Raw genomic sequence first — 106,116 nt, forward strand, 5'->3', positions numbered from 1 at the left:
AACCCTTACGGAAAGCCCTATAAGGTGCAAGCCAAACCAAAAAGAAACCGCAGAGGTCCGCAGGTAGGTCCGCCGGAGGTGCGAAGCACCGCCCACGCGCCGCTGGGAAACCCCTGGAGTGGCGCTGGCTATGGGTGGGGCCGGAGGTGGGTCCTGGCGGGGGCGGGGCCGACCTGGGCTACTGGCTGTACAAGTCCAGCCCTGCAGAGCGAAAGTAGTGGTAGCCCTCGCTGAAGTTCGGGTTCTGTTTGCGCTCGACCTCGCGGCCATGGCGGGACCCCAGGAGTTTCTGAGTGGGAAGCTCCGGCTCTGCTTCACCCCCGCTGCTCGGACCAGTCTCCTGTTGCTCAGGCTCAACGAGGCGGCGCTGAGGGCGCTGCAAGAGTGTCAGAGGCAACAGGTGCGGCTGTCCCCGGCCCCATCTTACCTATCCCCCACCCCACGGGACCTCAGATTTCAGCCAGAGACCCTGACGAAGGGACCTGGCATGGGGAGCGGCATTCACAGGCTCCGGCGTCCCTATTTCTCCAAGTGAAACCCGCGAGGCAGGTCCCTCCGGCACTCAACGCCCAATCCTAGGGACGTCGCTTCACCTGCGTTCAGCTTGCTTCTGTGCTCTCTCTCCCTGCAGGTTCGGCCAGTGATTGCTTTCCAAGGCAACCGAGGGGTAAGTACAGACCTGGGGTGTGTGTGAAGGTGCAGGCTCAGGGAAGGTACGGTCAAAGGCAGGAGGCTGAAAGCAGTCATGGTCTGAGGAAGTTCCTGAGAACTGAACCCCGAGGTGGGTGAAGGGGCTGTTGGGGTTGTGGTCTCAGGAGGCTGCGGTTGAAGAGACTCTGCCGTCTCAGCCTCCTGGGAACTCGGGCCCAGGTGCACCTGGTGTACTAACGAGTCCCGTGGGACCATCTTCAATCTTAGGCTGGCTCAAAGAGGAGTGGCATTGGCAGGAGGGGGAAGGGCGACTTCATGGGCCTTACGATCTCCTTTCACTCCTAGTATCTGAGGCTCCCAGGCCCTGGCTGCTCCTCCCTCTTCTCCTTCATAGTGTCCCAGTGTGGCCAGGAAGGCCCTGGTGGTGGCTTGGACCTTGTGTGCCAACGCTTAGGCAGGTAAGGGAACAAACAGCGGGTGAAAAAAGGTTGTGGTAAGTCCAGGAAGGGGATGTCCAGAGGTGCTTTAAAAGTTCTCCACCCTTCTGGGTATTTTTTCCACCACTCCTTTCCAGATCTGGGCCTAACAACCTCCACTGCCTGGGCCCACTCAGGGAGCGCCTCACTATTTGGACAGCCATGGATTCTATCCCAGTCCCACCTTCAGTTCAGGGACACAAACTAACTGAAGATGCCAGAGAGCTTGAGAATTGGCAGAACATGGGAGAATATTCTGGAGATACAATTTCACAGCCACAGATGGCACTAGAAGAGGTGAGGCCAGAAACTGCAGGGAATTGGGAAGGTGGGGCAAAGCCTGTGGCCAGATAGCCAAGTGCCCCTGCCACTCCCTGCCAGGTGCCAGATCTACCGGCAAGCAGCCAAAGACAGTCACTTCCAGGATCCTCGAGGGAACACATGGCTCAGCGGGAAGTGAGGTACTTGGGACAGGGTGGGACTAACCTGTGAAGCCCTGTTACTGTCTTCCTCAAATCTCCACCCTGAATGCTGTGATAAGAAATCTAGCCCTGCCTCCTACCCTGGTGCTCATCTCTTCCATTCCCTCTTCAAATATCCTAGGAACCAGAACCGTCTTCCAATCAGAAGGCCTGACCAGGCACTGCCTTCCTCTGTTAGTCAGAAACATCTAAACAAGGTAAGTTGTAATAGCAAGAGTTTTTCAGAGATTTAATCACACTAAAATTTAAAAAATGGGAGCCTTCATTTTGATGCTCAGAGATTATATGGAAATAATTTTCAAGAGAAAGACAGACTAGGAGGCTTTTGACATACTGTCAGTGTGAAAAAAGTATTTTTCCCAATAGAAGCATCCAGCGCCTGCAGGCACTATAGAACTAAAAGTAAAGAGACTCAGAACTCTGCCTCTAGCTCCAAGTCCCCCACAAGAGCTACCCTATCAGGGTCTACAAGAGGGAGAAGATTGGGAACAAGAAGCTAAACATGAAGACATGGGCCTCGGGCTGGAGCAGAATCCCTCAGTTCAAGCAGGTGAGAGTTTATGAGAAGAGGGTAAAAATGCCACAGTAGGAGAAAAAAGATCGATAATCACCTAGTGTCTTGCTTCCTTCATAGATTCTGAATCCCTAAATCCTGAAGAGGTACCAGATTACTTCTTGTGAGTCCCCTGCCATTTCTTTCTACTTTTCTCAAGCCTTGTGCATATGAGATATTAAGATGAATTTCCTGGGGGCTGGGAGCTTTGGAAGGTAATAAAATTGAAGGTGGTAACTTAACTCTCTGCTCCTGGCAGGCAATATGGGGCCATCCACAGTGCAGAGCAGCAACATGCCTATGAGCAGGACTTTGAGACAGATTATGCTGAATATTGCATCCTGCATGCTAGAGTTAAGGCTGCAAGCCAAAGGTTCATAGAGCTGGGAGCAGAGATCAAGAGAGTTCAGCGGGGAACTCCAGAACACAAGGTAAGGACTGGACCCAGGTAGGCTTTCCAGCTCTACTGACCATAAACTCCCTAACTGCCCATAAATGTGTTTGTTCAGTGACCAAAGTGACAAGCAAGCCTGTTTTGAGAGAAAAATTATTCTGTATAATTTGGTAGTATGAGAAGGAAGTTACTTCTTTCCCTTAAGAGAACTGGAGCTCTTTTCTAAAGGTTGAATTTGGTTCTAGCATTCTCTTTGTTTCAGGTGCTGGAAGAAAAGATAGTTCAAGAATATACAAAGTTCAGGAAGGTAAGACTATGTCTGGGAATGGTAGCAAGATAAAAATGGATTTCCTTCCTTCCTCCCCTCCCCAATCCCCTCTCCTCTCCCCCCTTCCTTTTATTTTTTAAGTTTTTTTTAAAGACTTTATTCAATTTTCAGAGAGGGGGAGGAAGGGAAGGGGTAGGAGCAGGAAGCATCAACTCCCATATGTGCCTTGACCAGGCAAGCCCAGGGTTTCAAACCGGCGGCCTCGGTGTTCCAGGTTGATGCTTTATCCCACTGCGCCACCACAGGTCAGGCCCTCCCTTCCTTTTTGACATGGATGCTTTTTCTCTGCAGCGAAATCCTGGTTACAGGGAAGAAAAGCGTCGCTGTGAGTACCTGCATCAGAAATTATCCCACATTAAAGGTCTCATCCTGGAGTTTGAGGAAAAGAACAGGGGCAGCTGAAGCAGTCAGGGCTTTTGACCCTCTGCTCAGTAAGATATGAAGGAACAAAGTAGCTATAAAATAAGAGTGCAACTGTCTGCTCTGTTATTGCTGAATTCATGCTGGCAAGTAAGAGAGCTGTTCTAGGTTAAGGTTTGATTTTCATTGTGCTCTAATTTTTATGGTGTGGGCAGTGCCAACATTCCATAGCTATGCCCAGGTGATTAGGAAAAGCAGAAGCTTGGCTTCTTCACCTTTAGTTCAGCGAAGTCATTTTCAAATCCTGAGAAATGACACCATTTCCAGGACAAGATATTTCAAGGACCTTAGAATTCAGGCTGATAGCCTCCCTAACAAAACAATGAGAACTTTTAGGAACTTGTAATATACCTGGATATAATGGGAAAGGGCTTGGGGTCTTACCCATGTACTGAAAATGAATTCTTTTACAAACATGGCTAAAAAATTAAAACTGTTTATATTCTTTGTACAAATTTATATGCTTCCCTTAAATCTTCCAAGGTAGTGGTTCTTACCCCTGGCTGTGTGTCTGAGCTCTACAAAAAATTAATCTCTAGATCTCAGCCCAGGTCTTGTGAATCAGAATCTCCACGATTATGATTAGGTGTCTTTAATTCTTCAACTATGGATGATCCAGATACATATTTTGCTATAAGGCTCTACCAAATCCATCTTATAACTGACAACCAGAGATGAAAGGAGGAATCAGGTTCTCCTTTTTATTATTTTTTTAAAGATTGAGTTTCTGGGGAGGGTAAGAAATAGTTGCCTCACTCTAGCCTTTCATTGGTTGCTTGTTGTATGTCTTGCCTGGGCAAGCCTAAGGTTTTGAACCAGCGACCTCAGTGTTACAGGTTGGTGTTCTATCCCCTTGCACCACTACAGACCAGGCTAAAGTTCTCATTTTCTAAACATCAAGGTTGAAGATCACTTATAAATAGGGATCCTATCTGGAAATAGTGACTGAAAACTGTAACTGTGGACAGGATTTACATTTACAAAAAGAGGTGAAATGGTTCAATTCACTTGATAATAAAAGATCATACCATTCCTATCCTTTTCATTCCTCGTTGTGGAAGAAAATGGCTTGGCTCTCACTCACAACCAGAATGACACTGCCTTTCCCAGTCCACTGGAAAGTTAATAGGCCCATACCATGGGTTTTGGGGGAGAGAGCTGCACCCAGCAGTGTCAGCAATTCCTGAAACTTGGATGGGAACTCCAACCTGATTCCACACCCACATGGCATTTCTGGGCAGACAACAGCTCTTGGGAGGTATAAACATGCACAGCTCCATGGCAAGGATAAATAGCCACCAATCCTTAAGGCTAGACAGGGTCAGAAACAGAGCCCAATAAAAAATGTCCCTTGGCCTGACCTGTGGTGGCGCAGTGGATAAAGCGTTGACCTGGAAATGCTGAGGTCACCGGATTGAAACCCTGTGCTTGCCTGGTCAAGGCACCTATGGGAGTTGATGCTTTCAGCTCCTCCCCCTTCTCTCTCACCTCTCTATCCCTCTCTGTCTGTCTCCTCTCTAAAAATGAATAAAAAAAAAAAAATAAAAAAATAAATAAATAAATTTCAAACTTTGATTAAAAAAAAAAAAAAAATGTCCCTCACCTGTTCTAATTATCAGACTAGGGGGGCCTGGGCAATAAACATGTAAGGACAGAAAGAAACAAAGTTTGGAAAAGATTTATAGATAACTGTGGACCCAGACAATTGGTCTACTATTGCAGTGGTCCCCAACCGCTGGGCCGCGGACCACTACCGGTCCGCAGAGAAAGAATAAATAACTTACATTATTCCTGTTTTATTTATATTTAAGCCTGGGAACGATGTTTTATTTTTTAAAAATGACCAGATTCCCTGTTACATCCATCTAAGACTCACTCTTGATGCTTGTCTCAGTTACATGATACATTTATCCGTCCAACCCTAAAGGCCGGTCAGTGAAAATATTTTGACATTAAACCAGTCTGTGACCCAAAAAAGGTTGGGGACCACTGTACTATTGTACTCACCAATAGGTAGTCACTAGCCCCACATGTGACTATTTAAATTAATGAAAATTTAAAATGTAGTTCCTGCCTTGGCCATGTGGCTCTGGATAAAACATCAACCCAGCCTGTCAGAGGTTGCAGATTCAACCCCTGGTCAGGGTATATGCGAGAAGTATTCAATGAGCACTGATAGATGAAGCAACTGAGTGAAACGAGTTGATGCTTCTCTCTGTCTCCCCCTCCCTACCCTCTTCTCAAATCAATAGAAAAAAGAAAATGTAGTTCCTAGCCACATTTCAAACACTCAATGGCTACATACATGTATTAGACAATGGAAGTTACAGAACATTTCCATTATTGCAGAAAGTTCTATTAGACCCATGATGGTGAACCTTTTTATAAAAACTGCCCACTTTTGCAGTGCTGATCAACCTGGTTCTGCAAAACCTGGAACCAGCACTGCAAAAGAGGGCTGTTTTTATAAAAAGGTTTGCCATCACGGAATTAGTGCAGGTCTAGAGAACCTCTGGTTTCCCATCTCGTGGAAAGAAAAAGACAATTTAAAGGGGGCTCATTTATTGTCACTGTTCCAAATGTACAAAAAAAATTAGAAAATAACCCCCCCAACTCTATTCCCCCACCCCCACAACACAAATACTTTTTCCCAAAAGCACAAACTGGTCCTGGTATTTCCATAAACAGTGCAGCTAAGAAAGAGTTTAGAGAAAATTTAACAGGATTCAGATTATATCCATCTGTCCTCTCAGCCCTGAGAGGTAATAATCCCATCTGGGTCCCAGTCCTCCCCAATGGTTTCCCCAGCTCTGGTGGAAAAGTCCTTTAAAAAGTGGTATATTTGGCAGCAGCCTTAGAGATCCTCCTGTGCCTTCTTTTTCTTCTTGGGTTTTTCTTCTTGAATTACAGGGGGGTTTGTAGCCTCTCGCTGTAGATAGCTAATAAAATCACTTAATTCACGGCCACCCTGAAAACAGAAAGATTACTATGAAAATTTAACCTTTTAAAGAACCCTCGGTGTCCCCCTCACAACAGGAAGACTTCTGAGTTTGTAAAGCTTATTAACCACCACATATATTGACAATGCGAGTTGAAATTTCATTTCCAGTTTAATAAACTTAAAGAATTATGTATGTACAGGCATGTGTATGTATATGTGTCTTTATTTGTGGAGAGATGAGACAATGCACTTACTTCATATTTTTTTGGATCTAGCTTTTTGTTGGCTGGAGAGAAATAGATGGTAGGAAAACTGGGGAAAGAAAAAAAAGAGTTAACTAATTTCTGGTTCCAGAATAACTCTGACATTTACCCAATTTAAAAAAAAAGGTTTACCAGCTAATTTTTTTGTTCAATTGCCTACACATTTTCATTAGTTTTTAATCTACTTACCCTCTGACTTCATATGGAGAAGGCACATCATTGGCTGTGGCATCCATCTTGGCTATAATAATATTTGGGTCTTTTCTGAGCTGTTAATAAAAAGGTTAGATCTTGAAATTTCAAGTTTTCAGTGACTGAGAAACATTCAGTCAACTCAGGACTTAAAACAATCACATCTTTAAACACTTGGGACAAATTTTGCTGCTCAGACAAGAAAAGTAGTTAACACCTGCACATAGTATCTTGCCTTTCACAAGTTTCCCTTTTCTCTCTTGGTTCCATTTTAAGACTCTATATTTACAGCTACCTTCAAACTTACCTGGCCTAAATAAGACATTAACCAGGTGTTTTTTAAGATGAAGGAACATAATAGCCTGGGCCCTGGCTGGTTGGCTCAGTGGTAGAGCATTGGCCCAGTCTTTGGATGTCCCAGGTTTAATTCCTGGTCAGGGTAAACAGGAGAAACAACCATCTGCTTCTCTTCTCCTCTCCCCAACCTCTCTTCCCCGCCTGCAGCCATGGCTGCATTGATTTGAGCACATTCGGCCCAGGCACTGAGGATGGCTCCCTTTGGAGCCTCTGCCTCAGGTGCTAAAAATAGTTCGGTTGGAAGCATGGACCCCAGATGGGCAAAGCATTGGCCCAGACAGGGTGGATTCTGGTTGGGGCACATGTGGGAGTCATCTATCTCCTCTCCTTTCACTTAAAAAAAAAAAAAAAAAAAAAAAGCCTGACCAGGCAGTGGCACAGTGGATAGTGTCGGACTGGGATGCAGAAGACCCAGGTTCGAGACTCCAAGGTCGCCAGCTTTGAGTGAGGGCTCATTTGGTTTGAGCAAAAGCTCACCAGCTTGGACCCAAGGTCGCTGGCTCAAGCAAGTGGTTACTCGGTCTGCTGAAGGCCTGCGGTCAAGGCACATAGGAGAAAGCAACCGATGAACAACTAAGGTGTCCCAACAAAAAACTGATGATTGATGCTTCTCATCTCTCTCCGTTCCTGTCTGTCCCTATCTATCCCTCTCTCTGACTCTGTCTCTGTAAAAAAAAAAAAAAAAAAAAAAAAAAAAAAGCCCTGCCTTGCTTTCTCCTACGGCCATGCAATCTTTTTTTCCTAATAAATAAATAAATTAATTAATTAATAATAACAATAACTCAGAATCTGGATACTTTTAACCATAAACTAGATTGAGTCTGGAGTTAAAGCAGGTATTTGTGGCACTGCTCAAACTAGACACTAGGGGAACGCCAGGAGGAAGCGAGTCAACTGTAGACAGTTGTTGAAACAGAGAGAGAGAAAGAGAGAGAGAGAGAGAAAAGCAGGAACCATTAACTCAGTAGTTGCTTCCTTTTTGTGTCTTGACAGGGCAAGCCCAGGGTTTTGAACTGGAGACTCTGTTCCAGGTTGACTTTCTATCCACTGTGCCAGGCAGTCTACCAGTACTTAGGTACAGAACTAATTAGGGCTAACTAATTAGCCAAGGCTAAATATGTATGTAAACACCCCAACTCAGATTTTATTTTCAGAATATAGTTCAGTTTTACTTACCTTCTCTCCCAGTTCTTTATACTTAGGTTCCAAATTCTTACAGTGGCCACACCAAGGAGCATAAAATTCAATCAATACATCTTTATTTACATCATTCACTATTTCATCAAAATTCTCTGCTACCACTACCTGGAAAACACAAAAAATTCTCTAGTTGGTAAGGTGAGTTGAAGAATAAATTCATGAGTTACATTCGTTTCTGGACCCCATTCCTCTCAAATTTGATGTGCTGAAAATATGTCACTGAAACCCAAATCACATTTATAGACTGGATTAAAGATGTTGCTATTCCCCAGAAACCAACTTATTCCCATATCTGTCTCTGTCAAATTATGTTCAGGAAGTCACAGGAAACAAGTGCTATCCAATCCTTCCTTAAAAAAAATCAATGTCTTAAAATTATTCTTAGGGGTTAGCTTACTCTGTCCCAAAGAGTAACCTAGCTCTGATAGAAATACCACCAGAAAAATTCTATGACGATTTTATACTCCTGCTATTTTATGTCCATAGGGTGGGGCAGGGTAGAGTGGTGATGAGGACAGACAAAAACACAATAGTCAACAAGGTCTTCATTTAGACCAACGGTTCTCAACCTGTGGGTCACGACCCCGGCGGGGGTCAAACGACCAAAACACAGGGGTCGCCTAAAGCCATCGGAAAATACATATTTCTGCTGGGGTCGCAACCCACAGGTTGAGAACCGCTGATTTAGACCCAACGATTTGGAAGAAATGAGGAGAGGCAGCTGTGTAGAGGCTTATGGAGGCTAAAAGCACTTCACCTTTACAGGCCCATCATTGCTCTCTGGGATTGGCTCAGACTTTAGATATCTCTTTAGGTTGCCATCGAAGTAATCCTGCAGGAATCTCTCAAGAGCCTTGCCATCACGCCTACCAAATGAAAATACAAGGGTCAGGTTTGTTATTTTACTCCCACCATTGAAAGGATTAAAAGCGATTTCTTAGAATAGTTTCTACATATTTTAGCTTCAATTTCAATACTAGAAAAAAAGTGGAAGCTTAAAACAGGAGGGCTCTTCTCTTTCAATCTGCAGAACAAAAACCAACCACTTTGTAATTCTAGTGTGTTCTTTGAGGATTAGAAAGGGCAGAAATGGCCCTGGCCGGTTGGCTCAGTGGTAGAGCGTCGGCCTGGCGTGCGGGGGACCTGGGTTCGATTCCTGGCCAGGGCACATAGGAGAAGCGCCCATTTGCTTCTCCACCCCCGCCCCCTCCTTCCTCTCTGTCTCTCTCTTCCCCTCCCGCAGCCAAGGCTCCACTGGAGCAAAGATGGCCCGGGCGCTGGGGATGGCTCCTTGGCCTCTGCCCCAGGCGCTAGAGTGGCTTTGGTCGCGACAGAGCGACGCCCCGGAGGGGCAGAGCATCGCCTCCTGGTGGGCAGAGCGTCGCCCCCTGGTGGGCGTGCCGGGTGGATCCTGGTTGGGCGCATGCGGGAGTCTGTCAGACTGTCTCCCCGTTTCCAGCTTCAGAAAAATACAAAAAAAAAAAAAAAAAAAAAAAAAAAAGGGGGGGGGGCAGAAATGGAGGGAAACACTGTTCTTCTGAAAATTCAATTCTGCCTAATAATCAGTCCTATTTATAGCATCTCATTTTACTGATTTAGTCGAAAGGAAGACTGTTGCTTGTCCTGATCTCCCAAAATCTCAGGTGAAAGTAAAAATAATCTGGGGACAGCCCTGGCCGATTGGCTCAGTGGTAGTGTCGGCCTGGTGTGCAGGAGTTCCGGGTTCGATTCCCAGCCAGGGCACACAGGAGAAGCGCACATTTGCTTCTCCACCCCTCCCCCTCTCCTTCCTCTCTGTCTCTCTCTTCCCCTCCCGCAGCCAAGGCTCCATTGGAGCAAAGTTGGCCCGGTCACTAAGGATGGCTCTGTGGCCTCTGCCTCAGGTGCTAGAATGGCTCTGGTTGCAACAGAGCAATGCCCCAGATGGGCAAAGCATCACCCCCTGGTGGGTGTGCCAAGTGGATCCCAGTCGGGCACATGCGGGAGTCCGTCTGTCTCCCTGTTTCCAACTTCAGAAAAAAGAAAAAAAAAAAAAATCTGGGGACTAAATTACATCAATCTCAAAGAGACTGTCCAGTGTTCTCTATGGCAGTGATTTCAACCTTTTTACTCTTGGGAGCCAGTGAAAATAGAATTATATCAGGGACAGCTAAAGCAGAAATCACCTTGAGCCTAAGCAAATTTGATTAAGATTTTTATACAACATCAGGATGGTTAACTCTTTCGCAGACTGGATGAAATTTCTGGCAGACCAGCACTGCTCGGCACTCTACGGTACTATTTCTCTTTTTTTTTTCTTTTTTTTTCTTTTAAAGCTGGAAACGGGGAGAGACAGTCAGACTCCCGCACATGCCCGACTGGGATCCACCCAGCATGCCCACCAGGGGCGATGCTCTGCCCACCAGGGGGCAATGCTCTCTCCGGGGCATAGCTATGCCGCGACCAGAGCCACTCTAGCGCCTGGGGCAGAGGCCAAGGAGCCATCCCCAGCGCCCGGGCCATCTTTGCTCCAATGGAGCCTCGGCTGCGGGAGGGGAAGAGAGAGACAGAGAGGAAGGGGGGGGGGGAGTGGAGAATCAAATGGGCGCTTCTCCTATGTGCCCTGGCCGGGAATTGAACCCGGGTCCCCCGCACGCCAGGCCAACGCTCTACCGCTGAGCCAACTGGCCAGGGCCTCTACGGTACTATTTCTAATGGCAGGATAGAAACAATCATGTAACAACAATTCCAAGCTGTCATAGTTTTGTTAAGTTGTCAGAATTTATTATTGATTGTGATTCTTAAAGTACCCATAATTAAAAAACCTATCTTCACATTTGAACATTCTACTTTATAAATTCTCAGTAGTGTTAAAGGCTTTTAACCTTTTGAGTAGTGAGTCTTTTTCATGCTTGCTGATCCCTAGGAGTATTTTTTCAAAAAATGAAATTAGTTCCAGTTACAGTTTTATTAACTTAAAATCATGTTTGTTTGATAACCAATTAATGGAAACAAGAACATACGTTTGCCTTTTTCTAATGTTGCCTTACACATTTTAAAAGTAAATCAATTGTACTCTGCATGGTTAGGAGGCACGAGGACGTACATGAACATTCGTACTACTCAAAGGGTTAATAGTTTTCCTTGTAGAATCAAATCCCAAACCCGTGCTAACTTGTAACTCACGAGAACTCCTCCTGCATGACAAACTTCTCTCCTTTTGCAGTTCTGATAGCAACAACAGGAATCTCTCCGGCAGTGCTTTCCAAACCAAAATCAGAAAGTTCATGGCTAAAAGTTTTGCGGCTAGCTACAGCAAAGTTGAGTTGGTGTCCAGCATCCAAGAATTTCTTTGCTACCATCATCACCCTATAGGAAACAAGAGAAATTTATGTCAACATTATATCAAGGTGATAAAGCACTTCTGAAACAAAGAAGCAAAATCTAGAAAGCCAAGACCAAGTTTTACAATCCACAGTCCATGCAGCCCTCTGGAATCAGTCTGAACTTGTGTTCTTAGGCACTAACACAGGATTATGGTGTACTCAAATGTCCTATTGAACTCCACTGCCACACTGGTGGTTCCGCATCAAACAGTTCATTCCTACTGAATCTTGATATATACACATGTATAATAAACTAAAATGTTGGCCCTGGCCAGTTGGCTCAGTGGTAGAGCATCAGCCTGGTATGTGGATATCTCAGGTTCAATTTCCGGTCAGAGCACACAGGAGAAGTGACAATCTACTTCTCTACCCCTCTCCTCCTCCTACTTCTCCTTTTCTCTCTCTCTCTCCCTCCCTCCCTCCCGTAGCCATGGCTCAATTGGTTCCAGTGAGTTGGTCCAGAGGGCTAAGGATGGCTCCTAGAGCCTCCAGTGCTAAAAATAGCTCAGTTGCCAAGCAAGAGATGGCCCCAGATGGGCAGGGCACCCCTCCCCCAGAGGGCTTGCTGGGTGGATCCTGGTCAAGGCACATGTGGGAGTCTGGCTCTCTTCCCTCCTCTCACTTAAAAAATAAAGTAAAATAAAATATGAAATGGGGGGGGAGGAGGGAGACAGGAGGGGGGAGGGGCACAAAGAAAACTAGATAGAAGGTGACGGAGGACAATCTGACTTTGGGTGATGGGTATGCAACATAATTGAAGGACAAGACAACCTGGACATGTTTTCTTTGAATATATGTACCCTGATTTATTGATGTCACCCCATAAAAATTAATAAAAGTTTATTTATTTAAAAAAAGGGTATAAACTTTCAGTTAAAAATAAATACATTCTGGAGACCTAAAAAATAAATAAATAAAATAATAAAATATTGCAAGCATAATGATTAATTTGAAAATAAAAATTATACGGCTAAAATGCAATGAGAGTCTCAGTGGGCAAAAAGACACAATGTTTTAGAGTACATTTTAGCATCTTTTACTCTGAGGTAAGGAATCAGCTATATCACAAGACAGAGGTATACCTATGGAAGACATACCCAATAAATTTTAGAAGTAGTTTATGTTATTTGTCCTTATGACTTTAAATATTTTTGGGGAGCCACTGTTCCAATTCTTATCTGTTCTCCCCACACTACATGGTACCAGCATAACTAGAAGGAACTTTTTATACACTGGGTAAACTTGTTTATAAAGGGGAAAAATGACTCTTATTACCTGTTTCTCCAGTAGTTGGAACCTTTCGCATTCTTTTCATAGTCCACATCATAGTAAGCAATAAGTAAGTCCTTGCCTTGTATCAGGTCTTTATTATCTTCTGTCATATGAGGGCAGATACCAAAACTGAAATGAAGTAATACATTATCAAATTTGGTAGGTTTATAGCTGTTTTGTGAAATTATCAGAAAGTAACTGATAGCATTTAAAGGAAAGAAATTTTCAACATAAAAGACAAGTACTGCCTGACCAGGTGGTAGCACAGGGGATAGAGCGTCAGACTGGGATGTGGAGGACCCAGGTTTGAGACACGGAGGTTGCCTGCTTGAGTGTGGGCTCATCTGGTTTGAGCAAGGCTCACCAGCTTGGACACAAGGTCGCTGGCTCGAGCAAGGGGTTACACGGTCTGCTGTAGCCCCACAGTCAAGGCACATATGAGAAAGCAATCAGTGAACAACCAAGTTGTTGCAACGAAAAACTAATGATTGATGCTTCTCATCTCTCTCTGTTCCTGTCTGTCTGTCCCCTATCTATCCCTCTTTCTGACTCTCTCTCTCTAAAAAAAAAACAAAAACAAGTACTGAGCATTATATTTATAGGATAATGGAGTTCTAGGATCTATCCATTAATGCTTTAATGTAAACTTCAACTACTATAATCCCTTGATTAAGACTATTTAAACCATAACATGGCTCAGTTTAATAACTGAGGTAAACAAAATATAATGAAGCCAAGAAATCCCAAACAAGGTTAAAAAAAAAAAGGTACTCACATGTTTTCCTGGATAAATTTCTTAATCTTGCCACTGGTCATTTTCTCTTCTGTATATGCTACAGTTTTGTCCTCAAACTTGTTCATCAGATGTAAAGGACGAAACAAGGTGATACCCCTATAAAGAAAAAGTCTTAGTAGGTAGACACCAGAGAAACTGTTTCCCATCTTTAATTTAAAGTTCAGAGTTATATACTCTTGCTGCCACTTTTATTATCACCATTTATTTAATTGAAGCAGACAAGGACTCTTTTCTGGGACCACAGATTTGGCAACATAACTTTATCAACACTAAGATGCGAACCACCTTAATTTCAAGTGTAACAAGTGGGTATGAGGGATTAATAAACTCTGGGTAAAAAGTTGAAAGACCTTGGTTCTAATTCTAGTTCCACACTAATTTCAAAGACCTTGCACCAGGTATCAATTTAATTCTTCTGTACTTCAGCTCTTTCATCAGTACAACAAGGGGACAGAATAGATGATTAACTTCGAAACCTTAAAAAACAGTAAGAAACAGAACCAATTTCCCTCCAAAGCCTCAATATGTACAATAAAATAAAGCAGAGTTTGCTCTTATTGGAAGGTGCCTTTCCCCGCCACTCTCCTATACAGAAAGAAAATTACTTTATTAGAGAAAATACCTTTAAGATATTTTTCCAGCTATAATATATATATTCTGTAGGTATATACAATTAAAATGTTTGGCTTGAATTTATTAAAAATTCCTTTGTTCCACACTTCTCTATACCAATAAACCAAGTTTACAAAATTTCTTCTTGCTGGTATTACTTTGATACTTCACCTAAGCCTTTTCTCATTCCATTGGAACACTTGAAACAAATTCTTTCTAGGCTTTTATTCAACTAAAACTGAACCCCGGTTTGGTTCTGAGTCTCACATTTATATCTATTATCAGCTTTCTCAGAAAATACCATTAATTCTAACTGATGTTATCTTACTTCTAGTTTCTCCATTCATTTTTCCTCCCCATACTACACACACACGCACACACACACCTACATACAATTCTATTACTTAAGTCCTAACATTCCTCTCTTACTCTTCTAATATTAACTATTAACTTTATGTCAATTAAAATACAGGCATTTTCAGAGAACACAGGGAAACATTACATAGCAAAAGGGAACCCAATAAACATGCTGGGCAAGCAAGAATGTGAACAGGGCTAATTTTTTTTCTTTAAAGTATAGTTATCAATATCAGAGCAATTATTTTCAAAAAACAGAAATCAGGCAGTCATCTGTAATGATGATATATACGGCCTTGGTGTACACTAGGTATGAGGCCTTAAGACACCCTTCATTCCCATAAGGCAGGGGTCCCCAAACTTTTTACACAGGGGGCCAGTTCACTGTCCCTCAGACCGTTGGAGGGCCGGACTATAAAAAACAAACAAACTATGAACAAATCCCTATGCACACTGCACATATCTTATTTTAAAGTAAAAAAACAAAACGGGAACAAATACAATATTTAAAATTAAGAACAAGTAAGCCCTGGCTGGTTGGCTCAGCGGTAGAGCGTCGGCCTAGCGTGCGGAGGACCCGGGTTCGATTCCCGGCCAGGGCACACAGGAGAAGCGCGCATTTGCTTCTCCACCCCTCCGCCGCACTTTCCTCTCTGTCTCTCTCTTCCCCTCCCGCAGCCAAGGCTCCATTGGAGCAAAGATGGCCCGGGCGCTGGGGATGGCTCTGTGGCCTCTGCCTCAGGCGCTAGAGTGGCTCTGGTCGCAACATGGCGACCCCCAGGATGGGCAGAGCATCGCCCCCTGGTGGGCAGAGCGTCGCCCCATGGTTGGCGTGCCGAGTGGATCCCGGTCGGGCGCATGCGGGAGTCTGACTGTCTCTCCCCGTTTCCAGTTTCAGAAAAATGGGGAAAAAAAAAAAAAAGAACAAGTAAATTTAAATCAACAAACTGACCAGTATTTCCATGGGAACTAGGCTCCTCTCACTGACCATCAATGAAAGAGGTGCCCCTTCCGGAAGTGCGGCGGGGCTGGATAAATGGCCTCAGGGGGCTGCATGTGGCCCGCAGGCTGTAGTTTGGGGACCCCTGCCATAAGGTCTTCTCAGTAAAACTTCTAATCAGGTGCTGGTAAACCACTTTAAAAGGCAAGCCACAATGAACAAATCTAAGGTTAAAAGGCTGACATATGGTGTTTTTAATGAGCGACAAGTGGCTCCAAATCCATTTACAGACCTGGTGTCTCTCAATCTAAAAGGCAGAGCTTTATGATCAAGGCTACTAACTCTGCAGCCAGCATTTCTATGTTCAAATCCTAGTTCTGCCACTTCCTATGTGAAGTAAGAAAATTACTTTACCTCTTTGAAGCCATTCTCCTCTGTAAAATGGGGAAAATAATAGATCTGTCTCACCCAGAGAGTAATCATTCATTCAGTTAACCTATAAATCTTTATCTCTAATTTAGAACTTTTCCTGAATTCTTATCTCGTCTATCCAATTGTCTGTCACTAGGTCTTTACCAACAGGATGTCACACAAATTTTTCAAACTCACTGTGACAAAACAGAACTCATTACTCCAAGTTTGTTTTTTTTGGTCTTTTCTCCAGCCTGCTGATAAATGTCACCTAAATGTACTCTAGCTCTTCCCTTTTTCACACATGGCTAGGGACCAAATCCTGTTTAATTTTAAAATATTCACTCCTTCCTCTCCACTGCCCCTAATACTACCTTAGACTTTCAGATGTCACCTTTAGTTTAGACTCCCTTGACTGCCTTGCCACCTCTCCCCTTTCAAACCACCACCGTATGATTGTCAGTGACTTTTTCTGAAACACAAAATTAATCACATTATTCTCCAACTCAAAAGTCTTTCAATGGCTCTCAAATGCCTAAAATCTAATTTTTTTGTATGGCACTTAACAACTTCTATAATTTGGTCTCTGCTTACCTCTCCTATCTTACCTTTCACTATGACCTCATTTACTAACAATACTACAGTTCCCAACACGCCTAAGGTGTTTCACATCTCATGGGCTACACTCCTGCTGCTCTATCTGGAATAATTTTTATCCCAACTGCCATAACCAGCCTGGAAAAATTTATCTTTTAAGGCACACTTCAAGAAATCACTCCCTCCTTTGTACTTCTAACACGCCCAGTATATATGTCTATCATAACACCTGTAATGTGCACTACACAACATTTTTATCTATTGCCCACTGTCTCTTCCTACTAGTTGTCCCTTAAAGGTCACAACAGTATTCATAGCACTTAAATGCCTAGCCAAGTTCTCAATAATAAGCCTTTTGAAAACAAAACTAAACAAAACACCAGGCATTAAAGATCACCAGTTCACACAATAGCACTTGGTCTAGGTATTTACACGGGCATTCTTCTCGGTTACTTACTCTCCATTATCATCATATCTGTTAACTAGAGACTCAACATTGGTGTGTGCAAATCGGTAGTTGTCCCTCAAGTTGCTGGCTGCTTTTAGAAATTCAGAGTGAGCTTCACTGAATAAATCCTTGAAAAAACCTACATGGAAAATGTCAAACACAAGGAAGAAATAGTAAGTGCTGAGACATAATTCAAAATTTTTAAATTCTACTTTTTAATGTCTTTATTATGAACAAGCAATGTGAGGGAGGCAAGAGGACTGGGTCTGCTTTGTAATGTCTACCTAAGAAATCTGAGAAAACACTCAAAAGAATTCTTCCTCTACCCTTTAAAATATTATTTTTGAAAGAACCAAAGTAGAGGATCTGTCAGGGTTCAAGTCTTAACTCTAAATTTTACAATTGAATAAATTTGTGCAAAATGCTTTACTTAAAGTAAGGCAATATGTCAAAATAAATGTAACTCCACCATATTTTTTGTCTCGTTTTTAAAACTTCAAGTTTAGAAAAGTGAATGAAGCAAGTGTTTCATATACTGAATCAGTAAAATCCAGGTGGATAAGTGGCTTTAGTTAAATTTACATTATAAACCATCTTCTACTACCAGAAAGTCAGTTTTATAATAATTAGGATATTAAGAGAACCAAAATCACAACTTATATGTTTAAAAAAAATTTTTTTAAAGATTTTATTTATTGATTTTTGGAGAGAAGGGAGAGAGAGAAACAGAGGGACAGTGAGAAAGAGAGAGGAGAAGTGGGAACCATCTACTCGTAGTGGTTGTTTCCTGTGTGTGCCTTGACCAGGCAAGCCCAGAGATTTGAACCACCAACCTCAGCATTCCAGGTTGCTGCTTTATCCACTGTGCCACCACAGGTCAGGGTAAATTGATTCTTTAATCAAATGTGTTATACATTTCAGACAAAACAAAGAATACCCAACATGTAGAATATGTTTAATTGGCTCAAGTTATTTTAAGGATCAAAAAAGGTACAACACCTAGGAAAGCAAAGACTGCTACAGAATATACACAAATCTTAGCAATTTGATCTTAAATTTTAAATTCCCCTATGATTATGAAAATAACAGACATAGAGGTTTATTATTTACTTGTATCCTCCCACCTGAAAACTGTTTTTGGCCCTGGCTGGTTGGCTTAGTGGACAGAGCATTGGCCTGGCATATGTCCCGGGTTTGATGCCTGGTCAGGGCACACAAGAGAAGCAACCATCTGCTTCTTTCTCTCCTCCCCTCTCACAGCCAGTGGCTCAACTGGCTCAAGCATTGGCCTTGGACACTGAGGACAGCTTGGTTAGTCCACGGGTGTCAGCCTGAGGCACTAAAAATAGCTTGGTTGATTAGCGCATCAGTCCAAGATGGGTGTTGCCAGGTGGATCTCAGTCGGCCACATGTAGGAGTCTATCTCCCCTCCTCTCACTTAAAAAAACAAACAAGGCCCTGGCCAGTTGGCTCAGCGGTAGAGCGTAAGCCTGGCGTGCAGGAGTCCCGGGTTCGATTCCTGGCCAGGGCACACAGGAGAAGCACCCATCTGCTTCTCCACCCCTCCCCCTCTCCTTCCTCTCTGTCTCTCTCTTCCCCTCCCACAGCTGAGGCTCCATTGGAGCAAAGATGGCCCGGGTGCTGAGGATGGCTCTGTGGCCTCTGCCTCAGGCACTAGAATGGCTCTGGTTGCAACAGAGCGATGCCCCAGAGGGGCAGAGCATCGCCCCCTGGTGGGCATGCCAGGTGGATCCCGGTCGGGCGCATGTGGGAGTCTGTCTGCCTCCCAGTTTCCAGCTTTGGAAAAATGAAAAACAAACAAACAAAAAACTCCATTTTCAGTCTTAACTATCCTATTACTTGAGATAAAGTGCAAAGTTTAGACGTGATAGAAAAAGCTGAAGATATTCCTCTTTTAGCCCTTTAAGTGAAATTCAGTTTTTACACCTATAAGAAGACACTCAAAATACCAATTTTTTCCACATTACACATGCTAATTCTGTGAGTTGTATTTTTCACTGCCCTTAATGTTACCAAAACTGTTTTAACCTTGTCATTCACTCAGCTATATAGGGTTTTTGAAACCAAGTTGATGCTTTCATGGCATAATCAAATATTTGTTACTTACCCACCACAGAAGCATCTTTATCACCAATGAACTTCTCAAGTTCTTCCTCAGTCTTTAGAGGAACTGAAGCTGGTCCTGCCTGCTTCTTCAGGTGGCTGACAATTCCATCTTAAAAGACAAGATGAAAGATTATAGTGACACATTTCTAATTTTTGAGAAGGTAACCAAGTATTCACATAATTCCAAGTTCACAAGATTCATAAGGGTATAAAACAGGGGTCCCCAAACTACGGCCCGCGGGCCGCATGCGGCCCCCTGAGGCCATTTATCTGGCCCCTGCTGCACTTCCGGAAGGGGCACCTCTTTCATTGGTGGTCAGTGAGAGGAGCATAGTTCCCATTGAAATACTGGTCAGTTTGTTGATTTAAATTTACTTGTTCTTTATTTTAAATATTGTATTTGTTCTCATTTTGTTTTTTTTACTTTAAAATAAGATATGTGCAGTGTGCATAGGGATTTGTTCATAGATTTTTTTTATAGTCCGGCCCTCCAACGGTCTGAGGGACAGTGAACTGGCCCCCTGAGTAAAAGGTTTGGGGACCCCTGGTATAAAATGAAGTATTCTTCTCCTCTCCCTTAACCCTACTCACCTATTTTTTTATGTACCCTTCCCGATTTATTAGGCATAAGCAAGCAATTACATATTTAGACTTTTCTTCTCTAATGGCAGCATAACACGTTATTCTGTATTGTTTTTGTCATTTTCCATAGTTTAGAGATAATTTATGTCAATGTACGTAGAATTACCTCAATCTTTTTTATGGATGCATACACTGCACTTCATATTATGGATGTACCAAGATTTACTTAACCAGCCAATGATTGATGGACATTTGTTTCAAATTTCTGGCTGTTATGATTCTAAAATAAACAACTTTGTACTAACGTCATTTTGCATGATTGAGGCTATCTGTAGGGTAAATGCTGAGAAGTGAAGTCACTGGGTCAAAGAGTGCATCCCTTTATAATTTTTTTTTTTTTTTTTTTTTTTTTTTTTTTGCATTTTTCTGAAGCTGGAAACAGGGAGAGACAGTCAGACAGACTCCCGCATGCGCCCGACCGGGATCCACCCGGCACGCCTACCATGGGGCTAGGCTCTGCCCACCAGGGGGCGATGCTCTGCCCATCCTGGGGGTCGCCATGTTGCGACCAGAGCCACTCTAGCGCCTGAGGCAGAGGCCACAGAGCCATCCCCAGCGCCCGGGCCATTCTTGCTCCAATGGAGCCTCGGCTGCGGGAGGGGAAGAGAGAGACAGAGAGAAAAGTGCGGCGGAGGGGTGGAGAAGCAAATGGGCGCTTCTCCTATGTGCCCTGGCCGGGTATCGAACCTGGGTCCTCCGCACGCTAGGCCGACACTCTACCGCTGAACCAACCGGCCAGGGCCCCTTTATAATTCTTAAACTGCCCCTCAAAGAAACTGTACTTACTTATTTTTTACTTATTGATTCCCCCCCTTAATTTTAGCGAGAGAGACAGAGGGACTGATAGATAAGGACAGACAGGAAGGGAGAGAGAAGCATCAATTCTTCGTTGCGACACCTTAGTTGTTTATCGATTGCTTTCTCATATGTGCCTTGACTGGGGAGGGGGGCTACAGCAGAGCAAGTGACCCCTTGCTCAAGCCAGCGATCTTGGGCTTCAATCCAGTGACTATGGGGTCATGTCGATGATCCTGTGCTCAAGCCAGCAACCCTGCGCTCAAGCTGGTGAGCCCGCACTCAAGCTGCACGAGCCTGTACTCAAGCCGACAACTGCAGGGTTTCAAAACTGAGTCCTCTGCATCTGAGGCTGACACTCTATCCACTGCACCACTGCCTGGTCAGGTTTATTGATTTTTAAATTTTTTTTTTAAGAAAGAAACATCGATTAGTTGTTGCACTTATTTATGAATTCAATGATTGTTTTTTGTACGTGCCCTGACTCAGGATCAAACCTGCAATGTTGGCATATTGAGACGATGCTCTAACCAAGTGAGCTACCTGGCCAGTGTGAGACTGTACTTATTTATACCCTACCAGCGATGTAGAAAAGTGTTTACAACAGTACGAATTAAGTCATGACTTTGTGCATGGTATTCTCTCTGCCTAAAACAGTCTTTCCCCAGATATCCATGTGGCTCCCTTCCTTACCTCTTTTCTTCTAGATGTCATCTTAATAAAGCCTTCTCTGACTAATCTATTGAAAACTAAAACTAACTCAACCTCCAAAGCTCCTTTATATCTTTCCTGTTTATCTTTCTCTACAACACTTTCACCCATCTAATTAAAACACTCAATCATTATTTCTTATCTATCCCTTCCTACTATAAGTTCCACATGATTAAGAATTTTTGTTTGACTGATATATACCTAGCTCTAAGAATAATACCAGCACCTAAGAAACATCATTTTTTTTTTTTTTTTTTTTTTTTACTTTTCTGAAGCTGGAAACAGGGAGAGACAGTCAGACAGACTCCCGCATGCGCCCGACCGGGATCCACCCGGCACGCCCACCAGGGGCGATGCTCTGCCCACCAGGGGGCGATGCTCTGCCCATCCTGGGCGTCGCCATGTTGCGACCAGAGCCACTCTAGCGCCTGAGGAAGAGGCCACAGAGCCATCCCCAGCGCCCGGGCCATCCCTGCTCCAATGGAGCCTTGGCTGCGGGAGGGGAAGAGAGAGACAGAGAGGAAAGCGCGGCGGAGGGGTGGAGAAGCAAATGGGCGCTTCTCCTATGTGCCCTGGCCGGGAATCGAACCCGGGTCCTCCGCACGCTAGGCCGACGCTCTACCGCTGAGCCAACCGGCCAGGGGAAACATCAATTTTGCAAATAACAAATCCCTTATTCTCAAGTATCACAAGGAGTTACTTGAAGCCTTACTAAATTTTACAAGCAGAAAAAGCAATGACCTGGCTAGCTTATATAGTAGTTACTACATGAGATCAAATCATTTCATGTACAGGATCCACCCAAATCATACTTTCCTACTGAGGTGAAATGGGCTAGTTAAGTAAAATAGTTTAGAATAATAACCACATATAAAACCACACAAAAAAATCTTTTATCCCATAAGCCTAGTAGTTGACAGACCATTATTCTACTTTCTTCTGGGGCCCTCTGAAATCATTCAGAGGTTCAAAATGCTTATAGGCCAGGCAGAGGGAATGCAATTCACCATAATATTCTACCTGTTTCATCCCCTTTCTCTTCTACGTACTCTAATCATTTGCTAACTGGCTAAGACAGAATACTATTTAACTCTTTCAACATGACTGAGTCTATTTTGCACTTTTTTTTGTAAGGTAGTTTCCTCCTTCTCTCTCCATTCATGATCCCACCCTCTTAAATGTTTCCCTCAATTCCTCAGAGGAGAGACTGTATCAATATATTAGTTGAAAATGGATATAAACTGTTTAATCTTTGAAGGCGCAGTGGATAGAGCATCGACTGGATGTAGAGGACCCAGGTTCGAAACTCCGAGGTCACCGACTTGAGTGCAGGCTCATCTGGTTTGAGCACAGATCACCAGCTTGAACCCAAGGTTGCTAGCTTGAACGTGGGGTCACTCGGTCTGCTGTAGCCATCTCCCCCACCAGTCAAGGCACATGTGAGAAAGCAATCAATGAACAACTAAGGTGCCGCAACAAAGAATTGATGCTTCTCATCTCTCCCTTCCTGCCTGTCTGTCCCTATTTGTCCCTCTCTCTGTCTCTGTCAGACACAAAAAACTTTAGGCCCTTGTCAATGGGCTCAGTGGATAGAGCATCAGCCTACTGTATGGATGTCCTGGGTTTGATGATCAGTTCAGGCACACAAGAGAAGCGACCTCTGCTTCCCCTCTTCCTCTTCCCCTTCACTCTTTCTTCCCCTCCCACAGCCAGTGGCTCAACTGGTTCAAGTGTCAGCCCAGATGCTGAGGATAGCTCAGTTGGTCCTAGAGCATCAGCTTCAGGTGCTAAAAACAGCTCGGTCAATTTAAGCACCGGCCCTAGACAGGGTTTGGCCCAATGGATCTTGGTCAGGGCACACGCGGGAATCTGTCTGTCAACCATCCTCAAAAAAAAATAAAGAAAGAAAGAACTTTAACTCAGGGCTATGAAGTGTTATTTTCCCCTAAGAGTATTTTAATTCTTTGGAAGGTGTAGTGGAAGTACAGTACTGAGTAACTACTTTATGCATGAAGGAAAAACGGCACAGTTCTTAAAGGAGTACATAAACAAAATAATCCTAAGCAGCCAAACATCTTACCTCCTAATCAGATGCTTTTGCTGAGAAATTCTTGAGTTCCAAAAAACAAACAAAAAACTAAGTTGCAGCCTAAGTGAGAATATTTGCCTAGCAGCATTCTGGTTGGGTTCATCTATACTTTACTTAAGACCTGTCCATCTATCCTAAATAAAACTAATAAAAACCATTCTTCATTAATGATTTTAAGTTCAGAAAAAGAAAAAAGGGGGAAAAATTTCCTTTTGTGCTTAGACATATCCAATTTGGAGTGTTGCCTAAATGAAGTCAGTTGGGCCAAAATATTTATTCATGCCTTTAACAAAGAGTTCCTGAATAAGTAATACCTATGCCAGTCTCGGTGCTGGGAACATAGCAGTAAGTATATCAACAAGGTATCTGCAGTCTTGGAACATGCAATATAAAGTAATAAATCTCCATACAGATCCCCAAATAGATAATAAAATAAATCTCCAAATAAAGAAAATTTTAAAATCCATGCTCTGCAGAGAATTAAGAGGATGTGAGTAAAAAAACCCAAAAAAGAAAACCCCTTTAGTCTGGTGGCCTGGGAAAGCCTGGGGATATGGGGGTAAACTTTAAGACATGTTCTGAATAACAAAAAGGGGCAAGCTATGCAAATATGGAGGAAGATCATTACAGCCAGGACAAAAGTCCTAAAGTGAAACAGTCTTCAGATAACATCAGAATTAGGAAGCTATGTAGAGCTTTCTCTGAGTATCAATCATACTGAAAAAATTTCACATCACCCAAAATGCCCAAACTGACCCCCTTTCCTATTAGCTCACCACCATAAAAGATAAAAGTATGCCTAAATATTGGATAGACTGAAGATAAAATTGCCTTTGTTCATATAAAAATATTTTTCCTCTCAATTTATGGGTCCTATAGGATCTATTATAGTTCCCTATTTACTGTATTCCCCCATGTATAGGACGCACCATTTTCTGAAAACTTTGGGGTCTAAAAACTAGGTGTACCTGTACAGTGGTTGTGGCATTTCAAAGGCCATAGATGGAACTGAGGACAAGGCAATATATGAAGACAGTGATTTGTCATCAGACACAGATGAGGACAAGCTAATGGATGGGAGTTTTGACAGTGATGAGTTGAATTTTATGATGACTAAAACATGAGTTCAACAACTTTATGAAATACATTTTTTTTTCAAATATTGGGCCCCTAAATTAAGGTGCATCTTATAGATGGGAGCATCTTATACATGGGAAAATATGGTATATCTCAAACTTCACCTGTCAGCCTTGCTAATTATTTCGTCACACATGGTCTTTCTGCGCCTTAAACACACCAAGCTCAATTATATTGTAAAGTATATTTGCACTGGCTTTTCCTTCGCATGGAGGGCTCTGATCCAGATCTTTTCATGCTGGCTCCTTCCTATCATTCAATTCTCAGCTCAGACTTTACTTCCCTAATCACCCTGATTATGTGGTGCACCGAAAACCACATCATATGGTCTTATTTTTCTCCTTTAATGTTCTTATCACTAACTGAATTTATCTTATCCATGATACTGACATTTAAAATTTTTAACTGTGGTCAAGTATACAACATAAAACTTACTATCTTAACCAATTTTAATTGTACAGTTCTGTGGCATTAAATACATTCACATTGCTGTACAACCAACCTCCGGTACTATTCTCATCTTGCAAAACAGAAACTCCACCCATTAAATAACTCCCCACTCTGTCGTTTCCAGTCCCTGGCAATCACTATTCTACTTTCTGTCTCTACGAATTTGATTACTGTACGAACCTAACCTTGTATAGGTTGATTCACACAATATTGATCTTTTTTTGTGACTGGCTTATCTCACTTAGCATAGTAACTTCAAGGTTCAACCATGCTGTAGTTCATGTCCTTCACTGTATATTCATGTAGTTCACTGTATGATATACACACTATATAATTATCATTAACATACCAAATATTGTATCTCCTTTCATCCACTGATGGACATTTGGGCTGCTTCCTCCACCTTTTTGCTTTTGTGACTAAAGCAGCTATAAACATGGGTGTACAAGTATCGTTTTGAGACCCTATTTGCAATTCTTTTGGGTGTATACCCAGGTGAAATTGGTGGTTCACATATGATAATTCTATTTTTAATTCTTTCAGTAACTGCAATACCGTTTTCTTTTTTTCTTTTTTTGTATTTTTCTGAAGTTGGAAACGGGGAGAGACAGTCAGACAGACTCCCGCATGCGCCCGACCGGGATCCACCCAGCATGCCCACCAGGGGCGATGTTCTGCCCACCAGGGAGCGATGTTCTGCCCACCAGGGGGCGATGCTCTGCCCCTCCATTCACTCTGCCGCAACCAGAGCCACTCCAGCGCCTGGGGCAGAGGCCAAGGAGCCATGCCCAGCGCCCGGGCCATCTTTGCTCCAATGGAGCCTTGGCTGCGGGAGGGGAAGAGAAGAGAGAGACAGAGAGGAAGGAGGGGGGGGGGTGGAGAAGCAAATGGGCGCTTCTCCTATGTGCCTAGGCCGGGAATCGAACCCGGGTCCCCCGCATACTAGGCCGACGCTCTACCACTGAGCCAACCGGCCAGGACCCAATACTGTTTTCCATAGCAGCTACACCATCTTACATTTACACCAATAATTCAAAAGGGTTCCAATTGTTCAACATCCTCACAAGCATGTGTTGGTTTTTTTTTTTGATAGTAGCCATCCTAATGGATGTGAGGTAGTGGTTACCTATTTCTATTTTAAAACTTGTTGCCTTCTTTTCTTCATCTTCCAGAATGTGAGCATCACAAGAGTAGGAACCTTGTCTGTTTTGTTTATCAATAAATACTGAGCACCTGATATATCTAGAATACCTGGCACAGAGTACTCAATACTTGTCAAATGAAAAAATGCCTAGCTGATCTTACAACTCAAGCTCAAATATTTTCTATGTTACTTATATAATCTGTTTATTTAGAGAAGTATTTTGTTAGCTGCCAACTGATCTCTTAGATGAGGAATTTTATTTATTTATTTATTTATTTGTGTGACATAGACAGACAGACAGGAAGAGAGAGATGAGAAGCATCAATTCTTCTTTACGGCACTTTCACTGTTCATTGATTGCTTTCTCATATGTGCCTTGACCGGGGGGTGGGGGGGACAGAAGAATGAGTGACCCCTTGCTCATGCTAGCGACCTTGGGTTCAAGCTGGTGAGCTGTGCTCAAACCGGATGAGCTTGCGCTCAAGCCAGCAACCTCGGGGTTTTGAACCTGGGTCCTCTGCATCCCAGTCCGACGCTCTATCCACTGAGCCACCGCCTGATCAAGCTAGATGAGGAATTTTAAAGACTGAATATATGTTGTAAAGAAAAATGTCATGTTCTCACTACAAACAGGGTACTTAATAAATTCAGTTTCCAGAATATAATCAGGAATCCTTACCAGCAGTTCGGGGCCCATCATAAGCACCCGCTTCTTCCCCATCTCTAAATATCTTCAGGGTTGGATATCCGCTCACTCCATACTTATTACAGGTGTTTGTGTTGGCAGTACAATCAACCTAAAGATTAAAATGCATAAGCCACTTGTTATCCAAATGCCTGCCAATTCTTCCTATATTCCCTAAATATTAAGATTGGTCAAGTCAGAATGGGATCAAGCAGTTTTTGACACACATGCCACAAAACATTAGATTTTAAAGGCAGATTGGTGCTGGGCTAGCTACATTAAAAACCACCTAAGAAAATCTTTGAAACTTAAGATTTCTTAGAGTATATTCAATACTTGAATATACTCCCATACAAAACACACAAATGATAATTTTTAATATTATTATTATTTTTACAAATAACAATTTAAATTCTGCCCTGGCCCTGGCCGGTTGGCTCGGTGGTAGAGCGTCGACCTGGCGTGCAGGAGTCCCAGGTTTGATTCCCGGCCAGGGCACACAGGAGAAGCGCCCATCTGCTTCTCCACCCCTCCCCCTCTCCTTCCTTTCTGTCTCTATCTTCCCCTCCTGCAGCCAAGGCTCCATTGGAGCAAAAAGATGGCCCGGGTGCTGGGGATGGCTCCTTGGCCTCTGCCCCAGGCGCTGGAGTGGCTCTGGTCGCAACGGAGCGATGCCCCGGATGGGCAGAGCATCGCCCCCTGGTGGGCGTGCCGGGTGGATCCCGGTCGGGCGCATGCGGGAGTCTGTCTGACTGCCTCCCCATTTCCAGCTTCAGAAAAATTCCCCCACGCCCCCAAAAAATCTGCCCTTGGAGCTCTGGCCAAGTAGCTCAGTTGGTTAGAGCAGTGGTCCCCAACCCCTGGGGCCGCGGACTGGTACCAGTCTGTGGGCCATTTGGTACCAGTCTGCAGAGAAAGAATAAATAACTTACATTATTTTGGTTTTATTTATATTTAAGTCTGAACGATGTTTTATTTAAAAAAAATAACCAGATTCCCTCTGTTACATCCATCTAAGACTCACGCTTGACGCTTCTCTCTGTCATGTGATACATTTATCCGTCCCACCCTAAAGGCCAGTCCGTGAAAATATTTTCTGACATTACACTGGTCCGTGGCTCAAAAAAGGTTGGGGACCACTGGGTTAGAGCATCATCCTGATATGCCAAGGTTGCAGGTTCAATCTCCAGTCAGGGCACATACAAGAAGCAATCCATGAATGCACGAATAAGGAACAACATATTGATGTTTCTCTCTCTCTAAAAATAAGTAAATAAATGAATAAATTCTGCCCTTTAAGTCTCTATTGTCGAAAGCAATCTCCACCTTTTTTCTGCTTCAGAACATGGGAAGGATAAATCACTTAAGTTAGTAGCAGTGGCTTATTTTTGATAATGATTATTATCAAGAAGATACATGGCAAAATGTATATATCCTTTAGCTGGGGTGTGGGGTATAATTTGATTTGGCAAATCATCTAACATTATTAGCAAAGATACCAATACTTGAATATACTCCCTGAGGTAGTATGATTCTGGGCTAAACTATAACATGACATCCAGTAAGATCAATGAGTAAGAGGGAAGACAATTTCCATTTATTTAGTCACTTGGTTATTATCACAATGCTTTAATATAAACTGAGGTTCAGAAAAGTCTTGTGTCCAGATTAACACAGGCTATAGCCACATGTGACAAAAATTAAGACTGAATTCCCTTTTTTCTTATGGCAAGCTGCCATAGAAACATTATGACTAAGAGCAGTTTCCAATTGTTCAAATAAGTATGTTTGAACTATTTGAGACTGGATAAGATGTGAGCTCTAAGAATGGAACAACTATGGGTTTAATACAGATTATAAAATTCTAGAAGCATAGCTTTCATTGTAAAAGTATACACCAAGTTTATAGTTGACCAGTGAGTTACTTATCAATATCTCATGTCATTTTCCAATTTCCATCACTGTGACTACCATATGATAGTTTAGGGAACTAATTTACTCAGTAACACTGGGGAACTTTTTTTTCATTTTCTGTTGCATGAGGTTTTATATATTTCTGCATCACTGATTCCAAATCTGAAATCTGTTTTTTAGTGCATGCTCTAGTTTTTATGCAATTTTAATTTCTTTTTGTTACAGTCAATGGCATGCATTGGTTTTTAAATTGGGGTTAAAGGGCAATGACTCTTGGATTGAACATAATTACAGGCAATTAATGTTTTACAAACATCATTTTTATGTAATTGTAGTTGTTTTTAAATGTAATAAATTATTATCTGATAAAAACACCCTTTTATTTTGTTTTAAGATTGAATCATGGCTTCGGGTAGGCGTAAATGTAAGAATAGTCCTGACACCTTCTGTTATATATGTGGCTGTTACACACTTCAACGTCAAAGGTGCAATATTTCATCATTTGTGACACGTGCATATATTGCCTATTTTCAAATTCCCCTTGGTGATCAAGACAAGAATTGGGCTCCTCGTATTGTGTGTCATAATTGTGAGGAATGCATCGTGACTGGACAAAAGGAAAACACAAAGGAATGCCTTTTGGTATTCCCATGGTTTGGCATGAACCTAAGGGCCACAGCAGTGACTGTTATTTCTGATCCATACAAAGGGCATCGGCAAGAAAAAATGGCATATGATTGCATATCCTAATACTTCTTCAGCAATACACCCTATCCTACACTCTGAGACACTCCAGGTTCCAGTTTTCAATGGTTTTATTTCTTCTAAGGACAAAGAAAGTGAACATGGTGATCAAGTGTATTTTGATAAGATGCATGAGGAAATGGTTGTTGAATCTGAAGGGTCTTCTTCTGATGCCAAGCAGTCATCAAACCCTCAGCAGTTTAGCCAACTCGAATCGAATGACTTAGTACCATGATGACTATCACAGCTCTATCCACTGCGCCACCACAGGTCATGCTGCCCCTTAGTATTTACCATATTTTGTTTCTTTCACCAATAATTCCCTTAGTTCTACTCTTTATAATCTTTTGAAACCATAATTGATACAATAGTCAGCTGTGAATCTGTCCAGAAACTAGTGTTCTCTCTTCTTAGCACCATGAGAGTAGAAGTAATATTAATTTTACAAACTATTATTTAAATTACCTCATTTCCTTTAATGAAGAATCCACCTATACTCACCTTTGCTAATGGGACTATTCCTTTTAATCTGGTAGCTGCAGCTTCATATTCAGGGGCAAGCCTCTTGCAGTGTCCACACCTATACAGATATATTTTTTTAAAAAGCCAAATTATCAGTTCAATCCTAGAAATTTTTTAACTTTATTTCTCTAGGCAGAAACTCAAACTATAATGCTACATCTGAACTAGAAGCTGCTTCCAAAAATAAAAGCATCACCACTTGAACAATATCCATTAGTATTTAGGGCAAACCAGAGCTCTCAAAAGGTAAAAGTATCATTATCTCAAGCCTAAAGACTAGCTCAGTCCAGAGTAGCATCTATTTTCTCAATAAAAGTGCAATTGAGTCCTGAAAGTGGCAGTCAAATGGATTTACATTAAAGACATAAAGGGCTCAAGTTTTTTCGATCAGATAATGAGGATAAAATGAAGGACAAGATATTTTTAAGAAAACAGCACTGTGGTCCTTAAAAATATTGTGATTGAAGGCCCTGGCAAGTTGGCACAGTGGTAGAGCATCAGCCTGACGTGCGGAAGTCCCGGGTTCGATTCCTGGCCAGGGCACACAGGAGAAGCACCCATCTGCTTCTCCACCCCTCCCCCTCTCCTTCCTCTGTCTCTCTCTTCCCCTCCCACAGCCAAGGCTCCATTGGAGCAAAGATGGACCGGGCGCTGAGGATGGCTCTGTGGCCTCTGCCTCAGGCGCTAGAGTGGCTCTGGTCACAACAGAGTGACGCCCCAGATGGGCAGAGCATCGCCCCCTGGTGGGCATGCTGGGTGGATCCTAGTTGGGCGCATGCGGGAGTCTGTCTGACTGCCTCCCCGTTTCCAGCTTCAGGAAAAAAAAAATTGTGATTGAAACCTCTAAGGTCCCAAGTATGATATGCACGCCTTAAGAATCACCATCAAGTATTTTTTCTCCATTCCTTAAATATGACTCCCTTTGACCAAAAACCCAGTTTGAGGGGTAGCAGAATGAAGCCCAGAAGGCACTCATTTGTTATAAATAGATACTGTAGCAGCTCATCGGAGGTATTTTCCCTCTCAACTGAGTTTCAGCATAGAATCTGAAATGACTGCAGGCCTGATTTTTACAGCTACACAGTTCACCTGGCTATAATAATGGATGAGGATAAAATATTATGTCAATTAGAATGTTCTCAGAGGGGCATCAGAAACACCTGCTCCTCTACCAGAAAGTCGGAACAGTGCCTCAAGGTACAGTGAATATACAATGGGGGAAGGTGAGTAACATACTCCTCCTTAGTATACAACTAACACCAGCTGTATATCAATCACCTCTTCAAAAGCCAACGGGTTGGACAGGGTTCACTCTGAGAAGGTGATTAGTTCTGAGATTGCCCCAGACAGCAAAAATAGAATTAGAAAAAAGGAAGGAAAATATAGGAAAACTTGAACTGTTACACTTCATAGCCAACAGTCTCAAAAAAAAAAAATTTTTTTTTGTATTTTTCTTAAGTTGGAAACGGGGAGGCAGTCAGACAGACTCCCACATGTGCCCGACCAGGATCCACCTGGCAGGCCCACCAGGGAGCATTGCTCTGTTGCAACCAGAACCATTCTAGCACTTAAGGCAGAGGCCATGGAGCCATCCTCAGCACCAGGGCCAACTTTTTGCTCCAACGGAGCCTTGGCTGCAGGAGGGGAAGAGAGGGACAGAGAGGAAGGAGAGGGGGAGGGGTGGAGAAGCAGATGGACGCTTCTCCTGTGTGCCCTGGCTGGGAATTGAACCCGGGACTCCTGCACGCCAGCCGACGCTCTACCACTGAGCCAAGAGGCCAGGGCTCAAAATTTATTTTAAGTGATAAATAAGCAACTTGGATACATATGCCCCTAAAACTTGTTTAAAACAAAAAAATACATGATTTTATATTCTTCAAGGTCTTTAGGAGTCCTATAAAAATATCATCAGAAAACTTAAATGAAGGAAAAGTGGTATTTAAAAAAAAAAAAAAGTATTTTATTAGTCACATACATATTTACTAAAAATACAAAAGGACCAAATAATACCAAATTCTGGGTGGTGGAGTGCATAAGTTGGGGAAGGAGTACATGGGGCTTCAACTGTACTGGCTTTATTTCTTTTAGACTGAGTGGAGAATAAATGGTATTCCTTATACTATATTTCACAAGATGCACATTTTACCATATCTGAAATTGGAATGTGCCATGCAAGTGCAAGTTTCAATGATAGCATTTCTTTGCGAGACAGAAAATAATGATTCTTCTCATAATCAGTGGCATCGTAGGTATGTCTGAAATATAAAATTATTCATTGTATCCTCTTTATTTTTCAATTCTAATATTGTGTAAGAAATTAAAATTTTGTGTACTTGGGTTGTAGCAAAAGTATGCAAATTATAATTAATCTAATATAATAAAATAACCAATTTATTTGAGAAATCCAGGTTTGGGGGAAGATACTAAAGGTTCAAAAGTTAATGTATGGCCCTGCCCGGTTGGCTCAGTGGTAGAGCATCTGCCTGGCGTGGAGGAGTCCCGGGTTCGATTCCCGGCCAGGGCACACAGGAGAAGCACCCATCTGCTTCTCCACCCCTCCCCCTCTCCTTCCTCTCTGTCTCTCTCTTCCCCTCCTGCAGCCAGGGCCCCATTGGAGCAAAGTTGGCCGGGGCACTGAGGATGGATCTATGGCCTCTGCCTCAGGCGCTAGAATGGCTCTGGTTGGCAACAGAGCATCGCCCCCTAGTGGGCATGCCAGGTGGATCCCAGTGCAGCGTATGTGGGAGTCTGTCTGACTGCCTCCCCGTTTCCAACTTCAGAAAAATACAAAAAAATAAACTTATTAATCAGTGTTAAAAAAAAAAAAGTTAGGGCCCTGGCTGGTTGGCTCAGTGGTAGAGCGTCGGCCTGGTGTGCAGGAGTCTCGGGTTCAATTCCCGGCCAGGGCACACAGGAGAAGATCCCATCTGCTTCTCCACCCCTCCCCTTCTCCTTCCTCTCTGTCTCTCTCTTCCCCTCCCGCAGCCAAGGCTCCATTGGAGCAAAGTTGGCCCGGATACTGAGGATGGCTCTGTGGCCTCTGCCTCAGGCGCTAAAATGGCGCTGGTTGCAACCCAGAGCAATGCCCCAGATGGGCAGAGCATTGCCCCCTGGTGGGCGTGCCGAGTGGATCCTGGTCGGGCCCATGCGGGAGTCTGTCTGACTGCCTCCGTTTCCAACTTCAGAAAAATACAAAAAAAAAAAAAAAAAAAAAAAAGTTAATGTATGTTAAAGAGAGTAAGAATTGGATCTGGGCCGCTAAGGATGTAAGGCTTCAGAAAGGACATGGTAGGGTGTTTTAGGGAAAGAATAAAATAAAGATAAAATTTCTAGTGAGAAGGACCTATTCAGAGAACTGTGAAGGGCTTTTTTGTTGTTGTTAAGAGATAATAAATGTGTTATGTATTAAGACTACATCAGCCAGCAATATATAGCACAAAGGGAAAAAGCAGAGATAAAAATGCCACTAGAGATATTTCACATGGCAGAAATGAAAACTTGGCCTAGTACAGTGGCAATGAGAATAAAGAAGAAACAGAAGAGAGATTTCTGTTGAGTATGTAGTAATTGTCAAGAAGGCTGAAAACAAAATTCCTTGCCTCTAACATATCCTTCTGGTTCAAGTGGTCTTCACTATAGGAGTTCTAGTTAAACCCTCAACAAGTCAGTTGAGACCCTGAAGCGAAGACAGTTAGGAGAAAGTGAAAGTTACACACAGGGTGGGGCAAAAGTAAGTTCACAGTTGTTTATATGGAAAATAATACAAAAATTAACAAATAATACAAGAATAAACTCTGTTTTGTGTACTCACCATTGTAAACCTACTTTTGTCCCATCCTGTACTTTGTTTTACTGATACTTTTGAATACAGATAGTTTTTTTTTTTAAAGACTTACTGACTTTTTTTGGAGGAGAGGGGAAGAGAAAGGCAGGAGAGGAGTGGGAAGCATCAATTCAGTAGTTACTTTTCATATGTGCCTTGACTGGGCAAACCCGGGGTTTCAAACTGGCAACCTCAGTATTCCAGGTCAACGCTCTATCCACTATGACACCACAGAACAAGCAGAGTACAGGTAGTTTTTAATTAAAAATAATTGTGGCAGAAGTGGAAAAATTAAGTACTGTTAATTAGCATGTATATATTGAGTTATCCCATGCATTAAGATAATCACTGTAGCCTAACCTGTAGTGGCGCAGTGGATAAAGTGCTGACCTGGCATGCTGAGGTCATGGGATCAAATCCCTGGGCTTGCCTCATCAAGACACATACAGCAAGCAACTACTATGAGCAGATGCTTCCTGCTTCTCTCCTCTCTCTCCAGGCTTGGGGGAAGATACTAAGGGTTCAAAAGTTAATGTATGGCCCTGGCCTCTTGGCTCAGTGGTAGAGCGTTGGCCTGGCGCTCCAAAAAGCAATTAAAAAAAAAAAAAAAAGATAAATCACTGTTTGCTGTGGTAAAGATCTGGGGTAAAATAAAAAATAGTACTCAAGTTTAGTGGGCCACAAATCTTATTTGTTTCTGTACCCCCCGTCAAGATTTTATTTCAGTTACAGTAGTTCTATCCTAAAGAATTTATACCTTTGTTCAGTTAAATCACCCTGTAGATGAGAATTTTTCCAACACTGGTTATTTTCTCACTGGAGTACTCTAGCTTTTTCAAAACTCCTAATTAAAACTGACAATTTAGACAGATTCTGATGAATGAAACCCAGGTAGAGCTTGAAGGTGAACATTAAGATTAACCACTAATTATTTTACCCACTCCTAGATATATGAAAACACAAATAATCACTTCTACCTTCAAAGATAGCACTTGGCAGTAATGAATCCCAACAAATATTCACCCTAGAATGAATCATTAATCATTACTTCATGCCTGCCCCATGCCAAAGGCTAGTATTTTAGCTTGACAGAAAAAATTGATATAGTCCTTTCCCTAAAGAAGCACCAGTCTGAAGGGGTAAGACAGTATTATTAGGTCCCAATAGAGAAGAGGGAGTTAACCCAGTTAGTTGTTTAAAGATGGAAGAAGTAACTTTTGAGCTAAATTTTATTGAAACGATCAATTTGGGAGCTGGTGTGGGTCATTGTACAGGGGCAGGAATCCAAGTAAAGGACTCAGCACATATAAAAATAAATACAGGCCCTGGCTGAACAGCTTGCTGGTTAGAGTATTGTCCATAAGTGCAGAAGTTACCAGTCCAATCCCTGGTCAGGGCACATATAGGAACAGATCAATACTTCCGTCTCCCTCTTTTATAAACATTAAATAAATAAATATAGGGTGGGGCAAAAGTAGACTTAGTTGTTCATATCGAAAATAATACAATTAATACAGAATAAACTGTTTTGCATACTAACAACTGTAAGCCTACTTCTGCCCCACCCTGTATTAATTATTCCATTTCATATTATGGACAGTCTTTTTCTTTATGCTAGAAACTATGTATATCAAATGTCATTATTAATAATACTGTCCTAGAGAGTAGGGTAGAAATCTACAACATAAGTAGATATTGAGGACTTAAAATTTACTACTGATTAATAAATTTTCTGAAATTATCACAAACATTTAAATGGTGCTACATATTTACTTGCCCAGAGAAATTCAGATAATGCTAGTATTACAAATTAGTCTATAAATAATAGTTTTCAAAAAGAATCTTTCACTTTCACTTGTAAAATGAAAGTGGAAAAAATATCCTAAATCAGAAAAAGAACCCGCTCAAAATAGGCTCATTTTACTCTTAAACACAGTTCTCCAGCAATTCACCTCATGTTGACTCCTGTAGTCATTGAAGCATCACCCATTTATGAAAAAAATTCCATATGGCCACTCTAATTACAGTAACACCCCCTTAAAGCTAACAGCATGGTTATATGATTGGAAAGAGTTTTCTAAGAGAGAATGAGTCTAAAGATGTATAAAGACCACATATGATGTGTATTCAGTACTGCCAGTTAGCCATAGGAATGCCCTGGACACAAAATCGGTTACAAGTTAAAAACAAAATTTATTGCCTCTAGCACAATCCTTCTGGTTCAGGTGATCTTCATTATAGGAGTTCTAGCATAACCCTCAACTAGTCAGACCAGAGTTGGAAGCAAGTGAAAGTTATGCACTTTGCTTTACTGATACTTTAAAATACATAGTAAAAAAAAAAAATTATTGATTGATTCTAGAGAGAAGAGAGAGAGAAACCAATTTGCTATCCCACTTATGTATGCACTCACTGGTTGATTCATGTATGTGCCCTAACAGGAGATGGAACCTGCAACCTTGGTGTGTGGGGGACAACGCTCTAACCACTTGACCACCCATCCAGGGCTTGAATACAGAGGTTTTAATTAAGGGTACCAATTGTGGCAGGGTGGAAAATTAAGTACTGCTAATTAGCATAGATATATTGAGCTATCATATGTGTTAATTTAATCACTGTTTGCAGTTTTTCTGTGGTAAAGATTTGGGGGGTTAAGTAAAAAATAAAACTTGGGTTTATTACTGGACCAGAAATCCTATTTGTTCCCTGTTCCTACCCCCAGCTTTTTATTTCGAGTTAGTTTAGTTAAATCACCCTGAAGTGAAGTATTTCTCCAACACTGCTCACTTTCTGACTGGAGTATTTTTTGGCATTAAAAAACAAATCCTAATTAAATCGGACAATTCAGGCAGATTCTGACGAAATTAACTCTTGTTCACCTACTCCATCTTTCTGACAGGATTCTGCTGGCGCTGCGAAGCGGTGTACTTAATGGAGAAAGTGTGCACCATAGGATGGACAAAATAATTGCTCGCCCAAGAAAGCACTTAGGACCACTATGTAGCCACTGAGTGACCTTGGCTAAAAACCACTGGCTGCGGGGTCTGGGGCAAGAAGAAAGGAAGTACCCTGGGAGCCTCGGACCTCTGCACCTGATGAAATGTTCGCTTCCGAGATGAGGCCTTGGAATGCCTACTCTGTAGAACGGAGAACGTTAACAGTGACTCACTCAGGAACGGGAAGATCCCCATCGAAGGGGGCAAGGGGAGAGTTAAACCCTCTGCGAGTAGGAAGTGCCGCAAGAGCCCGGAGGTGAGGATGTGGCTCTGAGTGAGAAGGCCCTTCTCGGGTTTTCCTTCTCCGGTCTCGCCCCCTCCCCCCCACGGCGATCAGTACCCACTTCTCCTCTCCCGACGGGGCACCTCGGATCCCCAGGGCCGGGAAATTCGCAGGCCGCAGCCGGGCCCGCTGGCACTGTGGACGACCCAGCGCTGCGTAGGCCCAGCCGTTCCCGCGCCTTCGCCCCCGACCCAGCCCGACTCCCACCCGCTCCCGGCTCAGGGGCCTCACCAGGGGGCGAAGAATTCGACGAGCATGAGGCCCGCAGAGCCCGTGTCGGAGATGCGACTCTCGAAGTTGTCGTCAGTGAGTTCCAGCACGTCGGAGGCAGCAGCTAGGTAGGCCGCGGTGAGCAGCACCGCCACTCCCGTGAACAATCCTAGGCGGCGGAGGCGCATGGCAACGAGGTGAGGTCGAGGCGGCCAGGAGGGTTGGGGCTCTGTCGGGGGACTGCGGATGCCGGGCCGGCAACCACGCACCCTCTGCCTGCACTCACTGTCTAACCCAGGCGGACCTGCAACCGGAGGTCCCAACCCCCCAGCCCCACTCGGGCCGCAGTGTGGCAGCCGCTGATTGGCTGCGCGGCGCCTGCGTCGGGCGGGCGGTACCAGCTGGTAACTGCCGAGTGGCCGGGGGCGCGGGGCGGGGCCGAAGCGGCTAGCACACGGGCCAGGAGGCTGGGTGGTGGCGTGGGCCGGCGGCTGGGGCTCGGGGGCTGGGTCCCGGGCGAGCCGGAACCAGGAGTGCGGGCGGGGCGGAACTGGAAATGGGGCACAGTGTGGCGGCGATCCAACCTTGAGCGCATCCTGCGTGGGGAGAGAGGACCTCAGGGGTCGCAAAAGCCGGAGGCGGAGTGGTGAAGTCAGGGCTGAGTGGGAGAAAGAGGGCCGGGCTGAGGTGAGCCTCACGAGCGGGAATTGAGAGAAGCTGGCCGAGGGAGCGTTGGGACCGGACACATTGTCAAACTGTCAGGCTGTTACATTTTGTCCAATTCTTAATTTTTTTTTATTAAAAAAATTTTTTTTTTAGGGGGAAGCCCCAACTCCTACTGCTTGACCTCAATGCACTGCCTGGTTCCCTAGGGTCCGGGTGGTTCCCGAATTCCTCTTTGTCCAGCCCCGGGACTCCTGCCCTTGTGGTTGTTGCTTTTTTCTTAGAAATACCCTTACACAAATGAAGGTGCTCGGCCACTTAATCAACTGCGCAATATTCTCTTACGACTCCTATCTCGTTTCAAAAATCCTTGAATCTTTGTACAATGTGTTTGTTTTCTTAAAGGCAAGAATGGGGGAGGTGCACTGATCTTGGGTGCAACTTCAAGAATGAAATGATACTTCTCTTCCATTTTCTTAACAGACATGGCCACTTACCACCGAGAAGGACACAGTCAACTGCCCCGAGCTGATGCCATTCGTTCTCGTCTCATTGATACTTTCTCCCTCATACAGCATCTGCAAGGCTTCAGTCAAGCTGTGCCACGGCACACTATCCGAGAGATACTTGGTCAGCAGTTTCTCCTTTTTCTTCACAAGGAGAAACTTAAGACTCCCATCCACACCCTCTAAAGAATAGGAAGAAGACAGATAATATTAAGGGTAGAAAATTCAGGGGAGGCTGATTTGGTTACTAGTTCGGAGGTTACAATAAACTTGATAAATCAAAGGCTTTAGAAATAAAATTCCTTGAGTCCAGGATATAGAACCCATACCTCTCACTTATAGTCCTAGGATAACTGCTAGCCTTGGCTGATGTGGAAGTTTTTACCAAGGACACTTAAAACTTAAAGGGTTGAACCTGCTGCCTTTTTTTCTTGGGTATGGACAGTATTGATCATAAGCAATAAAATAGCTCTTCAAACTAGTATTGGTTGCTGTGAGTAGGAGCAACAAGGAAAAGCCAGCACTTGGGCTGGTTATGTAACTAGTATTCCTGCCCCCAATCCTACCTGCTCTTCTTATCCCCCTAAAACTTCTCTTTATATCTGTCTCTTTTTTATTTTTGGTGTAGATTCTTCTCAACAGAAGAAACTTATGTTAGGAGATCAACACCAGCTGGTGCGCTTCTCCATAAAGCCTCATCATGTAGAACGGATTACACATGCCCATAGACTGCTTAGCAGGTTTCAAGTACGCTGCAGTCAGAGGCCACCTCTTTCTTTGTGGGCTGGATGGGTCCTTGAGCGTATCCTTTCAATGCCACTCATTTTTATACCATTTCTTTACTGTCTCTCTTGCCTCATCATCTGCCTTATGATTTTATTTTTCCCTTTTCGAACTCCCATTTTATTCTCATTCTCACTGGGCCTATCCTTGCTCCTATGATTTCACCTGCAAGAATCAGAATGCCGCCTGACCAGGCGGTGGCGCAGTGCATAGAGCATCGGATGCAGAGGACCCAGGTTCGAAACCCCGAGGTCGCCAGCTTGAGCGCGGGCTTATCTGGTTTGAGCAAAAGCTCACCAGCTTGGACCCAAGGTCGTTGGCTCGAGCAAGGGGTTACTCGGTCTGCTGAGGGCCCGCGGTCAAGGCACATATGAGAAAGCAATCAATGAACAACTAAGGTGTTGCAACGCGCAATGAAAAACTAATGATTAATGCTTCTCATCTCTCCATTCCTGTCTGTCCCTGTCTATCCTTCTCTCTGACTCTCTCTCTGTCTCTGTAAAGAAAAATTTAAAAATAAAAGAAAGCATGTTGAATTTATTCAGCAGTTCTAGTTGTTAAAAAAAAAGGCCCTGGCCAGTTTGCTCAGTGGTAGAGCGTTGGCCTGGCATGCAGGAGTCCCGGGTTCGATTCCCTGCCAGGGCACACAGGAGTAGCACCCATCTGCTTCTCCACCCCTCCCCCTCTCCTTCCTCTCTGTCTCTCTCTTCCCCTCCTGCAGCCAGGGCCCCATTGGAGTAAAGTTGGCCCAGGCGCTGAGGATGGCTCCATGGCCTCTGCCTCAGGCACTAGAATGGCTCTGGTTGCAACAGAGCGATGCCTCAGATGGACAGAGCATCGCCCCCGGTGGGCGTGCGGGGTGGATCCCGGTCGGGCGCATGCGGGAGTCTGTCTGACTGCCTCCCCGTTTCCAACTTCAGGAAAAAAAAAAAAAAGAACCAGAATTCCACTATGTATGATTCCTTAAGAGGAAACAGGTCCTCTCTTCACAAACTTCATCATCTTCCTCATCTTTTTGAATACAATTGTACTGATGGTTGAAATAGGTGAGAACTGACCTTGAATGAAAGAGGAAGTGGGCCCTGACTGGATGGTTGGGTTGGTTAGAGAGCATCTTCCTGATACGCAAAGGTTGTGGGTTCGAGCCCCAGTCATGGCGCTTACAGGAACAGATCAATGTTTCTGTTTCTCTCCTTCCCTCTCTCTCTAAAATCAGTAAATTAAAAAAAGAAAAAAGAGAGCCTGTGTTGGCCTAGCGTGCGGAGGACCCGGGTTCAATTCCCAGCCAGGGCACACAGGAGAAGCGCCCATTTGCTTCTCCACCCCTCCGCCGCACTTTCCTCTCTGTCTCTTCCCCTCCCGCAGCCAAGGCTCCATTGGAGCAAAGTTGGCCCGGGCGCTGGGCATGGCTCTGTGGCCTCTGCCTCAGGCGCTAGAGTGGCTCTGGTCGCAACATGGCGACGCCCAGGATGGGCAGAGCACCGCCCCCTGGTGGGCAGAGCATTGCCCCTGGTGGGCGTGCCAGTGGATCCCGGTTGGGCGCATGTGGGAGTCTGTCTGTCTCTCCCTGTTTCCAGCTTCAGAAAAATGAAAAAAGAAAAAAAAAAAAAAAAGAGAGCCTGACCTGTGGTGGCACATGTGGATAAAGTGTCAGCCTGGAACACTGAGGTCACCAGTTCAAAACCCTGGGCTTTTCTGGTCAAGGCACATGTGGGAGGTGATGCTTCCTGCTCCTCCCTTTCTCTCTTTCTCTTTCACTCCTCTCTAAAATGAATAAATACTTTAAAAAAAAAGAGGAAGTGGAGTCATTTTTCCTTTATATTGATCATTTTGCATTTTTGAATGTCACTTGAATTCTAATAGGCATAGTTATATTAAGTCTTCTGGAGTAGTGTTTGTGCAACTACTAAGATATAGATACAGTTGGAGGGCTCTTGAAAGTGTAATAGATATAAGGCAGTCTAGACGTTTAGTGGTAGGATATAATACAAGGAACTGGAGCTGGAAAAACCAGTTATATTTCTTGTGCCAAACTAAATTTGTTTGAATTAACCTTTCCTATTAGAGATATTGATTCCTATCAGTGAGTGATCCAATACTTACATTTTTACAAGTATATTTAGAAAGATTAAGGACAAATAAGTTGGGTACAGTTAAGATACTAGATGAGCCAAAAAATGACCTAAAGAGTAAATAATTCGCCTGACCTCTGGTGGCTCAGTGGATAAAACATTAACCTGGAACGCTGAGGTTGCTGGTTCAAATCCCTGGGCTTGCCTGGTCAAGGTACATACAGGAAGCAACTACTACAAGTTGATGCTTCCTGTCTTCTCTCTCTCTCTCTCTCCCCCCTCTCTAAAAATTAATAAATAAAGAAATAATTTAAAAAATTAAAAAAGAGTAAATAATTCCAAACCAATCAAATTATATTAAATATATTAACAATAAGAAAAATCTGAAGAATCAGTAAGTTCACTTGATTATCTCAAACAAACTGCTTAGAACTGCTTAGAAGGTTAAGGACAGTAGAAGTACTCCCTTGTTTTATCCTCAGTGTTTTGGGAAAGTTTCCCACTTTAAAACTTTTTTTTTTTTTGCTTGCCTGACCAGGTGATGGTGCAGTGAATAGAGCATTGGACTGGGACGCAGAGGACCCAGGTTCGAGACCCCGAGGTCGCCAGCTTGAGCGCAGGCTCATCTGGTTTGAGCAAAAGCTCACCAGCTTGGACCCAAGGTCTCTGGCTCGAGCAAGGGGTTACTTGGTCTGCTGAAGGGCCATAGTCAAGGCACATATGAGAAAGCAATCAATGAACAACTAAGGTGTTGCAACGAAAAACTGATGATTGATGCTTCTCATCTCTCTCCATTCCTGTCTGCCTGTCCCTGTCTATCCCTCTGGCTGATTCTCTCTGTATCTGTAAAAAAAAAGAAAAGAAAAGAAATAGGTCCTGGGTTCCTGTCCAATTCCTTTGAAATCCCCTGAAAAAAAACTTGCCACATAATAATATCCTCCCCCCCCAAAAAAACCCAAACTTTTTTTTTTTTTTTACAGAGACAGAGAGAGAGGGATAGATAGGGACAGACAGAAACGGAGAGAGATGAGAAGCATCAATTATCAGTTTTTCGTTGGGACACCTTAGTTGTTCATTGATTGCTTTCTCATATGTGCCTTGACCATGGGGCTACAGCAGACGAGTAACCCTTGCTCAAACCAGGGGCCTTGGGTCCAAGCTGATGAATCTTGCTCAAATCAGATGAGCCTGCGCTCAAGCTGGCGACCTCGGGGTCTCAAACCTGGGTCCTCCCAGTCCGACGCTCTATCCACTGCGCCACCACCTGGTCAGGCTCCCACTTTAAAACTTAAAACTCTTTGCCTGACCAGGCAGTGGCGCAGTGGATAGAGCGTTGGACTGGGATGCAGAAGACCCAGGTTCGAGACCCCGAGGTCGCCAGCTTGAGCACAAGCTCATCTGGGTTGAGCAAAAAAAGCTCACCAGCTCGGACCTAAGGTCACTGAGCAAGGGGTCACTCGGTCTGCTGAAGGCCCACGGTCAAGGCACATATGAGAAAGCAATCAATGAACAACTAAGGTGTTGCAACGAAAAACTAATGATTGATGCTTCTCATCTCTCTCCATTCCTGTCTGTTTGTCCCTATCTATCCCTCTCTCTGACTCTCTCTCTGTCCCTGTAAAAAAAAAAAACACAAAAAACAAAACAAAAAAACCTTAAAACTCTTTGCCCTGGCTGGATAGCTTGGTTGGAGTATCCTCCTGATACATAGAGGTTGCTGGTTGGATTCCCGGGCAGGGTGCATGCAGAAACAGATTGATGTTTCTCTTTCCCTTTGTCCTTTTCTTTCTGTAAAATCTATTTAAAAAAATAAAACCATCTTTTAATAAAATTAGGTCAAAGATATTTAAATATACCATGATAATTGATGTCATTGACTACTATAGTGTATTATGTATACTTTGAAGTGTTTTATTTTTAATTTTTTTATTTTTTTAGGTAAGAGGAGGGGAGACAGTGAGGCAGACTACCACAAGTGCCTGACCAGTATCCACCTGGCAACTCTGTCTGGGGCTGATGCTCAAGTACAGAGCTCTTTTTAGTGCCTGAGACCAACACGCTCCAAGCAGCTATCCTCAGCTCCTGGGGCCACACTGAAACCAATGGAGCCACTGGCTATGGGAGGAGAAGGGGGAGAGGAAGGAAGAGAGAAGCAAATGGTTGCTTCTCCTGTGTGCCCTGACTGGGAATCAAACCTAGGACATCCATACACCAGGCTGACACTCTATCCACTCTATCTATGACACCATCTAGGGCCTGAAATGTTTTTATTTATTTATTTATTTATTTATTTATTTATTTGTATTTTTCTGAAGCTGGAAACGGGGAGAGACAGTCAGACAGACTCCTGCATGCGCCCGACCGGGATCCACCTGGCACGCCCATCAGGGGCGAGGCTTTGCCCACCAGAGGGCGATGCTCTGCCCCTCCGGGGCGTTGCTCTGCTGCAACCAGAGCCACTCTAGCGCCTGGGGCAGAGGCCAAGGAGCCATCCCCAGCGCCCGGGCCATCTTTGCTCCAATGGAGCCTTGGCTGTGGGAGGGGAAGAGAGAGACAGAGAGGAAGGAAGGGGGGGTGGAAAAGCAAATGGGTACTTCTCCTATGTGCCCTGGCCGGGAATTGAACCCGGGTCCCCTGCACGCCAGGCCGACGCTCTACCACTGAGCCAACCGGCCAGGGCCTGTTTTTATTTTATTTTAAGTGAGAGGAGGGGATAGAGAGAGACAGGCTCCCACATGCACCCTGACCAGGATCCACCCAGCAACCCCTGTCTGGCACCTGAGGCCAACGCTGTGACCACTTGAGCTATTGGGCCAACACTTGAAGCAGTCAAGACTCTGGCTGTAAGAGGGGAGGGGAAGAGGAGAGAAGGTGGAGAGGGAGGGGAAGAAAAGCAGATGGTCATTTTTCATGTGTGCCCTGACCAGGGATTGAACCCAGGATGTCTGCACACTCTACCACTGAGCAAACCGGCCAGGGCTTGAAGTATTTTATTTCCTGTGCATATAGGGAGGATTTTGAACTAGGTCACCTACATTTCCTATTTCTTGATAATTGGTATGTATTTGCCTTGTGAAGTTAGGGATATAGTGTTAAACTTTGGAATAAAGTAAATAGCAGTAAATGTACAGGATTCCTTGCATCTAATGGACAAATCAAAAAAAGAATAGCACTAACCATTCTATTTAGTAAAATGGCTGATTGTGAAACATGATCACTATGCCAGAGAATAGGTTGATTGCCTGAGTGGGAATCACCTGGAAAATTTGTGCAAATTTTATTCAGTACATTCCCATGGTAGAAGGGCAGGAGGAATAATAATTTGCGGCTAGCAGATTTCTTTCAACAGACTAGTTTACATGATAAACATGATTTTTTAAAAAAATATTTATTAATTCAGAGGGGGGGCCAGAGCGAGAAGCATCAACTCATAGTTACTTCACTTTAGTTGTTCATTGTTTGCTTTTCTTATGTGCCTTGACTGATCAAGCCCTGGGACTTCAACCAGCAAGTGACCTCAGCATTCTATCTAGGGCAATGCTCCATCCATTGTACCACCACAGGCTAGGCAATAAACATTAAGATTTTGTAAAGGCTTTTAAAAAACAAGTTTTCAGCCTGTCCTGTGGTGGTGCATTGGATAAGGTGTTGACCTGGGATGCTGAGATTTCTGGTTCAAAACCCTGGGCTTGCCCAGTCAAGGCACATATGAGAAAGAACTACTATGAGTTGATGCTTCCCACTTCTCCCCCCCCCCCTTTCTCTCTCAAAAGAATTTTTTTCAGGTCACAAAGAATGTTGTTATAGAGAAAAAAAATAGTTATTAACGGATTCTAGATCAAAGCCTCCAATCTTTTTTTGTCTTCTGATTTTGTTTCCCAGTAATACATAGTGTGTCCTTAAAGTCATGGTGCACTTTTGACCGGTCACAGGAAAGCAACAAAAGACGATAGAAATGTGAAATCTGCACCAAATAAAAGGAAAACTCTCCCAGTTTCATACCTATTCAGTGCAACTCGATGTGGGCTCATGCACAGATTTTTTTAGGGCTCCTTAGATAGCTATCCCGTATAGCCTCTACAGACTCGTCACTGACTGATGGCCTACCAGAACGGGGTTTCTCCACCAAACTGCTGGTTTCCTTCAACTGCTTATCCCACCGAGTAATGTTATTCCTATGTGGTGGTGCTTCGTTATAAATGCGCCGATATTTACGTTGCACTTTGGTCACAGATTCAAATTTAGCGAGCCACAGAACACTGAACTTTCCTCTGTACCGTCCACATCTTGACTGGCATGGCCGTGGGTTGCTGCACGGTATACACGTTGTTACATCATCATCTGCACATGCGCACATGCTGCCACATCATCCTACAGAAACTGGGAGGGTTTTCCTTTTATTTGGTGCAGATTTCACATTTCTATCATCTTTTGTTGCTTTCCTGTGACCGGTCAAAAGTGCGCCATGACTTTACAGACACACTGTATATAATCTTAAAAAGTTTCTTAGGTGTTTCTTTTTCTTAGGTGTTTTAATCATTTAATTATTTTTATGTGGAATAAACAAATTGAAATAAAACAATGTTTTAGATCAGCATATTAAATATTGTATTTTAATATTTATAATTTTAAAAATGTGAGCAAATTTTTACTTTTGCAATGTTTTAAGTGATTCATGCATTTTCTTTCTTTTTTTTTAAGAGAGAGAGGGAGCAAAGTGAGAGGCATTAACTCCTAGTTTCTTCACTTTAGTTCATTGTTTTTCATATGTGCCTTGATGGGGGTTGGGGGCGGTTCACTTAGAGCCAGTGACCCCTTGCTCAAGCCAGTGACCTTTGGGTTCAAGCCAATGATCCCATGCTCAAACCATCAATCCAGCTCTCAAGCTGGTGTGCCTGTGCTCAAGCCAATGAGCCTATGCTCAAGCTGGCAACCTCAGGATTTGGAATCAAGGAACTCAGCATCCCAAATCGATGCTGTATCCACTCTGCCACCACTGGTCAGGCTGATTCATTCTAATTTTAAAGAAAATACATGATTTGTCTACAAATTAATTTTAAAATGCCATTAAATTTGACTTTGGATCAAATTTTGTACTCTGTATGGTTTTTAATTTATTTTTTTTTTGTTTTTTTAAATGAGATCATTGACAACAGTTGCAGGTTTACAACATGTATTCTATATGTTAAAGTGAAGATGTAAATTTATGTAATAGGGCATAAAAAATAGAAAACTGTCTACTTTCACAATGATATCCGTTGCTTAGTTTAATAATTTTCATATTTTGTTTCTGAATGATAAGCAAAAAAAGAAAGAAGATTTGGCTCATTTTCTCTGAAAGTAATATGTTGCAAGTGTGAGTAGTTTTTATTTCCAAAAAAAAGAGAGAAACCAAGTTAACATTCTTATACTTTTTTACATTGATTTTTGAGATTCTAGAGATATCTTGGGCTATATAAGATTTTTAAAATCAGATATATGTAATTTATAGAATCTGATAAGATCATCTTGAGATAAACATGCAGAATTCTATTTTTCAGAATTATTATGCTCTTCATGAAGTTCTATTTCAACATCATTGTTCCTTCCACTGTGGATTAATTAACCAAAATATTACTAAAAGCAATAACCATTTAAAACTGTGTGTCAAAATCTACATAGCAGTTTGTGTTCTTCAGGGTGATTGAGTATGCTCTTCTGATCTCCATTAACTGCCAAGCATATCAGTCATCATGCATTTGCAGGCCCTCAGAGTATTCTATTTTAAAGGGAAATATATTCATTTTTAGCTTTTAAGCCTATTTTAATCTCAACGTGTTTTTCAATCGCATGGCATACATCCATTAAATGTATAAAAGAGATGAAGAGGGTTGAAAGATTAAGGCAATGAGTTAAGGAATAGCAATTAGCAAATAATAGGGTTCTAGAAAGAAAGTACAGGATATAATTTGCTTTGTAGGACAAATCAATTTTATAGAAGAAAAGGAATGTTTTAAAAGCTAACAAATAGCCCTGGCTGGTTGGCTCCACGGTAGAGCATCAGCCTGGCATGTGGAAGTCCTAGGTTCAATTCCCAGTCAGGGCACACAGGAGAAGCCACCATTTGCTTCTCCACCCCTTCTTCTCCCTCCCCCTCCCCCTACTTAAGCCATGGATTGAATGGTTCAAGCAAGTTGTCCCTGGGCACTGAGGATGTCACCATGGCCTCACCTCAGGCACTAAAATAGCTCAGTTGCCGAGCAGTGGCCCCAGCTAGGCAAAGCATTGCTCAGTAGGGGTCTTGCCAGGAGGACCAGTCAGGTTGCATGCGGGAGTCTGTCTCTGCCTCCCTGCCTTTCACTTAATAATAATAATAAAAATAAACCCAAGCTATTTTTTTATTATAACAGTATGCCCCATGAATCTGGCTTCTTGTTTCTATATCTCCTTTAAAGCACTTAACATATCATGGCCCTACATCTTCATTCTATTCTCAAGGCTTATTGTTTCTTTGTGAAATTTGGGACTATGGGTAACAGTGCAGCAGACAGGGTTAGTGGTAGTTTTTTCTTTATTTTTTTTTAAAGATTTTATTTATTCATTATAGAGAGGGGAGAGAGACAGAGACAGAGAGAAGGGGGGAGAAGTAGGAAGCATCAACTCCCATATATGCCTTGACCGGGCAAGCTCAGGGTTTTGAACCAGCAAGCTCAGCGTTTCCAGGTTGACGCTTTATCCACTGCGCCACCACAGGTCAGGCTGGAGTTAGTGGTAGTTAAGAAATGAATCTCGGCCCTGGCCGGTTGGCTCAATGGTAGGGCATCAGCCTGGCATGCGGAGGTCCCAGGTTCGATTACCGGCCAGGGCACACGGGAGAAGCGCCCATCTGCTTCTCCACCCCTCCCCCTCTCCTTCCTCTCTGTCTCTCTCTTCCCCTCCCGCAGCCAAGGCTCCATTGGAGCAAAGATGGCCTGGGCGCTGGGGATGGCTTTGTGGCCTCTGCCTCAGGCACTAGACTGGCTCTGGTCACAACAGAGCAACCCCCCGGATGGGCAGAGCACATACCCCCCACCCCCGTGGGCATGCCGGCTGGATCCCCGTTGGGCGCATGCCGGAGTCTGTCTGACTGCCTCCCCGTTTCCAGCTTCAGAAAAAAAAGCAAAAAAAAAAAAAAAAAAAAGAAAAGAAAAGAAATGAATCTCTTGGCCCTGGCAGGTTAGCTCAGGGTTAGAGTGTTGGCCTGGTATATGGAAGTCCCTGGCTAGATTCTCGGGCAGAGCACATAGGAAAAGTGACCTTCTACTTCTCCACCCTTCTCCTTCCCCCTTCTTTCTTTCTCTCTCTCTTCCCCTCCAGCAGCCAAGTCTCCATTAGAGCGAGTTGGCCCCGGGCACTGATGATGGCTCCATGACCTTCACCTCAAGCACTAAGAAAAGCTCTGTTGCTGAGCAATGGAGCAACACCCCAGATAGGCAGTGCATCGCCATCTAGTGGGCTTGCCGGGTAGATCCCAATCGGGGTACATGCAAGAGTCTGTCTCTGCCTCCCCTCTTCTCACTGAAAAAAAAAAGAAATGAAATGAATCTCTTAGTGTCTCTGTGACCCCAGAGGGGAAAGGCAGTGACTGGCAGCTGTTAGGTACATCCATGCCAGCGGGAGAGATGAGTCATAGCTATTTTTCATGTTTGATTCTGCCCTCCCTTGTATTTCACAGGTTGAAGTAACAGCAGTGTTTAGAGAAATGCAAAGAAAAGTATAATAGCAATGGGCAAAACTGGAGTTTATAACACGTTTTTGGTTTTTTTTGATAGAGAGAGTCACAGAGAGGGAAAGATAGGGACAGACAGATAGGAAGGGAGAGAGATGAGAAGCATCAATTCTTCATTGCGGTTCCTTAGTTGTCCATTGATTGCTTTCTCATATGTGCCTTGACCAGGGGGCTACAGCAGAGTGAGTGACCCCTTGCTCAATCCAGTGACCTTAGACTCATGCCAACGACCTTGAGGTCATGTCTGTGATCCCACGCTCAAGCCAGTGACCCCATGCTCAAGCTGGTGAGCTCGTGCTCAAGATAGATGAGCCCATGCTTAAACCAGTGGCCTTGGGGTTTCAAACCTGGGTCCTCCACATCCCAGTCCAACACTCTATCCCACTGTGCCACCTGATCAAGCTGTAACACGTTTTGATCATCCTTTATGATTCAGCTTCCCACTTCCCTCTTATTCATCCTTTTGCTTTATGCCCACAGAATTGTTGGAATCCTCAAATACCAAACTCTGGCCCGTGAAGCTGACTCTGGAGGTGGCAGCTTGGTTCATCTTACTTAGTTTCATCTTGGAGATTATTCTTATGTGGCTATCCAGCTTTTCCCTATTCTGGAAGAATGCCTGGAATGTCTTTGATTTTGTTGTTACCATGTTGGTAAGGATAGATATCCTGAGGATGTGCCTAGGTGAATCAAAATGACAAGAAAAATTAAGATAATTAGGTCACAGGAAGAAACAAATAGAAATGTACCTAACTTTCTTATTTTCCATCTAAAACTAAAAGTCAATCATTGCAGGAGTTGCTGGTATTGGGAGCAAGGCAGAATCTAACCACAACATTAACCCCAACAATAATATGTACCAGTTACTAAGCACTTATTAAGTGCCAAGCTTCCTTCTAAGTGTTTTACATATATTTTCTCATTTGAGATCCACAAGAAACCAATGAGATAAGCACTGTATTTATCCCTTTTATGTCTGAGCAAATTGAAATACAGAGTTTAAGTAATATCAAATAGGCTGAATAGAAAACAATCACTAGAGAATATTTTTCAAGGGGTAATTTCCAAGGAACTATGAAGAATAGCAGATAATGAAGGAGCAACTGTCCACGGGTGCTTTGGGTATATTTTACTCATAATCTATTTGTTTCTCACAGTCCCTGCTTCCTGAGGTTGTGGTGCTGGTAGGGGTAACAGGCCAGTCTGTATGGCTCCAGTTGCTGAGGATCTGCCGGGTTTTAAGGTCTCTCAAACTCTTTACACGATTTCGTCAAATTCGAGTCATTATTTTGGCCCTGGTCAGGGCCCTCAAGGTGATTTGACTGTAGCAGCACAGCCAGGTGGGCGGAGTGGATGAACATGGGGGTTACATGAAACTAGTCTGAGTGGGTCAAAGAAGGCAGTGAGAGACACTATTATATGTAATTGGATGAAAAAGGGCTGAGGTCAAGCTCCTGTGGTCTAGAGGTGACAGGGCTCAGGACCGGAAATAAGGATTTGATGGGGGATTGACAGGGTGGACTTAGCTGGGCTATAGGTGAAGACCAGCCTTCTCTGGCCCAGCTCTTACTTGAAGTCATGGTTTCTAGAGTATGACCTTCCTCTTGTTGTTGCTGATCATCTTCTTCTACATTTTTGCTGTGGCCGGTGTCTACTTCTTCGAGAATTACACCCGTTCATCTCGCACGGACCTGAAGTACCACATGTTCTTCTCGTAGGCAGAACTGGGAGAAGCCTGGGTTGGGGGAGGGAATTTGGGCAAGAGACTGGGAAGCTAGTTCAAAGTATAGTAATAAAGTATAGTCTATTGTAAGAAATTAGAATAGAAGACAGTAAGGAGAGGCAAAGAGAAAGCAAAGGAATGGTTAATTGTATTCACTCTGATTTTTGAGGATAGGGCAGCTACCAGATTTGCTCTGGATTTTGCACACCCTCATCAACCATCTTTAAATACCAGTATCTCCAATGGTTAAGCCCTGGTTTCTATGACTCAGTTACCTCTTTTGAAAAATGGGAATAAGAGTGTAAGGGATAAATGAGGTAATGCATCTAAGCACTTAGCAGAGTATTTAACACATATTGTAAGTGATAATAAATGTTACATGTTGGTTTTACCTCAATTTCTAGGTGTGGGGACTACACATGCACATACTTATACTCATTAGAGAGTAAAATCCCGGCAAGATCTCTGTCTAGAGAACACTGATTACTAGTAAAAAATCAATTGGGATTTAGAGGTGTTAATGTTATTTATGAATTGGAATCCTATCTTTCAGCATCTCTCAGCTCTTCTCTCTTATAAAACTAATGTATGAGTTAGGAAAGTACTAAAATTGATCCTATTCAGGCCCTGATGTTTTGAACCAATTGTATGTGGAGGACTAAAGAGGAAAGAAGGCAATTTTATATACCTTCCTTAGAGCTTTTGTGATATATTAATATTTATTATTTGGGATCACATGTTTATGTCACAAATCCATTTGTTCATTTGCCTATCAGTTCATACCAACAAATTAAATAGGAATGATGTTTGCTAAATTCTTTTTTTTTTTTTTTTTACAGGGACAGAGTGAGAGTCAGAGAGAGGGATAGATAGGGACAGACAGGAACAGAGAGAGATGAGAAGCATCAATCATCAGTTTTTCATTGCCGTTGTGACACTTTAGTTGTTCATTGATTGCTTTCTCATATGTGCCTTGACAGTGGGCCTTCAGCAGACCGAGTAACCCCTTGCTTGAGCCAGCGACCTTGGGTCCAAGCTGGTGAGCTTTTTGCTCAAGCCAGATGAGCCTGTGCTCAAGCTGGCAACTTCGGGGTCTCAAACCTGGGTCCTCTGCATCCCAGTGTGACGCTCTATCCACTGAGCCACCACCTGGTCAGGCTAAATTCATTAAGTGACCTTCTGTTAGGTGACATATGTAGGACAGTGGAGAATGAACTTACAAAAAATGATATGTAGTTGCTGATTCATTCATTTTTTAAAAAATTCAGTCAGTATCGCCCTGGCCAGTTGGCTCAGCGGTAGAGCGTCGGCCTAGCGTGCGGAGGACCTGGGTTCGATTCCTGGCCAGGGCACACAGGAGAAGCGCACATTTGCTTCTCCACCCCTCCGCCGCGCTTTCCTCTCTGTCTCTCTCTTCCCCTCCCACAGCCAAGGCTCCATTGGAGCAAAGATGGCCCGGGCGCTGGGGATGGCTCTGTGGCCTCTGCCTCAGGCGCTAGAGTGGCTCTGGTCGCAACATGGCGACGCCCAGGATGGGCAGAGCATCATCCCCTGGTGGGCAGAGCGTCGCCCCATGGTTGGCGTGCCGGGTGGATCCCGGTCGGGCGCATGCGGGAGTCTGTCTGACTGTCTCTCCCTGTTTCCAGCTTCAGAAAAATGAAAAAAAAAAAAAAATTCAGTCAGTATTTATTAAGTATCTACTATGCTCCAGATACTAACGGAGTAGTAAGAGAAATTCATAGATTATTCATGATAAAGTAAAACCTCATAAAACAACCTTAAACTTAAGAATAATTACCTAAAAAATTAAGTATGGTAGAAAAAGACACATTCAGAGCAAACTATAAAGAAATGCTCTTATGTTGCTTTAAGAATGAAAATGGGGAAAAAAGAGTGAGAATGAAACTGTTTTTGAGAGGTTTACATCTCTGTTTTATCTATATGCACATCTTTTTCTTCAGGGACTTGCTGAATTCCCTAGTGACAGTGTTCATCCTCTTCACCATGGATCATTGGTATGCACTGCTTCAGGACACCTGGAAGGTGCCCAAAGTCAGCCGCACCTTCAGCAGCATCTATGTCATCCTTTCGTTGTTCCTTGGGTCTATTATCTTTCGAAATATCATAGTAGCCATGATGGGTAAGCATAGAACAGGTGAAACTTGGTGGGATGGATGGTTGGGAAGATATTAGAATGAAAGCTAGGACTGTTGGATTATGGAGAGAGAGAACCTGATACAGGTCTTGGGGCCTATAATGGATATTTCATTTGGTTTATCCCCACTTAAGCCCTCTCCCCAGGTCTAGTCACCACCATTCCCAACTCCTAATGGCCCCTTGGGGCAGTTACTAACTTTCAGAACATCAGAAATGAGCTGAATGAGGAGATGACAAACCTGGAGGTTCAGCACAAAGCCGACATATTCAAGCAGCAGATTACCCAGAGGTATGCTTCCCTATTTCAAACTCAACTATAGTTCTCAACAGTTTCCTGACCTCATTCCTTGTTTCTACTCTTTGGCCTTGACACCATTTTTCCCTTTGTGACAGGCAATTTGCCTGACACAGCTCTAAAATATTGCCTTTTTTTTTCTTTTTTTGAGAGAGAGAGAGGAAGGGAGAGAGATGAGAAGCATCAACTCATAGTTGTGGCACTTTTAGTTGTTCATTAATTGCTTCTCATACATGCCTTGGCAGGTGGGGGCTCCAGCTGAGCCAGTGACCCCTTGCTCAAGCCAGTGACCTTGGGCTTCAAGCCTTTGGGCTCAAGCCAGCCACCATGGGATCATGTCGATGACCTCACACTCAAGCCGGTGATCGATCTTATTGGGACCTCAGTGTCCCAGGTTGATACCCTTTTCACTGCTTTACCATTGGTCAGGTTGTTGCCTGATTCTTTATCTACTGTTGGGACTTCCCTACTCTTTTATTTTATTTTTTAAGTAAGAGGAGCTGAGATAGAGAGACAGATACCTGCATGCACCCCAACCAGGATCCATGTGGCAACCCCCATCTGGGGCCAATGCTCAAATCAACTGAGCTATTTTTAGCACCTAAGGTTGTTGCACTAGGACCAACAAGCTATCCTCAAAGCCTGGGGCTGATGCTCAAACCACTCAAGCCACTGGCTGCAAGAGGGGAAGAGAGAGAAAATGGGGAGAGGGAGAAGAGAAGCAGATGGTTGCTTTTCATGTGTGCCCTGACTGGGGATTGAACCCAGGACTTCTGCATACCAGGCCAATGCTCTGTCCACTGAGCCAACCAGCCAGGGCTGACTTTCCTACTTCTTTTCACCTCTTTATTACAAGTTGTTCTCTTCACTCAGTTTTCTTCACTTTATGATACGAATTATTTTTTTCCTCACTAAACTCCTTCTTTAGTGTAAATCTCTTCACTCTTGTGTTTTTTGCTTTGCAGGAGACAAAACCTGTCCCCTGAGGCACAAATGTCAAGCATTAGCAAAATGGATACCAGGTTAGGACTATAAACTGGGATGGATACACATGAAGGAGGAGAGGGTATAAAACCACAGATGAATACTGGCTTTGAGAGAGAATTCCTTCATTCAATAACTATTGGTTGTAGTGGGTTGAATGATATGTTCTAACTCCCAGGACCTCTGAACATGACCTTATATGGAAAAAAGGTCCTTGCAGTTGCAATTAAGTTGAGATGTGATTATTCTGGATTATTCAGGTGGACCCTAAATTCAGTGGCAATGGTCCTCATCAGAGACAGAATAGACAGAGAATAAGAGATGTGAAGATAGAGCTAGAGATTGGAGTGATACAACCACAGCCAAAGAAGCCAAGAAATGCCAGGCAACTAACTGCTAGATCTAGAAGAAGCAAGGAACCTTCTCCCTTAGAGCTTCCAGAGGGAGGGTGGACCAACCAACATCTTGATGTCAGACTCTGGATTCCAGAATTGCGAGAGAATCAATTTCTGCTACTTTAAGCTATCAAATTTGTGGTAATTTATTACAGCAGCCACAGGAAATTAGTACAAGTACCTCCTATGAAACAGAATACTAAATAGAATACCTAGAATATTATTATTCTATGAATACTAGACCCTAAGTATTCCACCATGAACAAGAAAGTAGAAGGAGAAATAAACTTGTTCATCCATTTAATAAATAATTATTGAATGCTTATTAGATGCTTGGGATATGTCAGTGAACAAAACAGACAATAATGCTTGCTCTGATGTAGCTTACATACGAGGTAGGGGAAAGAGACAATAAATAATGAATATATTAAATAAGTATATTAACATAAAAATATATAAGCATTATTAAAGAATGAAAAGTAGGACTGGTTAAGGAGGATTGGAGGGTGAGGGTTGCAGATCGGTTGTAATTTTAAACAAGGTAGTCACAATGGCCTCACTGAAAATGTAACATTTGAGCAAGACTTGGAATAGGTGAGGGGATTACTGTGTGAGTATCTATGGGAAGAGTGTTATAGGCAGAGGGGACAGCTACTACAAAGGTCTTAAGCCAGAAGCATGCCTGATGTTTAGAAACAACAAGGAAGCCATTGTGACTGGAGCAAAGTGAGCAGGGGAAGAGTGATAGGAAATGAGGTCAGAGAGATAATGGAGACCCTATTCTGTAGGGCTGTGGGTAACATTGTAGGTACTTGGGCTTTGACTCTGAGTGAAATAGAGAACAGAGCAGAGCAGTGACATGAAATGACTTAGATTTAAGGATTACCCTGGTTGCTGTGATGATGATAGACTGTAGAAGTATGAGGGAAGGAACAGGGATGAGTTAGGAGGCTATGCTGCTATCCAAGCAAGAGATGATAATGGCTCAGACTAGAGTGGTACCAGTGAGAAAAGATATACAGTATTTTGAAGGTAGAGTCAACAGGATTTCTTGATGGATTGGATGTAAGGTATCAGAGAGGAGTTCAGGATGACTCCAAAGTTTTTGCCTGAGCAATGTCAGGATGGGGAAGGCTGAGGTTGGAAGAAGTGTTTGGGCAAAGAGTTGGCTTTTGGTTGAATTTGAGATTTCTATTAGACATTCAAGTAGTGATATGTGAGTCAAAGTTGTTTATACTAGTCTAGTTTGAGGAATGAGGTCTGGACCAGAGGTTTACATTTACATTTAGTAGGCATTTAAACTCAGATTAGATAACCAAAGGATTGACTAGACGGAGAAGATAAAAAGACCAAGAGCTGAGCAAAGTGAGCCCTGTACTATTAAGAGATAGAATCGTGGGGACAAAAGCTGTAGTTATGGTGTAATAGGCATAGGACTATGGAGTGAGGAGCCAAGCTTGGTAAAATAAGGCTGGATGTGGAAACATGAGTAAAACTAAGCACAGAAGCTATGTGCTGAGAGGCACTAATGTAGATATAGCACTGGGATAATTGAGGTTGAAAGTGCTTAAGATCAGATTTTGGGCTTGTATATATAATAACTTATATATACAGTGAGCATTTTGGCCCTCACAACCTAAAGTCTCAGGGATTGGGGATGCCCAGGGCCAGGGCCAGGTCCAGGACCAGAATAATGAAAGAGTTAGCTATATCCCATAAATGTATTTGAAGCAATAAAATTTCCCCTTTCACTTATAGAGTTACCAGTCAACAAGCAGAATCTATGGACTTCTCAGAAATTTCTCAAGAGCCTGAAAGCAGTGTCACTGAAGAGAGTCCAGAAGTATCTGAGCCAAAACCAAAAGAGTCTTTGTCAAAAAAGGAAAAGTCCACATTTTCCTTCTTATCTTCATCTTCTGAATCCATAAATTTGAAGGCTACTGGTAAGCAGAGTTTCTTCCATTTGAATTCAGACCCTTCATCTCTAGGAGACATCCCAATCTTATTAGGAGCTCTCCCACTTTCTATATCAGTCTGATTTTCTGTCCTTTTTCCTTTTTTTTTTGACAGAGACAGACAGAGAGAGGAACAAATAGGGACAGACAGGAAGGGAGAGAGATGAGAAGCATCAATTCTTTTTTTTTTAATTTTATTTATTCATTTTTAGAGAGGAGAGAGAGAGACAGAGAGGGAGAGAGAGAGAGAGAGAAGGGGGGAGGAGCTGGAAGCATCAACTTCCATATGTGCCTTGACCAGGCAAGCCCAGGGTTTCAAACCAGCGACCTCAGCATTTCCAGGTCGATGCTTTATTCACTGCGTCACCACAGGTCAGGCAGCACCAATTCTTCATTGTGGCATCTTAATTGTTCATTGATTGCTTTCTCATATGTGCCTTGACCAGGGGGCTACAGCAGAGTGAGTGACCCCTTGCTCAAGCCAGTGACCTTGGGCTCAAGCTGGTGAGCCTTGCTCAAACCAGATGAGCCCGCACTCAAGCTGGCAACCTCAGGGTCTCGAACCTGGTTCCTCTACGTCCCAGCTCGACACTCTATCCAGTGCGCCACAACCTGGTCAGGCTGATTTTCTGTCTTAATTACTTTCTTTGTGCTTCTTCATTTTCCCTGTACTTCTGTTTCACCTTGGATAAATGTGGCTGTGGATGTCTTTGCTTATTGTGAAAAGTGATCTCTTGGTGATGCACTATTTACCCTCCTCCCTGCTTCCTGTTTCCTCTTCCATCCCTGCTTTTTCCTCCACACACACCGTAAGCTTTATCACTTCTTTCCCAACTTCTGCAAATCTATATGTTTTAAGAAGAATTCCTCCATCCAGGTCAGTTGGACTGGGAGACTCATGTGCACCAGAATCTGCCTGGGCTAGTGGACATGGGTGAGGCCGAACATGTTATTTGGCCTAGAGATTCACTCTTTCGATATTTGGAGTTGCTGGAAAAGCTTCAGTATAACCTAGAGGAGCGTCAACAGTTGCAAGAGTTTGCAGGTATGGATTTGGGGCAGTCATAGGGACTAAGAGTTAAGTACATTTGGAGTAACATATATAACTGAGGTTAAGGATGTGGGTGGTCACTATTTTGGTATCTCAGCCTCTGAATTTCTACCTCACACCTAAAAAAGGCAAATCCTTGGTTTGGCATGTTACATTCTGGACATATGTCCTGACTTTTTCAAACCTAGAGAGAACCTGGCAATTTTGCCTCTTTAGTAGGACTCCTAAATATTGTACTTTCAGTTCTGAGAGCTTGTTTCCCAAGTGGAGAATGTTCCAGTTGTTGGGAATTAAGACAGGTGGGCTCTTGCTTGTTTTGGTAGTCCACTCCCCTTTTGTACATGTTTCTTCTCTGGGAAGGCCACATTTTAGACCTGAGTAGTAGAGCCTTAGGCTTAAGATTTTGAGATTGCATATATAATGACTGATAGCTATGGCAATTAGACAACAGAAAGCCTACAAGTGCCCACTACCTTCAACCCCCCCCCCCAAATTTTATAAATTGTAGACTTCTCTTCCTTTCAACAATTTCTACAGTCAGTTTAGGCAGAGAGGAGTATGTGATTTAAATAATAGAATTATTTTCCCTAAATTTCTTACTTGAAATTTCACAACTTGAAGATTAATTTGGATTAATAAAATTTCTCTCTACAAATAAAAACTGGAAGAATTAGGGCCTCTGCCCTTTCTTTTTCTTTTTTTTACAATTTAATATGGATTCATGTTGTCTTCCTCATACCTAGTTGAAATCAACTCAGTGTGAAAATTAACAACTAGGGAAGAGGAATGTGTGTTGATGGTGGCCAATAAGAGAATGTTGTTTGTTTGTTTTTTACAGAGACAGAGAGAGAGTCAGAGAGAGGGATAGATAGGGACAGACAGACAGGAATGGAGAGAGATGAGAAGCATCAATCATCAGTTTTTTGTTGCAACACCTTAGTTGTTCATTGATTGCTTTCTCATATGTGCCTTGACCGTAGGCCTTCAACAGACCGAGTAAGCCCTTGCTCAAACCAGCGACCTTGGGTCCAAGCTGGTGAGCTTTGCTCAAACCAGATGAGCCTGCGCTCAAGCTGGCGACCTCGGGGTTTCGAACCTGGGTCCTCCGCATCCCAGTTCGACACTCTATCCACTGCGCCATCGCCTGGTCAGGCAAGAGAAATTTATAACTTTGGAATGTGGAGTTTAGAACAGGATGTCAAAATAGACATTCACCTACTTCAAATGTTGCCTAAAGTTAATCCTGCTCTTTCCAGCTGTCTTCAGCCTTGCCTTCCCACTTATTTTCTAAGGAGAACATGATGAGAGAAGTAGCAAGACCACTTCTTTAACCCTTTGTGTAGTGAGTTTTTTGTTAACCCTTTGAGTGAGGACGTACATGAACGTGCATACTACTCAAAGGCTTAATCCTGATTAATTCATCTTTGGAAAAGAGTACAGGTGCATATGGCTTAATTCTTTATTTTTCAATTAAAGTTGACATGTAACATATGGCTTAATTTAAAGTGAAGGTTAGCTTTGGCCGGGTAGCTCAGTTGGTTAGAACATCATCCCAATACGCCAAGGTTGTGGGTTCAATCCCTGGTCATTCAAGGGGACATACAAGAATCAACCAACAAATGGATAAAAAGTAGAACAAATTGATGTTTCTTTCTCTTTCTTTCTCTCTCTAAAAACCAATCAATCAATAAATAATTTTTTTTTTACAAGAGTAAAGACTAGTAAGAATTTGTGTGGGAACCCAGATAAAGATCTTTAAACATTTATATATTCTAAATATTCTTAGTTCTCCAGCCTTACAGTCTTTTTCTTTACAGTTCAGGCACTGATGAACTTTGAAGACAAGTAAAGTCGATGATGGATGCCTTTGATATATTTGGCAACAGATAATGAAGGGAATAGTTGGAAATGGAGAATTAAAAGTATAAATGTTTAATAAATACTGCTAACAATTGCTTAGTGCCCTGTCTCTGATACATAGAGAATACTGAAAGATATAAGATTAGGTGAAAAAGACCAGTGGGACCTGTGGTTCTTGGCTTTCTACCCTTCCCACAGCTGCTCAGGCTGACTCTTTCCTTGACTTTGTAACTCAAGTTCCCACCCTTTCTGCAAACTCTACTTCCTGACAGACTCCTAATTTCACCCTCTCCCTCTCCCTCCCTGGTGGGTACAAGCCTCTCTTGTGGAGGGTTAAGCTAAGGAGATCCCAGGTATATTAGTACAACTAATGGAGAACTATTGTTCCCATTGCCTCCTCTACAAACATTGCTTCTCCCATGTACCATTAACTTTAATCAAACATTATTTTCACCTGTTTCTGAGTCAAAATAAAATCCTTTATTCCATTTCCTTCCTATTGCTGAGGGCAGTGATTCCACTTTGCAGAAGTGTTCAAATCAGTAAGCATCTGTGGGGCAGTGTGTTAGGCTTTCTTGTGGGGTTACCAGCTGTAAGCACTTTGCTTGATTAGTGGTGTGAGCACATGGCAGAGGCATGTGTGCATAGGCTATATAAGGCTTGCACTCGAGAGAGATGAGAGATGAGGGATTGGGGATGTGTGGATTGCCTGCCTGCCACTGTGAGGAGCCATTTTGCTGTTTGTTTGCCTGAGAGGTGGTTTCCTCTGCCTGTGTGCTTGTCCACCGTTGTGAGACTTTATTAAATGAATGGCCCAAACCTTTCTACCATCTGCCTGAACCCAATATGAACTTGCCTGGCCTTAGCAACCAGCATTACATCTGGTGTAGTGGGTAGGATTCTAAGCAGATCGGTAGGGAGCCACCAACAGCCTTGAGGGGTGAGTAAAGGAGTGGCTGTTTCCAGTGACTCTCCTGGTGGGAACTGTGGGCTGGGTGTTTTTTGCAATCCTGTGAGAAGAAACTAAGAGCTCGCCTGACCTGTGGTGGTGCAGAGGATAAAGCATCAACCTGGAAACGCTGAGGTCGCCAGTTCGAAACCCTGTGCTTGCCTGGTCAAGGCATATATGGGAGTTGATGCTTCCTGCTCCTCCCCCCTTCTCTCTCTTTCTATCTCTCTCTCCTCTCTAAAATGAATAAATAAAAATTAAAAAGAAACTAAGAGCTCTGTGTGAGAAGCTGAGCGAGGTTGAAAGCTCCAGGATGAGCTGCATACTGAGCGGCAACGACTGTGTGAACTGGAGTGAGAGCTGGAGAAGGAGGCCGACTGGGTTAGAGAGCTGCAGAGCACTGATGGTGCCTGGAACTGGAGCAATCTACAGGTTCATGAGTTGCAGTTTGCCCTAGAAGTTGAAAGTTGGCAGCAGCAGTTCGAGGAACAACTGTGAGTTCAACTTCACGCTGAGAGCCAGCAGCCGCAGGAACTGAAGATGGAGGCGTGCCAGCGGAGTGGTGTAGGTAGAGTGCAGAGTGCATTCCTAGCAGCTGTGGTTGACGCAATGCTGTGAGAACACACCAGCTCCCGGAACCCTCCTGGGCACACCCAGGAAGGAAGCTCGCCCGCTATACGGAAATGACTCAGCACCAGCCAGGAAGCTCCCTGACCTTTGCAGCCATTGGCTGTGAAGGACATGCTGTAACATCCTATTGGCTGAACCCATGTATATAAGCTATCGTACTTCCTTAATAAAGTGGATCTGTGTCACTGAACCCAGGCTCCGGAGTTGGGTCTTTGCATCTCCGAAGTCCTCACCCCAGGCAGGCCTTGTTCACAACTGGTGCCCAACGTGGGGCATCAGCCACCCCCCTCACCCTGCTGTCCTGGCAGGTCTTACACTGTCCCAAAGAGGAGCACATGGCAATGGCAGCATTTCCATCTCTGCTCCAGAGAGCATGATGGCATTCACCCCTATGTCCCAAAATGTCAGCAAACCCACCAGCGGCTTAGCAGGCACTCCCTGCTGTTCCAGCAGCCACTCTGCGATGCAAGCCTGGCTTCTGGGATGTCCGTTTATCCTCCCACGGCAGCTGCCGCCATTTACCTTCTGGAGTCTGCAAATCGCAACTCCGGCCCAATTCTCTTCATCTTGCAAAGATGAACTGAAAACACCAGCTCTGGCTGCCAGGCTCGAGCCCTGGGCTGCCACCACCTTCTGCTCTGCAGACCTTGCAGCTCCAGCCCCGGCCTCCTGCCGCAGCTGTCTCTCCATAATGTCCAGGGCAAGCTGCAATTCATGAACCTGTGATTCCTCCTCCACTGGCTGCTCCATTTCCAGGTGAATCTCGTGAACCTGGTCAGCCTCCTCCAGTGCCTGCTCCAGCTCCAGGGTCGGCATCTCTTTCTTTCACACTTGCTCCAGCTCCTTCCACTGCTCGGTTTGCAGGTCCCGGGCAGCCTCTTCCACAGAGCTCTCGGTTTCCTCACACATGGCTGTAAAAGTCAGCCAGCCTACGGTCCCCAAAAAGACAGCCATGGGGAACCATAACAGCAGCCAGTCCTCTACTCCAGGGACCCAGCCGGCACTCAAAGGACAGGTGAGTGACCCTCTGCAGTGGGAAACCTTCTCCCTCACTCTCGAGCCCTGCAAGCTCGAGCCCTCTATGCCCTATTGCAGAGGAGGCAAGTTAAAGTTAGTGAAAAGGATCTTTGTACCTACTGGGAAATCCTCTCAGGTTTCAACCCTTGGTTCCAGACGTGCCTCTTTGGGACCCCGATACTTGGGCCCGAGCTTTCTGGCGCGTCCATTCCGCCGAAGTACAATACATGAAGGACAAACCTTTTCTCTTGGCCTCATTCCTGCCCTGTTAGCGATACATGCCTGCCTGACCAGTGCTCCTGCTGGGGACTCACCACCGGTACCAAAAATATTACAGGCTACCCCCTCATTCTGGGGAGCCCCTACCTTCCTATTCGCCCCCCTCCACTGAGGAGGAAAATAATTTAGCCTCGAGTTTGACAAAATCGTGGCTGAGCATGCAGAAACAAAACTAGATACATTAGAAACTGCACCATGAGCTCCGCCACCTGAAGAAGCGGAATTCGCTACTTCTGCATTCCCGGCCAGGGCTCAGTGCCCCACCCCAGCCTCTCAGATGCCATTTTCTACCCCAGCTTTAACTCCAACACATGTTCCTTTTAAAGACCCATGGGCCAGCCTATACGCCCCCATGTGTCTTTTTTCTTCCCTCATTTGTCTGTCTGTCTTGTTTATTTTTCTGTATCTTTCGCGCGCTCTCTCCCCCACCCCTCTCTCTGAAATGACGCTGGAAGGACCCAGCCACAGCACAGTGGCGGGGACCACACCCTTTTTTAACACAAGGGAGAGATTATGCTTGTGTTTTTTCAGCCAATTTGGATCCCAGGAACCCCCCAACCTGCTTGACAGGGTTTCTTGGGCACCCACTAAGTGGTTTAGTCTTTACCTGTCCAAAGCTACAGCCCTGGCCTCCTCCACACCGACTATGCCTGAGGGGAGGAGGTCCTCAGCACTCTAGAAGAAGACCTCGTAGCCAGTGTGTGCACCCCATCACCTGGGGTGATGTGGAGGCTTTGGTGGAGTGGGCCCAGGGAATGGCCCCTGACAGGCCCCCAGGCCCTGGTGCTCTGTTCTTGCTTGTGTGTGCTATAGTAACCGCTAACTCCCAGATGCAGGCAGACCCCCATGTCTGGGCAGCTCTTCCCCACCCTGGCATAATTATGCCTGTTGAATTTAATAGCCCACAGTTTCCAACAGCATATTCCAGTAACTTCTCCCTTAATCTCCCTTGTGACAATAGTAGCCGGGAATCCCAACAGTGGAATGACACTATATGGGGTAACCTCAGTGACCCAATGCTACTTAAGTTTATTCTGAATAATAACACCATCCCCTCGGAGGGGTGGGTCCTCCTTCAAAATCATACTACAGGGAACTTTGCTGAAAACGGTACTACCAACCAAGGCTCAGTACTTGGCCTACAAGTCCTCCTCCCCCTAGCTACCAACAGCTGGGTTCACCCCGCTAACCTTGCTTTCCCAGTGTAGCCTCTTTGCCCATTCCTGCATGACAAACATCTAAGAACACTCCCGAGAGAAGGAATTCCCTGGAGAGACTGCCGCATTGCCTCTGGCCCAGATGCGCAGACCATCAACCTCAGAGTTTGGCATTGGAAGCTGAGAGACGAAATGCAACCATATGCAGTACGCAACCCACAGCAAGCCATCCGTTCCATGTTTGGATACTGGGACCTTTGTGGGAAGGGGGTGTGCATGGACCTACGACCATTTTTTACAATCAAAATGGAACTGTGTTTAACGGCACCTGGAAGGTCTCTGTAACACAATGGGAGGAAAATGACATCTTGACCCCTAGGAGGAATCCCCTGTTTAAGACCCCCGTTCTATTTCCTAACTAGTCAAACATTACAGAAGCTTGCCTCATTGTTTAATCCAGCTAATCTATTAGCATATAGTATAATAGGTATTATAGTTGTTTTAGTTCTACTAGGGTTCCATTGCATAATGTGTAGCTTTCAGAAGCTACAACAGCAACAAGCAGTCATCAAGCAGGTTCAACTGGCCTTAATTAAAAGAGAAGGGGGAGGAGATGTAGGTAGAGCACAGAGCATTTACCTAGCAGCTGTGGCTGATGCAATGCTGTGAGAATACTCCAGCTCCTGGAACGGAACCCTCCTGGGCACAACCAGGAAAGGAGCTCAACCGCTATACAGAAATGACTCAGTGCCAGCCAGGCAGCTCCCTGACCTTTGCAGCCATTGGCTGTGAAGGACATGCTGTAACATTCTATTGGCTGAACCCATGTATAAAAACTAGCTTACTTCTTTAATAAAGTGGATCTGCGTCACTGAACCTGGTCTCCAGAGTTGGGTCTTTTTTTTTTTTTTTTTAACAAGAGTTCTTTTTTTTTTTTTAATTTTTTTTAAATTTATTCATTTTAGAGAGGAGAGGGAGAGACAGAGGGAGAGAGAGAGAGAGAGAAGGGGGGAGGAGCTGGAAGTATCAACTTCCATATGTGCCTTGACCAGGCAAGCCCAGGGTTTCGAACCGGTGACCTCAGCATTTCCAGGTCGACGCTTTATCCACTGCGCCACCACAGGTCAGGCCAGAGTTGGGTCTTTGTGTCTCCGTCATCCTCTCCCCTGGAAGGCCTTGTCCACAGAGTGGCTCTGAGTCAGCGGGAGCAGGCATTTCCAGCCCCTCTTCCAAGGGTGAGGAGGCTTGGGCTGAAGCTGCTGTCCACACACTCAGAGCCTGGCCAGTAGTTGTCCAGAAGGTAAAAACCCAGCAGCAAAGAGTACCTCCCCTGGTAGGGTTGCTGTGATTGTGGGGCATAGGGGTGGATGGCATCATGTTCTCTGGACCAGAGGTGGAGAAGTTGACCACTGTTGTCACATGCTTCTCCTTGGGGCAGTGTCTTCATAATTGCCATGATGGCAGGAATATGGCAGGAGGCCTGAGGCCCTATGTGAACCTAGTTGCATGTAATGGACCTTTGGTGATTTGCACAGACAGCTGGGCTGTCATGGACTGCAACCAGAGGTGGGCACCAGCTCCCTTGCTGGATGGACATGCCGCCTTTGGATAGTATGAGAGATCCTGATGGGGGGGCCAGCTCCGGTGGAGACCTTCCTGCACCAGGAAACTGCTCTCACTCAGCTGCAGAGACACACCAAGGACATTTTTTGGTTTCAATGGACATGGCCCTGGACTGCACAGGCCCCCCACCCATGATGGGTGGCTTTATTGGCACCATGGGGTGGGCAGTTAGAGGTGGGTCTCCAGTTAACTCCTTGGGCAGAGTGCTCAGGGAGACATTGTGAAGGGCACCTTTGTAATTATTATTTTTAGAATGTATGTAATGTGCCTATTGTGAGGCAAGCAACCCTAAAGGGGTGAAATATGAGGCAACTGTGTTAGGCTTGCTCGCTGGTGTACCAGCTGCAAGAACTTTGCTTGATTAGTGCATGAGCATGTGGCAGAGGCACGTGTGTATGGCCTATATAAGGCTACGGGTGCTTGCGCTCGAGAGAGACAAGAGATTGTGGATTGTGGATGGCGGAATGCCTACCTGCCACTGTGAGGGGCCATTTTGCTGTTTGTTTGCCTGAGAAGTTGTTTCCCCTACCTGTGTGCTTGTCCGCCATTGTGAGACTTTATTAAATGAAATGGCCCAATGCTTTTCTAGCTCCACAGTTTTTCTACCATCTGCCCAAATCCAATATGGATGTGCCTGGTGGCCGCCGGCATTACAACATCCCATAGATTCTTAGTGTTAGATCAACTCTGAGGTCCCTTCTATCCCCTATCAGAGCAAGAACATGCTTTAGAACATTGCTGAAAGAGATTATCCAGCTGCTGCTTAATGTTTTTAGTTACATACAGGGAATCCATTCCATTGTTGGATGATGCAAGTCTTTAGAAATATTTATTATTAAAATTCTATCATGTTTTGAGTGTTTAACTCATACGTATATAAACAGCACTAAACTGTACACTTTAAAATGATGAATTTTTCCCTTAGAGCATCATCCTGAAGCATAGAGTTGACAGTTCAATCCTTGGTCAGAGCACATACAGGAACATAGATTGTAATGCTGGCGGCCGAGGCCAGGCAGGTCCACATTGGATTTGGGCAGATGGTAGAGAAACTGCAGAGCCAAAAAGCATTGGGCCATTCCCTTTTAATAGATTCTCGCAACAGCAGACAAGCAAACAGGTAGGAGAAACCCTCCTCTCACAGCAGCAAGTGAACAAACAGCAAAATGGCCCCTCACAATGGCGGACAGGTAATCTGCCATACACCCTCTGCAATCCGCACTGAGTGCAAGCACCCATAGCCCTACATAGGCTATGCACATGCGCCTCTGCCATGTGCTCACGCACCAATCAGGCAAAGTGCTTGTAGCCGGTAAACCAGTGAGCAAGCCCAACACAGCTGCTTCCCCACATAGATGTTCCTGTCTCTCTCTCACTCTTGCTCTCTCCCTTCATCTCTAAAATAAACAATTTTCAAATGGTGAATTTTATGTTATGTGAACTATATATTAATTTTTAAAATGAAGTAAGTAAAAATTATCTAAAACCAAGGACCAACATTATATTTCAAGGAAAAGCATTGTAATCATTCCCCATAAAATGAGAAATAAAAATGTTTTAAAAATAAATGTCAATATATAATTTTGTATTAAATATCTTGTTATAAGAACTATGGTATAAATAGAACAAAGAACTAATACACAATTATTTTTAGACACAATTGTATACCTAGAAACTCCAAAGGAGTCAACTAGAATTAGAGATAACAAAGAATTTTCATTCAGTACAAATAGAAGAAAAGAAGCCTAGAGACAGACACTTGGGAAATGGGAAGACTTAAGGGATAGGAGGAGGGAGAGGACCCAACTAAGAAGCCTGAGAGGAAAGAGCTGAAGAGAGGAGGATAATCATTCTAGAGCAGGAGTAATCAACCTTTTTATACCTACCGCCCACTTTTGTATCTCTGTTAGTGGTAAAATTTTCTAACTACCCACCGGTTCCACAGTAATAGTGATTTATAAAGTAGGGAAGTAACTTTACTTTATAACATTTATAAAGCAGAGTTATAGCAAGTTAAAGCATATAGTAATAATTACTTACCAAGTACTTTATGTCAGATTTTTGCTAAGTTTGGCAGAATAAATCTTTATAAAACTACTTTATAGCCTGACCTGTGGTGGTGCAGTGGATAAAGTGTCAACCTGGAAACGCTGAGGTCGCCGGTTCAAAACCCTGGGCTTGCCTGGTCAAGGCACATATGGGAGTTGATGCTTTCTGCTCCTTCCCCCTTCTCTCTCTCTCTTTCTCTCTCTCCTCTCTATAATGAATAAATAAAATCTTTAAAAAAAAACAAAAACAAAAACAAAAACTACTTTATAAAACAACATACTAGCCTGACCTGTGGTGGCGCAGTGGATAAAGCATCGACCTGGAATGCTGAGGTCGCCAATTCAAAACCCTGGGATTACCTGGTCAAGGCACATGTGGGAGTTGATGCTTCCTGCTCCTCCCCTCTTCTCTCTCTCTCTCTCTCTCTCTCCTCCTTCTCTCCTCTCTAAAATGAATAAATAAAGTCTTAAAAAATTAAAAAAAAAACTTACTATAGTTAAATCTATCTTTTTATTTATACTTTGGTTGCTCCACTACCGCCCACCATGAAAGCTGGAACGCCCACTAGTGGCGGTAGGGACCAGATTGACTACCACTGTTCTAGAGTAATGTCACTAGAGCCAAGATAGAATTTCAAGAAAGGAATGATCCAGTAAGATCTGTATTTGAGCACCCATTGAATCTGACAATCCGGATACAATAAATGATAAAATAGAGTAAGGAAGCATTAAATCTTAAACATGCTACATACAAAGTTTTTGCTTTTTGAGTAGCATCTTTGAGTAGCTTTACGCAAAGTATGGTCTGAGAACAAGAACTGGTAACTTATTAGGTGTGCAGAATCTCAGGTTCCATCCTCAAGGCCTATCGAATCAGGTTTTACATATGCATATTAAAGTCTCAAACTGCTTTATAGGTATTTAATGATTGATCTCCTCCTGGCTTTCTGTAGCTCACCTTCTCAAATGGAAAGCTCATCTTCTCATTCTTTAACTCCTTCCTTAATAAAAATGATCTGGTTTCAGTGATACTTGAATAGAAGTTTATTCAACAAATATTTGCTGAGTTCCTATGTTCTAGACACTGTCCTAAGCATTTGGATACATCAGTGAGCAAAGAAGACAAATCCCGGCCACCCTAACTAGTTCCTCATAAGATCACCAAGTAATAAATGGTAACTTCCATGAAAATTGATTTTACCTCCTCCTATTTGTCCCCACCCCCAAATTATCCTTTCAGCAGCCCAGGACCATGTGAAAGCAGCTGCTCAAAAACAAAAGCAAAACTTTTTCTGACAAAATGCAAATATTCTAAAGTCTCACGATCAAGCCTCACTAGTAATGAATCCATCACTCCTCTAGCTTCCATTTATCCTTGCCCTGACTGAGTATCCTTGCTATAGTTTTCACCATTCTTCTTAAGTGAAAGAAGAGATTCAAATCCTATGCCAGGTAACTCTGAGAGTTCCTCAGGAGCATTTTGGAAGTAAAGTTAGGATTTAGATATTGTTGTGAAATAATTAAATTTTTTCACATAAGATTTGTATTAATCACCTGACCTGTGGTGGTGCAGTGGATAAAGCGTCAACCTGGAAACACTGACATTGCCGGTTCAATACCCTGGGCTTGCCTGGTCAAGGCACATGTGGGAGTTGATGCTTCCTGCTCCTCCTCCCTTCTCTCTCTCTCTCTCTCTCCCCTCTCTATAATGAATAAATAAAATCTTTAAAAAAAAAGATTTGGGCCCTGGCCGGTTGGCTCGGTGGTAGAGCGTCGGCCTGGCGTGCAGGGGTCCCGGGTTCGATTCCCGGCTAGGGCACACAGGAGAAGCGCCCATCTGCTTCTCCACCCCTCCCCCTCTCCTTCCTCTCTGTCTCTCTCTTCCCCTCCCGCAGTGGAGGCTCCATTGGAGCAAAGATGGCCTGGGCGCTGGGGATGGCTCCTTGGCCTCTGCCCCAGGTGCTAGAGTGGTTCTGGTCATGACAGAGCGATGCCCCAGAGGGGCAGAGCATCGCCCCCTGGTGGGCAGAGCGTCGCCCCCTGGTGGGCGTGCCGGGTGGATCCCGGTTGGGCGCATGCGGGAGTCTGTCTCTCCCCGTTTCCAGCTTCCAAAGAATGCAGAAAAAAAAAAAAAAAAGATTTGTATTAAGCTTGAAACATAGTTTCCCCCTTTGGTCTCTAATTATTACATTTTCAAATATCATCTTGTAACTTAAACCAATGTGTTTCTACTTAGAAACAAAAAAAATTTATATTTGTTTTATTATAGCATAAAGTATATAAAAATAATGCAGGAAGAAAGAAATTTTATAACAGCATAAATTCTACCATAATAACTAACTTTTTAAAATTAATTTTTTTTAATAACTAACTTTTTTTAATTTTATTTATTTATTTATTTATTTTACAGAGACAGAGAGTGAATCAGAGAGGGATAGACAGGGACGGACAGACAGGAATGGAGAGAAATGAGAAGCATCAATCATTAGTTTTTCATTGCGCGTTGCAACACCTTAGTTGTTCATTGATTGCTTTCTCATATGTGCCTTGACCACAGGCCTTCAGCAGACCGAGTAACCCCTTGCTGGAGCCAGCGACCTTGGGTTCAAGCTGGTGGGCTTTTGCTCAAACCAGATGAGCCTGCGCTCAAGCTGGTGACCTCGGGGTCTCGAACCTGGGTCTTCCACATCCCAGTCCAACGCTTTATCCACTGTGCCACTGCCTGGTCAGGCATAACTAACTTATTTTTAATGTTCAACATGGATCACTAATTATGAATCTGTTATTTTTTCTTAATTATAATATATTCATATGTTATCACTGTTCTTTAATATAATTTTTTTTTTTCATTTTTCCAAAGCTGGAAACGGGGAGGCAGTCAGACAGACTCCCGCATCCACCCGACCGGGATCCACCCGGCATGCCCACCAGGGGGCGATGCTTTGCCCCTCTGGGGCGTCACTCTGTTGCAACCAGAGCCACTCTAGCGCCTGGGGCAGAGGCCAAGGAGCCATCCCCAGCGCCCGGGCCATCTTTGCTCCAATGGAGCCTCGCTGCAGGAGGGGAAGAGAGAGACAGAGAGGAAGGAGAGGGGGAGGGGTAGAGAAGCAGATGGGTGCCTCTCCTGTGTGCCCTGGCTGGGAATCGAACCCGGGACTCCTGCACACCAGGCCGACGCTCTACCGCTGAGCAAACCGGCCAGGGCCTAAAATTTTTTAATTTAGAAAATACTTATCAAAGGGTCTTAGATAGTTAGCTCAGTCAGTTAAGAGCATCATCCCAAAACAACAAGGTTGTGGTTGGATCCCCAGTCAGGGCACAGATGGGAAGCAACAAATGAATGCACGACTGAGTGGAACAACAAATGAATGCTTCCCTTCCCTCTCCCCTCTTTCTCCTTTCCTCTCTTTCTGTCCTTTAAAAATTAATCAGTTAAAAAAAATTAGGCCTGGCCTGTGGTGGTGCAGTGGATAAACCTTCGGCCTGGAATGCCAAGGTTGCTGGTTCGAAACCCTGGGCTTCCCTGGTCAAGGCACATACCGCAAGCAAGCAATGAACAACTAACCTGAAACAACTATGAGTTGTTACTTACCATTCCATGCTCCCCTTTCTCTCCTGTCTCTGTAAAATCAATAAAGTATTTAAAAAAAAAATTGGGCCCTGGCTTGTGGCTAAGTGGATATAGGATCAGCCCAGTGTGTGTATGTCTGGGGTTTGATTCCTAGTCAGGACACAAAGGAGAAGCAACCATCTGCTTCTCTCCCTCTCCCTTTCTCTCCCTCTTTTCTTCCTGTAGCCAGTGGTTCCATTGGTTAATGCGTGGCCTGGGGCGCTGAGAATAACTTGGTTGGTCCGACGGCACCAGCCTCAGGTGCTAAAAATAGCTCGATACTCAGGCTCCAGATGGGGTTGTGGGGTAGATCTTGGTTGGGGTGCAAGTGGGAGTCTGCCTCACTATTTACCCTCCTCCTATCTAAAAGAAGAAAAAGAAAAAAATTTAAGCCCTGGCCAGATAGCTTCGTTGGTTGGAACATCGTCTGGGAGTGTGGAGGTTGTCAGTTTGATTCCCTAGTCAGGGCACATACAGGAGCAGCTCAATGTTCCTGTTTCTCTCTCATTGCCTCTCTCTCTCTCTCAAAAAAAAAGTATGTGTATACACACACACACACACACACACACACACACACACACACACTCCCTGGCTGGTGGCATGGTGGATCATCAGTCCAGATAATTGGGGTTGCTGATCCTGAGGTCACCAGCAACACCTGGGATCACTGGATAGACCCAAGGACGCTGGCTTGACCTCTGAGGTGGCCAGTATAAGCCCAAGTCGGGGCACGTACGAGAAGCAATCAATGGCACAAGTAGGTGCAATGGCGAGTTGATATTTCTCTATCTCTCTCAAAAATAATTTTTTTTAAAGTGAGAGGTGGAAGGCAGAGACAGACTCCTGCATGAGCCCCAACTAGGATCCACCTGGCAAGCCCCCTACCATGCAATGCCTGTCTGGGCCACTGCTCTATTGCTCAGTAACTGAGCTATTTCAGTGCCTGAGGCAAGGCTATGAATCCATCCTCAGAGGCCAGGGCCAACTTTGCTCCATTCAAGCCATGACTGCAGGAGGAGAAGGGAAAGTGAGAGTGATAAAGAGGGGAAGATATAAAGGGGGAGGGGTGAAGAAGCAGATGGTTGCTTCTCCTGTGTGCCCTGACCCAGAATTAAACCTGGGACTTCCACATGTTGGTCCAATGCTCTACCACTGAGTCAACTGGCCAGGCTCCCCCCCCCCCAATTTTTTTTTTACTTATTTTATTTCCAAAGACTTAAAACTTCAGAGAATCCCTACCTCATTCCACCCATATCTTGAGGCCTAATACCAGTCAACCAGCTCCTCTACTGCCCCCAAAAGGGTTTAGTTATTCTTTCAGGAAAAGTTTTAATATATTTTATATACTAGCAGTGATGTTCAGTTTTGAGGATAGAATGTTCAGTATGTAAACCTAAGCCTTTTTTAATACCTCTTTTGGAGAGAGTTATGTTTTTTACCACGAGAAGAAATCTTCACAACGTTTACATTTGTATTTTTCCAATTCAGGTGACTTAAAGTGGGGTAAACATTTAAAAATGTTTATTTTGGCCCTGGCCGGTTGGCTCAGCGGTAGAGCGTTGGCCTGGCGTGCAGGGGATCCGGGTTCGATTCCCGGCCAGGGCACATAGGAGAAGCGCCCATTTGCTTCTCCACCCCCACCCCCTCCTTCCTCTCTGTCTCTCTCTCTTCCCCTCCCGCAGCCAAGGCTCCATTGGAGCAAAGATGGCCCCGGCGCTGGGGATGGCTCCTTGGCCTCTGCCCCAGGCGCTAGAGTGGCTCTGGTCGCGGCAGAGCGACGCCCCAGAGGGGCAGAGCATCGCCCCCTGGTGGGCAGAGCGTCACCCCTGGTGGGCATACCGGGTGGATCCCGGTCGGGCGCATGCGGGAGTCTGTCTGACTGTCTCTCCCCGTTTCCAGCTTCAGAAAAAAATAATAATAATAATAATAAAATAAAATAAAAATAAAAATGTTTATTTTGAAATAATTTGAGACTCAGAGAAGAGTTGCAAAGACAGTGTCATTCAGCTTTCTCTAATATTAATGTTACCTAACCATGACATAATGATGAAAACTAATAAATTAACATTGGTAATATACTATTAATGAAATACACTTTATTATGATTTCATCTGTTTTTCCACTAATGTCCTTATTCTGTTCTAGGACTTAGTATGGGACATGACATTGCATCTACTGTTACTTCTCCTTACTCTGGTTGTAACAGTTGCCTTAGTCTTTCCTTGTCTTTTACAACCTTGACATGTTTGAAGAGTTCTGGTTAGGTATTTGTAGAAAGGCCCTCAATTTGGGTTCATTTGATGTTATCTCACGATTACACTGTGATTATGAATTTTTAGAATACCATGAGGTGAAGTGCCCCTCTCAACACATTCTATCAGAGGCTATATAACAAATGATAAATTTTTTTAAAAATATTTTATTTATTGATTGTTAGAGAGAGAGGAGTGAGAGAGAGAGAGACAGAGAGAGAGAAGGGGGAGGAGCAGGAAGCATCACCTCTCATATGTGCCTTGACCAGGCAAGCCCAAGTTTTCTTTCTTTTTTTTTTTTTTTTAATTTTATTTATTCATTTTTAGAGAGGAGAGAGAGACAGAGAGGGAGAGAGAGGAAAGAGAGACAGAGAGAAAAGGGGGGAGGAGCTGGAAGCATCAACTCCCATATGTGCCTTGACCAGGCAAGCCCAGGGTTTTGAACCGGCGACCTCAGCATTTCCAGGTCGATGCTTTATCCACTGTGCCACCACAGGTCAGGCCACATTTTTTTTTTTTAAACAGAGACAGAGAGAGAATCAGAGAAAGGGATAGATAGGGACAGACAGACAGGAACGGAGAGAGATGAGAAGCATCAATCATCAGTTTTTTGTTGCAACACCATATGTGTTTTGACTGTGGGCCTTCAGCAGACCGAGTACCCCTTTGCTCAAGCCAGCGACCTTGGGTCCAAGCTGGTGAGCTTAGCTCAAACCAGATGAGCCCTTGCTCAAGCTGGCGAGCTCAAGGTCTCGAATATGAGTCCTCTGCATCCCAGTCCAATGCTTTATCCACTGCGCCACCACCTGGTCAGGAACAAATGATACATCTTATAACTGGTGATGTTAATCTGATCTCTTAGTAAAGGTGATGTCAACTAGATTTCTTCACTGTGAAGTTAACTTTTTCCTTTTATTATTAATATATACTTGGGAGGAGACACTGTGAGGTTATGCAAACACTTTGTTTCTCCTTACACTTTTCCCCACTAATTTTAGCATTCATTGATGGGTCTTGTTTGTGGTAATTACTACTGTGGTGTTCTATTTCTCTCATACCCCCCCCCCAATACTTATTAATTGGAATATTTTTTTTGAAGACTGTCCCTTCTCTGAAGTGAACATTTAAAGTTTTTGAGTGGAAGCCGCAAGTTCATCACCATGGTACAGTTCTTAGCCCTTATACTATGGGCTAGGAATGGGTAGTGTAGAATTTATTTATTTAACAAATCCTTTGTTTATCACTACATGCCAGTAACTGTGTTAGGCACTTGGGCTGCAACAGGGTGCAGTCTCTGCTTAAAAACTTACAGTCAAGCCTGACCAGGTGGTGGCGCAGTGGATTGAGTGTCGGACTGGGATGTGGAAGACCCAGGTTCAAGACCCCGAGGTTGCCAGCTTGAGTGAGGGCTCATCTGGTTTGAGCAAAAGCTCACCAGCTTGAGCCCAAGGTCGCTGGCTCGAGCAAGGGGTTACTGGGTCTGCTGAAGGCCCACGGTCAAGGCACGTATGAGAAGGCAATCAATGAACAATTAAGGTGTTGCAATGTGCAACGAAAAACTAATGATTGATGCTTTTCATCTCTATGTTCCTGTCTGTCTGTCCCTGTCTATCCCTCTCTCTCTGTCTCTGTAAAAAAAAAAAAAGAAAAGAAAACTTACAGTCTAGCCTGACCAACTGGTGGCGCAGTGGATAGAGCGTCAGACTGGGATGCCAAGAACCCAGGTTTGAGACCCCCAAGGTTGCCAGTTTGAGCGCGGGCTCATCTGGTTTAAGCAAAGCTCACCAGCTCACCAGCTTGGACCCAAGGTTGCTGGCTCGAACAAGGGGTTACTTGGTTTACTGAAGGCCCACGGTCAAGGCACATATGAGAAAGCAATCAATGAACAACTAAGGTGTCACAACAAAAAATTGATGATTGATGCTTCTCATCTCTCTCCATTCCTGTCTGTCTGTCCCTATCTATCCTCTCTTTCTCTTTCTCTGTCTCTGTGAAAAAAAAAAAAAGAAAACTTACAGTCTAGTCTAGTGTAAGATGATTTTATGTTTTGCTATTAAAGACTAGATAGATTCTGAGACCTTTCAAAAGTATAAGACTGCCTGACCAGGCAGTGGTGCAGTGGATAGAGTGTGGACTGGGATGCGGAGGACCCAGGTTCAAGACCCCGAGGTCGCCAGCTTGAGTGCGGGCTCATCTGGTTTGAGCAAAAAGCTCACCAGCATGGACCCAAGTTTGTTGGCTTGAGCAAGGGGTTACTCGGTCTGCTGAAGGCCCACGGTCAAGGCACATATGAGAAAGCAGTCAACGAACAACTAAGGTGTCGCAACAAAAAAAAAAAAAAGAAAAGAAAGAAAGCAATCAACAAACAATTAAGGTGCTGCAACGAAGAATTGATGCTTCTCACGTCTCTCCCTTCCTATCTGTCTGTTCCTATCTGTCCCTCTCTCTGACTCTCTCTGTCTTTGTCACAAAAAAAAAAAAAAAAAAAAAAAAAAAAAAAAATTGCCTTGGGGAAAAAAAAGTATAAGACTGAATAAGAATACTTATCTGACTGACCTATTTCTATTTTTCATCCTCTCTTTATCACCAAACTGGACACCCTCCCCTCCATGTCTATGTCTATCCCTCAACAACACTAGAGGTTTCGTTGCTATACTGCCTCCTTTCAAATCTCACACAAATTTCTCTTGTGGGTCAATCATAACATGAAATCATACAGGGAAAGGAATTCTGGGAAATTCATTCTAATTTGGCTAAACTGATAAAGTTCAAAACCATCACAGCTCATTTTGACATTTGCACCTTCACTGAAATGTTATTCTTTGGTTTCATGACCCCACTCTCTTCAGGTATTCCTTTGGATTGCTTCTCTTCTGCTTTTTTGCTAACCATCTTCTTCCCCAGATTTTTTTTTTTTTTTGTAGCAGAGACAGAAAGAGGGACAGACAGACAGGAAAAGGGAGAGAGATGAGAATCATCAATTCTTCGTTGCGGCTCCTTAGTTGTTCATTGATTGATTTCTCGTGTGTGACTTGACCTGGGAGCTGCAGCAGACTGAGTAACCCCTTGCTTGAGCCAGCGACCTTGGGCTCAAACTGGTGAGCCTTGCTCAAACCAGATGAACCCACGCTCAAGCTGGTGACCTCGGGGTCTCCAACCTGGGTCCTCCACATCCCAGTCCGATGCTCTATCCATTGTGTCACCGCCTGGTCAGTTTCTTCCCCAGCTTTAAATGTGTGGTCCTGACCCTGGCTCAGTGGGTAGAGCATGGGCCTGGTGTATGAATGTCCCAGGTTCAATTTCTGGTCAGGTCAGTGCACACAAGAGAAGTGATCATCTGCTTCTCTCTTCCTCCCCTCCCCCTTCTCTCCTTCCTCCCTCTACAGCCAGTGGCTTGATTGGTTCCAACACTGGCCCCAGACAGGGGTTGTCCAGTGGATCCCAGTGGGGACACAGGTGGGAATCTGTCTCACTATCTCCCTTCCTCTCACTTAAAAAAAAAATGTGTGGGCCCTGGCCAGTTGGCTCAGTATTAGAGCTTTGGCCTGGCATGTGAAGCCCCTGGGTTCAATTCTTGGCCAGGCACACAGAAGTGCCCATCTGCTTCTCCACCCCTTCCCTTCTTCTTCCTTTCGATCTCTCTCTTCCCCTCCTACAGCCAAGGCTCCATTGGAGCAAAGTTGGCCGGGCACTGAGAAAGGCTCTATACTTCCACCTCAGGTGCTACAATAGCTCCAGTTGCAATGGAGCAATGCCCCAGATGGGCATAGCATCACACCTAGTGGGCATGCCAGGTGGATCCCAGTTGGGCGCATGTGGGAGTCTGTCTCTCTGCCTCCCTGCTTCTCACTTCAGAAAAAAAAAAAAAAAAAAGTGTGGTCCTCAGCCATTTTTACTTCATTTTTGCTTCTACAAACTCTAACTAGTTTCATCCACTTTTATGGTTTTGACTACTATTTGTATACTAATGCTTCCCAATTCCATTTTTAGCCCAGACCTCTTTTAGAAATTTCAGGGGAAAATATTCCCTTGTCTGTCTTCAGGTACTTTATTTGTGTTATGACCAAAACTAAACTCATCACTGTTCCTTAAAACCTGCTCTTCCTGTTCTATTTTTTTTTTTTTGTATTTTTCCAAAGTGAGAAGTGGTGGGGGTGGGGGGGTGGGGGGCAGACAGACAGACTCCCACATGCACCAGACTGGGATCCACCTGGCATGCCTACCAGGCGATGCTCTGCCTACCTGGGGTGTTGCTCCACTGCAACTGGAGCCATTCAAGCACCTGAGGTGGAAGTTATGGAGCCATCCTCAGCGCCCAGGCCAACTCTGCTTCCATGGAGCCTTGGCTGTGGGAGGGGAAGAGAGAGAGAGAGAGAGAGAGAGAGAGAGAGAAAGGAGAGGGGGAGGGGTGGAGAATCAGAAGGGCACTTGTCCTGTGTGCCCTGGCCAGGAATCGAACCCTGGACTTCCACTCGTCAGGCCGATGCTCTACCACTGAGTCAACCGGCCAGGGCCTCAATGTAGTTTTTTTTTTTTTTCTACAGAGACAGAGAGAGGGATAGATAGGGACAGACAGACAGGAATGGAGAGAGATGAGAAGCATCAATCATCAGTTTTTTGTTGCGACACCTTAGTTGTTCATTGATTGCTTTCTCATATGTGCCTTGACCATGGGGCTACAGCAGACCGAGTAACCCCTTGCTCGAGCCAGCGACCTTGGGTCCAAGCTGGTGAGCTTTGCTCAAACCAGATGAGCCTGCACTCAAGCTGGCAACCTCGGGGTCTCAAACCTGGGTCCTCCGCATCCCAGTTCAATGCTTTATCCACTGCGCCACCACCTGGTCAGGCACCTCAATGTTATTTTGATTTGCATTTCTCTAATAGACAACGAAGATGAGCATCTTTTCACACATGTATTTGTTGTTTGTATGTCTTCTTGAGAGAAGTATCTATTCAGAACCTCTCCTATTTTTTAACTGCATTGTTTGCTTGTTTGTTGCTGAGTTTTGTGAGTTCTTTATATATTTTGGATATTGACCCTTTATCAAAGCTGTTGTTTGTGAATATCATCTCCTATTTGGCTGGCTGCCTTATTGTTTTGCTGTCACTTTCTTTTGCTGTGCAGAAGCTTTTTAAGTTTGATATACAGAAGGTCCTTGGGTTATGACAGTCTCAACATATGACATTTTGAGTTTATAATGCTCACTCCTATAAAAACTTATAAAAGTTGAGACATGAGTGTTTAGGCTTACTCATTTTTTGTCATTTTTTTCTGTTACTACAGTACAGTGTATGGTACAGTATATTTATGTCCTTTTCCTTTTTCTGTGGCTTAGTTGTGTTTTTGTGTTCTAGATAAGTGGTTCTCAACCTGTGGGTCGTGACCCCGGCGGGGGTCGAATGACCAAAACACGGGGGTCACCTAAAGCCATCGGAGACTTCCTTGTTTGTATATTGGATTAAAGGTTTTGATTTCTACATTATAAAATGGGGCAGCACGGGAGCTTGCTCTCTCTTGTTTCCTGAGATTAGCATTAGAGAGGAGAGCAGAGAAATGCCATGTAGAGGAGAGGAGAAGCAGCCAAGATGGCAGAGTGCTGAAGGAGAGGCCAGTTTGTGCAGAGAGAAGGAGATGGGTAACAGAGCTGAATAAGGCTGGTGAGGTACAAACCTTTGATTCTAGGAAACTCGGATAAGTCAGTGGCTTTAGGTGACCCCTGTGTTTTGGTCATTCGACCCCCGCCGGGGTCACAACCCACAGGTTGAGAACTACTGTTCTAGATCATGATTTAACAACTGTGTTAAAGTAGGTAAGTGATTTAGGTTAGGGTATATTTTGACTTATACCAAAATTTTTGTTATGTCACTGTCGTAGGAACCTGAGGACCCCCTGAGTGCCATTCATTTATTATTGCCTTTACTTCCCTTGCTTTGGGGGTCAGATTCATAAAATCTCTATAGCCAAGGTCCATAAGTTTAGTACCTACATTTTCTTCTAAGTAATTTATTGTTTCAGATCTTATATTTAGGTCTTTGACCGATTTTGAATTAATTTTTGAGCACAGGGACAAACTATAGTCAAGTTTCACTCTTTTGCATGTGGCTTTCCAATTTCCTCAGCATTATTTATTGAAGATGCTTTTGTTTCTTTGTTGTGTGTTTTTGGCTCCTTTGTCAAAGATCATTTGTCCCTATATGTGGTGTTGGTCAAATAAGTTTGTAAATATGATATATAGGTTTGCTCGCTTATAGTTTGCATTGGGTGTGGGGGGCAGGCTATAAGCAGGCAGGGTTGTTATGCCCTAAGGCTTAGTTTTAAGACTAAGCCTTTCCTACCCTAAGTAACTGTATCAGAGACTTCCTTGTTTGTATATTGAATTAAAGGTTTTGATTTCTACACTATAAAATGGGGCAGCCCGGGAGCTTGCTCTCTCTTGGTTCCTGAGATTAGCATTAGAGAGGAGAGCAGAGAAATGCCACGTAGAGGAAAGAAGAAGCAGCCAAGATGGCGGAGTGCTGAAGGAGAGACCAGTTTGTGCAGAGAGGAGATGGGTAACAGAGCTGAATAAGGCTGGTGAGGTACAAACCTTTGATTCTAGGAAACTCGGATAAGTCAGTGGCTTTGGGAGCCCTAAATGGAAAGGAAACTGTTTTCTCACTGTGTATATTTCTTGCCCGCCGGGTGCAAGCTAGGATTAAAGCTAATGGCCCACCAGTTCTTGGCTCTGTTGTTTCATTACCATCTGTCCGAATCAAATGCGAACCTGCATGGGCCAGGTGGCTGTGATGGTGGCCGTGGCTACTGGCCTTATACATGGTTTTATTTCTGGGCTCTCAATTCTATTCCATTGGTTGATATATCTTTTTTGCCACTAATACCATGCTGGGTTTTTTTGTTTGTTTGTTTTTTTTTTTTTTTTCAGAGGCAGAGATAGACAGGGACAGACAGGAACGGAGAGAGATGAGAAGCATCAATTATTAGTTTTTTGTTGTGCGTTGTGAACTTCTTAGTTGTTCATTGATTGCTTTCTCATATGTGCCTTGACCGCGGGCCTTCAGCAGACCGAGTAACCCCTTGCTGGAGCCAGCGACCTTGGGTCCAAGCTAGTGAGCTTTTTTTTTTTTTTTTTCTCAAGCCAGATGAACCTGTGCTCAAGCTGGCGACCTCGGGGTCTCAAACCTGGGTCCTTCCGCATCCCAGTCCGATGCTCTATCCACTGCGCCACCACCTGGTCAGGCCCATCTGTTTTGATTATCACGTCTTTGTAGTATAATTTGAGGTCAGGTAGTGTGATATCTTTGACTTCATTCATTTTTCCCAGGATTGCTTTGGCTATTTACTATCTTTTATGGTTCCATACAAATGTGGTGATTTTTTTGTTCTATTTCTTTAAAAAATGGCACTGGGATTTTGATGGGGTGTAAAGCCAGTAGCCAGGGCCAGGGCCAGCATCACAGCACCCTGGCCAGTGCAGGTTCACATTGGATTCGGACAGTTGGTAAAGAAACAACGGAGCCAAAAACTGGTGGGCCATAGTATTTAATCCTAGCTTGCACCCGGCAGGCAAGCAAAAAACACACACTGGGCTCCAAAACCGACTCACATTCAGTGCTCACAGAGCTACTGACTTATCCGAGTTTCCTAGAATCAAAGGTTTCTAGCTCACCAGACTTATTCACCTCTGTTTCCCATCTCCTTCCTTCTCCCTGCACAAACTCTACACTAACTGGCTTCTCACTCAACACTCCGCCATCTTGGCTGCTTCTCCTGGCCACATGGCCTCTTTCTGCTCTCCTCTCTGCTCTCTCCTCTAATGATAATCTCAGTGTTGGGCAGATAAAATGTATTATGCTCACTTTGTTAAAGATTACGCTGCCCACGAGGAGGCCGTCGCCCAGGTGATATTAATGTGTGTCTCTGTGGGCAGATAGAATCCTTGTAGCCTGGGGCTTGGTTTTGGGATTAAGCCTTTCCCACCCGTTTTGATGTGGGGCGGTACAATCCAATCGTGCCTCAGAAGTGACTTTGTATTAGAGACTTCCCTATTTTGTATATTGGATTAGAGGTTGTGAAGCTACAATATAAAATGGGGGTAGACTACACGAGGGCTGGCGCTCTTGGTTCCTGAGATTATCATTAGAAGAGAGAGCAGAGGAGAGCAGAGAAAGGCCACGTGGAGGAGGCCAGGAGAAGCAGCCAAGATGGTGGAGTGCTGAGAGAGATGCCAGTTTGTGCAGAGTTTGTATCTGGGATAAGGAAGGAGATGGGGAACTGAGGAGAATAAGGCTGGTGAGCTAGAAACCTTTGATTCTAGGAAACTCGGATAAGTCAGTGGCTTTGTGAGCACTGAATGTGACTGGGTTTTGGAGCCCAGTGTGTATTTTTACTTGCCCGCCGGGTGCAAGCTAGAATTAAAGACTATGGCCCACCAGTTTGTGGCTCCGCTGTTTCTTTACCGACTGTCCAAATCCAATGCGAACCTGCAAGGGCTGGGCGGCTCTGATGGTGGCTCTGGCCTTAGCTCCTGGCTTTACACTCAGGAACCAAAAAGAGCAAGCTCCTGTTCTGCTCCCATTTTATTTTATTTTATTTTTATTATTTTTTTTTTGCATTTTTCTGAAGCTGGAAACAGGGAGAGACCGTCAGATAGACTCCTGCATGTGCCCGACCGGGATCCACCCGGCACGCCCACCAGGGGTGACGCTCTGCCCACCAGGGGGCGATGCTCTGCCCATCCTGGGCGTTGCCATGTTGCGACCAGAGCCACTCTAGCGCCTGAGGCAGAGGCCACAGAGCCATCCCCAGCACCCGGGCCATCTTTGCTCCAATGGAGCCTTGGCTGCGGGAGGGGAAGAGAGAGACAGAGAGGAAGGCGCGGCGGAGGGGTGGAGAAGCAAATGGGCACTTCTCCTATGTGCCCTGGCCAGGAATCGAACCCGGGTCCTCCGCACGCTAGGCCGACGCTCTACCACTGAGCCAACTGGCCAGGTCTGCCCCCATTTTATAGTGTAGAAATCAAAACCTTTAATCCAATATACAAAATAGGGAAGTCTCTAATACAAAGTCACTTATCAGAGACATGATGGGATTGTACCACATCAAAAAGGGTGGGAAAGGCTTAATCCCAAAACCAAGCCCCAGGCTACAAGGATTCTGCCTGCCCACCGCCTGCCCCCAACACACATTAATATCACCTGGGCGACGGCTTCTGTGTGGGCAGCGCCATCCTTAACAAAATGAGCATAATATATTTTATCTGCCCAACATGGGGATTGCATTCAATTTATATATTGCTTTGGGTAAAATGGTCTGTTGGGCAAATAAGTTTATAAAATGTGTTTTTTAGGTTTGCTTGCTTATATTTTGCATTGGCCTGGGCAGTGACGTGTGTATGTAATCTGTGAAAGGCTGCGGTGCTTGCCCTTAGGGCAACAGATTGTAAATTGCAGATTACCTTCCTGCTTGGGAGTGGCCATTGTATTGCTAATGTTTGCTGGAAAAGGGATTTTTCCCTAGCCTGGGTTTTGCAGGAAAAGAAGTGCAGATGCGGACCTGAGCTGAAGGGCTTTGGGAGCTCCACTGAGGCTGGTGGGGCCTTTGATTCCAGGAGGAAGTGGGCTGGAGAAGATTTTCCGGGTGTCCAACTGGAGAATGCTTAAAGGCTTTGGGCAGAGGCAGATTAAGGCCAGTTGAGGCCCCGGGCACAGAAGAAAATATTGGGCCCCTTAAAAAAAGAGAGAGACAGGGAAAATAAAAATACATGTTAATAGGTGACCAACTTGGGTTGGGGAAGGGGAAGGGCACAAAATAACCCAGTTAGAAGGTGACGGAAGACAATTGGACTTTGGGTGATGGGAATGCAGCATAATCAAATGTCAAAATAACCTAGAGATATTTTCTCTGAACATATGTACCCTGATTTATCAATGTCACCCCATTAAAATTAATTAAAAAAATAAATAGATGACCAACTTTATTACAATGTAAAGGAGGACAAAAATAAATTGAAAAAAACAATATCGTAAATAAAAGAAACATTTTATTCATTTCAACAATAATACACTAATACACTATAGCAGGGGTTGGGAACATATGGCTCGCGATCCAGATGTGGCTCTTTTGATGGCTCCATCTGGCTTGCAGACAAATCTTTAATAAAAAAATAATAACATTAAAAATATAAAACATTCTCATGTATTACAATCCATTCATTTCCTACCACTCATGTTCATGGTTGCGGGTGGCTGGAGCCAATCACAGCTGTCCTCTGGGACAACACCAAATTTTTATTGGATAATGCATAATGTACACGAGTCATTGTATGGCTCTCATGGAATTACATTTTAAAATATGTGGCGTTCATGACTCTCTCAGCCAAAATGGTTCCCGACCCCTGCACTATAGTATGATAAATGCATAATAAAAACATTTGTAATATTTTATATTGTAATTATGCTTACATGCCTATTAATTTTTAATAATAATTTTAAGAAAAAAGTATTCATTTAGTAAAAGTAAATATCAAACAAATCCACTAATTTGGAGTGATATTTGGGTGTATTTTTCATTTTCTAATTAAAAAATATCTGTTTTATGCAACTATTTAATCAAAATGCATTATTAATAGATATGGTTTGAAGTTAGATTTGCACTTTAAAACTTGAATTTCGGGAAGATATTTGTAAATAAAATTATACGTATTTGGAAATTATTAAATAGATAATGAATTAATAAAATGTGAATTGTGCTTACCTATGATTTAATATTTACTGAGAAAGAAATAATTGTGAGTCTACAGTGTCTATGTGCTGTGTCGTGTTTCAGTAAGAAGTACACAAAGCCATTTGCGCACTGGGTATATTGCGTGTTCTCTCAAAATCTGTGCGGAGCACGTGCGTCTCATAATTGCGTCTCACCATGCTGTACTGATCCTTGATGAACTGTCATGTCAAATACAAATATGTCACATCACACGCAATGGATCAACTCTGCATCGATCGAATACGGACATTTGCAGATTAGTCTTCCAATATCAAAAAGGAGGACATGTAGGAGGACAGAACTTACAAAAGAAGGACTGTCCTTCCTAATGGAGGATGATTGGTCACCTTAATGTTAACCATATTTTTAAATAAGTAAAAAATGTACTATTACTATTGTAAAGCCAGAAGCCAGGGCCAGGGCCACCATCACGGCAGCCGCCTGGCCCATGCAGGTTTGCATTGGATTCGGACAGTCGGTAAAGAAACAACGGAGCCCAAAACTGGTAGGCCATAGTCTTTAATTCTAGCTTGCACCCGGCGGGCAAGTAAAAACGTACACTGGGCTCCAAAACCCAGTCACATTCAGTGCTCACAAAGCCACTGACTTATCCGAGTTTCCTAGAATCAAAGGTTTCTAGCTCACCAGCCTTATTCTCCTCAGTTCCCCATCTCCTTCCTTATCCCAGATACAAACTCTACACAAACTGGCATCTCACTCAGCACTCCGCCATCTTGGCTGCTTTTCCTGGCCTCCTCCACATGGCCTCCTCCCGCTGCTGGCTCTACTCTCTCTGCTATCTCATGCTAACCTCAGGAACCAAGCTCGACCAAACTCCCATTTTACCCCCACTTTATACTGTAGCTTCACAACCTCTAATTCAATATACAAAGTAGGGAAGTCTCTAATACAAACTCACTTCTCTGAGGCATGATTGGATTGTACCGCCCTACATCAAAAAGGGTAGGAAAGGCTTAATCCCAAAACGAAGCCCCAGGCTACAAGGATTCTGCCTGCCTTTAGCCCACCCCCAACACACATTAATATCACCTGGGCGACAGCCTCCTCGTGTCATCTTTAACAAAGGGAGCATAATACATTTTATCTGCCCAACAACTATTAAAATTGCACATATGAAACCAAAATCGGTGTTATTAGAAAAAAGTGTAAAGTTGGGATTTTGCAGAGCCCTTCAGAAATTGGCCCTTGGCACGCACCTGGTACACGGGTACACCATGAAATCCACCTCTAGCTTTGGGAGCTCTAAATGAGAGGAAAGTGGTCTTCCCTGCCTGTTTGCTCATCCAAGGGTATGAGACTTTAATAAATAGAATGGGCTTGACCTGTGATGGCGCAGTGGATAAAGCGTCGACCTGGAATGCTGAGGTTGCCGATTCAAAACCCCGGGCTTGCCTGGTCAAGGCACATATGGGAGTTGATGCTTCCTACTCATTCCCCCTTCTCTCTCTCCTCTCTCTCTAAAAATGAAGAAATTAAAAAAAATAAATGGAATGGCCCACCATTTTTTGGCTCCACTGTTTCTTACCACCTCCCTGAATCCAGTGAGAACTTGCATGGCCATGACAGTGGTGGCCACTGGCCATAAATGGCCATTTTAACTATGTTGATTCTCCTGATCCATGAATATGGAATATATATATATGGTGTCAACAAACTGTAAAACTTAGTATTGGCAATGCCATTTTAAAGAGGAAAAGTTAGGCTTTCTGTCCTGTCCTTTCTTTGGAAAATGGAGGGAGAAGGATATGAAAGTCTCCTGACTTACAAGGACAACTGGGTCATTTAGTTTTAGTTCTCTGAAAGGATTAAGGTTATCTGAAGAACTTCCTTTCTCTTTCAATAAGATACAAAATTTACATACCACCCTACACTGATTTTAGCTTTCCCTCCCTTCCTAGAATTCTGAGAGTAATGTGTACCTCTAGGCAAAGGAGGGGAGATAGATGCTAAAAGATTTATGGATGTCTTTTGATATGTAAAATGACATCACCATTGTGTTATCTTGAAAGTTTTAATGCTTTTTAAATCCCCTAGACAAATGTTATAAGCTTGTTAATGATTGTGTCATGCTGTCATGCCCCCCCAACTTCTATGTGGTCAAAGAGTATATAACCAGCCTCTGAGATATATTTGGGGTTGCACGATTTAGTCAGATATGCCTCATGTTAGTCATATGTGGCCGGCATATTAATAAATCTCTGCCTTTTAATAAAACCCTTTAAAATTCATCTGGACTTGGTGTCTCTACTTAAATCCATGGAAGTGAGGTATGGTACTTTACAACATTAGTGAGTGTTGGTCAAATGAGTTTGTAAATATGATATATGTGTTTGCTCGCTTGTGGTTTGTGTTGGGTGTAGGGGACGGACTGTGGGCAGGTAGGGTCGTTGTAGCCTAGGGTTTAGTTTTAAGACTGGGCTTTTCCCCTCACCCTTGACTGATTGTATGATCTGGGTGGTGCACTCTCATGAGGAATCCAGTTATGCCTCAGATAAGTGGCTTTGTATCAGAGATTCCTTGTTTGTATATTGGATTAAGGGTTTTTTGTTTTCTACACTATAAAGTGGGACAGACCAGGAGCTGGCACACACAGTTCTTGCTATCACAATTGCAGGGGCTTCCCTGATCCCTTGTCCTTCATGGGAAAAGCTGGTTTTCTGCTTTTCCCTTGTCTTCTTTTGTGGTTTGCCTGTCTTGGTAAGAAACCAATAAATAGGATGGCCCACCATCCTCCGACTCCGCCATTTCTTTATTGTCTGCCCGAATCCAATGGGAACCTGCATGTGAATGGCCACGATGGCGGCTCCTGGCCTTACAGTGAGGTATGGTACTTTACAACATGATTTTTTTGTATTTTTCTGAAGTGAGAAGCAGGGGAAAGGCAGACAGACAGACTCTTGCATGTGCCTGACCAGGATCCACCCAGTATGCCCACCAGGGGGTGATGCTCAGGCCTTCTGGGGCATTGCTCTGCAGCAATAGGAGCCATTCTAGCACCTGAGGCGGAGGCCATGGGGCCATCCTCAGCACCTGGGCCAACTTTGCTCCAATGGAATGGTGGCTATGGGAGAGGAAGAGAGAGATAGAGAGAAAATGGAAGGGGAAGGGTGGAGAAGCAGATGAGTGCTTCTCCTGTGTGCCCTGGCCGGGAATTGAACCCAGGACTTCCACATGCCAGGCCAATGCTCTGCTGCTGAGCCAACCAGCCAGGGCCAGAATATTTTTTCATTTCATTGTGTCTTTTTCTATTTATTTTAAAAATACAAATAAATTTTAATGAGTCAGTGAATTTATAAATACAGAACTCACAAATAGTGAGAATTGACTGTAAATACTCTGATAATTTGGCGCTTCAGGCTGCTTGGCCTTGTGACACTGCCATTGTGAAGTTTCTAGGTTACTTCAATAGGAAAGAGATGGCTGGAGATCATTCACTAGCTTGGAAATTCTTTGGTCATTCACTATCCATTGGCCGGAGCTAATCAGTTGACCTCACTTAATTGTACAAAATCTGGGAAATGTGGGGAATGCATGGATATCTAATGAGAAATATATACAGTGTTACCTTGAGATACGAACAGATCAACATACGAATTTTTTAAGATATGAGCTGCGACTCAGTCCGTATTTTTGTTCAAGATCTGAGCGAAATTCTGAGATACGAGTTGTAATTCAGGAAGCTGCCACTAGTTGGCGCATTGGCACACTGGTCCAGTATCGGCAGTTTGATATACGAGTTGACTGACTTACGAGCTCAGTTACCGAACGAATTAAATTAGTATCTCAAGGTACCATTTGTATTTCAATTACAAAAGGCCAACCAAAAAGAGAGAAAAATAATTGTACTTTACAAAGGGAGGTATCTGTTCTTGTCAAACAGAGAATGATCTAGGGAAGGTTTGAGGGAGTAAGGATATTTCAGATTTCTTACCTCCTTTGGTTCCTCCCAGTTATCATATTAAAATAACCAGATCACAGAGCATTCCAAGTATACCACCAACATTATCCATTTCACTTTGAAAAGACACATGATTAATTCCTTGTTCTGGTTTTTTTAATTTGCTGGTTTTGTTTTTCTCTCTTTCCATTTGATCACTGGTAGATTGAAACTTGTTTCACTCTTTGTTAAACCTTACCAAAACCTGAAGCACTTCACCCTCAGTTGGCACATAGTCTGAAGCCTTGGCAGACAAGATGCTACATCATCTTGTGCACTGCCAAGAATTTCCCATCCTGAATTCTCATTGTTTCGCTCTCTGCTTGACTCAGCTAGTTCCATACTTGTTCTAGAGGTGTTTCACTCAGGAAACTACTTTTCGGTAATAATTTCTTTATTAATTAGTATTCTTTAGCTTCAGATAAAAGAATTCAGCCCTGGCCAGGTGGCTCAGGGATAATATTGGTTAAATGATGCAATATATCATTTTACTGGTCCCAACTTTTGTTGTCCCAACACGTTGAGGTCGTGGATTTGGTCCCCAGTCAGGGCACACATGAGAAGCAACCAATGAGAGCATAGCTAAATGGAACAACTAAGTGGAAAAATGGTTGATGCTTCTCTCTCTCTCCCATCACATCTCTCTCTCTCTCATTCTCTTTTCTCTCCCTTCCTCTCTCTCTCTCTCTTTCAAAATCAATGGGGGAAAAAACAAATAAAAGAATTCATCCCTGGCTGGTTGGCTCAGTGGTAGAGCATCAGCCTAGCATGTGGAAGTCCTAGGTTCAATTCCCCATTGGCACACAAAAGAAGTGACCATCTGCTTCTCCACACCACTCTCTCTCCCCCTTCTCTCTTTTTCTCCCTCCCCCGTCTCCTTCTACAGCCATGACTCAAATGGTTTGAGCAAGTTGGCTCTGGACACTGAGGGTGGTTCCATGGTCTCACCTCATCTGCTGAAATAGCTCATTTTCCTAGCAACAGAGCAGCTTCCCCAGATGGGCAGAGCATCGCCCTGTAGGGGGCTTGCCAGGTGGATCCTGGTCAGGGCACATGCGAAAGTCTGTCTCTCTGCCTCCCTGACTCCACACTTCTCACTTAATAAAAAAGTAAACAATTCATATTGAGCTAGTCTAACAATAATAGCAGTAATATTTAGTTCATGCTTATTTTGTATCACTAACTGGCACATGATGGGTTTTTTGTGTGTGTGTTGTTTTTTTTTTTTTTGGCAGAGACAGAGAGAATCAGAGAGAGGGACAGATAAAGACAGACAGACAGGAAGGGAGGGAGATGAGAAACATCAATTCTTCATCACGGCTCCTTAGTTGTTCATTGATTGATTTCTCATATGTGCCTTGACAGGGCGGGGTGGGGGGGCTACAGCAGACCGAGTAACCCATTACTCAAGCCAGCGACCTTGGCTCAAGCTGGTGAGCCTTGCTCAAACCTGATGAGCCCACGCTCAAGCTGGCGACCTCAGGGTCTCAAACCTGGGTTCTCCGTTTCCCAGTCCAACGCTCGTATTGCCAGACATTGTACTAAGTACTTTAAATACATTATTTTATTTAATTCTACGCTTGTATTTCTTCTTTTTACCGAAAGAACATGTGACACACAGAGGGGTCAGAAAACTTTCCAGGACATACTGCTAGTAAATATTTGTTGGGCTCACTTTGTTAAAGATGGCGCTGCCCACGTGGAAGCCAGTAGCCCTGGTGATTGCTTGGGATGGGTGTGACTGTATTAATGTGTGTTGGGGGTGGGCTATGGGCAGGCAGGATCCTGGTAGCCTGGGGCTTAGTTTTAAGACTAAGCCTTTCCCACCCTTTTTGATGTAGGGTGGTACACTCTCATGAGGAATTTCATTATGCCTCAGATAAGTGACTTTGAATCAGAGACTTCCTTGTTTGTATATTAGATTAAAGGTTTTGATTTCTAAACTATAAAGTGGGGCAGATGGAAGCTTGTGCTCTCTCAGTTCCTGAGATTAGCATTAGAGAGGAGAGCAGAGAAAGGCCATGTGGAGGAGGCCAGGAGAAGCAGCAAAGATGATGGAGTGCTGAGTGAGAAACCAGTTAGTGCAGAGTTTGTGCAGAGAGAAGGAAGGAGATGGGAACAGAGGTCTGGTGAGCTAGAAACCTTTGATTCTAGGAAACTCAGATTAGTCAGTAGCTTTGTGAGCACTGAATGAGTGGGTCTTGGAGCCCAGTGTGTGTTTTACTTGCCTGCCGGGTGCAAGCTAGGATTAAAGCTAATGGCCCACTAGTTTGTGGCTCCATTGTTTCATTACTGTCTGTCCAAATCTAATGAGAACCTGCATGGGCCAGGTGGCTGTGATGGTGGCTGTGGATACTGGCCATGCAATATTGGATCCAGGATTTGTATTTAGGCCATCACATTTTTTCGCAACTATATTAGAAGTAGAATTTATTATGAGAATTTTCATATAACCAAGTATAAAAAAGTCATGTGGGTTGCAGGATGGGCTGGAACCAGGAGCTATAGAGCTTTAGGAACACATGTGATATTCTTCCTCTGATTATCCTCTCTGCTTTCTGATAGATAAAATGGCTACTCAGCCATTACTTTTCTTAAGAACAATGCAGGCCTGCCTGACCAGGTGGTGGTACAGTGGATAAAGCATCAGACTGGGATGCAGAGGACTCAGGTTTGAAACCTGAGGTTGCCGGCTTGAGCACGGGCACACCAGCTTGAGCACGGGTGGCTTGAGCGTGGAATCATCTACATGACCCAATGGTTGCTGGCTTGAGCCCAAAGGTCACTGGCTTGAGCAAGGGGTCACTCGCTCTGCTGCAGCCCCCAGTCAAGGCACATATGAGAAAGCAATCAATGAACAATTAAGGAGCTGCAACTAAGAATTGATGCTTCTTATCTCTCTTCTTCCTGTCCATCCCTATCTGTCTCTGTCACAAAGAAAAAAAAGGAACAATGTAGGCCTAAAGGAGGAAGACTTGCTTATACAGTAATCCAGCCCAGACTTCCCTTGCAGCTGGATGCTGATAAGAGATGATTGGATTGGGGTGCAGGCAATTTTGTGGAACTGTGGCACCACTCCCAACTACAAACAGGAGAAGAGATCTTGCAGCTGACTTTGTCCAAGGCCCTTTGATGAATCCATATAACCCCTGTCCCATCCCTCCCTCAGGGCTGACAACCATTGCTGGTCTCAGCCTGCCAGCACCCAGGCGTTTTTAAAATAAATTTTCCTTTGGAACACAGTAGCCTCATATTTTTGGTTCAACCCATGGTTTCTTCCTTTCACTTTCCAGACTATATGTGGTACCTTTGATGGGAAAGGGGGAAATATTGGTAAAGTGATGCAATAGATCACTCCATGTAACAAGGTGCCAAGAAACTGTACAAACTGTTAGCATTAGCATTTTAAAAGGAAAAGGCCACCCTACCCCTCCTTTCTAAGGAAGAAAAGAAACAAGAAGAAGGGCTAACTACTCCCTATAATTCTTTGAAAGTGTGCCTGGGAATACTTGCCACACAGAGCAAAGAAGATAGAATTTATATGAAAACACCTTCCTCTTCTCTTTTAAACCTTTAGAAAAGAATGTTTATGTACCTTAATCAAGAATTCCTATGCTCTGACTCACCCTCCCATCCTAAAGTCATGAGAGTGACGTATAGACAAAGGGATCATAAGCCCGTCCTTACCCACCTCAACCAGTGATTTTGTCTTTAAAAGTAGGCTCAGAACTGTACTGGGGCCTACATGATTTGGGATTGTGACCTGTGTAGCTAGCCAACTAATAAACTGCTCTTTGAAATTTTCCTGTAACTTGGGTGTTTTTGTAGAACTCACTAGTCACTTTATTACAATATCCACTGGTCTCAACTTTTGGCTTGCCTTGGAAAATCCCCGCACTGCCCTCAACTTGTTTTGTGGTCTGGGCCAATTCATTCCATTTCTTTGGGCATTAATTTCCTCATTTATAAAATGAGCAGTTTTTGTTGTTTGTTTGCAAGAGAGAGAGAGAGAAAGGAAGGAAGAGAAATGAGCAGCATCAAGTCGTAGTTGCGACACTTTAGTTGTTCATTGATTGCTTCTCATACGTGCCTTGACTGGGGTGGGGGAGTGTTGGGCAGATAAAATATATTATGCTCACGTTTTTAAAGATGGCGCTGCCCATGTGGAAGCCCGTCTCCCAGGTGATGATATCAGTTGCCTTATGCTTGGAATGGGCATAATTATATTAATGTGTGTTGAGGGCGGGCTATGAGCAGGCAGGATTCTTGTAGCCTGGGGCTTGGTTTTAGGACTAAGCCTTTCCTACCCTTTTTTAATAAAGATATTTATTTATTTATTTATTTATTTATTTATTTATTTATTTATTTATTTTAGATTTTTTTATTTATTCATTATAGAGAGGAGAGAGAGAGAGAGAGAGAAGGGGGGAGGAGCAGGAAGCATCAACTCCCACATGCGCCTTGACCAGGCAAGCCCAGGGTTTCGAACCGGCAACCTCAGTGTTTCCAGGCTGACGCTTTATCCACTGCGCCACCACAGGTCAGGCCCTTTCCTACCCTTTTTGATGTGGGGTGGACTTTGTATCAGAGACTTCCCTATTTTGTATATTGGATTAAAGCTTTTGATTTCTGCACTATAAAGGGGGGGAGAATGGGAGCTTGCTCTCTCAGTTCCTGAGATTAGCATTACAGGAGAGAGCAGAGAGAGGCCACGTGAAGGAGGCCAGCAGAAGCAGCCAAGATGGCTGAGTGCTGAAGGTAAAGCCAGTTTGTGCAGAGTTTGTGCAGAGAGAAGGAAGAAGATGGGGAACAGAGGTGAATAGGCTGGTGAGCTAGAAACCTTTGATTCTAGGTGTAAAGCCAGTAACCAGGGCCACCACTACAGCATCCTGGCCCATGCAGGTTCGCATTGGATTCGGACAGTCGGTAAAGAAACAACGGAGCCACAAACTGGTGGGCCATAGTTTTTAATTCTAGCTTGCACCCGGCGGGCAAGTAAAAACACACACTGGGCTCCAAAACCCACTCATATTCAGTGCTCACAAAGCTACTGACTTATCCGAGTTTCCTAGAATCAAAGGCTTCTAGCTCACCAGACTTATTCACCTATGTTCCCTATCTCCTTCCTTCTCCAGCGTCAAACTGCACAAACTGGCCTCTCACTCAACACTCCGCCATCTTGGCTGCTTCTCCTGGCCTAGTCCATGTGGTCTTTCTCTGCTCTCTGCTCTGCTCTCTCCTCTAATGATAATCTCAGGAACCAAGAGAGCAAGCTCCCGTTCTGCTCCTATTTTATAGTGTAGAAATCCAAACCTTTAATCCAATATACAAAATAGGGAAGTCTCTAATACCAAGTCACTTCTCTGAGGCATGATTGGATTGTACCACCCCACAGCAAAAAGGGTGGGAAAGGCTTAATCCCAAAACCAAGCCCCAGGCTACAAGGATTCTGCCTGCCTACAGAGACACACATTAATATCACCTGGGCAATGGCCTCCACGTGGGCAGCGCCACTTTAACGAAGTGAGCATAATACATTTTATCTGCCCAACACTAGGAACCTCGGATAAGTCAGTAGCTTTGTGAGCACTGAATGAGTAGGTTTTGGAGCCCAGTGTGTGTTTTTACTTGCCCGCCAAATGCAAGCTAGGATTAAAGAAGATGGCCCACCAGTTTTTGGCTCCGTTGTTTCTTTACTGACTGTCCGAATCCAATGCAAACCTGCATGTGAATGGCCACGATGGCGGCTCCTGGCTTTACAGGGAGTGTTGGGCAAATAAATTTGTAAATATGATATATATGTTTGCTTGCTTATAGTTTGCATTGGGTGTGGGGGACAGGCTGTAAGCAGGCAGGATCATTATAGCCTAAGGTTTAGTTTTAAAACTAAGCTTTTCTCCACACCCTTGCATGATAGGGGTTGGTGCACTCTTATGAGGAATCCCATTTATGCCTCAGATAAGTGACTTTGTATCAGAGACTTTCTTATTTTTATATTGAATTAAAGGTTTTGATTTCTACACTATAAAATGGGGCAAAAGCTCATGCTGGGGGAGAGCAGAGAAAGGCCACGTGAAGGAGAGGAGATGCAGCCAAGATGGCAGAGTGCTGAAGGAGAAACCAGTTTGTGCAGAGAGAAGGAGATGGAGAACAGAGGTTGTATAGCCAGGAGCCCCCATCGTGGCTATTCACATGCAGGTTCGCATTAGATTTGGACAGTCAGTAATGAAACAATGGAGCCAAGAACTGGTGGGCCATTAGCTTTAATCCTAGCTTGTACCTGGCAGGCAAGCAAAAACACACATTGGGCCCCAAATCCCACTCATTCAGTGCTCACAAAGCTACTGACTTATCCGAGTTTCCTAGAATCAAAGGTTTCTAGCTCACCAGCCTTATTCACCTCTGTAAAGCCAGTATCCAAGGCCACTATCACAGCAGCCAGTCCTATGCAGGTTTGCATTGGATTCGGACAGTCGGTAAAGAAACAAAGGAGCCAAAAACTGGTGGGCCATCATTTTAATCCTAGCTTGCACCCGGCGGGCAAGTAAAAACACACACTGGGCTCCAAAACCCACTCACATTCAGTGCTCACAAAGTTACTGACTTATCCGAGTTTCCTAGAATCAAAGGTTTCTAGCTCACCAGACTTATTCACCTCTGTTCCCCATCTCCTTCCTTCTCCCTGCACAAACTCTGCACAAACTGGCCTCTCACTCAACACTCTGCCATCTTGGCTGCTTCTCCTGGCCTCCTCCATGTGGCCTTTCTCTGCTCTCTCATGCTAATCTCAGGAACCAAGAGAGCAAGCTCCCGTTCTGCTCCTATTTTATAGTGTAGAAATCCAAACCTTTAATCCAATATACAAAATAGGGAAGTCTCTAATACAAAGTCACTTATCTGGGGCATGATGGGATTGTACCACCCCACATCAAAAAGGGTAGGAAAGGCTTAATCCCAAAACCAAGCCCCAGGCTACAAGGATTCTGCCTGCCCACAGCCCACAGAGACACACATTAATATTACCTGGAGAACGGCCTCCACGTGGGCAGTGCCATCTTTAACAAAGTGAGCATAGCCTGACCTGTGGTGGCGCAGTGGATAAAGTGTCGACCTGGAAATGCTGAGACTGCCGGACCAGGCGGTGGCGCAGTGGATAGAGCGTTGGACTGGGATGCAGAGGACCCAGGTTCGAGAGCCCGAGGTCCTCAGCTTGAGTGCGGGCTCATCTGGTTTGAGCAAAAGAAAAGCCCACCAGCTTAAACCCAAGGTTGCTGGCTCCAGCAAGGGGTTACTCGGTCTGCTGAAGGCCCGAGGTCAAGGCACATATGAGAAAGCAATCAATGAACAACTAAGATGTTGCAACACGCGATGAAAAAACTAATGATCGAAGCTTCTCATCTCTCTCCGTTCCTGTCTGTCCCTGTCTATCCTTCTCTCTGACTCACTCTGTCTCTGTAAAAACAAAACAAAACAAAACAAAAAACCCTGGGCTTGCCTGGTCAAGGCAGATATGGGAGTTGATGCTTCCAGCTCCTCCCCCTTCTCTCTCTGTCTCTCCCTCTTCTCTCTAAAGATGAATAAAACAAACAAACAAACAAAAAAAAAGTGAGCATAATACATTTCATCTCCCAACAACCTCTGTTCTCCATCTCCTTCTCTCTGCACAAACTCTGCACAAACTGGCTTCTCCTTCAACACTCTGCCATCTTGGCCGCTTCTCCTGGCCTCCTCCACGTGGCCTCTCTCTGCTCTCCTCTCTGCTTTCACCTCTAATGCTAATATCAGGAACTGAGCGAGAGCAAGCTCCCCACTTTATAGATAGAAATCAAAACCTTTAATCCAGTATACAAACAAGGAAGTCTGTGATACAAAGTCACTTATCTGAGGCATAATAGGATTCCTCATAAGAGTGCACCACCCTACAGCAAAAAGGGTGGGAAAGGCTTAATCCCCAAACCAAGTCCCAGGCTACAAGGATCCTGCCTGCCAACAGCCCACCCCCAACACACATTAATACAATCACACCCATCCCAAGCAATCACCAGGGCAACGGGCTTCCAGGTGGGCAGCGCTATCTTTAACAAAGTGAGCATAATATATTTTATCTGCCCAACAATCCACCCCTATGCTCACTTTACTACCCACAATCTTTATCACTGGCATCCCTGTACAAGGAAATTAGACACATTACACAAATTACAACAACATGACAAATCATACAATTTCAACAATTACAAAGGTACATTTCACCAGTCTCTGAGCACTTTGCCAAAAGTGTGAAATGTCCTCTGACTTCTTTTTAGCCATGGGAAAAGGTTCTTGGGGCAGGGGAAGGGCATCTAGCAAAGCTTCCCTCCCACAATCAGGGTATTTCACATTGTCCAAAATCCATAAGTCCGTTCAACAAAGGAATCAATGCTCACTCAGTCATAGTCCAGGAAATCAATCTGTGCACATGAGGCCTCGGCCACCCCCCTCATCCTGCTGACCTTGCAGGTCTTACACTGTCCCAAAGAGGAGCACGTGGCAATGGCAGTCAGCATTTACATCTCGGTTCCGGAGAGCTTGATGGCATTCACCCCTATGTCCCAAAATTGCAGACCTACCAGGGGTATAATAGATACTCCTTGCTGCTGGCCTCTTACCTTCTGGAGACTGTGGATTGCAACTCCAGCATGATTCTCCTCATCCTCCAAAGAGGAACTGAAAATACCAGCTCCCGCTGCAGAGCTCGAGCCCCGGGCCACCGCTGCCTTCTGCTCAGCAGGCCTTGCAGCCCCAGCTCTGGCCTCAGCCCCAGCCTCCTGGCACTGCTGGCTCTCCACAACATCCAGGGCAATTTGTAACTCACGAACCTGTGATTTCTCCTCCAGCAGCTGCTGTATTTCCAAGCGAATCTCACCAACCTGGTCGGCCTCCTCCTCCAGCACTTCCTCCAGCTCCAGGGTCAGCATCTGTTTCTCCCATGTTTCCTCCAGCTCCTTCCACTACTTGGTTTATGTTAGAATCCATGGGAGTCCGAAAGACCAGAGTAACAGGCTTTGTTGAAAGGAAGAAAGGAACCCTGCCGGGCACTTCTCCTGGGGGAGAAGAGCACTGGTTACAGACTAGGGGTGAGTTATATAGTGTTTGGGAGAGCCTGAGGGGATACTGAGGCAAAAGTCCTGGTATGTCCGGAATGCTCCTCCTTGGGGGCTTGGAGCATGTGGGTGTTGAATCAAAAGTCCTGGTGTGTCCGGAGCCCCTCCTTGGTGCGGCTTGTCAGCTTTTTAGAATTCCTCTGTCTCAGGGTCAATAGTCCAGGAAGGGTGAGGTCTGACAGATAAGCAGAACAGCAAGAGGGCAGTTTCAAATTCACATATCTATCATTTCTCAACTCTGTGGTTACATATAAAAGAAAGGCAGTTATTAATTTTATAATATATAGTGAGGGGTGATGAGGAGAAAGAGGAGAAAAAATTGCAAAATTATTGCTTCTTCTGGAGAGAACTCGAGAAGGGAACCTTGCCAAGCCAAGTCCCTCATCCAGTTCAGAAGGTCCTCAATTTCCATGCTGTGAGGTCTGAACCAGGCGATGTCTCCGAAAACCTGAATGAGGAAGTAAAAAAATTTTACGAAGTAATAATTGTTAGTTGCTTGCTGCTAGTGCCAAGTGGACAGAGTGACATGGTAATGCATGGTCTCCTGGATGAGCCTCATGAGATGTGCTGGTCTGGTTCCCCTCAAGTGGGAGGTGTAAGGTATTTTTCCCCGCCGAGAAGGAAGGAAGAGGGCCGGAGCCACAAAGTGTGGAATAAGTAAAGGGCTTTATTGAGTACAGAGTGCACACCCCGCCCGGCAAGGTTCCCTGGCCCCGAGGAAAAATGGAGGCCAGAGAAGTTGCACGGATTAAACCCCATGGGAGATATTTATTTTTTTATTTTTTTATTTTATTTTTTTTTACAGAGGCAGAGATAGACAGGGACAGACAGACAGGAACGGAGAGAGATGAGAAGCATCAATCATCAGTTTCTCGTTGCGCATGGCGACTTCTTAGTTGTTCATTGATTGCTTTCTCACATGTGCCTTGACCGTGGGCCTTCAGCAGACCAAGTAACCCCCTGCTGGAGCCAGCGACCTTGGGTCCAAGCTGGTGAGCTCTTTGCTCAAGCCAGATGAGCCCGTGCTCAAGCCGGCGACCTTGGGGTCTCGAACCTGGGTCCTTTCGCATCCCAGTTCGACGCTCCATTCACTGCGCCACCACCTGGTCAGGCCGTGGGAGATATTTAAAGGGTCCCTCTAGGGAAGTGGAGCTACTATGACATGGTGAAATTTCACTGGCTGGCAGATGATCGCTTCTTTCCAAATGGTTCCTGGGAAGCTTCCTTTGGCGGGCTTGATTGTGGGCGGTCCTAGCCAAAGTGGGCGGGTCTGAGTTCTCCACGTGACCATCCCTCCAACCACCACCTTACATTCTGACCTTTTGTGTTAAATAGAAAAAGGGGCGCTGTTTATTCATCTGGCTACTTCCTGCTGAATAGAGGCATCGTAGGGAGGGGGAGAACAGAAGGTGGTGGCTTTGGGGGGTGTCAGGAGGAATATTTGTGTGGCTGTGACTGGAGAAACTTCGCAGATGTGGTCCTGTAAGAATTTTAAAAAAAAAGAGAGGAGTAATAGGGGATTTTGCAGGGTCCAGCCTTTTGGTGAGCTGGAGATAGATGGAGTCCAGTGGTTCTGACTGCCAGAGGTCCTATAAGGAGGCAAGCTTGAGGCAAAACTGCATGTCAGGAGTGGTGTAAAAAGGAGAAAGGAAGAGGGTCCCATCCATTCCCATAACCAAAACCTGTGAGGGAACTAGAGGTCCAGAGTATGAAGGCAAAAACAGAGAAGGCAGCCCCCATGTCCACAAGATATGAGATGGACTGCCTTACCCACTTGTTGCAGAACCCTGAGTTCTCCGAGTCCAGGTTGTGTCCTAGGAGTTCGAGCAATGCACCCACCTGGCTGGATTGGCCTTCCATTTGGGCAGCTTGTCCTCTACGTAGAGGTGCTGAGGAAAAAACCTGTTGCCCAAAGAGGCAATCACTTCGCCAGTGACTGGGCTGCTTGCAGTCAGGGCAGGGCTCAGGGGCAGCCACTGGCACGGGTCCTGCCGGGACCAGTGGTCCTGCTTGTCGCACTTAAAGCAAACTGCTGGTGGCTCTGCTGGTCTCACGATTGCCACAAGAGTCAGGGTTTGGAGAGTTACCTTCTGCTGCCTGGGGGCCTAACGAACAGGCCTGTTTTTACTAGTTGGGACCATTAAAAACTTTAAATGCCATGTTCACAGGTTCCGGATAGGGGTTTGAGGGTTTGGGAATAAGGGGGGGGGGCTCGTGTGGAGCCCGCACCCAGATCCCGCAGGAAAAATGCTGGAGCCAATGGCAGGACAGGGCAGGATCTTCCTGTAAGAAAATTGGGGTTGGACTTCCTAAAAACGAGTGTAAGAGCCAATGCCAGGCTGAGAAAGGCTTGAAAGAGGTGGGACTAGAGCACAGTGAAGGGAGGGGCCCCTGGCCAGCAGGGGAGGAGAAAGAGAAGATAGTTAGATGGTGAATAAGAAACAGGTTTTTGCAAAGGGAGGGGCGAGAGAGTTTGGAGTCCTCGGAGAAGGAAAGATTAGGAATAGAGGTTTTAGGTAAGGTTTCTCTGGCCAGAAAAAGGCCTGCGCAGTGGAACAGGCAGCACAGAGATTGAGGACAGTTGCGCAAATAATTAGGAGGCCGTGAATGTAAGAGATCTCCAATCAGTTCCCAGCTTTTTTGGCGATAGTTAAATTGGTGAGGGTGTTAACACCGAAAGTCCCTTCAGGAGGCTAATTGAGTGGGTTCTGTGGCCTGGCTACAGTGGAGAAGAATAACAGTTTCTTCTTCCTTAGGGAGGGAAATTCCTGTGCCCCAACAGCTGCACCCAGTTCTTGGAGTGGTCAGACCTGAGCATTAGCGTCCTAAAAACTCAATGTCCAGCCATGGATGAAAGTGGATGTGCTTGGGGAGGTCTCCACAAGCACAGGCTCACTCAGACAGATGGATGGACAGAAAAGACTTCCCTGATGTAGCTACGGTTTCAGACAGGGAGTCTCAGAGGAAAGAACTGAGAGGAAAGCTGGAGGCAGGGGACTTACCGCACCGTGCGCCGAAGTGGGTTGGAGATCAGAGATCCTGGTTCTTTCTCCTGGTTCTTTCTCAGAGGGGAGAAGAAAGGAGTGGTCTTTGCAGACTTCTAACCCCTTCTGGGTTTTTGGCACCAAAAATGTAAGGTATTTTTCCCCAGCGAGAAGGAAGGAACAGGGCTCGAGCTGCAAAATGTGGAATAAGTAAACGGCTTTATTGAGTACAGAGCACACACCCTGCCTGGCAAGGTTCCCTGGCTCCGAGGAAAAATGGAGGCCAGAGAAGTTGCACGGATTAAACCGCGTGGGAGATATTTAAAGGGTCCCTCTAGGAAAGTGGAGCTACTATGACATGGTGAAATTTTACTGGCTGGCAGATGATCGCTTCTTTCCAAATGGTTCCTGGGAAGCTTCCTTTGGCGGGCTTGATTGTGGGAGGTCCTAGCCAAAGTGGGCGGGTCTGAGTTCCCCATATGACTATCCCTCTATCCACCGACCTTACAGGAGGAAATGTGGAGATTTTAAAAGACAGGGAACCTGTTGGTGTAAGTTTTATAAGGACTGAATATGTGTGGTTTAAAAGGAAGGGAGTTTGGAGAACATTCAGGAGGGAACTTCTCGGGTTGAGGAGCGGCTTCTTCTTGCTGTCATCCCTACCTATTTGATATTCCCTTATGAAGTTCTCCTTGGGGTACTGGGGAATAGGAGTGTAGGAGCATTTGATTGTAGGTAATCCTAGAGATTTCTCTCATCCGGGCCTGTAGGAACATAATAAAGAAAGAGGCAGAGCCCTGGCCGGTTGGCTCAGCGGTAGAGCGTCGGCCTAGCGTGCGGAGGACCCGGGTTCGATTCCCGGCCAGGGCACACAGGAGAAGCGCCCATTTGCTTCTCCACCCCTCCACCGCGCTTTCCTCTCTGTCTCTCTCTTCCCCTCCCGCAGCCAAGGCTCCATTGGAGCAAAGATGGCCCGGGCGCTGGGCATGGCTCTGTGGCCTCTGCCTCAGGCGCTAGAGTGGCTCTGGTTGCAACATGGCGATGCCCCGGAGGGGCAGAGCATCGCCCCCTGGTGGGCAGAGCGTCGCCCCTGGTGGGCGTGCCGGGTGGATCCCGGCCGGGCGCATGCGGGAGTCTGTCTGACTGTCTCTCCCTGTTTCCAGCTTCAGAAAAATGAAAAAAAAAAAAAAAGAAAGAGGCAGGTATTTGGAGATTAGCATTGCAGAGATAAGGAGGGTTGTATAAAGGGGGTGTGTGAAAGTTCTTTTTTTTTTTTTTCATTTTTCTGAAGCTGGAAACAGGGAGAGACAGTCAGACTCCCACATGCGCCCGACCGGGATCCACCCGTCACGCCCACCAGGGGGCGACGCTCTGCCCACCAGGGGGCGATGCTCTGCCCATCCTGGGCGTCGCCATGTTGCGACCAGAGCCACTCTAGCACCTGGGGCAGAGGCCACAGAGCCATCCCCAGCGCCCGGGCCATCTTTGCTCCAATGGAGCCTTGGCTGCGGGAGGGGAAGAGAGAGACAGAGAGGAAGGAGAGGGGGAGGGGTGGAGAAGCAGATGGGCGCCTCTCCTGTGTGCCCTGGCCGGGAATCGAACCCGGGTCTTCCGCACGCTAGGCCGACGCTCTACCGCTGAGCCAACCGGCCAGGGCCTGAAAGTTCTTCCATGGTAAAGTTAGAGATATTTTTTCCTGGCAGCCCTGGAGAGAGCAGTTAGCTTGAGCTAAAAGAAATGTTTCATGTCCGTTTGTAGGCTCTTCTTCAGCCAAGAAGACCCAGCGATCTTGTCCCCTTTCTATGTGAAGGGTAAAAAGACTCAGAAGTGTTAAGAGGTGAATGTTATTTATCCTCCTAGTTCTTCAAGGATATGGGAGAGCTTTAGGGTTAGGGGACCTGTAGGGGTTGAAAGATAGGATTTAGGATGTTTGCTGATATAGGTTTTCAGATTTTTCTGTTCTGTGAGGGCAGGTTTCAGGGTTGGTGTGTAGGGTTAGGTAGATTTTCCAGTTTTCTGATTGGTGAAGGTCTGCATGCGGTTCTGTAAGAATCTAGTGAACAAACGTAAGAGGCAGGGTCTAAAAGTTAGAAAAATAAATAGGAGAGTGAGTGGAGCAATGAAAGGCAATAGTCAAGACGCCCAGTTTGTGTGAAACCACTGTGTAAAGCCAGAAGCCACGGCCAGGGCCACCATCACAGCAGCCCGGCCCATGCAGGTTCACATTGGATTCGGACAGTCGGTAAAGAAAAACGGAGCCAAAAACTGATGAGCCATCTTCTTTAATTCTAGCTTGCACCCGGCGGGCAAGTAAAAACACACACTGGGCTCCAAAACCCACTCACATTCAGTGCTCACAAAGCCACTGTCTTATCCGAGTTTCCTAGAATCAAAGGTTTCTAGCTCACCAGCCTTATTCTCCTCAGTTCCCCATCTCCTTCCTTATCCCAGATACAAACTCTGCACAAACTGGCATCTCACTCAGCACTCCACCATCTTGGCTGCTTCTCCTGGCCACATGGCCTCTTTCTGCTCTCTGTTCTGCTCCCTCTGCTCTCTCATGCTAATCATCCCAGGAACCAAGAGCGCAAGCTCTCGTTCTGCCCCCATTTTATAGTGTAGATTCAAAACCTTTAATCCAATATACAAAATAGGGAAGTCTCTAATACAAAGTCACTTCTCTGAGGCATGATTGGATTGTACCGCCCCACATCAAAAAGGGTGGGAAAGGCTTAATCCCAAAACCAAGCCCCAGGCTACAACGATCCTGCCTTCCCCCCAACACACATTAATATCACCTGGGCAATGGCCTCTATGTGGGCAGCGTTATCTTTTACAAAGTGAGCATAATACATTTTATCTGCCCAACACACTGATTCCATGTTTACGAATTCGCTGGGCTTCAGAGAGAGAGAGAGAGAGAGAGAGAGAGAATAGGAATAAGACAGGGCAGTGTGGCTAATCCCCTTGTCCCTAGATCTACTTTTGTAAAGATTTCTAAAGCAATAAGAAGAGAAATTACCTGTATAGCTTGTTTGGTTCTTACATTGATGGATAGTGTATTAGGAACTGGAAGAGGCTCATGGGGTGGGATTAGGTTGATATTTAGGGTGAGATAGATTAGGGTACAGGTTTTTGTCTAATTAGTATGGAGATACTGATAGGTGTTGGTTCCACACGAGTAGAGAGTTCCTGATTTGGTGAGGTAGGTTGAAAGGTGCAGTGGGAGTGAGTTGTCAAGATTACGGTGTTTGGACCTGTCCATGTGAAAGTCAGTCCTTGGGTGATGTAATGCTGGAAGTGCCTCTTGGACAGTGTTTGAACAGTTTGCTGAGTGACCTATAAAACCTGCAAGTACTTAGGGAAAGGGTGTTACATTTCTATACTTTGTAGTTAGAGTTTAAGTCCTAGTGACCACTGCTTCTAGCTGGAATTAGCAGCAGGTCCCAGCCTATAATAGGCATGGGGCATTGAGATAAGAGGAACAAAGGAGATACTATACATTAAATAAAGCAATAAAATCAGACTGTCAATACCCATGGTAGAGATCTTTTTTTTTTCATTTTTTTTTTTCATTTTTTCATTTTTCTGAAGCTGGAAACGGGGAGAGACAGTCAGACAGACTCCCGCATGCGCCCGACCGGGATCCACCCGGCACGCCCACCAGGGGCGACGCTCTGCCCACCAGGGGGCGATGCTTTGCCCATCCTGGGCGTCGCCATATTGCGACCAGAGCCACTCTAGCGCCTGAGGCAGAGGCCACAGAGCCATCCCCAGCGCCCGGGCCATCTCTGCTCCAATGGAGCCTTGGCTGCGGGAGGGGAAGAGAGAGACAGAGAGGAAAGCGCGGCGGAGGGGTGGAGAAGCAAATGGGCGCTTCTCCTGTGTGCCCTGGCCGGGAATCGAACCCGGGTCCTCCGCACGCTAGGCCGACGCTCTACCGCTGAGCCAACCGGCCAGGGCCATGGTAGAGATCTTTGAGGGATAAATAAAACTTAAATATTCAGGCAAGGCATAGTAGATGGCCCTTGTGTTTACAAGAAATGAGATCAGTTTATCTACTACTTGGAAGAAATACCTTAGGCTCGTGAATGATGTTCTTGGGCCTTCAGTGGCAATTCCCAGCACGCTGGGCAAGGTCAGGTCACAGGTATCTGGAGCAGGGCTAGAAGAGACTGAACCCTTTCTCCATGGAGCAAGGGGGCAGCTTACCTTCTCATGTCCCTCTTTCCACAGCACAGGTGTGTCCCTTGTTGGGGCCGGGAAGCCTGGCAGGCTTCAGTTTAATGACCTTTCTTTCCACTCTGGAGCAGGGTCTTGATGAAATGCTATGAAGCCCCTTAGGGCGCTGGAGCCAAAAGCTGGTATTTCCTGACTTCTTTTGGGCCTTATTTGCCTTTTCTGTTACTTCCTTGGTCATTATAGATATTAAAAGCCATGCTCAGAAGATCTCACTGAGGAGCTTGACTAAGAGCAAAATTGGGAATTCAGTGTTTAAAGAAGCCTATTAGACTGAGGAAAGAAAAGATTTGATCTGTTGTGGTAGGTGGTTGGAGACTGTGGAGGGTCTGAGTTTGATCTAGGGTGAGACTTCAGGTGGTGGGGGTTAAAGTAATGCCTAGATAGACTAGGGACTGAGACTAAAGTTGAGCCTTAGCAGAGAGGACATGATATCACTTCATAGTGAGGAAGTTAAGATGGGTGGTGGTGAGTGAGTCTCCTTGAGGCAGGCAGGGAGGGGCTGCAGAGGAGTAGGTCATCTACATATTGTAAGAGAGTAGTAGTTTTGAGATTGCATGCTGCTAAATCCTGAGCTAGTGCCTGTCGAAACAGGTGTGGGCTGTTTTTGATCCTCTGGGGTAAAATAGTCCATGTAAGTTGTTGGGCTGCATTAGTGTCTGGGTAAAGGCAAACAGAAAGTAAGAGTCAGGGTGGAGGAATGGTAAAGAAGGCATTCTTGAGGTCTAGGACCATGAAGTGAGTGGTGTTTGAGGGAATGTGTGATAGGAACTTGTAGAGATTAGGGACTACTGGATGGAGGGGAATTCCTGCCTCATTGATTAGGTATAAGGCTTGTAAAAGATGATAAGCTCCTGAAGGTTTTTGAACAGGAAAGATGGGGTATTGCAGGGAGAGTCCATGGAGATGAGTAAACCTGGTTTAAGAGGTGGGTAATTATTGGTTTAAGGCCTTAGAAACAGACACAGTTACACATTAAACAAAGACTTCACATATTATGAATAAAGAAATTTAAATGAGCGTGCTTTACTTGTTTCAATTCAAATTATACTAGAGATATTTTCTTTTTTTTTATTAAATTAAAAAAAAATTTTTTTAATTCATTTTAGAGAGGAGAGAGAAAGGAAGAGAGAGAGACAGAGAGGGAGAGAGAGAGAGGAGAGAGAGACAGAGAGAGAAGGTGGGGAGGAGCTGGAAGTATCAACTCCCATATGTGCCTTGACCAGGCAAGCCCAGGGTTTTGAACCGGCGACCTCAGCATTTCCAGGTCGACGCTTTATCCACTGCGCCACCACAGGTCAGGCCACTAGAGATATTTTCTGACAAACAAAGAGACAAGACAGATTACTTACTCACATAGCTTAATATACAATTCTGTTTTTTAAGTTTTTCGGGATGGCAGGGAGTTGCCAGCAAAGAGGGGAGGAAGAGAGAAGGCAGACGGATGGACAGTGTGAGCAGCTGGATGGAAAGAAGGAAAGTCAGAATCTGCAGGAGGAGAGAAGGAGGTTAAAGTATTGGTGTGGCGCCACATGGTCAGAGGAGTCAAAAGGATTTAGAGCTCTGAGGAGAGAGGAGAGGGCGAGGAGGAAAGAGGCATGTCACAGTTTGTAAGGAAGGAGGAGGGGTCGGAGAGGAGACAGACAGAACTGCAGTTTGTAAGGAGGGAAGAGAGGTCAGAGATGAGACAGGCACCACAGCCAGAGCCACAGCTTCTAAGGAGGGGGGAGGGGACGAAGAACACAGTGGAGAAGGGAGAGGCCCCTGGCCAGCAGGGGAGGAGAAAGAGAGAGACTGGTGAATGAGAAAACAGAATATAGTGAAGGGAAGGGCTTTCTGGAGGGAAGAGACTCCAGCAAAAAGATTTGCTGAGAGACTAGAGAGGGGTCCTGAGAGAGGGGTGCCCCAGGGGTCAGGCAGGAGAAGGAGAGAGTTTGGGAGTCCGTGGAA

General features: G+C 44.5%; 3 protein-coding genes across 3 annotated transcripts; 2 read left to right on the top strand and 1 right to left on the bottom strand.

Annotated features, from left to right (window-relative positions):
* Positions 1 to 205: 205 nt before the first annotated feature.
* Positions 206 to 6,005, top strand: ELL3 (elongation factor for RNA polymerase II 3). Its single transcript, XM_066276654.1, has 11 exons — positions 206 to 400; positions 632 to 667; positions 997 to 1,109; positions 1,226 to 1,424; positions 1,509 to 1,588; positions 1,731 to 1,806; positions 1,976 to 2,159; positions 2,244 to 2,286; positions 2,422 to 2,593; positions 2,819 to 2,863; positions 3,176 to 6,005. The coding sequence occupies exons 1-11, from the start codon at positions 269 to 271 to the stop codon at positions 3,284 to 3,286; spliced, it is 1,191 nt and encodes a 396-aa protein (XP_066132751.1). The 5' UTR covers positions 206 to 268; the 3' UTR covers positions 3,287 to 6,005.
* On the bottom strand, positions 5,850 to 37,662 carry PDIA3 (protein disulfide isomerase family A member 3). Its single transcript, XM_066276652.1, has 13 exons — positions 37,349 to 37,662; positions 29,995 to 30,073; positions 26,830 to 26,947; positions 19,184 to 19,291; positions 17,065 to 17,194; positions 13,670 to 13,786; positions 12,898 to 13,023; positions 11,423 to 11,605; positions 9,015 to 9,123; positions 8,234 to 8,362; positions 6,698 to 6,777; positions 6,500 to 6,557; positions 5,850 to 6,272 (listed from the first exon to the last, which is right to left on the bottom strand). The coding sequence occupies exons 1-13, from the start codon at positions 37,513 to 37,515 to the stop codon at positions 6,159 to 6,161; spliced, it is 1,518 nt and encodes a 505-aa protein (XP_066132749.1). The 5' UTR covers positions 37,516 to 37,662; the 3' UTR covers positions 5,850 to 6,158.
* A 149-nt stretch (positions 37,663 to 37,811) lies between these two features.
* CATSPER2 (cation channel sperm associated 2) lies at positions 37,812 to 59,604 on the top strand. Its single transcript, XM_066276651.1, has 13 exons — positions 37,812 to 38,014; positions 38,474 to 38,620; positions 39,125 to 39,298; positions 40,257 to 40,325; positions 49,579 to 49,751; positions 50,256 to 50,411; positions 50,688 to 50,812; positions 52,783 to 52,961; positions 53,168 to 53,267; positions 54,239 to 54,295; positions 56,411 to 56,595; positions 57,485 to 57,652; positions 59,476 to 59,604. Exons 2-13 carry the CDS (start codon positions 38,476 to 38,478, stop codon positions 59,505 to 59,507), a joined length of 1,563 nt encoding a protein of 520 aa, XP_066132748.1. The 5' UTR covers positions 37,812 to 38,014; positions 38,474 to 38,475; the 3' UTR covers positions 59,508 to 59,604.
* The last annotated feature ends 46,512 nt before the right edge of the window (positions 59,605 to 106,116 follow it).

This window comes from Saccopteryx bilineata, chromosome 4, assembly GCF_036850765.1.
Source record: "Saccopteryx bilineata isolate mSacBil1 chromosome 4, mSacBil1_pri_phased_curated, whole genome shotgun sequence".
In the NCBI taxonomy this organism is placed as follows: Eukaryota; Metazoa; Chordata; class Mammalia; order Chiroptera; family Emballonuridae; genus Saccopteryx; species Saccopteryx bilineata.

Bases quoted from the DNA above. Each gene is read 5' to 3' on its own strand.
- ELL3 (XM_066276654.1), top strand. From the start codon at position 269: ATGGCGGGACCCCAGGAGTTTCTGAGTGGGAAGCTCCGGCTCTGCTTC. The intron at 2,160-2,243 runs GTGAGAGTTTAT...CTTCCTTCATAG, and splicing joins GAATCCCTCAGTTCAAGCAG to ATTCTGAATCCCTAAATCCT. The intron at 2,287-2,421 runs GTGAGTCCCCTG...TGCTCCTGGCAG, and splicing joins GAGGTACCAGATTACTTCTT to GCAATATGGGGCCATCCACA.
- PDIA3 (XM_066276652.1), bottom strand. From the start codon at position 37,515: ATGCGCCTCCGCCGCCTAGGATTGTTCACGGGAGTGGCGGTGCTGCTC. The intron at 26,948-29,994 runs GTGAGTATAGGT...TTTAATCTTTAG, and splicing joins GAATAGTCCCATTAGCAAAG to GTTGATTGTACTGCCAACAC. The intron at 9,124-11,422 runs GTGAGTTACAAG...TTCATTTGGTAG, and splicing joins GTCATGCAGGAGGAGTTCTC to GCGTGATGGCAAGGCTCTTG.
- CATSPER2 (XM_066276651.1), top strand. From the start codon at position 38,476: ATGGCCACTTACCACCGAGAAGGACACAGTCAACTGCCCCGAGCTGAT. The intron at 50,412-50,687 runs GTGATTTGACTG...CATGGTTTCTAG, and splicing joins CCCTGGTCAGGGCCCTCAAG to AGTATGACCTTCCTCTTGTT. The intron at 56,596-57,484 runs GTAAGCAGAGTT...TCCTCCATCCAG, and splicing joins CATAAATTTGAAGGCTACTG to GTCAGTTGGACTGGGAGACT.